Here is a 144,179-nt window from a genome sequence, read left to right as displayed (position 1 = left end):
ACTGGCAACCCAACAAGCATAGAGAGATGTTTCAGAGATTTTATTCCGTATCTCATGGCCTAAACTGTGTCTTAGTTTGCTTGTAGGATTTATTACTGCAGTGGAATACAGTTTTTAAAAAAAAAGTCAAACACTGCTATTTAGATAGAAAACACCTCTCTTTGCCCACTGAAGCACAAGCACTTAAGAAAAGTGTTTATTAAAATGTAAGTATAATAAAAGCAGTGGTTTGGTAAATTTCAGATATTCATGGCAGTACATTTTCTTTCAGAGGTTCTTGGGTTTGCTTTATCATTTCTGACATTTCATATAGCATGTTATAAGCTTTTGCAGGGGAACAGCACTTTTACTAGAGCAGCAAATTGCACAGGTGGGAGAGGTTGATGCTAAACATTATTAAAAGATCTTCCTTCCCAAAACCAGAAATGAATGCAAAAGCATAAAATCATCTGGAAGCACAAATTCTTTAGAAAAACATTAGAAATAAATAAGCAATAGTCTGTTTTTTAATAAGAAAGTCACCTGTGCATCTGTCTGTTAACTCTGCTTACTATACACATCTTCAATGGGCAGATGAAACACTGCACTGTGATTTAACAAGACAGTACAGGTAGTTTAGAATACTTTCCAGATTTCTGTCATTTATATGTCAAAAGACCCCAGCTGACATGGCTACAGCACAATTTTTCATTTCCAAGGAGTTCTAAGGCCCCATAACAAAATCAAAATCAGATTTAAAATACAGACATTAATATTCACTTTTGTAACACTGACATTACCACTACTTATAAATTCTGAAAATGGCAGTTTCTGGAAATGATTTGTTGCTCTGCCTCTCCAGCCCATTTGGTAACTGCTTTGATATATAAATTGTTTGCAGATCTATACACTCTGAAAGTCTTTAGAGAAATAGCCATACTTCTTGTTTAAGTTACTAACTGTCAGAGGCATCTCCCAAATATCAATACATTTTCAACTTGATTTACATTGGGGTAAATTTCCACAACGCCTTTTTTATTTTGTGTTTGTGGAGATTTTCCTGTTTCTTTTTCTGTTGTTGTCTCCCCATCCACTGTCACTTTCCAGTTTCCACAACAGTGGTGGAAACACTGTGTTTATTTCTAAGCTCTTTCATGGATTGTATGATCCATTTTAATGGCACACATCCTTTTGAATTACTGTCCTCTGTTCAATTAACACATTTTATGTTCACTTTCTGCCAAAATGCCTAGGGCATGTGAACCTTCGTCACTCTGCATGTTTTGTTCGCACACAGCAATGAAGCAAGCAGTTTTCTTAAAATTTCAAGTTAATAAATCCTTGAGTCATTAACTGACAAAGTGTCTACACTACACCATTGGACAACCAAGGCAGGGGCTGGCACTGCACAATTTAGCCTTCCAAAAACCCTAGATCCTTAGTCTTGGAAAGTCTTGTGTTTACCTAAGGTCTCTTGATAAAGCAGCCTGATCCTCTTCCTGCTGAAATCAGTGATGGAATTGCCAGTGACCTCAATAACAACAAGGTTCCAACACCACTACCCCAAGACTTTATTATTTCCAATTGTCTCGGTACACATCACAGGCATTAAGAAATGTGCCTCCACCTCAGAGGTAAATCCTGTGGGTGTGCAGCAGTAGATAAAACCACTTTGCACTGAGATAGCACTTTCTGTTTCAATACATTTTACAACTGATTATGCCTTTCAATCCCTCCAGTAAGATAACCACTTTGTACTACAGACTGGAAAACCAGCACAGAGTTAGTCATTTGCCCAGTGAAGCATGGGTGAAATTCCAATACCCAGCCCCTTTGGGTCCATGCCCCTCTGCTGCTGGGAAAGAAGCCCACAAGCCTCTGTAACTAATCACAATTTCTCTTTATGAGAGCTGAGCTACAGCTTCATAATCCTTTGTTAACATCCACATATGTGATCTGATTCCACAGAAGAAAAAGATGTTATTTTACTGTTCAAGGCCCAATCTCCATTTTTTGAACATATCAGTGTCCAAAAGCTTCTCCAAGCCAGCTGGGTAGAGCTTAGACAGTGTTTCTAATCCCATAGCAAATTTCCAAACTCAAACCTTCTTTGAAATAAAGAATGAAAAGCTTGGGCAAAGCACCTGTAATCAGCATCTGAAATGTCCTGTTAGACACACACACACTTCCTCAGAGCTTCCCCTGCCTTTTTGCTGGCCAAAAACTACAGTCAGCAGAAAAGCAGAATGTTTATTCTTCAGGCACAAATAGCAGCACATCTCTGAAAACTGCCAAGTTATATCAAGCCTGTTTTCTAGCATTCACTCCTTTTTTTGCAAGGCTCATTGTTTCCACCCTTCCCTCTAGGAAAAAAAAAAAAAAGTTAACCTTTATTCCAAAGCTTATAATAGATCTCTCTTTAGGCTTCACAGCAAGTGTCTAGGCTGGTCCCTATGTCAGATCAATCTTATCTATGAGTACCTGTGCAGAAGAGACACTGCTGTGGTCTTCAAGGGTTTCAACTGCTAAACAGCAGGAATACTTGGTCTTGCTTTAAATTACCCAATATTCTCAGCTTCAGTGTGAGATGAAGATGCAGTGTGGCTCAGGAAAGATTACATTAGCATTAACTGATCTCACACACACCTGAATTTTGCTATTGTCCTTACAATCTTGCATCCTCACCTGTCAAATTAATAGCCTTAGAATGGCTTCAGTGATAGTGCTTAAAAAAAGCAGAAACTGGTTTGAGCAAAGCAGATAACTGTTAACACTCCAGAAGGAATAGGTAGGAGAAATCTTCCTCCAGTTGCTAAATAAAAAAGAATTACTGCATGCCTTCCACTCCCCCCTTAATTCTAGTTACCAAGTTCTTGCTCTCATTAGATACCTCAGCTGAGTCACATTAGTGGGTAAGTTGGAAATGCCTCATTTACTCTTGCTTGTTCACTCTCAACTCTTCTTTATTTCTTGAAATGGTATAAAAAGAATTGGCCAATCTACATACTTACTCTCCTACTATTGTGGTGAACTAAAACCTCCAAATAATATGACAAAAATATGACTTAAGTATCCTTCTGACATGCAGATGGAGTTCTGAAGGGTGAATTTTTGTGGTAAGAAAAGTTTGTTTTCCTTGGCTGGAAACACATGAGCTATACATTACAGTGAGGCAGATCATATTTACAATTGAATGTGCCTATTAAGATTTTCATACCCCAGACACACAGCAGAGCTGGGGCTGCATCAGCCAAGGCAGTCAGGAGACATTAATGAAGCACACAGAAGTCTGCTGCTGTCCAGAGGAAAGCTGATAGTAAACCAACAGACGCAGTTACATGGGTTTGTTACATAATTTTGGTTTTTACTAAAATAGCCAAAATGCCTGGCTGTGCTGAGAGAATCTCTGTGAAGGAGTTTGTGTTTACAGTGGTTCTCCCAACCTGGGAACTACTGACTGTAAAACACCCATTAAAATACTCCAGTTTTAGAGTTGACAAAAAACCAGTGAAGAGGCCACAGACCTCATCTGGTGATTACTAGAGGCACAGGGCAGACTCTAATTTCCCTTCAACAGGGTAAAGTTTTTTCCCCAGAGCTGCAATCTGCACCTCTCCCCAGCTGTGCTCCTGTTGGCATCCCAGCTGCCAGAGCATACAACCCAGCACTGCACTCAAGGACAGCTCTGCCCTGGCACTAGTGCAGCCCCTGCAGGAGGGCTGGAGGTGAACTGTGAAGGCTACAGGCAAGATAATAACAAAATAAATAAGCTATTGGTAGCCCAGATTTCTAACAGCTCCCTCATATTGCAGGCCTGAGGTAATCAACAGCTGGGCAAGGAGACAGGCAAGACTGAGTCTGCAAGCAAGCACAGCTGAAGCTGTTGAAAGACAATATAAAGCCGGTTTTGTCTCAGCATCTGAGACAGCACCAGAACTCTGAGACTGCAGAAGGAACCTCAAGAGTCATGGACTTGTCTTATTACTTAAGGAAGTCACATCAGCTGAGGCCCTTAAACTCAGTTGGGCACTGTACTAACACATTGAGCAAATACCTCAGAGCATTGCTAGAGACCCTCAGCATTTATTTATTTTTCATATTAAGATACAAAGTGAAAACATTCTTCAGAGGCCATACTAACCGTAAATTATTGAGAATTTGTTCAAATACTGACTGCTCAAAAACTGCATGGGCTGGGTCATGGAGCTTTAGAGCTGGAAGAAAACCAGATCCTTCAAACACAGGAGCTGGAATGAACTCAGATAACATCAACAGAGGGATAAAATTTAGCACACTGAGCAAGTTGTTCTTTTTTCTTTTCCTTATTCCATGTAAGACTCCTGAAATCATTCTTATTATACAATGTGAAATAGAAACTATTAAAAAGAGATAGTGAATGTGAATAAGTATTGGAAATATAATAGCATGTTAATAAATTACAAAACTGTCAACAAAAATAGAGAAGTTGCAGTTCTTATGACAGCTGTCCATACTGATACTATCAGCCCCAAAAGGCTTGGTTTTAGATGAAACATGAATTTAGATGATATTTAAAGGGAAGGTTCAAAACAAAATATACTTTAATTCAAGAAAAAGATTAACATTAAGAAACAGAAGGTTCCAATTACCAAAGAAAGTTTCAATATGAGGAAGAAATAAACATACACAAAAAATATTTAGGTTATGGGAAATTCTCCTGAATGCTCTGCTCAAGCACTTTTTCATTATGTGCTTGACATTTGTCTGAATTTAATAACATATGTGTACCAGGAAGAAAACATTTGCAGAGTGTGGTGGATGGATATTATAAATAACTTTTCCACATCTAGTTTCTACTCATAGTAGGATCTGCAGTGGGATGAAATAAACAGAGCATAGCTTAAACTCCCCATAAACCAAAACAAAAGGCATCACAATATTTCATACAGACCATATACATATATATCAGTTTTCTGACAGCAAGCTGGTCTTTATGACATTTTGCAGTGAGGTACTGAACACATACTAAGGGCTTCAAAAAGATGACTGGGCATTTATCGCCCTCTTGTGAAGAGGGGAAATGTTACAATCTTCCTGAAAGTGAAGATGCAGTTGTTGCTGCTCTTAAAGGATCCTATAGTAAAAACACATCTGTGCAATTGATGAACAGAAATTCAGGTTAATAAAAAGGTGGGTCTGCTGGTTACTTTAATAACCTACAATCATTTTATCAGAAAAAGATAAATTTCAAAATTAAAAATAATTCTAATTCAAATCAGAACTAGCAAGATACTTTTCTATGTAAGCAGGAAGACAGTAATCAAAATTCTACAAAATCACTGCCTAAAGCACTGATGTCAAATGCACAGACTAGCTCAAAGGTGTGTTAATCCCTGATGGCAGCCCTAAAACATCCTTCAGTTTCAAACGGAGCAGGAGGATGAAAACACCTATTTTTGCCACACAGAAGACATGGCCTTTTAACTGCAAAGCATAATCATGGGTGTAAATCCAAATTTGTTTGCAGATGCCAGTGCAGTTTGCAGACAGGAGCAGGGGGGTCTTGGTCCAGCACTCCACAGCAGCTCCACTCCATGACTTCCCAGTGTTGAGGCTAGCTCAACACTAGGAAGCCATTCACTTCTACTGAGTTATTTTTACAGAGCTTCCTCTTTGTGGTACTCCTTTCTTCCCTGCTGCTCTGCACCCACTCAGGGTGCCACTGATCCTTTCGTTCTCCATCTCTGTCTGCTGTCCTTCTCCTTTACCAAGAGACCACTGAAATCAGGGCAAAAGCCATAAAATGTTCAGGCAAAGTCACCACCCCTCGTCTGACAAAACTCCAAGGCTGAGGAGCTGTTGGGACACCAGGGTTTCCACTTCACACCTTGCTCTAAGGATGGGCAACTACATAAATCCTTCCTTCTACCCTTCCCTTCTTCATCACCCCTCACTAACTAAATGCTCAAAGAGAACCCTTCCAACCTAAACAACCCTGCAACTGCTCACCCCACATACTTCCCTCTGCTCCTCACTAGACAGAGTGCCTGCCATGCCCTACCAGCTCCCTCTCAGACTCAGCCTAGGATGTCCCCACATAAGCACAGGCTTCCCTGGGCAGCCATAGGCCCTTCTGGGTGCGTGCACAGCACACCCTGAGTGTTTATACAAATTACTTCTGGTCTTCTGTCACCACATCTACTAACAAGATAGCTCTCTCCTGCACATCTGCAACAAAGAAACCTCACCAAAACTCTCTCCTGAGATTATTATCAAGGTATGATATGAAGAAGCCAAGTGTTATTTGATCACAAGTAACAAAGGACCCTCATCCCGAGAAGCAATAATAACACTGCCTTAGAGGAATCTGAGAGCTTCTGTTTGTTTGTGCTGCCTTCCCTAATTTAAAGTAAATAAAGCATAAATCCCATCCAAATGAAGGCATCGCCGAGCCCTACTAGCACAACATAATAACCATTTCCCTGAAAAACTATGTATTAATACCACTTAGCATAATGAATATTTAAAATTATACTGCAGAAAAGAATATAAATTCACCTATGTCTCTCCTCTTCTTAGTGGTGACTGCTAATAAACAGCTTTATAGCTACTGTATTTAAATGCAATTAGTTACATACATTTGCAGCTTAATAAGAAATAATACATATTCATTTCTGCTCATTAACAGTCAGTATATAACTCTTAGCTAATGAACATTCAATTATGGTCTCTGAATACATTGTGGGATAAATTCTCTTTTTGTTGCTCATATCAGTTCACTTCAATTCAGTTGCTGCTAATTAAAATTCTTTTGCCTCATGCAGTCAAACCTGGGTTTTTTGGAGTCCCTGGAGACTTTTTTTAGGAGTTCTGTTTTATCTTATGTACAGCCAGCTCCCTAATTAATGCTTTAAATAGGGTAAACTTTACTGAAGCTCCTGGGTTCAGTTCAAAGGAAAAAAAACCCCAACCAGTAATTTTATATCTCATTCTCACACAAATCACTGGAGTCTCTCTTTTTCTTGTAAATCTACTTTTTTCCTTTTGTTTTCAGGTGAGTTCAATAATCAGGGAAGGTGCCAGTTTGAGAGCACTGGGAGCTGGAGATGCCCTATCATCAGTTCAGAGTTTTCCTTTCCCAGAGGAACAGAAGAGAAATTCTTGTCAAGTTGTCTAGTTCTGCAGCCAGTTCAGGTGAGGAAGGAGGAATCTCCAAGGGTACATACCCAATGGACTCCCTGAGATAATACCACCTCCATTTTCACTCAGAATCCGCAAGAGTCAACACTATTTTTCCCTAAATTGTTATCAGAACTGGCTCAGCAATCTATCTGCCTGTCTAGGACCAAAATTCCAACCAAGTCCTGCCTACTCCACTGAGACTAACACCACAGAACCTGAGCATCTACTCAAGTGTCTCCCTTTGCAGAGGTCATTATCAGGTATGACTTGCTAAAAAGGAAGAGATTAGGTTCTTGTCTCTGATTTATTTGCCTTTTGTCCATTAAGCATTGCAAAGAGAAGGGAATTCAGAAGAAGCTTCAGGGAACTTTCAGCATGAAGTTTTCCTCTTTGGTGCAGCACTCTAGGACTCCTTTACCTGCACTTATGGGCTGGCATGGATAACACACTGGGGACAGCAACCTCCCTGTGACAAAAACAGCTAATAAACCTCTCAAATTGAACAAAGTATTTGAAAACTTACCAAGCAAACACCATGAACCTTATGCGTATCAATATAAGGAATATTACACAAACACAGAAAGTCTAACATTTATGGAAGCAGGGACAGAGGCAGAGAAACAAATGTCTGTAAGAGAAAACATCTAGGAATACCCAGGAGAAAGACTAGCTTAAGGGGTGTTTAAATCCTGTTTAACATTAAATGAAAACTCCAAGATACATCTATCTCAGCACCTGCCTTAGAAGAAAAGAAAAGGTATGTCTGGATTTGTGTATACATACATGCCCTCATGTGTGCCTGCTTGGATGGGTGAATGCGTGCAAGTCAGCACCTCATCCACTCTCCAAGTACCTGAGCACTGTGAAATGAGCAGTCCAGAATTGCTTTCCTTGCTTGAAGTCTCACTAAACCAGTGAATTCTACTGAGGGATGTGCAGAGCTGGATTCCCAGGAGACTGAAGGTGATTGACAGAACCCTAAGGACTTTTACACATCCTGTGTTATCCAGCCTGCCACAGCACCATTTATGTGGCATGAGACTGTATGGTGCACAGGCAGGGCACAAAGACTTTTGAGCACACACAGCTTACCAGGACAACACTGGAAGACTGTCCCAGGTGGAGAAAGACAAACTCCATGTGACTTGTGTCCCACTTTTTGGGTGCCCTGATTGCTGCAGAGAATGTGCTGTCAGCTGGGCACAGCTGGGCACACAAAAAGCATTAGCAGGCATTCTTCCAGGAAGGGGGCACAAACTCAACCAGCATTACAGCACCATGGCCTAGACAGCAAGCAAGAGAGAAAGAAAGCCAGAAAGCAAGAAAAAGCAAGCAAGAAATTGTTGAAATGAGAAGAGAAACACATGGCCATCTACTGCTGTCCTCATACACATTTAGTACCACAGAAAGCAACTGGAAAATCAGAATGGCACTTTGAGTGAAGAAGTTTTTTAGCTAGTCCTTGAGAGGAGTTGCTTTTTAACAAGCAGTGAACAGATGCTCCCCAGCTGCTGTGTGCAGCAGTGTTACATGTCCAGGCCAGGAGATGGCAGATTTTTGTCAGACAACAGCAGGGAGCAGGTCAAACACAAGCAGGTTTTCAATTTCTGTATCAAAATGTATTCGTACACATGTTTTTATAAAGGTAAAACAACAACCCTGATCAAAAGAATTAAACAGACAAATGTTAAAACGGGAACCTCCTTTTAGCCTCTAGTTCAGATTAGGAATTGCTGACAGAAGAATTAAAAAAAATGTTTGCAAATATTTCATATTCTGTAGTATATGCTTTGGCCCACCACACACTTTATGATAAGAAGATAAGTTAGAATACATTTTTAGAAAAATGACGAAGAGAGTAAACTATCCCAAAGGCAGCTATCTTAGTCCATTTTAGACTGTAAGCTGCATACACTTTAAAAAAAAAGGGCTGTGTCTGTTTATAAGAGAGAAAAACTCATGCCTTACACTAGGGAAATGTGTACTGGGTTTTCTTGTATCACTAATATGATTCATTTGGCTTGCATACAGAAGGTATACCTGCTCCAAATCCACTTTTTTAGTTTCTAGGCAGAATCAAGGGCAAACTTCTCAGGAAAAAAAAAAAAATGTCCTAGTGACCTGCAGAACTAAAGCTGTAGTTTCAACCATGAAAAAAAATGAGTAGCAAGCTAATGCTACTTATTCCATTGATGTCCATCTTCAGCACCATATAAACCTTTTGGTTAAAGAGTCCAGATATCAGTTTTGCTAAAGCTTGGTGGTGTTTTATGTTAGCAGTCCAATTGATCAAGATTCAGTTTACCATAGATTCATTGACAAAAACAGAGTTACTATTCAAAAGAGATGCTGACCCTAATTTAGCCAAATAATTAAATATGATCTCACTGTCTCACGTGTTCTGAACATTAAAGGGTTTTTTGCACTGTGCTTGTATTTTGCTACTTGTGATGTTAAGCCTTTCAAATGGTGCTATAGCTAATCAGCCTTAGAATAGTAGAAATTTTATAATCAATATTATTGTTTTTCATAAATGTACAAGTCACCAGAAGCACTAATCCAGATATGAAAAGCATCATGCCTGCAAGGCCACAGTGTGAGTCACAGGATCAGGCTAGTGGCAAAAAAAAATTAAAAAAATAAGTGCAGACACTATTATATAGCGATATAATAATATAATTTGTCAGACACTAATTAATCCTGCCCACGCAGTTGCACTGGTCAGGCCTCCTAGCAGTAGTATTTCCTGTTTGGGTACCTCAAGTAAGATGGGGACTTTTTGGAGAAAAGCCAGAGGAAAGTTTTAAGAACGCTCAGATTTGTAGAAACTATCACCTGGGAGGGAAAATCTGAAAACATTAATCTGGTGAAAGCATAAGAGAATCATAACACTACACAAGTGTACAAAAACTAGCTGCAGAGAGGCAAGGGACCTGTTGTTGCATCCACAGAGGGTGGATATCATCTGCAATGAGAGAGATTCTTCTCAGATACTGAAAAAAATAATTTCAAGACATTACCAGAGAAGTGCTGGAATGGATCCACTAGGGAAGTAGCACGCTTTTAAAAAGAGCTTATAAAATCATCTGCCAAGAGTAATGGAGGCAGAATTGATCTTTCTCCTCTGAAGTTCCCCCCAGCCTTACTTTCTGTGATAATTGTGCTGATCCAGTTCCTTCACAGCTCTCAGCTTTTTCAGAATACAATGCTGGTTTCAAGGACTGGCAACTGTTATGAGCAAAAAAAGGGTTATCCATTTTTTTTAAGATTGCTAAGCTCACTGAAACCAATAACTGCCAAGTGGGAGTCCTAACTATTTATGGTTTGTAATTTCACGTTGTAATGTTCTGTTAACAGAATTCTTTTAACTACCTGTTCTCAGTAGCTGCTAGAATACCTGGGAGTGGTGACGCCCAATCCCCACCTTTGGTGCGGGCCCGCCCGGGCCGGGGATGATGCGGGAGCGACGGAGCGGCCCCTCCCCAGCGCGGGTCCCGGCGGGGCCGGGGGAGCCCCCACGGGAGGTGTCCGCGGAGACCGGCCCGCTCCGGGAACGGCGGGCCGCTCCCCCGGGGCACGGGTCCCAACTGAGCCGGGAAGGGGGCACGGGGGGACAGGGACCAGCCCCAGCCCTGCAGGGAGAGCTGCTGGGCGTAGCCCGCTGTTTCCCGGGTGATGGCACCCCGACAGATTGGTATGCTAATGTGGTTGTTAACACTGTGTTGTATCAGTGTCACCCTGCCTGGGACAGGCAAATGACTGTTTCTCGGACGGCGGAGGGAAGGGGATCAAGAGTTGATATGCAGATTAAGTAGAACCAAGATGCACCATGAGCAAAATGCACCAAACGCAAGCTAATAAACCCCTAAACCGGCGAGCCAAGATGGAATTTAGAAGTCAAAGTAAGGTCTAGACATCTAGGCAAAGTCTGGAACCGGCACAGACTCTGAAAACCTTAATAGCCCCTCACCACAACCTAAGGCAACGTTAGTAGGAGTGGGGACTCGATATTTCAACCTCCAAAAGCGGGATTCAAGGGTATGTACTCCCGCTTATTCTCGTGAGGAGAAGACCCCCAGTTCTGCTCCCGAATGAACAAAGCTGCATCTACCTTCTCTTAGTCGCTCCTAGGAACGACAACAGTGAAATCGCGGACCTGTCGGGCGCCCCAACCTTGAGCTGATCACTTCTAATAAAAGCATTGAAAGGAGAAAGATCTCCAGCCCATTTAGTTCAGCAACCACAGGGAAATCCTGGAAACCAGCCACGGGAAATCCTACGCTCACCAAGCTTCTATTATAGGCAGGCTTCAGTTAGCCCAAATACATCATAATGACTACTCCATAAGCACCTGCAGTTACAAAACACAAATAATTATTTTATAATAATAAAGTTTTGAGAATGCTGATGGTATCTTTGTGGAAGCAGAGACGTCAAAGTGGGAACTGAACCATGAGGTGTTTATAATTAGTTTCATTACAGCAACGTGAACAGTCTGGAAACATACAGACAACTGTTGTGCCAGAAAGTACCAATATTTTCATGAGAAGGAGAAATGGGAAAAGCACCATAGCAAAACGAAGTGTTTGAACCAATGTCACACAAAAGGCCAGCGGCCTGAGCCCAGCACTCCCTGCACAGACAGACTGGCGGCTCAGCCCCACCACTGGATCAGATTCCTGTGAGAACCAAAAAACCTTGCTTACTAAATGTGGTCAGCGAGGAACTTCCTCTGGGACGAAACCAGCAGCAGCCAGGCAGGCTGGAAGAAGGTGCCGCAGGATGCTGTTGTACCGCACGGCCGGCCCTGCACAGCCGCTCCCGGCGCATCCCTCCAGGCACACCTGAGGGAAGGAATGCCAGGGGCATGCGGCACGCAGCCAAAGGCTGCAGCGGATCTGCGGACCTCACGTGCTCCAGATCAGAACCACTGTACAAGCCTTAGCAGCTGTGAAAATGCACCATTGCCCCAGAAACGACCTCTGCCGTGTGCCGCGACCGGCGCGGGGCACACGGACCCCGGCGCGGGGCAGGGCACGGCCGGGCTGCGGGCACACGGACCCCGGCGCGGGGCAGGGCACGGCCGGGCTGCGGGCACACGGACCCCGGCGCGGGGCAGGGCACGGCCGGGCTGCGGGCACACGGACCCCGGCGCGGGGCAGGGCACGGCCGGGCTGCGGGCACACGGACCCCGGCGCGGGGCAGGGCACGGCCGGGCTGCGGGCACACGGACCCCGGCGCTGGCACCGCCCGCCTTGGCCACGGGCCTGCGGCCGCCCGCCCGCCCTCACCTGCCCGAGGCGGGGCTCCCGCGGGGGGGCAGGGCCGGCCGGAGCCGCTGGCCCCGGGCTCCGCCGCCGGCTCATGCGCAGCCGCCGGGGATGGCGATGGCGCCGCGGGTGTTGCCGCTGCCCAGGCAGCACTCCTTCAGCCCGCCCACCGTCCTCAACCCCTTCGTGCACCCGGGCCGCCTGAGCGCCTGCGACAAGCTGCGGGTAAGGCTGGGGGGCGGGCGGGAGAGGCCGCCGGGGCCGGGCCGCGCTGCCCCGGGCTGGGATGCGCACGGGAGCGCGGCGGGCGCGGCACCCCCGGGCACGGCTCTGAACCAGCGCTCCGTGCCGCGCCCGGGCCTCCGCGGGGCTGTCAGCAGTGAGGGCTGGGGGCACCGGTTGCTTTCGAGCCCCCTTGCCAGGGCAGAGCGCGGTGTGAGCGATCGAGGTTTAAAAGTGCCGCCGGCAGCCGGGGCTGCGGGGCCCGGCCTGCCCAGCACCGCCCGTCCCCGCGCCGCGCCCGCGGGGCACCGGAGCAGCCCCGGCTCTGGGTCACATCTACAGCTCCCGGCTTTGCTGGGAACAGGCTGCTAGTGACAACATTTCCTTCCCTGTGCCGAACAGTTTGCTTCCTGATCTAACCTAGAGAGCAGATACACGGGGAAGTTACGTAAACGGTCAGAGATGCAAAGGGTGATCAGCTTAAAAAAGTCACTGTTCTTGAAATTAAGTTCTTCAACCTTTCAGAGTCCTCAAGCTGCATGCTTGCACAATGCATACACGAAGGCTTACTGACTTTAAACTTAAAACTTTAAGGACAAGATTCGAAACAAGCTTTTGGAAATATTTGTGCAATCACTGCTGATAACACATCATTCCTAGAGAAAACGGCGGTCCTGTTTCAATAATTAAATACCACCCATCAGTCAGTCATGTCAGTTGCATCAGCTTTAGAGTTGAGATGTCAATTTCTGATACGAAAAGCTAAAACAGAAGGTTTTTCAGTCATGCTGTTTCAGATGCTTAATTGGCTTTAGGCTGATTTTAAGCCTGGGATGGGGGAAGTGAATCTCTTGCCTCCATATTGCAGGGTGTACAAGAAAAAATGGTATACCCCATATTCCCCGGGTCACTGATTGGTGTGACCGGGTGAATTGAGCTGAGTGCTGTCCCAGTATGGCTTGTGTACAAGCACGCACAAGACTTACAGAATACTCATACAACTCAAAAAGCTTTGATTCCTAAAAGCATTCTTTAAAAATTAGCTGATGAACCAAACATGAATATATGATTGAGGACATCGGTACATAAGTGAAATTACAGCATTTTCTGCTGATGTTTATAAATATCTGAAGCTGACGTACAAATATTTTATGTTCCTTATAGTGTGGCACATGTTCTAACATCATTATAGTGCAAGGATTTCATATTGCCAGAGCTTCATACCTCCTTGATGTTTCTCACAAGCAGCTCCTCTATGCACTGACTGTTCCAGGTCCTTGCAGCAGTCATCTGACTCCTCTTTTCAGAGGGGGGCCCCCCCACCAATCTACTCTTTTATACCATGTGTTATCAGCTACAGGTGTGGCCTGTTAAGATCAGGCCTGCTTCTAATGTTTAGTAATTGGTCCAGCTGCATCTCATTGGGGGATAAGATTACCTTCTATACCACCTTCATTTACCCATACTGTATCCTTCTACAATATAGATCTTTGTCAAGTTATAAACAATGTTTGCCCTGAAGATACCTGGGTAGAGGAAATGTGAGAAAGCTGGAAAACAATTTCAAGTCCTTCTATCCCCTATGTTTTACTAGAAGCCTGGAACACATTTCAAGTGCATCTGGATCAGTAGCTTTAGGCATGAACCCTGAAGAAACCAGTTTCTTAATGAGGTTCCAGAAATGAATAGCTTTCTGTGCTGCCTGTCCTTTCTAGAGGGTGCACAGACTACTTTCAAAAGCTTGCATTTTTAAGTTACTCCATAAAGTACCTGGAAGGAAAAGCACATGTCTGGATTAGGGCCTGGTGCTAGTGAGCTGGGGAGCCAGACAGTCACAGAATTGTAAAGCAGAAAAACACACAAGAGAACGTTTTTTGGATTGTGGTTTGCTCCCTTCTGTTCTTCTCCCCCTATGGTGATAAGGACTGGGATACTTCCTCCTGATTGCTTTGTCCTGTGAACCTCTGCTCCTCTCTTGCTCAGCACTGCCAGTCAGACCTGCTGGGAATCAAGGCCTTACCAGACAGTGTTACTATAAATTTCAGAAAAGGGAAGTTTCCCTTCCTTTTCACATCAAGTGTAGTGTTTCTCCATTCTTGCATGTTAAGGATAGTCTTGTTATGTCTCCCCATTCTGTACTGTTGCTTTAACATACACCAATACAAACATACAATTTCAAAACCCTCTTTATTTGGGAGTCCACAGCAGAATTTCCATGTGTTGGTAACCTTGCAGGTAAAGGCTGCTGTGTGCCTGATGAATGGAGCTTGAAATGAATCAGGGTAGTTGTTTGCATTTCATTCAGTTTCAAATATAAAAACAGCCAGTCTGAAAAGTGAGTGAGGAGGTTTTACAATTTCTTGCCAGTCCTTTTTAAGAGTTTACAAGCCACCCTTTATTTGTCATTCTTTAGAATGTGCAAAGCAAGGATCACTTGGGCTGCGCCATCTTCATGTGCCAAACGATTTTAAACCAGCTGTCAAACACTTCTGGTTTCCATCCTCTGACTGAAGTTGGCTGCAATTTGTTGTTGAGATTTCTCCTGGGTTTTAGTTCTTTTGCTCCTGATTGCTCACTTGCTGTCCTAACTTCTGAACTGCAAATCTAAAGCAGAAATCCTAGTTAAGTCATTACTGGATTCCAGCTTATTCAGAAAAGATGCTCAGTGGACTTCTGCAGTGGTGAACTGTGTAATACCACAACCAGCCTGCTAAAAGCAGTATTTTTGGAAGCAAGCAGCTGGGCTGCCTGGCAGAGCTGTGACATCCTCTGGATTCTCACGGAATGCTGTCTTGCCCTGTGTGCCCTGCTGGGGGACAGTCCATCTGATCACAGCTTCAGATGTCAAAGTATTGCAGTGGGAGCTGGGCTTCACTCTGGTCCCCAGCCTGCTCTGCTGCTGCTTCTGACAGCAGCTTGACAGCAGCTACAGTTGAACAAAATTTTACATGTAATTGTGTGGCTTTCTGATAGACCTGCTTTTCCACTTTTAAGGTTCCTACCATCAGTGGGGGTATAATCCCATGTATTGATCAAAGATGCATCAGCTATGGGAGTGGGACCTGGACTGCAGCACTGCTGCAGTGGCAGGATGTGCAGTTATTGCAGACACAGTAAACAGAAAGTACATGGGTGATTCAGTATGTGAGAAAAGGTTCTTTGGATGACTCAGAATAATTCTATCTTGGTGATTGCTGCACAGAAGTTGGAGTGGCTCTGATCTTACTGAATAGTAACTACACTTTGTATTTTTCTCTGCATATTTTTCTCCTATGCTTTCCCTTTTCTAGTCTACCTTGACCTTCCTCTTTTCTGTCCTTTTCTTACCCTGCTCTGCAGCTGATGGAGCAGAAACCAACTCTGCCTCATTACACAGTGACCTAGAAAGCCAATAGCTTGCATCAGCAAATCAGTACCACCTGTGCATCTGCCTAAACTCGATTTATGAATTTATTAAAGTTTTGAATAAGGGATGTTTTGCTTTTGGTATTGCATCCTTTATCTTTTATTTTAGGTCAGTACATATATATTCTTTTTTTCATCAAGAAAAACATTATTTTAAGTCAAACCACACTGATTTATGATTATGCTGCCCATTTTGGATAACTGAATGCAGCTGAAATGTTGAACTGGACTGTAGATCATAGTAAAAGAGGATGCATATAGAGAAAAAAAAACCTCAAATCTAATTTTGGGAGACAAGCAAGGAATCTTTGTTGGTTTATCTTCCTAATGACTATTTCAGATTTGCCACAACTGGCACCAGAGTGAGTGGGAGCAATAGGTCTCTAGGGTCAAACCTGTCATGCTCATTTCTGTGATCTGGAGCAGTCCTTTACCTGTCATCCATAAAATTATGGTTAAAATTCCATAGCTCCTTATGCAGAAATGTTAAATAAAAGAAAGAAATAATCAGACCTAAATGTTCAGATCTCTCCTGTAAACACACTATATGGCAGTGCTTGCAGAACATAAACACCAACACAGTGTACCTGCTTATCATGCTCATCTTAATTTACTCTGTGTATCCAGAGTTGCCACTGTGCCTGTGGTAACACAGAAGCAAGTCCTGAAGGGCCCAAATTCATCTTAATCCTCATCAGTGTCAGAGGGCTTAGAGCCAGATGGCAGAGCCTCTTCTGAATAGTGGCAAGGGGAGAGTAAGAGGACATTACATGAAAATGGAAGGGATTTGGTGGGAGGGAAAGGACTGTGCTGGTGGAAGGAAAATTAGAAGCAACTGACTATCAAAAAATTGGATAAACTGTACACTAAGGGGCTTATTTTCAAATATACCACACTTGTTCCTTCTTAACTAAAAGAGGTTAATTAAAATCCACTGTGATGTTAATAATCAGAGCTCTAGGAGACTGCAAACTATTTTGTAAAGCTGATTTACAAAAAGCCTTGCTTTTTCTGTCAGTAAGAGGCCATTTTTAGAGCTGACTAGAAAGGCTGATTTTGAGAGAGGAATACTGTTGTTCAGTTGTAGATTTTCTTAAAAACCGGTAAAACATAAGACGTAGTAAGCTCACAAGAATAAGTTAAACCCTCTTAACTCTCCTTCAGTAACTTCTCCAATACAGTTGAACTGGTGGAGTTGTCAGTCTGTGACACACTCTCAGATAAGTTTTGGGGGACTTGAAGAAATAGCCCAAATAAATTTTTAAAAATCACTGTTACAATTCTTTTGGGGTGTGTTTTGTTTTGTGCATAGGTTTGCAGACAAACTGGTCCTCATCAGTGAGTGGCAGCAGAGCTGGATTAGTGCCAAAGGGAGTTGAACCCTTTACTGGTTTCCCAGGAGTGCTGGGCTCTGACCTGCTCACACAGGTCACCTGCCTCCCAGCCCCAGCCTTGCTCAATCTGCACAGTGCCTGTTGCACCATGAAGCCAACCTTCAGGATACAGTTTCTAACCTAATGTGCTGGGGTAAAACAATTAAGAATTTCTTCCTGCCCTGCCCTGTACCAGAGCTGCCTGTGGTACAACATGGTGCCAACACACTTGTTTCCTGGAGCTATGCATGAAAATAGGCAAGCTAAATATTCCTGTGGGTGGGCTGGGGATGATGTTTGAGGATTATTTGCAATCAGGGCATCTAAAACCTTGGTTTTGTTTAAGCCCCAGCTGGGGGAAATGAGGTTGTGTTGTGTGTGCACAGCTCCCTGGAGCAGTAGTGAGGACCACTTGCAGCAATACTGTGACTCAACACAAGATTTGTCATTTGAAAGGGCAAGCCTGCAATTAGTCATCCTAAGGATCCCACTTGACTTCTAGATAGGCAGCAAGTGATAGAAAGCTCTGGAGTAGAGATAAGTGTCGGCTGGGCAAACTCATCTGAGCTGGTTGTGTGCTGCAGACCAGGTCCAAATATAAACTGCAGCCAGCAAACTTAGTTTACCTTCTGTGTCTAGCTACATCCAAGCCAAAAATGTAAATACTCTGATACTCCAGTTCTTCCTGAAATGGGAACTGAGAAGTGAAAATGAAATTCCTTTAATTACTTCGCATAAGAGCACTGGAATCATTTAAGCTTTCCTTACTAAATCACAAAGCAATAATGGTAGTACTTTAAAATTGTTGTCAAGTAACTACACAGATAGCAGAGTCATTTCTGTTGATACCACTTCTTGAGATTTTCACCTCTTTTTTTTCCAGACTGTTCTCCAGGGGATTATTTTGCTTCCCCTCCGTGCCATATGCATCACATTCATTTTACTGCTAGCTTGGCTGTCTGCGTCAATTGCAACTTTCTGTCAGCCTGGAAGAGGATTTCTGCCACTGGAAGGATGGAGAAGGTGAAAAACTGACCAATATTTGTGAAAACTAAGGTTTTTTTTTTTTCCCTAATAACACAAAGCCAGGGTCAAAAGCTTTTTTTTTCTTTCACTCCTCCTTTTGATTAAAGAGGATTCCTCAGTTTGACCCATTTATATGAAGCAATTTTTTAATAAGTGTATTTTATAAGAATAGTGGACCTTTTTAAATAGGTAGATTTTCAGTTGTTTTGAGGCTAAAAAAGATACGTATAAAAACATTTATAGACTATGTGTATGCCAGGACTTACTTCAGTAATAATCCTTACAGGAATATTTGAGAAAATAAATTCATTAAGCAAGTATTTTGTAACGTGACATAGGCTGAGCTCCTGTGTAGCCTTTGTCATTTCTGCTATGCTATGATTCTATGGCAAAATTAGCTTTGACAGCTCCTCTCAGCTGCATTGCCCTTGAAGTGGTATTTCACAGCTGTTTCTGTGGGTTCTGGGTTTCAGTCACTCACTTCTGACCTCAAAGTATTGAAGTTCCCTTCTAGCCACGATGCACTGCAGCTGCAGGAGGAGGAGGAAACACAGGAAGTGAATTCTAGCAAGACCAGAAGTTTAGGGAGAGTCCCATGAAGGGAATGTGTCTTCTCCTGTGGGAACGTGTTCCACTAAGGAAACATTGTCATTTAATCTTATTTAAAGATGACAGTAAAAAAACAGTATCAGTTACATCAATTCTTATAGAAAGGACCCTAAATTTGCTAATTACCCCACTCAAAACAGTGTTATGGTACGATGCCATGAAATATGCCATGAGAAATAGTGTACCTGGGAAGAGGCTGTGCACTGCCTTATCTTCCATCAGGAAAAGGTGATGTCCCCTTCCCCACTTCCCTTCAGCCCTACATTCTGCTGGTGAGTAGCATTGCTACCCTGTGTGGGGCCCCATTGCTGGTTAGAACTGGGAAATCTGTTAGAGGCTTTTCTTTTGAAGTACAAAGTAAAAACTGACTGTAAGCTGAGAAGATTTTTGTGTTTCTGTTTCCAAGGAGGATGATCCAGACCACCCTCTCCAGCCTGACTCGCACGGCGTACTTTGTGATGGGATTCCTGGTTAAAGTGAAAGGCAAGGTAGCGAGTCTACAAGAAGCACCAATCTTTGTTGCAGCTCCTCATTCAAGCTTTTTTGATGGCATTATTTGTGCCCTGACTGGAATGCCATCAATAGTGTCTAGAGCAGAGAATTTGTCAACTCCAGTATTTGGCAGTAAGTATTTATGAAAAAAACCTGTAAATTAAAAATTAATAACTCGACATTGGGCCAAAAATTTTATCTCCTAAAGTGATTTAAGGGCATCATCCAAAATCACTCCTAAGTGATTTTAAGCTCTATCTTCCAAAGATACTGACAAATTATTTCCAGTGAAATTCCTATGACACATTATGTTTTTGAATTGGTAAAAATGCCTTGAAATGATGCTGTTTCTTTTCAGGTATAAAATACGATATCATTTTGAACTTCTTTTGTACTGGAAGCATGTTTTGCAGCTGCTCAGGCTGCAAACTTTCTCTTTCATTCTCTCAGTAGTAGATCAAAAAATCTGTTCCACTGCTTTCTTTTAACAGTGTAGCCCACAAATGTGAGTGAAGGTTATTTCAAAACTGACCCAAACTGCAGTAGTGTGGAAAATACCATATTTATAAGATTAAACTTGCAGGAACTGTTATGGATTTTTTTAATGGGACCAAGACCAGGAAAGAAAAAAAGAGGAGTTACTCAAAAAGGAAATGCAGGGAATGGAAAAGATCAGATGAGTCATGCTTCTATTATTTTCTCCTCCTTCTGGCACAAAAAGAATCCCCATTTGCATTATTGCTAGAATCAGCTGTAGACTTTCTGCTGGCTATACAGTTACCCAGAACTAAACACAGTAGGCAACATAGCAAAGTGTTTTTGTAGAAAAGAAATGGACAGAGAATATATTGATTTTAGCTTAAAAGCACAGGATTGGGACAGAGGAGATAATTCTTCACCAGGTTTCTCATCACAAAGGTCCACACATTCTGATGTAGACTTCTGATTAAATGAGGGGTTTTTTTCTGTAATTTATATTGAACCTGTGCATGCTCAGCAACAGAAAAGGGAAGGCTAAAACTACATTTTGGGCGCAGTCTGCCTAAGTTAGGCCTGAGCGTGGCCCGTGAGCAGACCCAGTCAGGTCACTCTTGAATTGTGGAAATGCTTAGTGAAAAATAACAGCCATATTATTAGAATGTGTTTGGATGAATTTTGCATGTTTATATCTACTGTAAAGCTCTTCAGCTGGCAGGCTGGGTATGTCTTCTGTGTCTTATTTCCCATTTTGCAGAAAGAGAATAACAGTACTCTTATCAATTTAGTCTGGAAGTTGTTTTTGTGGAGTCTGTCTCCTAGTATATAAATAACATGCTTTTGCTATAAGGAAGCCTTGAACCCATGTGTTTTCTAAGCACTAGTATGAGGCAATTTTTTTTTATCTATTTCACAGCAATTTTAAGATCCCTTCAGCCTGTAGCAGTTTCTCGCCAGGACCCTGATTCACGGAAGAACACGGTTGCTGAGATAACCAGGCGGGCACTGTCGAGAGGCCAGTGGCCACAGGTAATAAACACACCACTGACTTCTCTTCTGTCATGTATTCCTGTTCCCTGTTCATTGTGCATCACAAGTGACCAGCTGGATAGGATTCTAAAAATGTACAGAAATGGTATATGTCTCAGGTATATGACTGGGTTAAGAAGGGAAAAATCTGATATCCAGAAGGAGTTTTGTTGTGACAAATGGATCAGTTAAATCCAACCAGTACCAATTGCTGTCGCAAATGCAGATGCTCTTGGCTTTCTCTTTTCCCTTTTCAAGTCTTAACAGGCTGCCTTCAGTGTAGCAGGTGAATTGCATTGGTATGTGTGGATCAGTATTCTGAAGCTGGACCACAGAGCTGTGCTCACACCAGGTAGAGGATGAGCAGTTGATGAGATGGGTAACCCGGACTGTTCAAGATCAGTACAAACTATTTTAGCCCAAAACTTCAGTTTCTCACATAGAATGTAGACGAGGTGGAAGAATTTTTAACATTTAGGGTACTTTGACTCATAAATGTATTTTTCTAAATTGCTCTAAATAATTTTTACAGCCTCCATTATTTTTTTAAATTTGTCAGTTTAACATGCACGTGCCAATTTTTTTTAACACTGGGTTTACAGACTACCCTGGTGCTTATGATTTGCTAAGCTGTTGTAGGTGAATGCCCTGGTAGACCTGATCTCTGCTGAAGGCAGCATGGGGAGGAAAGGGAAATGGGCTCCTGCACCAGTGCTGCACTCGGGATGAAACCTAGATATGTATTGTGGCATAAATAGATTGTGAGTCAAGTAATCTGGGAATCTCCAAGACTGAGTCAGTAGTGCAAGCATCTGAGGGTGTCACTGAGTGATTCCCAGTCCTGTGCCCTGGCCACACTTTCTGATTACAGGATGTGTCATGGAGGACTGGCTGTAACTTGCTGTGTGCAGTTGTCTCTGTCATACCCTTGAACAGTGTGTGTCCCTTGGGTGTGAGTTGCTGAGGCCTCTCTCACAGCTGGCTTTGATCTGTTCATTCAGGGTGAAGTGGGAGCACACCTTGATCCAAACCATTTTGTGCTGGGGTGTTTTTAGAATGCTGCTTATGATCCTGTAGTTTTATGAAAAATACAAAGCTTGTGTTCCAGATGCATTGTGTCACACTGCAGTTCCCAGTGCACTTCATGTACTATCTCAGACACTGATCAGAAACCTTCTGGGTGCTGGTGTGTCTGAGTCACTGGGGTTCAGAGGCTGCTGTAGTGTGTAATGCTTTCAGAGCTCTGCCTCACAACAAATGCCTTCTCTGCCTTTTGCTCTGCTGCTCAAGTTGTGTTCTCATCACAGCTGCCATCTCACTGATAGTATCTTCACCTGTACATGCCCAGGTACCTCATGTACTTCCTTCAGCCCAAACTCCTCTATTTGTACACCCAGCAACTCAATGAGGAACTGCTGTCAGAAGAACAATTTATTACTACCAACACTAAAATGACAAGTGAAACACTTAAAGCCTTTTGTACCATATTTTTGAACTGATAAAAGCCTTTCCCCAGAACTCCTTTCTTGGAGACCATTGGTTTCCAAGTCAAGATGGACCAGGTTAATAATATTGCGAGCATCCTTCGTTAGTATGTTTGTTTCCTTTGGAAACAGTAATGATATTCTTGTAATACAGTACAACAGAGCCTGCATAAGGTCAGCCTGTGCCTAACAGATATTAAGGTATAATCCTTTCATGAAATATATGTGTGTGTACATATTTTTCTCTCTCTTTAAATCCAAGATACTGATTTTCCCGGAAGGCACCTGCACTAACCGATCCTGCCTGATCACATTTAAACAAGGTGAGAGATTTTATCCCATTGTTGTTGGGAAAAAATATGTGATACTAATTTGCTAGTTGCAGAAAGGCCTGAACTTGTGAAGGTACATCATCCACAGCAGCTCTGTTGTAATCCCTTACATTATTAAAGTTTCAGTGGCACTAAACCCACTTTTATACTAGTCAGCTTACTTCTCTGGTTTGTGCTATTGTGTACAATGCAAAATATCTGGGACATATATGAGTAGTTAGTTGGGGGATTTTTCTGGGTACAGTTTTCATCTAATTTATTTACTCAGAAACTCCACTGTGATTGTTATGAGATGAATGTATGCACTTAGATGATGTTTTTTTATCTCAGCTAACAGTTGGGCTATCTTAGATTCCTGTAAATTTTGCCATGCAAGACTTAGCAGCCAAGTTACAAAATGTCTTTGCATAGCACTTAGCAAGCCAAGACAACAAATAATTTTTAACAGAGAAACGTACTTCATTATACCACTGATCATTAGATTGTTGTGCTGCCCTTCAGTTAAGAAAGGAGAGCAACATGACTTTAACTGATTTACAGTGTCTTGGGTAGAAGTGTTAAAAACCATTACTGCGTGGCCAGATCCATATCACTTGTGATGATCAGACCACAGAGTGATTCAGGAAGTGCTCAGAAGCCTTGTGAGCATCTCATCCTTTGAAATTAATGCCCATCAGTGGGGAAATAATGCACAGAAAATCAGTTTGAACAGCCCAGAGATCTTAGGCAGCTTTCTCATTGAGATGGAGCCAAGCCCTTTTCTGTCCCAGCATCTTGCTGGTTGTGCTGCTGATTTAAAAACAAAGAAAAAACCAAAAACCCAAGCTACAATATATATAAAACCCAAATCAAACAACAGACAAAAAACTGAAGTAGAACATTTCTTGTTTTCCTTGTGTTTTCAAAAATGTCTCTTTCCAGGTACTGTTGTGTGAAATAAATCACTTGAAGCTCCCAATTGTTGTATTAAGCTTAGTTTAACGATTAGTTCTGATTTGTGGCTGCAGGTGCCTTTGTTCCACGAGTCCCTGTCCAACCTGTGTTACTCCGATACCCCAACAAGCTGGTGAGCAGAACACTCTTCTGTTACTAACTAATAAGACAGAAGGCAAAAGCCTGACTTAAGTGATACCTACAATAAATACTTTGCAGTGTCACTGAAGAATGTTTTGTCCTGGGCTTTAGCATGACTAAAGCTAAGCTAAACAGCCAGGCTTCCCAAGTGTCACCATGGTGTAGTTGCTATTCTGACTGTGAAAAGCTACTACTGGGCTTCTTAGCTAAAGGGGGGAGACAGGAAAGTGTTGTGGCGGAAGTTGGAAACTTCCTGCAGTGCCACAGAGTCTGTACTTTGAAGTCTAAAATGGACAAGTTCCCTATTAGTCATCATTTTCTGGTTAACCTCAAGATAGCCTTACTGCAAAAGGACTTGTAAAGTTTCTGAACAGAAGCAAAGCTGAGCCATGCAGTACATCCAACACCCCTCCTCAGGAGAGCAGCTTTGCAGATGTTCTTTTCATGCTGCATTCCTTGTGCAGCTTGGCTTTACTCTGCCTGTAAGGCTGGGACCTTTTCAACTTTTTTAACATTACCTGGTCATCCAACAAATCCAGGAAAGACTAAACTTTCACTTCCTAATGTATTGTTAGGATTAAAAATATGGTTGTTGTTGTTATTTGCAAAGACTCCTTGGTGTAATCCTTTTACAAATGAATGTCAAAAGTGAACCCTCAAGGGGATTGCTATCTTATTTCACTGATAAGATTTAAGGATCTGCCAGTACACACTGTAAAAATAATGTATAAGAAGTAATAAACATAGAGAGAGAAAGAAAAAGCATGATAAATTATGCAGAAATGTCCTTAACAACTAAATGAGACATATTTATGAGAATGCCTCTCTAAAGGGACTGGTAAGGCTTACTGACAAAGTCTTGAACATTTTTATTTTTCCCTGCTTCTGTTGTTTAGATCAGAATAAATGTTTTACAATATCTAACTAACAATAAATGTTATTCCCAATTGTTTATAAAAGTCTGCCATGCTTGTTTCCAATTTTTTAAGGCAAGGAATCCTATTTTCCTTTACACCTTTATTTATTTTTACTAAAGGCCTATAAAAACATCATCCAGTTTTACTAAACTTGCCTGTTTTAAATTGTAGCTTAGCTGCTCACTGGCTTTCATCTGGCTTTGTCATACATTTCTGTGTTTTATTTTTTCCTTAGGATACTGTGACCTGGACATGGCAGGGCTATTCATTGTAAGTTTCTTAATCCTGCTGAAAATTACATACAGAAATTTTTCCCCTGTTGCTAAACAGTCTGCCAAACAGATTCCACTAAGCCAAGACACATGTTCTTCTAGATCTGTTTTTATGAGGGGGAAATATCAGGGATAATGCTGTCATGCAGTAGATTTCATATCTGAATGGCTAAAGAAAGGGTTAGCAAAGGAAAGTATTATTTCGAGTTCCACCGCTCTTTTTGTTTTGAATTTTCTCCCATTTCGCACATTAAATTAGAACAAAAGAAAGAAAATTATTAAAGAATCTTCACAACTGCACTGAAAATATGTCTGGAAAATACTTTTCCCTTTACAAATATTCATTAAAATGTGCATTTTTATAACCCATACACCACATTTTCATGTGGAATATGTAGTGTATCTAAGTACAGTAGTCCTGATTTACTAACTAACATTTGTAAGGCAGATAATTTTGAAACACATCTGGACAAGTGAAGCAGATCATAAGCACCTCTTAAGCTATCTTGATAAATATATATATATATATATATATATATATATATATATATATATATACACACACACACACACATCTTTTTATATATATAATCCTAACATCTGCACGCTTGGACAATGGACATGATAAAAATGTCCATTTCAGTTTCCCAAGATTTTTTCCTGTTTCTACTATTGCTAATAAATTTATCAGCTTACTAAGCCTAATTAACATTGCAATTTCAGTACATAGTACAGATTTCCTCCATGGAGGATTTACACTGAAAGATTAAAACAGAGCTGTATCTTCAGTTATGATAGATGGAGTAGGAACAGGCAAAGGAAGAATTAAATCAGAGTTATTCCCATGGGAGGGAGGAGGCTGCCCATTCACTCAGAATGGAGAAATGCTCTGAGCCTGGTAGCTGGATGGTGAAGGCTCAAATCAAAACTTGTGAGCAAGCTTAGCAAAATCATGAGGAGAGAAGGGATGGATGGAGAAGAATCCACAGATTCTTAACAAAACTAACTGAAACCAGGAGAAGAATATTCCCTGCACAAACATGTAGATCACAAAATGCAAAACTGTCTCACTCTTTGTAAAACTTCCTGGTCATTGTAGCCAGGACGGGACAGTACTGGTCTCCTCAGAAACCTCCTGACATAGTTCCTGCTTTCACTTACTTATTTCTTACTTTGTGCCTTGCTGGGAGGAATACCTGATGTTATGTGTTTGAAAATCAAGCATTAAGAGTGGACTTGTGCAGAAGATAGACAGGATCCCATAGGTTCTTTTCCTTTTCCCTTTTCTATTTTGTCCAAAACAAGAACAGAGAAAGACTGCTTGAAAGTTTTCTATTAAAATATACCTGCTGTAAAGATCAAATGTGCATTTCTGCTTAAAAATCACAGTGAAAAGAGCAAGTCAGAAGTAGAAGTGACTATGCTTATCCTCTTTAGCAGTTTCTTCCTCCCCCAAGCTTATCTGTTGATCCTAAAATTTGTGGCTTTTTAAAAAAGCACTGATGGTCCTGACCGTACTGGCACTTCATTAACACGTCTGTGTAAATGTTACTGTAATTTGAAAAGTCACTAGCAAATACTAACAAATCCAGTTCTGCATAAGGAAATTACTGGTTCTATTTTGCAGCTGAGAAAATAAAAGATAAAGTAAAGCTTCTTCTCAGAATTGAAGCTCCTAAAGTTTAAAATCCGGTGTCCATGGACCTCCTTCAAGAGAGGGAGATGTTTTACTGGCCAGAGAGCTGTGCAGAATTGTTAATGTACATGAGAGCAGATAACAAGTTGCCTACCCTGTGAGCAAGCAGCGGCTATATACAGAAGCCCTGCTAAAAAAAATGTGAAAAGTATCTTTTTGGGAAACTTCACTTCAAGGTACTTAAAAACCTTGCCTAATACTAGCTTTGGTTTTTTGTGCTTTAAAACATTTAATTGACTGACATGCAAATTCTTTTGTTTTAAATAAGTAAAATGTATTTTTCTTCCTCTTTGCCCACAGTAAAGAGCTGTGCATAATGACATTGTGTCAGATCTTCACAAGAATAGAAGTTGAGGTAAGAATTGGAAATACTTTTGTATTAAGATTTAGCTACCAGGGAATTTCTGCTTGTTTTTTAAAAAATAAATTTCATGTTCCAAGAGATGAAACTGAAACATGAAAAAATTTGCAGCTTTCACAGCAGCATGTGTCCCTAAAATGAAACTAATTTCTTAGTGTCAGTGCAAAGACCTTTCAGTTTCTAAAAAGAGAAGGGACATTTTTTCCTGTGGAAGGAGGGACTCCAGCTACTCTTTTTAGAAATGGACATTTCTGTTGCTGTCCCATCCTGTGTGTAAGTAGCCTCTCCACTCCCACCAGTCTTGGAGTGCCTCTACCTGCTGTGCAGGAGCAGTGATGGGGTCCAGGGCTGTGTGTCCATGTCCAGTCCAGCTCTAGCACACTGGGATATTGCACATGAAACTGAGCCTGGCAGTGAGTTTTAGGGCTGCAAAAAATACAGCAATTGGCAAATTCTGTAAGAAGAGAAATTAATTCACAAGCAGTTCAGAGAAATATTTTTGCTGCTGAAAAAGGTGTGAAGAATTTTCTTCCAGGACTGAATTTGACTGGGAAGATGTACTTGCCACTTTCCAGCAGATAAGGAGCTGAGGTGTGAGATCATGCAGCCACTGCAGAAGGTCAAGAAACCAAATTCTTGCTCCTCAGCTGTTGTTTCTGGCAAACAGGTTTTATGAATAATTGTAGGGTTTTTTTGAAGGGGATGAAGGTGATGTTTAAGCTGCCAGGAATTTACCTCAGCCTCAGATGAAGTCATCACCACTTTCAAAGCCATGACCGTGTTTGCGTAGATAAACCCAGAGTTATGACTTCATCTCACCCAGGGACGTCAGGGATTTCTGTGTGCTGTGGGCCTGTGCTTTCTCAGTTTAAGAGTTATGTGACTTCTGAAGGGCAGTTGTAATAACCACAGACCTATTCCAGACCTTGAACAAAGCTTACAAAAGGACTGAAATCTCAAATATTCCTATGAACAGCTGGACCTCTCCTTTCCTTACAGGGGAGACAACTTTTAATTATAAAAAGAAAATTTTTATGGCTATTTGTCAGATAACCAATTCCATAAATCCACTGGTTTTAATCATAAAGAGAAAACACTCCTTAAAAACTAACTTTAAATGGCTGTTCAGGACTAACTATGTTTATATGGGACAGTTAGCAGTGTAATAATGCATCACCAGCACCTGCAGTATAACTGAAGCAACAGAATGGCACATAATTAACAACTTTCTTCCAATGAACCATGAGCAACACTTTATTTTGGAATCTTTGTATTGTAGGAATTAAGGGCAGGGTGCAGAGCAGCAGAGCTCAGATAAATGATAACCATAGCTGGGAAAAGGTGCAGTAAACAGAGCTGTGAGTCTACTTCATTGTAGACTGAAGTAGGAAGAACAAAGCACTCCTCCACACACACCACTTTGCAAACAGGTGCTGTTTGCAAACATGCCACAATAGATAATAGCTCGTCCAGAGGCTATTTTGGTGAAGAGGTACTTCCAAATACTTACATAACAATACTGAATCCTCAATAGTAAACATGTTTCCATTTAGATAGCTGGGGCGTTTCCTAGGTGTGGTAGGAGAGGGGGTTGTTTGGATTTTTTACCTTTTGCTTGTAGTTCCAAAATTGTATCTAGTTAGTGTGCTACTTACAACTCAGACCTATGATTCCTTATTGTTTTTGTCAGGGGGGAAAAATATACAGGAAACTTATCAGTCACATGCTGACAGATACAAGGTATGAGATGGGACTGCAGTGTGTATTTAACATTAAAACTCTTACACACACTAGTCTAATATATAATATCACTTAAAAGGATCGTTGAAAAGATGTGTGCGGTATTTCAAGCTCACATTCTTACCAGTACAGCATTTAATCTTCTAACTAAGTATGTATTTATTATACTTTCTTTCTTTGGAGGGTTGATTGTACATATTAAAGAAGGTTCTACCAATCCTTGAGAGTTTTGCAGTAAATCTCATTTGTGTGGGTAGGGCAGAAGAGCCTGAGCAGTTTGTGAGGTGGCTGAGACCTCTAGTGCCCAGTCCTTTCATTGCATGGCTGATGTTTTTCTCCTCTTCTCCCGCACTCAAACAAAAATAAGGAATTGCTCATGTTCCTAATGAAGTGGTAACTATTGAATTGATTGGATAACTCATCCCTTTCAGTTTCTGCCTGTTCATGTTCCTACTGAGGAAGAAAAGAATGATCCAATTCTTTTTGCTAACAGAGTCCGACAAACCATGGCAAAGTAAGTAATGGATCACCAATAAAACCTCTGAGAAATGTTCTTTTATATCCAGCAATTCCACATATAGCCTAACCATAAAGTACAATTTCATGAAGTCCCAGGTACTATACATAGGAACTGCTCTAGATTTTCACTAAGAGGTGTCAAAATCCTATACTAGATTACCCTGATTGTTTTTAAATGGAACATAAAAAAGATGTGCATTGGAACATTGTATGTTCAGTTCATAGAAAACTGGAATAAAATGATCTCTCCTTGCTTGGCAAGGAAGAGTGAGTGGTGGTTTGTTCTCCAGCATTACTGGGTTGCATTTACAAGACTGTAAATCTTAAAAGCTCATGGTGCTGCCATAACGTAGTTTCATGGTGTGGTTTCACAGTTTCATGAAATGGTGTGTATTGCTTTGTCCTACTTGCAGCAGTGCAAGAATGAATAACCATTTTTTTTTACATATCAGAGAAGGGAAACTGCCTTAAAAAGTTATTTTCATATAGAAGAAATTTATTTTGCTTTTCCTTAATTTTATTTCAGTGCTTTGAATGTGCCAATCACTGATCATACTTTTGAAGATTGCAGACTGATGATTTCAGCAGGACAGTTGACTTTACCCATGGAAGCTGGGCTGGTGGAGTTCACCAAAATTAGCAAGAAACTCAAGTAAGGGAAGTTTTTTTGCTTGGTAGCATAATTACTAAAGTGCTGCAAGTGTTGATGGCCATCTGCCAAAGGTTAAATAACCAGACTATAGACTTGGCCATGTGCAACATAGTGTATTTAAGCATACAACTTACATAAATTACAGGAAAATCAGAGATGAGGAAAATCCCAGTAAGGACTAATGCTGAGTAATTTTTGTTGCCAGCATTGCCAGAGAAAAGATTGTTCTCACCAAAGGCTGAGAAGAGTAGAGCAGTACCTATTTGAAGCACTCGATGGTAATCTTGGTGGAAATTTAAATTGCTTTAGTGGTGAGGCACTGACTGCTTATGGCAGGAAGTAAAAAGCCTTCTTTCTAGTCTGAAACTTCAGCTTACTGTTCTTAGTTTTACTGTGCAGACATGTGTCACTAGTGATGTCAGTTTTTTCTCTCTGGATACAGTGGAATTTGAGGACTGAGCCATGTAACCATACTCCATCAAATAACCTGGCATGGCTGTGGTGAAATCTGAATGTGTCCAATAAATCTTGACTTATTATTAAGTGCTATATATCCATTTATAGAATTCCATCTGGAATAGTTACATGGCAATCCTGATTATTCTTACTGAGGTGCAGCGGTGTATTTTGCAGAGGTCTGACAGTTCTGAGGCTCTAGCAATATTGGGGTTTGGGTAGAGAGCTTGATAGTAGAGCTGAGACCTGCTCCCTCTGTCAAGGAAATACCCTAGAGCATGATGCAGCAAAATACTGCTACACCTGAATTTATGGCAATGAAAAGCTGTCTGCTGCAGTAGCCTAGTAATTGGACAGACAATTCCAGGTTTGGGAAGTTATTCTGTGGAAGTCTGACATACCCAAGTATAGAACTGCCTGCTTTTTATATTAATAACCAGAGGGGAGTAGTCCTTAATTAGTGGTTTAAAGTTAAATATCTGTCTGAAGTACAGCATTTGAAATGCTGTACACACATGCCCTGTTTGGCAGTTTTTCATCTTTGAGCACTGTAATAACTCCTACTGAAATTCCATCTGTCCGGGAACTGCTGTATAGAAATATCTCCTCTCTCATGTTCACATAGCCTAAAATGGAATCATGTCAGAGAGCAGCTGGATACTTTTGCTGCTATTGCAAGTGCTTCCAAAGGGGGAAGAATTGGAATTGAGGAGTTTGCTGAGTACTTGAAGCTGCCTATTTCAGATGTCCTCAAAGAGCTGTTTCTGCTTTTTGACAGGGTGAGTAATTGGTTAACTGACTTGTTAACAATATTTTGTTAGACATCACGTACCAAAACTATATTTATTATAATTCATTATGTTCAACTTAGTAAATGCTTCTTGGTTAACAGTTTCTGTAGGCAAGGTTGGTGACTCTTACGGTTTTTTTCATAAGTTTCAGTGGAGAAAATATTCATTAGTTTCTGCCTTGTGAGTTGGCAGCCATCCCTTGGATCAAGTTGCTGCACCACTATCAGACAATAATCTTCATGCTGGTAATAGCTGAATATTTTCTTTGGCCAGCTGCAGATTTTGATCTTATGTACATTTTGATAGCTTAGTTAGCCGTTGTAAATAATTAGATAATTTAAGGCAGAGTGAACTAACTGGAGTGTTCACTGGAACACTGCAGTGTTCCTGCTGTGCTTGTGAATGGTGCTGTTAGACTTTACAGGGACTCCTCTTGCTTCTCTCCATCAGTAAAGGGGGTTGTGTATTAACGTGATCTTTTAGGTTTTACCCCTAGTCAGTGCTAATATCTCCAATTTTCTTCTTCTCTCTGAGGATGACAAAAATGGCTGCATTTCTGTCTATACCAGAAGTATCAGTGACTAGAGCAGAGATGGAATTAACCTTACTTCTAGGCCTCCACATGTGCTGCAGTGCACACAGCCTGTTGTCCTGCAAGTGCCTGTGGACTGGAGGTTTTCTCTTACCATAAAAGCTTTCCCAGCTCACCATCCCACTTCCTGATCAGTTAGCCTTAGCAGTACACTTGTCCTTGGGAGGCCATGGTATATGCTGATTAAAACTGTTTCAGGATTTTTCCACATAAAAAGTTTTTACAAGCTCAAAAATAGGAAAGAGTCAAACGTATTTTCTGAACTGCTGAATGCCTTGAAGCTCTAGCAGAGCTAGGTACTCATCCTTTTGTCATTCCTGCCTCCCCATTTTGGACCATTGGCTCCTGAGGCATGTAGTCTGAGTCCTGAAGCACAGTACCTACATCAGAAATGTGCAGTGGCAACCAGAGTAATTAAGGGCAATCATACTCCTTTCACTTTCTTTATATGATGCATGCAACATCAGTGACTAGAACTAGTAAAATAATGCTCAATATGCTAAAATTTTGAGGGAATAAAAGATTGTGAAAACAAAGAAGTGCAAGGCTGCATTCACCTTTAAGGAGATCAGCACAAATGAGGAACAGTCACGCTCATCTAACAGGGCTGGTTTCAAATTGCTTCAGGTATGAGCACAAGCATTCTGAGACTTCTGCTTTGTGGGTTTCAACCTCATTATTTTTTTCTCTAAATCACATAAACATAACAAGACAAAGAAGAAAAGAAATAGGGGCGTATCAACACCTGACAGAAACTAGTGAGACGTAACTGGCAGCCAGAAACATGCACAGACATGGTGAAGTCTAAGCATGCAGATAAGCTGTGTTTTGCCCACACCCAAGTCAGACACAAAACAGCTTCAGAGAGCTACAGAACACTGGATCTCTGAGTAACTCACTTCAGAAAATCTTCACAATGTTCCTTGCTAAAGCTTTGCTGAGTGGAGGAAGTGGAGGAAGTGGTAGCAGTCGTGGAGGAAGCCTTGCACGTGGCCTTGGCGGGCTCCTGACAGGAGGTGGAGGTGCAGGGAATATTGGAGGACTTGTTGGAGGTCTTGTCAACCTTATAAGTGAAGCAGCAGCTCAGTATAATCCAGAGCCACCTCCACCTCCTCGCAATCATTTTACAAATGTGGAACCTCAGGAGAGTGATGAGATCAGACAGTTTCGTCGCCTGTTTGCCCAGCTGGCTGGAGACGATATGGAAGTGTGTGCCACCGAGCTGAGGGACATCCTGAACAAAGTCCTTTCCAGACACCAAGACTTGAAGGCGGATGGCTTCAGCTTGGACACCTGCCGTAGCATGGTCGCCGTCATGGACAGCGACGCAAGCGGCAAGCTGGGCTTTGAGGAGTTCAAGTACCTGTGGAACAACGTCAAGAAGTGGCAAGGTGTGTACAAGCAGTATGACACTGATCAGTCAGGCACTGTTGGGAGAGCCCAGCTGCCCAACGCCTTGAGGGCTGCGGGGTTCCAGCTGAACGAGCAGCTGTGCCGGGTGATCGTGCGCAGGTACGCCGCCGAGGACGGCAGCATGGATTTCAACAGCTTCATCAGCTGCCTGGTGCGCCTGGACAGCATGTTCAGGGCCTTCAAGTCCCTGGACCAGGATGGAAGTGGCCACGTCAGAGTGACCATTGAAGACTGGCTGCAGCTGACCATGTATTCGTGAAGGCATGGCAAAGAAGTGGCTTTGTGTGGAAGATACACCTGGAGGACTACACTCCTCTGCTACACTGCTGTGGTCTTTGCCTTTAGTCTGTCTAAGGCAGATGTAGCTAGCAGTAGATGGCTCGGCTTCAAGTGATTCCTCTTGTGCGTGCACTAATCTGCTTTTCTGAGGGGTTTGTGTAGGTTGTTGATTGGGCAGTTGCATAAGTTCAGAAAATTCTAAACTCTAAAGTTAGGGAATATATTGGAAAGATCAAAGCTTAGTTACTGTTTTATGTAAAGTGACTTGTATACTAGTATAACTATTACATAGAAAAACTCCCAAGTTTGGTGTTGATGTTGCTGTTCTGATTTGTCAGCAGTCACTAAGCTGGAAAATAAAGGCTGTTTGCCTGAAGGCAGTCACTGCTAGAGTCTTGTGCAGTTATTTCTAACAAGGGGAACAACATTAGAGTTGCAATAACTGTAATGATCAGTGAACTTACATAATCATTCAATTTCCTTTCTACTTCTGCTTTTTCATGCTTGGCTGCTGAAGCAAAACTTCAGTTTTACTGTCACTTCTATCTGGTGGCCAGGACAAAATTAAAGACTTACATGAGGCTACTTTTGCAATGATCTCCTTCCTACAGTTCCATGAACCAGTCTTTCCTCTCTTTCCTTCAAGCCTAAACATAGTTATAAAGCAAACAACTTAAAATACTACATTTATATTTAGAGAAACTTGAAATAATGATGCAGTCGCATAGCAGACAGAGAGCCAGAGTCAACCTTTGGCTGAGTGAAATTTCATCAGAGTGCACCATCCCACTCAAGGTAGTTAAGGAGTTCTGGCTAAGATGTCAACTTCTGAGTAAAAAAATAAAAGGAATTACATGAACTGTCAAAAGTGCATTTCTTTGAATTAAGGATTACTTTGTTGATCAAAACAGCTCTTGCACAAGGCAGATTTCTTGGCAAGGCTCTGCTGCTTTAAACAAAAATTGTCTTGGGTGTGTGCAAGCTAGCTGGAATGTGAAAAGAGGAGTTAAATCGGCAGCCTGGCACTAGGGGCAATCTCCAGATGTGAGAGAGAGCCTCTCTCAAATGCCCCCGCCCTTCCCCAGGGACACAGCAGTGACTCATTGAGAAATGCCACACAATAACTGCAGGCCATCTACATGTTAATGGGCTACTGTGGAGTGGATTGGTTTGGTCTGTAAATTTCCATAGCTTTGATTTCTAAATATTGCACTTACACTTGGCAAATAGTATTTCTCAAATTGGTTAGATATCCTCCCTGGTATACTTGCAGAAACCTTTCACTTGAAACTAACTTACAATTTGTGCCCAGACTTTTTTCCTCCTGTGCTTTGTTTAATAGCAAACAGAAAAATATTCATACTATCCCAGAGAAAAGAGGCCAGTTCCTTCCTAATGGCATTCAGCCTCCTCCCAGTTCTTCAGCGGAAAAACACTCAGTTATCCATTGTGCCACATAGTGCCAAATTGTGCCATTTGGGCTCTGAGTAATAGAAAAGTGAGCAGGAGGTAAAGGGTGATATCCTCCTCGAAAGTATTGATGCAGTTGTACTTTAAGCTTTATACTACGTCTGGCTTGCAGTCTCTGTGCAAATCTAAATGGAGAATGCTTGTGGCAGTGCAATTTTCTTGTTTTCCAAAGTCTAAGATTTACTGTGTTATGTAAAAAAACCAACAACAAAACCCCAGTTACCACAGCATGCTATGGGGAAAATAGTAGCAGAAAACTGGCTTCCTTAAAGAAAACAAGAGTTGTTAAGGTTGCATTATGTTTTGATTGCTTTGTGTAGCATAACTACAAAAACCCAAATTCTGATGTTCTACTTTATCATGTAGAGAACTGGAGCTTAGCTCACATGTTGCTTCCTTAAAATATTCTTGGGTACAAAGACTGTATCCCAGTTAGATATTCATAGAAAGACAATTGCAAGTGCTTTTTGCAGTGATGTTACACAGGCACCTAAAGTTTTCCTGTGTTTTCAGTTTAACTTCCATTTCTTTTCCCAGGCAGCAGCCACATCATTTCTCCTTAACCAGAATGCCAGAGCCCTTGGAAGTTAGCCAGCATCCTAGAGTTTAGTATAACTAGTCACAACATGATCTTGCAAGCATAGTGATTTTATTTCCTACTAAAATGGCTGGAGTTCTATCAGACTGCACTCAGTTTTGATGACTTGAGTTTTCACACTTTAATGAAAGTAATGTTATCTTTATTTTGTCTTTTTTCTTGTCATATTTCCATGTGCAGCTACAGCTGTGTTAACTGCTTTCAGAAGTTGTTTTTAATTAAATTATTTTAAAGTTTACTTCCCAATTCTTTTACTCTGATAAACATTCTCAACTTTGAAAATAAATTTTAAAAATATTCTAATCACATCGTACAATCCTTTGCTAAGAGTACAGCCTGCAAAACTATCCAAAAATAATATTCTGTGGAACTTTGAACAGTTATTATCTGCACTGTTGCTTCAGTTGTTTTCAGGCTTTATGTTTGTAATGTTACACCTTAAATTAAGATCTGTTACCTCTGAGAACTACAATGTGGAGAAAATACTGAAAGTCAAACTCTGCACCACAATGAGAGCACAGATTTGTGAATAAAACAACATGTATGGGACATCATTGTCCTTTTCTAATGATTAAAAACTTAAGATAAACTAGGTAGATTTGGTTGTCCTTTCACTGACATATATTTTATTGCTGAAGGTTCAAACCCAAAACAATATCCTCACTCTCAGCCTGTTTATTCTGCACTGCGTTGCATTGTTCTCTGAATTTTAGCAAGTGCCAGTGCTGCATGCACTGCTACAGTTACCTCAAACACATGGATTCGTTATCCTTAGAGCCTTCCTGAAGGCCATGTACTAAAGAAAAACTTTAAATTGTTTTAAATCTTTTTTGTTTGTGTATTTTTTTTGTTCATAAAATATAAATCTATACCCAGGTTGTAGCTATTGAAAACACGTGTATTGCTACTCCAGCCTTAGTATTACAGATTTAGTGAGCTCAGGTTTTTTCCCAGGAAGAACAAAAACCTCGAGTATTGTAAACTGTCTTAGTGCATGTGTTGTACTTGATTCACAGAAGAGCTTTTAAAGTGATTTGCTGTGTTAACTATAACTGCTGCCATGCGTGTTTGGGTTACAGAATGGAGATGGCACCATCGACTTCAGAGAGTATGTAATTGGTTTGTCTATCCTTTGTAACCCAGCCAACACAGAGGAGACTATTCGGATGGCATTTGAGGTAAGTTCCATTTAGTGTAAATCTACAAACCTGACAAATCAACACTGACTGTAAGTCTGTTAGCTTTCAAATCATAAGTTTATAGCTTCAATCTGTTATGCAAATGTGAGCAATTCTCTTAAACCAATTGACATTTAGAGTGTGAAAGGGAGGGGAAGAATTGCAGGCATCGTAGAGAAGAGTTTCAAAAGCCATCTAAAGGCAGTAATGAATATGTAACTTGGCAGGCTAACTCCAAAAATTATTCTGCAGCACTTCTAGTTTTTTTTGCCTGAGGTTTTTTTTTGGTGTGATTCTTCAATGTCACAATAGATGGAGTAATATCCTCTTGTGGGTCAAGCTTCACTAGAGTCATTGTTCTTAACAAAGAGGAGGAATAAAAAAAATCAAGGGCTGCTCAGGACTGGCACATTGAAAACTGGGCTGCATCTAAGAGCTGCTGGCTTGTCCTCTGGTGCCCTGATAGTACAAGCAGTAAAGGAGCAGTAGCTCCTTTCACATCTCAAGTACATGCAGACAATACATGACCAGGCATTCCCATGCTGTGAATCCTTGGCTCTTTTTTTAGTAGCTCTTTCACAGATCCAGTTGTTTTACCCATTAATCTGGTCTTATGAACTGTATTGAACAATATATTGAGATACCACTCATGCTCACTGTAAGCTGGGTGCTTCCTAGTACTGATGCATACTTGGGAAGTACCAGAGATTTTCTGGCAACCCATTGTATCCACTGGCTTCTTTTCAGATCAGCACTAGAGCTTTTCAAGGTGATTTGTTAATTTTTGGGGATGTTTTATCAGCACAGATTCCAATGAAGAAGCAAGCCTAGCAGCTATTGTTGCTGTTCCATTGTGTTGTTTCCTAGATTATACTGTTCAGTATGTTAACAGGTGTGCTGATTATAAAATCAGTAATTTGTTTTAATTTCCAGTTTCAGCACAAAACAACTCGTTTAGCTGGTAAAAGCCTGCTTCAGTCTAAAATGGAACTGTGGGTTCCTTTTGCTACTTGTTTTCTGTGCCACTAAATGTCTTTTCTTTCACAATGGCAAAGTTTGCCTGTAGCAAGTATTTAAGAATTACAGCCATCCATCCCTTGTATTTCTCCCGGGGTGATTCATAGCAGATGGTTACCGTCACTGCACTGGGCAGGATGGGATGATCAGTGCACATCAACTGCCTGCATTCCAGGAACCAAAATTCCTTGTTAATTACAATTAATTCCTTAGTGAGTGATCAATCACATACCTTAAACTTTAGGTATGTCAGAGCATAAACTATGATAGCAAGTTTAATCTGACAGCAGATGTGCTATAACCTAACAAAAATGGAGACTAAAAACGAAGATGTTCCAGTATAGACTGGCTGAATCCAGGAGACTCTTAGTATAGCTCATGGTGACAATAAACATACGTCTTTGTTTATGTTTTACCCAGGTTGTATTATTTTTATCAGTGAACCAATGCTGTGAGGTTTGTTTGTTTGTTTTGGCAGAATGTTTTATTCCCAGCTATAGCATGGACATTGCTCTGCAGAGTGTCTGCTTAGTCTTATTCCAGGCTCTTCAAATCCCAGGCACTGTTCACAGAGCTGCTGAGTGCTAGAAAGACACGATGAGTGGCTGTGTGCACAGAGGGTTCATAGGCAAAGTGATGCCAAAGTATTTCTACACATTTTGTCTCTTCCAGCTCTTTGATATGGATGAGGATGGCACTATAACAGAAGATGAGTTTGCTTGCATCATTCAGTCAGCACTGAGGCTGCCTGAGCTTGATGTTTCTCTGCTCTTTAAAGAAATAGATGCCGATGAAACTGGGAAGCTCTCCTACGGTAAGTTATGTCCTTTTGTTATAAAGAATACTCTGATAGTCATATTGACAGGGGGGTTCCTTTTTTAATTCCCTCAATTTCCCTGATGGTTCTCATACGTTGTTTCTGGGGAGAACTGTTGAAGCACGGACTTAAATACTTTGTGTGATATTCCTGTATTTTCTTAGAGGGAACTAACTTGAGATCAGCTTCAGTAAAAGAAGCAGGCACTGAAATTTTCTTTGATTCTGTTGCTGCACTATAGTATCTGTGGTTTTTAATGTTTTTCAGAGGAGTTCAAGAACTTTGCACTCAAGCATCCAGAATATGCTTCATTGTTTACTACATACATAGATCTACAGAGACACCAGTTAGGTATGTTTGAGGAGCATGACATTGAGCCACCAGCCCTGGTCTCAGAAACAACACCGCTTGCAAGAAATAAAGTCTGTCCAGAAAGCAGTGAAGATAGCTCAACTACCTCTGACAAAAAGGATGACTGAGAAGAGTTAAATAATTCAGCTCGTGAATTCTACAGAATTTTTTCCCCAGCTGTTCATAAGCACAACTGATGTAAAGTAGAGATGGAAGTTACAACTTAAAATATTTTGGTTTTTTTTTGGTTTGGGGTTTTTTTTCATATCAGAAGGAGTTATTCCTGTTTGATTGTAAGAGAAAAACCACTCTTCAATCCTTAATGTCAGTATCACGGTACTGGGAATGTTGTTCAGTGTCTTCCAAGTTCATGCTTCCACAAAAGTAACAGGTGTGCTAAGAGGGGTACGAGGCTCCAGCACTGCAGTGACCTCTCAGAGTGGAGACTGAGGAGTCCACTTGTCTCAAAACAAGTGGTATTTTTGGTGCTGCTCAATTCCTCTACATCCCCAGCATGACTTAAGGGAAAAAAATTATGCTGGTGTGTTCTTATTTGCAATATCACTTAGCTCTTCTCAAGTTTCTGAAACACACAAATGAGTTACAGGATGCTAAGAATTTAAGATTTTGTTTTTTGGCTGTTCTTAGATTGCCCTCAACTACTTAGGAACCAGAAAGCCTAAGCTTCTGAACAAGTCATCCTGGTTCAGTGATGTTAACAAAAACCACTTTAGGCCTAAAGGCTGGTGGCAGATGGAAATGGCTGCACTTCTAACAACAAAAAACAAATTGGAATTCCAAGTTAAGAGGAAAATGCAGACAGTAAGACCTAAGCATTAATAGACTATTTCAAAATAAGTACCATGTTGTTTACAGTAACAACTGTTCAGGATCACATTGGGAGGAGCATTTCAAACTTCACCGTATTTTTTTATTCTCGCAATTATCTACAGAGGAATGTGACCTTGTTCTGCAAAGCTTGAAAGGCAAATATGCTGTCCAACCATAGTTCTAGTACTTAGTATCTGTCTAAAGCTGTCTCCTAGAAACCATATTTGCATTACTGTGCCATTACTCAGTATTTTTGGGGCTTGGTTCAAAACCAAGCTCTTTCTAGTCAATGATTTGAATATATTTTGTCTCGGTCCTCTCTAGTGCACTGGAAATTAGGCCTTTACCCTTTTCCATCCTTTATCTGAATGCACTTTATGCAGTATTTAAAATATATAGCTACTTAGGCAAATACTTCTCAATAAAAACTTGGAAGGGATGAAATGAGAAGATATTTTCAAATTAAAACTGAGATGAGCAAAGCCTAGACTGTCTAGTACCAATAATAACCAACTTTCAGCAGGTTTTCATATGTGAACAGGTAACCTCTGCCTCTAAGTTATTGCTTGCAGTCTGGCCACAAGTTCATTGCCATGTTTTACTTTCTCTGTTTATAATTGTGCCTCTCCTGCTGTTTCTGTTTCATGTGCTTAAAATAAATCTATATTTTTTAAAAGACTTTACTTGAACAGCTGAGTCTTTTTATTTTTAGTACAGTGGGAAGGGTACTTTGCCTACCATAAGGGCTGGGGGGAGTTTCCAGGAAATCATGCTTAAGATGTCTTACCTTGGTAAACTCAGTGCAGCCTGAAGTTGGCATTTTCAGTTCTCTGTATGGTGGCACTTTGCTTTATGGTAGGACTGGAAGAGAAGGACAGGACCAATACTCTTCCAAAGATTTACTTCTGGTGACTACTTTGACAAGAGGGATTATGATACAAAGGTCTGCAAATCCGAGGAGAGAGAGTGCCATTTTTTGATGGAAAATAAGGTGTCACCATTTACATGTAAAATGAGTGACCTCAGCCACAGCTGAGATGTAACAATCATGGCTTTGAGTATTGTGAACATTAGAAGAGTATTTTCTCCCAATTAGAGAAGGAGGAACAGGAATACAGTTAACTGGAATGCATGTTAATTCTTAGCAAGGATGCTTTTACCTAGCATGTTAACCAAAGTCTCAGCTTTTCAACCAGCATTAATCTCTTCAAAGATAACTTCTATTCCAACCAGTAAGAAAAAGATGGGTGGGCAAAGATGACAAAGGAAAGCACTTCAAGGTCTTGGGATGCAAAGGCTGCCCTACACACACTCCTGCTGAATCCAGCCAAGTTCAGCAACAGGGGCTGAGCTGTTCAATAGCACAGCCTGTTTAGAGATTTTATAAAAATCTGCAAGTCACACAAGCCCTTTGCACTTACAGCTACAAATATTCAATATATAAATCTACCTATCCCTGTAGTTAGAGGAAAGGCCACGAATGGGTATGGTATGTAGCAGTGATTCAACCATGCTCTGAAGAGAAATTAGCTAAACACTAGAGACACTAACTCAATATACACACATCTGCTGGGTGTGCGGGAAGGGAATACATTAATTTCTAGGCATCATCGTGCCTCAGGGAGCTTTTAAAAGGACCAAACTAAAAGCAATCTGCAATAACAGGCATTACATTAAGTGGTAGAGCAGGAACTAAACAGAAGGAGAAGGTTAAAAATACTAAACAGAAAATGGCTCTCAATCAGGCATTGAGGGATGACACCTTTCTGCCTCTGACTTCCTGAGGTGTAAATTCATAAGTCTACAGGCTGCTTTAGGATCATTGTGAGCCCTGCACTGGAGAAAGGATATTTGGCCCCATGTCACCATACAAAACATCATTTATTGAATCAGCACTTCTCTGTCTTACTTTGACATGGATTTCATGATAAGTCCTTCATGGATACAAAAATAAGACACTTTAAAGTGTGCAGAAACTCCAGCAATCTTAACACAGGCAAGAATCGAACAAGGACAAGTCTATTACAAGAGGGAAACAAAACTTCTTCACAGAGTACAGGCTCATGGGATGGTGTTATCAATGAGGTTTGATAACTATTTATGCTATGAATAAATGTCATTTACATTTTTTAAACTAGGCTCTTGTTTCTGAACATGTGAAAGGCAATGCTGGGTCACCTAGAAAAGTGAACCTGCTTTGTACACCCTGAAACAAGAAAGACACAAATACTATAAGTTTAAGGAAGGTGAATTACCAGAATGTCTACTGGCCACACCAGAGGTTGATTTCTGAGACAAAGATCTTTCAATCCAAGAAAATTAAAACTTTGTACTTCCTTTGCTACATCTGTGCTACTGCCTAAATAAGTGGAAACAGAGATGACACATCCAGGTTTCATGTCAGATTATACCTCTATAAGATCTGGCACTAAACTGCCAAAATCACATAATTCCCGCCTGGTTGCTGTCCATGAGAACTATGAGGAGTAGTAACACTTGGATGGAAAGCATCTGAAAATGGCTCTCCTCACAGTCAATAACTGGGCAGCAGTCAATCAGAGGCACCAAACCATCAGTGACTGCTGCTCCTGAACTCTTGTGCTCATCTGCATCAGAACAAGTCAAGTGCCAGAACACATTCCACATTATTCCTGTGGGAGTTACATCCTCTTCCTCATCAGTTTGCTCCATGGCATGGGGATGCAGAGGAGGCAAAGCTCTGTGATTCCTGAATGGTTTACAAGCAAAATTGCACAGCAGCTGTGTCCTCTGCCCATTCTTCCCTTCTCAATACCCCAGCAGGACTAAGAGCCCCAGGAGTCCAGCCAAGGGTTGTGTTGTGTGACAGCTCTATTGACCATTCATGGAAGAGCTGCACAGGCCATATCTGCCATCTCCCCTGCAATTCCATCTAAAACAAAGCATTCCCTGGGTATCAGAAGTCTGAGAACCATTTGTCAAGACCTTGCTTCTATGGTGGTCAGCCTACCAGGGCCCTGTTCCTGGGTAATTCCTCAGGCACCATGCTAGTGCAAATAAATACACCATTCTGCCTGAGCAGGCTCCTCTTGCATAGGTGCCAAGAGCTACTCAGAGCCTGTAGATGTGAAAAATCAGGGCATGAAGCTTAGAAACTAAATGTAAAAAATGTCCCTACATATGTAAACACACCCACACTGGACAGTGCTGTGAACTGTTTGGCCACAGCCTTCAGCAAGGAATGCAGCCTGAGATTTCATGCTGAGAATTACACAGCTCTCACTTGGAGAATGCCACAGGAGAAATTCTAAGGGAAGGCTTGGGAAGTTGGTAGCTACACTCTGCGTGATTCGCTGGAAGATTGGACTCTGGTCAGTGCCCTTTGGCTTACCTTTTTCCCTTCTGTTTCACATCTCTTGAAACAACCTACCTTTCTCTCCACTTTCTCCCTCCACATTTCCACCTCAAACATAGCTACCACCATAAAAAGTTATATTCCACTATGACTAAAGTTAAATTTTAATATTAAAACATAAAAATTACCAAATCTCGTGGGATTCGGGTGCACATGCAATATTCAGGTAGCTACTTTTACTGGTCTGCAGTAAGAGCAAACTTGTCAAAGGTTGCAAGGGATTTTAATGACATTGAATTAATTAATTTTAAATCTTTACTCAATGAAATAACATTTATTAGACTGACTAGCAGTAGGGAGACGTTTGTCAGCAGTGCTTAAGTTTGCAGACTCTCTGTTACTATACATAGCCAGAGAGGCAGAAAGTAAACATCTTATAGGATTAGCAGCTATGTTCATAGCTGAGATGAAATTTGAACATTTCATTAGTATAAGATTAATTCTGACATTTCATAAAGCCAAAATGCAAACAATAAAATGTGTCTGATATAAATACAGTATGCAGCACTTTCTCAGATAAAGTTCAAGAAGCATAGCAGGTTTAGTGCCATGACAAAGGAAATACAGGAGGGTCATTTAAGGACCCAACTTCTGCTAAGCACTTCAGTGTATGCTTAATCCTGTAGGTATCAACCAGATGCTTTGTACTTATCAAAAGCAGAAAACAATACTAATAATCAGAAAACAGGAACACTTGCCATGGCTAGTTATTGTAAGGATGCTGAAAATTGCATCACCATCATCAAGAATGCAATAGCACAACTGATTAAATTTTATTTATTATGCCATACTCTTAGTTTGGGATATTCTGTAACAGCTTTGGTTTGACTGGTGAGACTTCAGAGACACATGACAATGTTCTAATAGAAAATACTTCATTACCTTGGCTAAGCACTACTATTAAAGCCCTTTCTCGCTGCAACAGGTTGAAAGTAAATATATGCCCCTCCTCTATTCTCATTTCATGATTTTTCTTGGTTTTCATGCTATTACATGCTTTACCATGCTGATAATATACCAATATTAACTTTTTTTAATCCATATTAACTTTTATTACAATTTTTATTCCAGGAAATAGTCAGTTGAAAATTTTCCTTTCAAGATTGATATTTATATGTTAAAAAGAGTTCAAGCAAGGCTCACCTCTAAAGCTGCAGCTGCATGTGCATTGCTCTGTTCTATACTGGGCATGGGTAAGAGCATTCACCTGAAGGATTGTGCATTCACTAGGTTAAATTTGCCATCAAAGGCCTCCACAAAGGAACAGTGCATAGCCTTGCCCATCTAATCCTTTGCTCAATAATTTCTGCTGCTAGAAAAGGTTTTCTGCTGGTCTAGCCTGAATACTTTTGCAGCTGAAGTGTTGTGTTCACCTTGCTCAAGGAGAATGGATTAATTTCTATTTTTCTGTGGGGTAACTATTTATAACTGCACATACCTATATCCAGACCTTATCATCATGCCTGTTTCACTCTTGCCTCTCCCATCCTTTCTTAAGTTAAAAAGCAAAATCTCTTTCTTTTTTTCTTCACAGGTTGCACTTTCTAGACTACTGATTATTTTCATTTAGGTTCTCCAGAGAGAGAAGCTCTCAGCTTCAGCTCCAGACCTACCATTCCTCAGCAGGAGGAATTTTTGTAGTTTGTAGTCAATGTTCCTGTTCATACACACCCAGTGCAAAGCTTGGCTTTTTAGAAACAACACAGCATTGCCCACTGTAGAGCTATCTCTGATCTAATGAGCTGCTCCCCTCTTTCTCTCTTCCTACAGCTGCTCATTCCTGCCTACTGCTGTATCTTAATTTTAATCCTTATGGAATATAAAAAACAGGTTTATCAATAACATTTTGAATAGCTCACATTATTATTAAAAAGAACTTTCTTATTAAAAACTACCTTTTATTTGCCTTTTGTTAAGGACATAATCTTCCTAAAACTTCACTAAGCATCTGACAGTGCACTAGAAGCAAAGCTTCTGCAGATTAGAGAGACATGATGAAAGCTTAGAGGCTATAATTGTTCAAAAAGAATAATTTCCTTTTCAAAGGTAAACATCAGCCTTGCAGACAAAGATAAGGCCAAGTGCACAATTAGATACACAAGTCTGTGTTTCTGCTCATATCTCCTGATATCAAAGATTGCAGGAAAATCCAAAGTGTTTTCTTAAAATGTAAAAAAGAAATGAACAGGAAAAAGTGTAGGAGACTAGAAGGAGTCATACCAGAGCTGCCAGCAGATTTTAGAAGAGCTGTTTTCCCCACTGCCGGAAGTCTTTGAAACAGGAGATAACCAGCCATGAGCTACAGCAGCCATTCAAAGCAGAAATCATTTCAAATGTTTACATTTTGCCCACTGGCCTTTCAAATGAAAGCATGCCAAATTCCAAAATGTTATTTAATCACGTCCTTAACAGCCCATCTCTTATTAGCAGAGAAGAATATTGTCAATATACACAGTGGGGATGGAAACAGTGTCATTGTCACCTGTGTGGTTTAAGTTCAGGTCTGAACTATTGTTAACTCAAAGCTGCACTAAACCTAAAACAACCTTTGAAATAAACACAGGCAGGAGCCATTCTTTCTACCTTTGGTATTGCCTAATTTAAGGCAAAAGTCTATGCTTTATATAGTGCAAACTTCTCTTTTAGTAGAAAAGATACTTGAGGGACCAAAGAGAACCAGCCCAAAGAGAACCTTTGACAATACTCTCCATTATTATTTATATTATTAAAATGGACTTTGCAGTTTAAGCAGAAGAAACAGCCATTGAAGTACTGTATAAAGCACATAAGGATAAATTCCACCTTTCCTGGCTCTTTAACTGTTCATAAATAGACAAAGCAAAAAGAAAGCATCTACCCTGCCAAAAGTTGCAAAGGAGAGCACTGGTATAGCAAACATAGGAACTCAAGAGTTCTGACTCATTAATTACCTATGGGCACTCATGGTGTTCCAAACCCTGTAGTCCAATTTGACATTTTTTGCTTTAGCACTCCCACTATTTTTTTTTTCAGATGCAAGAAGGTGAATTCAGCATCAGACTATGAAAAGCACAGATAAAACAGATTTGACAGTTATGGCATTATGATGCATTTAGAATCTTTCATCATCTTTTTCCCTATCAAAATACTTGTACCTCTAACCTACAGCTCTCTCTGACTTGCTTGCTCTCTCTAGGCATTTTTGTGATCCCAAGCCTGATTTTTGCCTCCATGACTCAGGGCACCCCAAGGTGCAAGGGAAAGAGATCTCAGCTCTCTGTACAGTTACAGGGGTACAGCAGCAAGCTCTGGCCCAGCAGCCAGGTCAGTGTCTGACCTTCTGGTGGAGCCTGTCTGTCTCCATTTACTCTTCTTTCAGCCTAATGTGAACAATTTCACAGCAGACAAAAAACCCCTCCCCTCCACCTAATCTCTTATTATTTTCCCTAGTGGAGTCCATCTAGCTCACATCAAAGGACTGCTCTCGTTAAGCCATTGTTTTATAAATCTGCTAATATTTTTCCTATCCATAATACAGAAGACACTGCTGATAGAAATATGTCAACAGGAAGACAAACAGGCAGCATTTGACATGCTATTAGTCTGAGTCTGGGTGGATAAATAAATCATGGGTCACATATTCACAAGGGGGAAAACACTGTTTATTTCCACTGGATTTATTACGCACACATCTCCCATGCAGCCCGGTGACAAAACACACCCCACACAAAAGGATGTCACAATGTACCCAAGAAAGGACTATTGATGCAACCAGGACAAAGTATTCTCCCCTTAGGAAGGGCTTCAGTCTCTTGGGAGTACATCAAACTGGTCACACAAAATAAGGACAGCTGGAAGTGTCCTTCAGCTATATCACTGTATATGGCAGGGTAATTCATCAAGGCTGAATCATTCCTAAACACTGGATGTTTCTCTGGAAGTTATTTGTTCTATAAGTGCAGTAATTATTAAGTATTTCACCCCTTTCTTTAAAATATTGCAAATTCCCACACTATTCTTAGATGACAAATATATGCTAATCCAGTCTGATTCTGAATCAGTCTACCCAAAAGTGTATCCCACCATCTCCTACATGAGAAAATACAAAACAACTTAATGATCTTGTTAGCCATCTACCTACATTTCAGCTCACCATGCTCTCCATAATAAATGATACTGATACTGCAAAACTGAACCCTATTTATTTTCGTGACATTTCCTAATTAAGAACAGCAGTAAAGAAACCACCTTGGCAATGTTTCAGATGCAACCTTAGCTATAAAAAAAGCCAGGATTATAAGGTTAGCATCTCTTCTCTCTTAAAAAGGGCACTTTGCAATCAGGTCACCCAAAATCTAAGGAATAAAACACATACAGATGTGGAGTCTTCAGTTAAAAGAACTTCATAGCTGCAGTCTTTACTGGTGTAATAGACCATCAAAAGAAAATATTTACATTTGTTTTAGAAGTTTGTCATTACACAGTTGCCTGTAACCCACTGGTGCCATCCATTTTCAGACAGTGGGAAATGATTTAAAAAAATCAAAAGCTCTTTATTTTTTCAGAAGCAGTTACTTCAGAGGAAGTGTCTCAGATAGGTAAAAATTTACCTTGATCTCTAGATAAATGCTGTGTGGAAGTATTCTGAGACAGAAGGTCATTTTGTTTAAAGGGCAAAGGTGCCCCTGTGCCTAATGTATCATGTTCCAAAAGCTACCTACAGCTCAGAGGACCAAGTATCAATAAAATACATTTTCAGTCTGTTTCTTCAGAAAACACAGCCCAGGGCACAAAGATGGCGTGACAGAAGAGAAGAAAATCCCTATTAAATCCATTTTAATTGTGAAAATAAGCTCTCTGGAGGACCTAAGCACAGGACTGGTAAGGAAGCACAAACCTCTCTTCCTCCACTGCTTTCTTAGGGCAAACAGAGACTGATGAGAAGCCAGGCATCCTTCACAGTCCTGGTGGAAGAACAACTTTCATCCTGGTAATTAGAGAACCAGAAGCACAGCAGGGCAGCACAACACAGACCTGTAGGCTCACAGGAGTAAGCCAGGAGCTTCCAGGCAGCCCTGCAGTGGGGGCAGTGGAAGGGGTTTGCACCCAGTGCCACGAACCCTGAGCCCCTTCTGCGCTGAGAGCCTCACCTGTGCTCCAGAAGCTCATCCCATTTGTGTGGCACAGCCCCACACTGAGCTGGATTTTGCTGCTGAGGACCAGGGCTGGCTCACAAGGCAGCTCTGTGTGTGTTGGCTCTTCTCCATCAATGGCAACTTCTGTTCAATCCTTTCCTTATTCAGGCCTGGCTGAGGGATCACTGCCACCGTGCCGTATTTTGCTGTGAGCTCCTCTTGCTCCTGCTGTAACTGGTCAGTGTTCATCAGCATACTCATCTTTGGGCTCTCATTAATTGATAAATGGTCCAAAAGCCAGGGCTGCTGATCCCTGAATCCACTCATCACGAGAGAACATCTAATGGAGAACTTTAGTGGGACAGATTCAGCCCTGGGTTACGCCTCAGCTCGAGCCTTACTCACCAGTCTTGCCACATAGCTGCAATCACATATTGTTTCCCCTACTCTTTGAATGAATAAAAATATTTTAAAAGATCCCACACCTTCCCTCTCCCTGCCCCCCCAAAAAAAGAGGAAATACAAATCACTAACCTAAACCACAGCCTTCCAGGAAATATTAATGCTCTTCCAGCAATATTAATGCTAAAATCATGGTACCTTTAGTTACATATTTCACTCAATGTCTGACCACTCACAATCTGAGGCTTTCTCAAAAGCAGATGAAATGAGATCTCCTCACTATAGGGAAAGGTATCTCTCATTTGTTTGTTTTAGGTATCATTAAACAACCCTGAAACTCAACTGCATCTCTCTAGGGAAAAGTTAAAGGTGATTTTTTTATACATATTACAGGCAAATGCTCACCATTATAAACGTGTGGGTTTTCCTAAGAAACTCTAAATAAAATCATTAATTATGTTATCAGGATCCTTCCCTCACTGCAATTCAATAAAGATAACACAGAAAATTTTAACAAATTCAGCAAACTTCAAGGAAGATTCAAAGAATGGCTACTTCATTCCTGCAAAAGGAACCAATTAAAAACCCAGCACTAAAAGGAATTTTGAATGTATTGCTCTTGAATGAAACAATGTTTGAAGAAGGAAATGAATTTGTTTATGAGACACATTGTTGGCTTTGCTGAGTTTTACTACCACAGTTTTCCTCCAAGAGGAAATACATTATTAAACAAGAAAGAAGAAAGCCTATCAATCCCAGTAAAGCAGCCTAGTGCTAATGTCAGCAATGACTTGGCAAGGTTCTACCAGAATTTTATTTGGTATTCTTAATAATAAATCCTCCAGAGCTTCCAAAATCCAATTTACATCCAAATTTCTTCCAAAAGTTTGGGATTTTGCTGTGAGCTTATTACATGTTCTTACCTGATTATTTTTTTTAACTTGAATTCTTTAGGGTTTGGACTGGCCTTTATTTTGGGCATTTTACAGAGCCTATAATAACAGGAGCTGAACCCCACCAAAATACAAATAATAATTTCTTCAGCACCAAAATACAAATAATAATTTATTCAGAAACCTGACCTTTTCATGTACATTTTTGGAAGCTGCGTTATCAGGTAGATCTGCCAAGAAACAGAACCCAGAAAATAGGTCCTACAAACTGTATACCAGAATCAGAAAATTACACTGTATGATAATGAAATAGCACAGTTAAGGAAGCATCAGTACTGCTTTAGTGGTTCCTAAAAGTAAAAAAACCGAATTAGTGTGCCATCAGAGCTGTGCTGTTATAGCACAGAAACACAGCACAAAGCTTCCAGCACTTCTCTGTTCCTGGCCTCAGACTTGTTCCAGTAAGACTGTGCCCTGCTGCTGCCTCTGTAGCTCTGACCCATTTTCTCCTTCTCCCTGTAGGGTCTGCAACAAAGTTTTGCTGAGATCAACACAGAAGAGGGAAGAAAGAATGAGGATAAGAGAAAATAAGGAAAAGGATAAGATAAATAATAAGAGAGTCATTGGTGGTCAAAGTTAATTATTAATTGATTGAGAAAGAGAATACTGAAGTGCTGTCACTGCGCTGAACCCTGTTTGTGCCTCCTTACAGACACACAGATCAAGAGCTGCAGGGATGAAGCCCATAGGAAAGGGGAATGTTGAAGACAACTGCAGCAATTCTGTACCAAAAAAACCAAAAAAGCAGAAGACCTAGTCACTGACCTAGATATTGTAAAAGATGGGTGGTTTTGCTTTCAGTAGCCCTCTCCCTGGTGAAGTTATTGACCACACCAACTTCATTTGGTTCTATCTTATTTTTTCTCTTCTAGCCCTGTTAAATCAGCACATACTGGCATAATAACTATGTAAATTAGTATTCCTTCAATGTAGAGTTTTCCTTCCAATTTTGACCTAGGGTCTCCCAGACCACAGCTCTGATGAAGAAAAAAAATTATATAGGAAGAAGCTTCCTACTCTCAAACAACTCATCCTCCCAACCTCAAACTCCACCATGATTTCCTCCCTACTTGTTAAGTTATTGAAAGGGCTCCTGTGCTAACTGGAGCTCAGGGTCCAGCAAATACACTCACCTAGTCCTTCTTTACAGCCTTGGTTAGCTGCCAGCACACAGTCCTAACCAAGTAGTACCTACCCCTACCTTTTTTCTTTTTTTTTTTACTCTCTGGTAAAGAAAAACAAGACAAGAAAACAGGAGAAGCCATGTTTCTCTACTTCCTCTGGAAGTTTTGGGTCTAGCTCCACTCACTTGCATCAGACTGCCTCAGCTCAGAGCCCTTCCTTCTGCAATGTGTACGGAAGCTCAAGGCTGATCCTTGCCCAAACTAATATTTAACAACAGCCTGCCATTAATCTAAAAGCTTCTTTGAAGACTTAGTGAGTGAGGATGTACAACTTACTGTTCTGTGGTAATTTTGGTCCTTGACCACAAGGAGTTATACGCTTGGACACCAAGAGATTGCAGCATGAAATCTTCAGAAAGTGAGAGATACTTTTCTAGGTTGAGGATACATCTGAATATTCCATTTTCCCTTCAGAATGTCTCACAAAGAATATCTCATGGTGATTAATCTTCTGGTATCACTACTATTTCAGTACATAAACAAAAACTTAAGGTTTAGCTGGCCAAAGCAACATCATATTTTTAATTACATAATTTTATGTTTAGACATTTCTATGGTTATGTTTGCTGAGATGCAAGAAAATTACTTTGATTAAGAGCAGCTTGAAAACTAAGTAATCACAGCAAGGAAGGATGACTGCATGACTGCTGGTTACATCTCAGCTCATTTATTTGAAAGGAAGTAAGAAAACAACTGATTCTTCCAATCTATATCTAGCTTCAAAATGAGAATTTTCATTCCCCTTTCTTTTGCATCAAAGATTCCTCCCTGCAGAGGACAAGACACAACCAGACAAAATTTCTTACTAGCTTCAGCAGATCTGCATGGAATTAGTAGGTCACAAAAGTTTTAGTTCCTGGAAGTGGCAGAGACAGATGTCTGGGGTGCAAGAGGGTGGCTGTCAGAGGAATGTCAGGCAGAGGCTCGTTCTAATATCACTTCTTTTATTAATTTGTGCCACAGCAAAATCTTAACTAAAACATTATCTTAACAACATTTCCTAAACTTTGCTTACTTGGCTTTGCACCCAGAACTGACCCGTAGCACGGCTATTCACAGCTCTCAAGTAAACGCTTTAAATCAGCATATTTGCTGCACCATTAAGGAAGTTTGATCTTCCTCATTTTCAAAGCTGGTGTCTCTAATTTCTGTGGGAAACCACTGAGCCGTAGCCCTTTCGGAGCTCCGCAGGGTCTGGCTGGAAGCAGAGCCCCAAGCGCGGCTCGGCCCGGGCCCGGAGCGCTCCGCTCCCCGCGGGCTGCGGGCAGCGCATCCAGCAGATGGAGCTTCAGGGCAGCCCAAAGGCCGCGGGCTCTCCGCCGCTCCTGCCGCGCATCACCGAGCGCTGCTCTCACCTGCAGCCCCGCAGGAGCCGGGCGAGGCTTCCCGCGCAGCGCCGAGCGCTCGGAGCCCAGCGCCGGCGCGATTTTCCCTTTTAGCAGCCCGGCAAAGCGGGTCTGGAGAAAGGCGAGCCCTTCCCAGGGCAGCTGGTGCTCCTGCTCTGCGGGACTCCGGGAACGCACCCGGCTCCAGCCGCCCCTGCTCGGCTCCAGGAGCCGTGCGAGCGCCCGGCCAATTTAACGTGTGCCCGCCCAAAGCACCGGCCATGCAAGTTTGAGTTCACTTTGCTAAAGGTGCCCTGAAGCAATAATTCTTTTTTTTTTTTTTTAATATATCTTTTCTTTCTTTGCAAAACAAGGTAAATTCCTCATGAAACTATTTGTGCTTAGTCTGGAAATGGAGAAATGGAATTAGGAGTTGAGTTACAACAGGGAGATCCTGTCTTCTGCTATCCTGCAGTGTTTCCAGCTACATTAAATACAAGTTTATTTGAAGTTGCTTGCACCTTGTAAAGTTTTCCTCTGACTTTCAAAAAAACCTTTTAACTACAAAAGTTCGTTGTTCTTCATTTCACAGCCTCCTCCTCCAGTTCCTCTGCATTTGCTAATGTTCAGGCACTGGTTGTCTCCGGAAGGAATTTACTGTCTCCTACATTACTGGCCAACATTTTGGGCTTGCCTGCTTCTTTGAACACACATGCACACATGCACTGCACTCGAAAAACCTCATTTGCCCAGTGAAATGCGGTTTTTACAATGCAGCCTTCCCTGTGAATCCTTGAGCTGAGCAGCAGAGATAGATACAGGTAGATGTGAGAGCGCCCTGTGGGTCACCTGAGGTTTTCAGTGATAAATGGCTGTAGATGCACAAATTAACACAGAGGTGGCTAATTATAATTTTCTGCTTCCCACATAGAAAATGCAGCCCCTCCTTCACATCCCCCAACACTCCCCAGGGCTCTGCTAATTTGGAAATTCTTAGCCACTGTACCTAGAGAAGTCAAGTGTCCATAGTCCCTACCATATTTAGGACATAAAAGTTAACTTGTTTTACTTAGAGTTGCTTTTTTCCAAGTCCACCTTCCTTCAATTCAGCTTCTTGCTTCTAACCTTTCAGCTTATCAGCATTGATTTATTTAATATAAAGTAGTGAGGTTACCTTAGATCAATTATACCTTTTTTTCTCTGCAATTTCCAATGCTTAATACATCTGTTACTGCTCAGCCGCAGGGACAACTTGTCCAGCTGGATCCTAAATTATTTCAATCCTTAATTCAATTGTATTTTTGCCACAGCCCAGCCAATGAGCATAATTCTTTTATGGCTAAGAAGCCTCTTTAGAAATAATCCAATAGCCCATATTAAAATATAGGTCATTGTGAAAACTGCCAAGTGCCTGACTTGTCATAACTTTGAGGATAGGCTCTGAGTCTCCTTTGGCATTGCTGATTCTTTCAGTGCTCGGAGGCTTAATTTTAAAACAATCAGCTCAACAAAAACAATTTACTTAGAACTGTCCAAACTACTCAATGTTAGTTGGAAAGCTAAATTGCTACTTGGTGCTGCACTTGGATAAATGCTACAACTAAGGGCAACAGGAGGTTTCCAAGTACTAAATCAGTTCACAACTTGATGTGCCTGTTGCTATAGAACTGCAAAGGTTTTGGACAGTAAAAGCCAGCAAAATCCACTCAAACCTGTACATGAGGTGTAGACACCTGTAAGATGAATGTGTAAACTTTCATAAGGCAAAACATACAAAAGGGTCTTAAACTTTGGGGAGAAACTGCTTTTTGCTCTTCAACTAATATCCATCATGAGACTTGAATCCTCAAAAGTTTATATTTTTAGAGATTCACTTTCTTCTTAAGAGAAATAAATAATTGGTCTTTTTCAGTGTTTTAGAGGAGACTTTTTAATTAGCTACTGCATTTTTGTCTTTCTGTCTCAAAGACATGGAATCACAGCAACAAAAGCTTAAGGGAATGAGTTGCCTTAGGACCACTAACAGCCACAATGATCTTTCTCTCAAGTAACAGCAATGGGAAGCTCATTGCTTCTAGGCAGATTAGGTGAATCTAACTTTTTTATGTCCTTGTGGATGTCCAGCACCTGGCACAACAGAATTCTGATTTGGATATAGCCATAGTGTAAACCTTGGGCAACTGTAGTGTGAACCTCTGCTGGCACACATTCTCTTAGTGAAAAAGCAACTTTATTTAGCTTTATTGATTGTTTCTGAGTACTCTTAGAAAATGAGAATTCTCAAAAATGAGAAACAGAACTTAGATAAGTGAGGCTTTTATTTCCATATATCATTCTCACTGGCCACAGAGAGTTCTGTTTCTGTACCAAAGGAAGATATTTGATCCCAAATATTTGGCCCAGTAGAAAGCACCAAACATTAATAATTTAAATGTTTTCACTCTTTGTTTGGACTTTATTGTAATCAGTGAAATCAGCTGCTTTGCATTTGGAAAAAGAATTCATCCTATTGTGCCTCCAGATAGAGGTACATGATCCCTCTTAAGCTGAAGGAGGCTACATAAAGATTGGCTTTGAATGTTCAATGATCTGTATAGTATACAATAAACTTAGGATCAGAAGCCTGTATTAAGGTACTTATTTTTAGTTAAACAAGATATCAAGCTCATTCTCAGTCTTTTTTTGCAGCCTGCATAATTGGACATATTTTATTTGCTGTACAAGCAGCGATATCAGCAAGAGACTGGCAGCAAAAGAAAGGACAGGTCCTCCCAGCAAATAAGAACAGATTGCTTCTGGCTTTTTGTTTAGTCTTTTCAACAGAAGGAAAATAATTCCCAGTGCCTGGCCATCAGCAGTGCAGTTAAAAATCACCTTGGGATCATATGAAATTCAGCAAATTTTTATATCACTGGATATTTTGGGTCATCTCCAGTCTAGCTTTGGATCAAAGGTATCTTATTCAGGGTCTGCAGATGACAGAAATGATGAAGTATCTTACAAAAACCTTGATTTAGGCGGATGCAAATAATGCTATGACCACATGGAGCTCCCAAGTTAACACACTTTTCACCAATTCTACCCAGAGGTGTGTAAGCGCAGAAAACTCCCACATGCGAAACCAGCTTCCCAAAGGAAGACAGATTATTCTGGTGCCTTTTTCTCATAACTGCCTTTTATAAAAGCAAGGAAAATGGGGTAGATATTAATCTATCACGACTTTACAAAAGTAGTTGTTACAATGACATTTGTAATTGTTAGTCTGAGTAGAAGAGGTGGAGATAAATAGAATTGTTAAGACAGGAAAGGAACTGACTAAAGAGGATATAATACTATGTTGTGCTGTAAGGATAATTACAGGCTTGGAGTGAGATTACCCATCTTGAAAGATCTGTTAGCGGGAATGATTTTATTAAATATTTGCATTAATAATATGCACCCAAAAGTTTGTGTTTGCTAATGAAATTTGGAGATGATGAGGTTGGCAGGCAACATTTAATCAGTGAAGAAAAGGACTCACACAGGGAAAAAAAGGAAACCTAGCATAACAGAGATGGGATGGAAGCAAACAGAATAAAATGATAAACCTGGTCTTGAAGAATTAGAGAGGTGACAGAAAAGAATGACTAGCCTGTCTGTGGACATTTAGTACAGATGTGAAAACGGCAAGTGAGATCTCCTTCTCATTAAAATATTGGCTGGTAGTCCTGGGAATTATCACTATTTCACAAGGTTAGTAAGACTTCATCTAAAGTCTAGGCCATTTTTGCTCAAGAAAAGTTTAGTCCAACCAGAAAAGATTACACTGATATACAACCTGGTGAACCCAGAGGTAGGACTACAGCAGAGCCAACTGTACTGGTTCTCCTACTGTTCAAAGCAGAGACGAGGTCAGTGGGTGCCCTTGCACCCTTTGGACCCTGCACTTCTCTCTGGCACGAGCCAAGATAAGGGAGGAGTGCACCTCATGCAGTCAGACTGAAACTGGGAGTGCTCCCACTTCCACCCCACTTACATGCAGCTTTGCAAATCACTCTCATGCAGCTGTCTCTGAGACAGAATGAGCCTGGTGCTAAAGCAGGAGCTGGTGATCCAAAACAGGCAGCAAGAAAGAATATTCTGAAGCTGAAACTAAACTACGGTGTGAAATGTTCCAAAGGAGATGTAAATCTTTAAAAGACACTAAGTGCTAGTAAACTGGAAGGAGGTCAAAGGGAAGTGAAAAAGTTATGCCTATAGAGAAGGAGCACTGGGGTAATTATGAGGGATAAAAACTCCTGGACTTCAGTGTTGTCCTCTCCACATACACATAGTCTAGACATTAGAAAATTATAAAGATGCCATGGGACAGCTTGCTTGGGTGACGCTGATGGTCTCATGAAGGTGCTGGAGGTGGCAGACCCCAGGTAAAACATGCTTTGAAGGTGTGTATTTGTGACAATCTCAGGCAATTTGATAAGGAAGTTAAAAAAGCTGCTATCATGAGAAACAGGGAGAAGCCTTGTCTTCCCCTAGAACTTGGCATTCTTGCATGAACAGAATACCAAAATACTGTGAAGTGTTTCTGTAATATTTATTTTCAGTCTGAAGACAGTTTGTAACATGACAGACACTGTCAAAATGCAGGGTAGGACCAACCCAAACAAGCCCTTCTCAGTGAAAGAGATGCATTTCTTTAGCTCTAGGGAAGAGATACTATGACAGCAGCCTGCAAACAATAAAACACCGAAGTTTTAAACACTTAATAAATATTACATCTGGAATGGCATTGTGATTTTAGAGACACTGTGAAGCAAACCTGCCCAACCCACTCTTAAAAGTCCAAGAAGCTGGGCCTGATGTATCTCCTGTCATTAAAAGATGCCCAGTGTAGTCCATGGCATGGCATCCTTTACCTGCTAACCTAGAAAGATGGGCCCCCCTGCCAATGCCATGTTCCCATCACTGTGAAATCCTTTTACCATTGATTTAGTCAGAAGGCTTTGTTCCCAGTTCCTGCAGCAACTGGCTATTCCTCAAGTTTCTTCTATTACAGAACAACCAAACCTAACTTCATTCAACTTATGCACTTTGTTTGAAAAATGTTTAGTTTTTTTAGTGCTGGTGAGCCTCAAGGCCAGAATGAGTTTCTGTGGATTTACCAGGACATGAAATTAAGTACTTAATGCATATATCCATTGCCCCTTTTACTTTTTTCACTGTATCTTGGATTATAATAAGAAACTGATGCCCCAAGTCTTCAAATCTGAAACAACTTTGTCATACAAATCTACTCATTTAAAAAAAAAAATCCCAAACCACAAGTATTTAGTTCCCATTGCATTCACTGCTTTGACAGCTATAACTCTTTTTATTTTCCCATGAAATTTATTGTGATTCCTTTGGTTGAAACAGTGGTGGGGTTTTTTCTCAGTGACATTTACCTCAATTTACTTACAAAACAATTATATCCTCTCTCAGTTACTGTTTTGCTTGGCTTAACTGCCAAGCTCTTGCACCAAGTGTATCAGACCCTTCATGAGGCAAGATTGTTCCAGATGCACCAACAGTAAAGTGCAAGTTCCAGCATATTTGAACACTGTTTGTTTGGTACCACCCTTCTCAGAAGATGTTCCTAGGTTCATGGGAAGGACTGTAGGCAGTTCTGTAGGGTCAGTGGCAGAGGGCTGTGCTGCCAGCACTGGAGAATTCAAACCCTGCTGCCAACAAGAACAGTGAACCTTCACACCACCAGCAAATGGAGCTTGGAAAGCACACACAGAATTGTTGTTCTTTGGGGTTTTTTTCTTCCTAGATACTAAGGTGTGAGTGACAACCTCAGTTTACTGTTACAGCACACAGTATGTTCTCCCATACATGGCAAGGAATGACAGACAAGAATTTGAATAATTGATGACTAACCCAGCAATACCTGACTGTTTGCTGAAGTAAATCACAACCTCTTTCCCAGCCAACAGTGGCATATCACTAACACCCTGCCATCTTGCCTGGCCCCATTGAGGCTTCTAAATACAATATTCTCTTCTCTGACTTCAACTCTACCCACTGTCAGGCTACATTAGGCATAACAAGATCCAGACAGATTCAAGATTAAGCAACTTTTTCATAAAATCCAATTGAGGACTTTCTTACCTTGAGGGTGCAGCGGATATTACATTAACCAGATTGTGCACACTTTCCATGCAAGAACTAAAGGCATATATATATATGTGTGTGTGTGTGTGTGTGTATATATGTAGAGTGACTTAATTCTCTTAGGAAATAAGCGGGGGCTTTCTAGATTCCTCCCACCACAGACATCATGATCAAGCTCAGCTAATTGATACCTTGTGGGGAAAAGGGTGTTCCTTAGCAAGGTCCTATTTTTCCAGAAGCAATACAGGAGTGCCTCTGTCTAGCGTAGGAAGTCTGTGCAGATCATTAAGGCAGTAATAGTCACGTGGAGAGAGGGGAGCCAGGTTTAAAAAGCTCTTTACTGGCTAGGATACATCTTCAGCTCCCAGAGAGACTGCAGTCCCTGCGTGGTGGAACCAAGAAGGAGCAATCCCCCTTCAGTCATCTTCCCCCTCCCCATAGGTACCAGGGAATGGGACAGAGACACCCCCAGTGCTATCTGGTGAGTTTGTCAACACAGATGCCTTCAGGGCTGTGCAGCTGAGAGCAGAAGCTGCCTTGATGTCTGAAACAGAGTGTGTCCTTTATTTGCTATGGGAAAAGGGGGTGCAGACTCAAACTCAGGTGAGCTGGGCATATCTGGGGGCAGTGCATGGCACAGGGTCTGTATTTAGTGCATGTGATGGAGTGACTGATGGGTGGTGCAAGGAGGAGGCAGCAGCGCAGCTGCGCACGAGCATGATCCCGTGGGCTGCACTGCACAGGGAAACAGCAGCTGCTCAGAGGGCACCATGGGATAGTCACACAGACTTGCAGCACGTGTGGCATGGAGGGTCAAAAAGCAGAGAAAAAGTCTTGTGCGGTGTATTGGAAAGAGATGAGGACAGGAAATCACAGAGTAACCAAAAGGGAACACGTGAGCTGCATGGTCTAAGCACCTAAGTGCTCTGAAACAGGATAGCCACTGCTCAAACGCTTCACCCAAATGAAAGCTTTAGGATTCAAGTCAGAGTTTGGATGTCAGAGCTTGAACCAAGTGTTTTTTGTGAAGGCAAAAAATCTGTGTATTGTCACTAGCTGTCTTGCTAGCATCTTTTTAGTCTGTGGCCTAAAGAGAGATGGAGAGGATGCCAATATATGAACTTTAACTCTGAGGTGATATTCTTTTTCACATTCAAAGTTTTCAGACAAATATGGTGTTCTTTATGAACCCTGACTAGTGCCTCTTTATGTATTACAATATATGTACGAGTGTTTTATCAGCCCTAGCAGAATAAGTATGGTAGGCTGTTAACACCTCTGAGAATCCTCTGTGACTTGACCTGCTCTCACTGCTGCCAGGCAGAAGGGAAACTATTTAATACCGGGGAGGGAAAGCTGGTTTCTGTCATTGTGGACAAATTTTATTCCCTTAACTGACACGGAATGTAGAGTTACTATTCACAGCTGTAACAAGAAGAGTCCCTGAAAACCCCTTTCTGCAGCTGTATTTAGCCAACTTCTGGCACCAGTCACTGTTCTGCCAGATAATTCTTTGTCCATTTTACATGCAAAACACTGGGGTTCCATCTGGAATAGCAGCAAATAGCTAATGTCCCACAAATGCCTCAACCTGACTGCTGAATTCTACCAGCCTCATACTTGCCATGAAAGAAGAAGCTGGGCATCCATCAGCCCTGGTGTAGGAGCATTAACAGTGTCCAGCTCTGCCGTGCAGCCTGCATCCCACCGGGTTCTGATGTCAAAAGCCAAAAATTCTCCTGTTTAACTAAAGCCACACTAGCGGACAGGGGAGACCAGCCGAGAAAGCAGGGAAGCGGGCAATCCAAGCAGGCTCTACCTGTTGCCGGCTAAGGGCAATTTCAGCTGCCTGGACTAGGGATGCGTGTTTTGCCTGGCGGGAAGCAGCAGCTCCGAGCGCGCCGTAGCCTGCGGCAGGACGGAGCCGACCTGAGTAACTCGGCGGGGAACCAGGGGCGGTGCGGGGCTCCGGGCGGTGCGGGGCACCGGGGGCGGTGCGGGCTCCGGGCGGTGCGGGGCACCGGGGGCGGTGCGGGCTGCGGGCGGTGCGGGGCGCGGGTCGGAGCCGGGCGGCGGCCCCAGGTGCGGGCGCTCGCCGCGGCAGGAGGCGCGGGCAGCCCCGCTCCCCGGGGGCGCCCCGGCGGGCGCGGGCGCCGCGGTCCCCCCTCTCCCGCCTCATTTGCATGGCTCTTATTACGGCCGTGCCTCGCTCCCGCCGCGCTGACACCGCCGGGCTGAGCGCGGAGTCGCCTCCAGCGGGAAGCGCACTTCCGTTATCTGTGCGCCCGCGCCCCCTCCTCAGCTCGCTCTCTCTGGATGTTTAAGGCGAGGATGAACAAACAGGTCCAGCCCGAGCGCAAAGTGTCGGTGGTGGCCCCCTTGCCGGACCGCGCGGGGCCGCCGCCGCCGCCCAAGAAGGACGTGGAGCTGCTGCTGGTGAAGGAGCACAACGGGGTGCAGTACACCAGCAGCAGCCTCCTGCCCGCCGCCCCCGCGCCGCGCTACGGCACCCAGGACAGGGAGACCTGGGGCAAGAAGATCGACTTCCTCCTCTCCGTCATCGGCTTCGCCGTGGACCTGGCCAACGTCTGGCGATTTCCATACCTCTGCTACAAAAATGGAGGGGGTAAGAGAACCGCTTGCGAGGTCTTTTTCCCGGCCCCACACCCCCAAGCCGCACCGCCGCGATAGCGGCATCCCGCTGCTGTTGGCGGAGTTTCTGCGGGAAGCCGGGAGCCGGGGCTCGCCCCGCGGTGCCCGGGCGCGGAGCCGGTGGCCAAGGGAGGAGCGGCGGCACCGCCGCGCTCCCCGGCGCTCACCGCTCCTCCCGGGCAGGGGGACCCGCCGCGGCCCCCAGGGCACCGCGCAGCCCCTTCCCGGCAACGATTGCTCGCACACTCCTCGAAGTTTAACTTAGTTTTTCAGTACAGGCGTATTTGCCTTCTGCTGCCGCTCCAGGCTGCTTAACACTTTTTTTTCGTTCGCAAAAAATAGCACCAAGAGGAGGGAGGGGGGGGGGAAGGCCAAACCAGAAACACTCAAGCAGAAAAACAGCATCTAGAAGAGCTAGCTCCAGACCACTGATAGGTTTCGTGGGGGCAGTTTTAATGCAGGATTGTGATTTCTGCCCTCGGTTCTGCAGTGTGGGGGTTCTCCCCTCCTCCAAAGTAGGTAGGAGACTTGCTACAAACAGAACCTCACCTCCTGCACAGTTTGGCAATGACAGAAACAAAAAATTACACACAGTAACTATAGTTGGCTCAGATTGTCTGGCGTGTCTTCAGTAAGACCTTAACTCCATCATCCTCTTTCATATCCCTGAAGTACACCGTGTTGTCAGTGATGACTCCAGACTGTGATGGAGTAACACCATCTGCAAGCCGGGCAGGTGCCTGGGGTGCTCTCAAATCACACACAGAAAGAACAGACCCTGCCTGGCAGATGGAGAACTGTGTGTGAACGGTGAACCACACAGAGAGAACTGACAGAGAGAAAGCACATTCTGAAAGATATTTATGTATGGATATAGTGATAGTGTAGTTGCCTGTTGATAAAGGCTAATAGGTCACACTTGTAGCATAAAATAATTGCTTCCTCTGAAAATAGGAATGCAGGATGAATGGGAAAACCCCTATCAAATAACATGGAATTACACCTGTCCTTGGAACTTAATAGGATTTTGGTGCTAATGAAACAGTCGAGCTTGGTAGCTCCAAAACTTCTGAGAGGAGTCAGAAAATCTCTCTGCTCACCACCCAGACAGACTGAAGAAAGTAGTTAGTACTGAAAAATAACCTCCATCCTTATTTCGTTATGTCCAAAAATAGTCCTAGCCATTCACACTACAGCAGCACAATGCATCAGGAGCCCAGCAGGCTCCTGCTGGGTCAGGTGCAGGTGGGGCAGCATCATTCATACCACTCAGGACAGATGCACCACTGCCACATCTCCACATCATCTGGCAATTTTCAGGAAAAGAGATATATTGTCCTATCTCACATTACACAAGGTGACACCCAGAATGCCTGAACTCTTTTCTATTGTAATTTGGGTCACTTAATTTCCTAACCTGCTTCCTTCCTAATTCACTCCCAGCTCGGGCACAGAAGGTAAGTCTGCAACTCTTGAATTTTGTTTAGCCACCATGTATTATTTTATGCCAGTTCAGCTAGAAAAAACTGGGTCTTCATTAGCATCTTCTGATTCAAATACTTCCAAATGGCAGTGAAGAGAAAGCCAACAGCTACAAGAGGCACATTTCAGTGAAAAGTTTGCAGTAATTCTTCATATCATCAGAGGTAGAGAGGCCCTTTGCTACCAAAGTCTACAGAATGGCCAAGAATAGTTTACTGATACAGAGACCAAACATTCTGGTATCTTAAAATTTTTCCATCCATTGCCTCTTATGTTGGACATACATATCAGTTTTAGTCAGCAGAAACTCTTGTAAGAGTTTCAGGCTCTAGAAGAATTTTACTGAGTTTCAAGCCAACTCAGTCCCTTCTTTCTTTCAAACTGTGCTCAGGAGCTTGTTTGCTCTATGAGTAAATTTTCCTACAAGGCCAAAAAACATAAGGCAACAGGCAGAGCTGTGGGATATTGTTGGATTTTTTGAGACCTTCCAATCATAAATCGTGGATATTGTTAAATATCTCCCCTCCTGCCCCCCACTGCTATTGCATGAGGCAACCTTTCCAGCACTAACTTAACTTTTGCTGCCCCAAAAGGATAACACAATGGGTTTCATATAATTGCTATGTATGCCCATGCAAAAGTTGGTATGTGGATATAGACATGGGGGAAACTTAATTTCACTATCTTAGTAGTTTTTCTGGACTGCTGAACAAATTAAAGGGATGAAATCAGAAGTTGTTTTTATACTTGTCTAGACTTAACCTGTAAAAAAAATTACAGGATGCTCATACTAGGATTACAGTTTGCCTTTTGATATTTATAAGGAACTGCTAGGTCAAGAAGAAACCAACAGAAGAGATAAACTTGAATTGGATGGTATGCATAAAGTAAAGCAGTGGAAGGTAAAAGGTTTCCTTTCCTCTTCCTCCTGCAGTTTCTCCTTATTCTGAATGCCTCAGCAATTACTCAGGCTCAGTGACTTAACTAGAGCTGGCTTTGGACAGTCAGACCTGTGGGTTATGAACATGTTATCAGCCAATTGGTACAAAATACTTGGTGAAACAGAAGCACAAGCAGCTTACAGTGCCCTAAGTCCTGGCTCAGCACAGCTTGTACCACCTAACAAAAAGAAATTCTGCTATCCTACCTTCTGGTAGGATACACAACAAAGGTTCTACAAATGTTCTTAGAGTTTGAACAACAACATCAAGGACATGGAACTGGTAGAAAATGGCATATTCCTTTACATTAAAAAAAAAAAAAAAGTTAGGTGGTTGGCATGTGGACTATGTCCTAAAGCTAACTATGATTAATTCAAGATGCCTGCAGACACACTAAGGGCTTTGCATGTTTGTAAAAGTAGGTGGTTCTCAAGAAAGCATGGAAACTTACAAGAATTGAGAAGGAAAATATAAACACACACTGTATTCCCCCATTCAAAGTTGAATTTCACAAGGACATGGATGTATATACACCCCCTTCTTTTTACTAGCCAAGTCCTGGAGTTTCTTTCTTTGACAAACTCCAGGGAAATTTTCTAGAAAAAAAACAGACATGGAGGCTTTTGGGTTAGATCTGGAAGTTCTGCTAATACAAAACTCTGATAGTTTACTTTAGTGAGTTTTACTTACACAAGGCATACACCACCCAGTGGCAGCTATACAGACTTTTTTTGTTAGGTAACTTCAGAGACAGCACTGGTGATGGTAACAAAAAATAACATCGATATTTTAACAAGCTCCCAGTAACAAAAAGCTAGAGAGTAAGAAGCATCCAGCAGAACTAAGACACTGAATGAATAGCCAGAAACATCTGTGTTTTGGGAGTAGCCTGCTGAGAGACCCCAATGGGACTTCTGCATAAAGATAGATGGCAGAATGTAACCCTTCTGTAAACAACTGTAATTTTTGGAATCATTCTTCTGCTATTAAAAAAATCCCCAGTCTTTAGTAAGATCTAAAAATCTAGAGCATTTATTTTTCTATATCAGTTACCTACTTTCACAGGACTTAGCTGTCTTACAAGGGCAGACAGATCCAGTGAACGTATTGTAATGAAATGTGCCACAGAAGGCTTACAGGACAGTTTAGTATGAACAGACTGGGGGAGTTCTTGCCCTCACTGACTTCTTGGAAGCAGGATATGTCCAGTGTGTGCTCCAAAGTATTTATCAGGTGATATGGTAGACTCTGAACAGATGGGGAAAATCTGCAAGCTCCCACTAAGTAGATATGGCAACGCTCCAAAAGGGGGAATTCTCAAACATCACCTTGTCAGTGCAGCTGAGAAAAAGACCACAACTTAGATGTATTTGACTGCTGCTTGCAGCACAGAGGAAAGGCACTGTTTGCAGCAGATGGAATACTTTTTGTGCAGTGCATTTGTCAGAGTTGCAAAGGAGCAGGGCTTGTCACTGGAGAAATCATCAACTATGGTCATTTCTACTGGCTAATCTTACAAGAGCTATATCCTTGTTATAACCTTTCTGGCAAGAGCACTTTTTTAAAAAATTATTTTTAAGGAAAAGATTCCCTAGCTGTTTTACTCTCTCTGTAAGTGGTCAACATCAATGTAGGCCAAAGAATTCTTTATAACACAATCAACATTTTAATTGCTCCCCAGCTCTACAACAGTCTATGGTGAATTAAAGAAGAAGACTACTATTAAAATTATACTCTCATCAAATTCACCAGGGAAAGATTTACCCTGATATTTGGATTACATCTGAAATTTTACTGATGCCAAATGAAGTTGAGTAATGCCTACTATGATTAACTGATGTGCTCACAGTGGGGGAGGATGATGCTCAGTCTTAGTTAACAAGCTATTGTAGTTTTTGTGCAAGACGTTTTCAGTATTAATGTTCATTTTTGTTTCCTCTTCCCTCATAGTCATAGGCAGAATTAATATTTCCCACTGAAATTTGGGGAAAAGGAATTTGCCACCATAAAGTATATCTTTTGTGAGCCAAAGTATTCGCAAGGTCAGTCATGTTCAGACTACTCATTAGGAAGCACGTAATTGTCGGATTAGTCACTGGAGACTTACTGTATCATAAGAATCAGATTAAGTTTTTAATGAATTTAAGAATAGCGGCAGATAAATATTTTAACATTACTTTAGCCATCATAATGCACACTTTAAATCTCCCTTGCAGCATTATTTTAAAGTGTTTTTAGACCACAGTATTTCCAGAAGAAATTGTTTACTTCACCAGTTTGCCAGCAATCAAAACACTATAGAAGTATCTTACAATTTAACCTAACGCTCCCTGTCCTACTCATAGCTCCATCAGCTGTAATGCAGGACTGAGCAATCCACAGCACAGGTACCAAAGACAGCAAAAACCACATCCAAATATCCCTGAACGGGCCCAGCACAAAGCCAGGAGCCCAGAGCTGTCACACTTCAAGAAGGACACGGTGGAGCTGCCACCTCCCACAGGGCTGGGAGCCTGGCCACCACACACTCCACTGAGAGCAAGCTCTGCTGCTGACAGCTCCACCTTGTCTTTCTACTGCACTCTGCCTCCTCAAGTTTGCAAAGTGTCTGCCACCAAATTTAATCACTATTTTGGGGAAGAATATAACCTGGCACTTTGCAGTTCAAAGGTGGACGACCTTTGCCTTACAATATCAGAGTTTATACTTCAAAATAGCATTGATGATGATAATAATAAATCAACTTTGAAGTAATCTTACTGCAAAGCCTACGCCAAGAGTTTGACTCATCAGTCAATCAAAGCTCAGATGCAAATCTAGTGATTTTGGTTTCCTAAAAAAGGGGTTTTCAATTCCCATTAGCACATCAAACCACTGACCTCAGATAGGTTAAACTGTTATGCTGATCTCTTCACCATGAGCTCTGGGTTCTCAGCCATAGTGTGACATTAGGGACAACACTCAGCTGTGTGGGGTGGCAGATCCAGAGTCAGTGTCCAGCTCACAGATGCTGTCTTCCCTTTCCCACTCCATCTCTTCTCTTTCCCTTCTTTGATCAGCCACTAATCACCTGGTGCATGCAGGGCATGGATTCACACAGGCTCTTCAGCACTGGAGCTCACTTTTACCAGCTGCTTCTCTGAAATTCCCTGTTCTGCTCTGCTTGTCTTGTTGGCTTCACAAAATAAATCTTCAGAACAGGAATTTCTGCAGGGTTATAAGCTACTGCATCATACACCTACTACACATGAAGTATTAAGAATAACTGAGAGGAAAGGACGGAATTTCTCACCCAAATCTTTCATCAGTTGCAAACTTCTTGTTTCTGACTCTGAGGTATGATACCATGAAGTTGTGTGTAAATGGCACACTATATAGCCCCTCAGCTAAATGCCTGTCTGTGCAGAGATGTTATTTGTCCCTGAACAATTCTAGCAACTCCTAGCTTGACAAGTTTACAAAGGTCTAGAGATACACTTGCATAGAAAGATTCTAGATGAGATCCATAATGTTTAGCTTGATGTTACACATTTGAGGACCATCCTGTGGCTGCACAGGGCAAATATTGGGAACTGATCTATAGGGTGCTCCAATCAATTACCAAAACTGATTTTCCAGCTGACAATAAAAGAGCTGGTGTGGACCAGCTGACAAAAGCAAAGATACATCTTTCCAAGTACAGTGGATGCACATTTTGATTACCACTTGGAGTGCTTTATTCTAAACTAAGAGACAGAAAAGACTTCAAGAGCTGGACTTAGTTCTGTTTTTAAAAATTTAAAATCCCTGCTTAAGATCTTCCCATCCCCTGCCTCCTCCCCAAGCCCTCTTCATTCCTGTACACCCTTCTCAATTCTGCCAAGGAACAGAAGTCCTGAAATACCCCTAGTAAACCATTTCTGCACAAGTAAATTCTGCAAGTCACATTAGGGAGACATCAAAGCTGATATTAACTCCTACTGAAACAAATACAGGACTTTCTTACAGTTTGACATGGAGACTTGGGTTTGGGTAGTCACTCAAGCTGAAATAGCAAAAGACCTGAGCTTCATGTGTCTGCTTTCTCACTCATATCATCCTAAGCTTTGGGAGAAATAGAAAAGAGAAAGGCCAGCTTAGGAGTGTAGCAGCCAAGAACCCTTCTTTACTGAAGAAACCAAAATATCTCTAAAGAGACTGAGACGTGGTTTGGGGGCAGAATTTCATTTTCATTTTTAGGCAAAATACCACAAACCTGTCTGTCAGTTCAGTGAATACATGAATATAGCTCCAGCAGTCTAAATATGTTATTTCCAGACAGATACTTCTTCCCCATGCTTAGACCAATATGAAACAGAATGTTAATACAAGTACTTACACATAAGATCAGGAGGAACATACATCTTTAGTGAGAGTTCAGATATGCTGTGAGGGCAATGGTGGATTAAAATCAGTCCATAAATTACTGAACATCTTGCACTGTGTTAAAATGGAAATGAATGGTTTAAAGAATTTTGAGAACTTCTGAAGAGTTCTCAAACATCAAATAGCCCATGTCTTAATTTTTGCTATGTCTGATGGTAAGCAAATCAGCAACTCACAGTTGTAAAGACTTAGTCCCAGTTTAACCAATATTTAAGAACTGTAGTATGGTTCTCTGATATCAGTCTGCACTGTAAACTCCATAGCATTTACATACATTGCAGTTATTGCATGAAGTTTTTAGACACTGTTTTGCCTAACTGCTCTGAACGTTATTACAAAATAGTAAACCACAACCAAATAAGTCTATACTTGGAGATACAGTTATACTAAAGTATTGTAATGTAGAAGTCAAGACACAAATTTAAATGATGCATCTTTGTAAAACAGTTCTGGATCTTTCACTACTATCACACTCTTAGTACTTTCCATTTTCTTTGTATGTATAGAATCATAGAATTATTTGGGTTGGAAGGGACCTAAAGGATTTTCCAACCCCCCTGGAATCTTGCATCTGACTATCAACTTCTTGACTTGAAATGTGGCAACAAGAAAAAAATCATTATTATTGTTGTTCCTGTTATCACCATCATTAAAGTTGAAATAAATGATATTAAGGACAAATCCACTGTCCCAAACCATTTTCAATGAAGAGTATGTAAGGAATCCAGGAATATCACGCGGTTTTAAACCTTGAGTTTTCCTTTCTCAAGGCTTTTGGTGAAAAAGCATCCATGTTAGCAGCCCATTACCCATGTCTTACAACCTGTGATTGCCTCCTCCAACTGCAGCTCCTCAATCACCTGCTTTCCTTCTCCCTACCTTCCTATTAAGTCTTGAACCTTTGATGGAAAGGTTTAATCCTAATTGTGCAGCTCTTATATACTGGTGCCAAGTCAGAACAGTTTCAAATGCGAGGCTTCATTGACATTCAAAACTTGGTTTCCTACAGATGGATATCTGAGTCCTTCAGGAAATCAGCACCAAAAGTGCCTAGATCCCCAGTGCTGTTGAGTAATTCCTGTTCTCATGGAAATTCTGGGTAACTGTAGTATAATTCAGCATCTAAATTTCTGTATAGATTTAACATAATTAATTTTAGCCACAGAGCTTATGAAACCATTAATCCATAAAAAAGGGAAAAGGGGGTGAGAGGCGTGGAAGGAAAACAGTTGATTTCCTTGCCTTGTGACGTATTCTTCAACAAAACCATAGGAAAGAACCTCTAAACTACTTATGAAAACTATCCTTTGTTTTATTTTCACTCCTCCTTTCCCCTATTCTCTATTCAAACAAGTTTTGCAATCTTTCCTGAAGCATGACAAAGGTGACAGCACAGAGCAGCACTTTGGGGACCAGGGTTTACCATTCAGAAGCAGAAACTGTCACCAGGGAGGTCTGGCTGTGTAAGCCACGTCCTTCTCTACACTCATATTCATCTAAAGCACACTACCAACTTTCCAGTGAGCAGAATTCTGTGATAACACATTACCAAGCAAAATTAAGGCAGGACTGGGTAGGCAGTTGTCTGTTGTCAGTCCATAAATGTTTTTTTATTACAAATATTCTGACTGCTGGTATGTAGTAAGACAAGCTGCCCTTATTATACAATAAGTCTTTTTATAGAAGATGGTAATTTCTCCAGTGCTCCTACTCCTTAAGGCTTTATGAACAAAACCACTCACTTCCAAAAGCACAAGTGGTTGCAGAAGCTGTGTTCTTAATGCAGGTATTAACTGATTGCTACAGTTTGGCTATTATAATTGTCTAAGAATATATGTTAGGTGTCCAAAATAGGATCCAACCCTCCCAGACAGGTGGTGTTAGACCACACAGACATGAAGTCTTTCTTAGAATGCTTTGTTATAAGCTGCTTCCCTAGAACAAACTCAGCATCAGAAGAGCAGCACTGCTTTGATCCCGCCTCACTGAAGTACGCAAGAATTGTGATTTCAACAGCAGAAGAATATCACTCCTTTGCAGTCTTTATTTCAGAGCTGGAGAAAGTTATTGCAGGATTTCCAAGCTCTGGGTGCCCTGTCTTGCTGCAGCACTCTTGCTAGTCTGAGAAACAGCTTTTGTGGCACTGATGTAGGGGAAGGATTGTGGCTGGACAATTGCACAGCATCCATCTTCACTAAAGCCTGCAGGACTGTGGGACTGAGCTGATTTTCTGGCCCAAGAGCAGCATGGAAGAATGAACCCTCTGCAACTGCCTCATTGACCATCCAAACCACTCTTTCCTTGGGCCCAGTGTATGTACTGAAAAAAACATCTGAGTACTGTGCATCTTGTTTTTGTCCAGCTATTTTTAATTTATTCTGCACCTCCTAACCTATGTGGGTATGTGTGCACAGCACTCTTCACTGACATTTTAATTTCTATTTTTCTTTTCTGTGATGAAAGTCCTCTTGCAATGTCTATCCTCCTGAAACATGCCAAGGGTGACAGCACGTTACTTGCCCTTAAGATTCATACCTCGAGGGAAAGTATGATACTGATTCCAGTCAAATTCCTGTTAAATAAAAAAAGAGGAATTTGACTGGACTTTTTCTGGCACAGCACTCTCTACAGAGCAATGGGAAGCGTTTCTCAGACCACAAGGTGGAGCAGTAGATCCTCACAGGTCTTGGGAGATCCCCACCTGATAATCAATGTCACAACATTTGTGGGAAAAAATAATCTCTGTCATGGTGGCTCATTACTTCTAAATACAGAGCTGCCCACTAATAACAAATATTATTAGCAGACTGTTCTTGGATTTCCCACTTTATTTTATTTATTAGGATATTATAGGTGTGGCAGCTTTTAGCGGTGCCTAATTCACGTGTAGGACCTCGCTTGTCAGCCTGGCCACAGTGACAGCAAGGACACAATCCATTGACAACAAGAGGTTAGCCCTGAATGCACCTTTTTTTTTTAAGAGAGTGCAACAATAAAACAGAGATACAGTCTCTTCTCCCCAAGGATTGATACGGGAGGAAACAATTTCTCAAATCCTAAATTTAGAAGGTGTTCCAAATACCCTCAAATGCCTTTGGGGAAAGAACCTAGGTCCACACAGACTTTTGTGGATACATTCTAAAATTGAAAGATTTCTTCTTTCTTCTTCGATGTTAATGTAACCCACATTTCAGGAGGTCTCGGCATCTTTCCTTCTTGGCAGAGGAATCCTTATTTCACAACGCAGTAATTTCACAATTAAGAATATTGTACTTACTATGATATTAGAGAGTTCAAGGCCAAATGTTACCAAAACATCAAGTTGCAGCTCAGAAGCCACTCTCAGAAGTGGCTTGACTCTTCATCAGCATGCAGGGCTGTATCTGCCTACTGATGTGCGGTAAGGCTGATGCTTGAAGAAAGCTCCCAAGCTCTGCCCTCTAATTGAGGGGAAATTGGAGCTGTTCAAGTCAGCTTAGTTCTACCATTTACCACAAAACTAAGGAATAGTTTGTGCTGTGCTTTGTCTCCTTTCAGAAGAGAAATTCAGATGTGTAAATGAGATTATGAGACAGGTGTTAGTGAGAGCAAGGACAGTCCAGGACTTTGTTTTGGGAAGAGTTTGATCATTGGCTTCTTTTCTACAGCTTGTTTCTCATGTATGTATGGCTGTACAGCCTTAGTTAAAATCAATAGATTCTAAACCACATGGGAGGAATCCTGACCCAGCTGAAGTCAATGGGTGATTTTTTTCCATTGACGTCACCAGAGCCAGGATTTAAACCCAAATAACAGACGTCTCTCTCTTAAGGGCTCCTAAGTAGACAGAATTTCCAAACTAAGAATTATGTGAGAAGAAAACCACAGTAAAGTAACAAAAAACTATTTAGACTAAACTGATATACAAGACTTCCACCAAGTAGTAACTGATATTCACTCAGTACTATAGCTCAGTACTTTACCTAAAAAGCAAACTGGCAGGATTACATAGATGATGGTGATTATTACACAAAATACATTTACTCTGTGAGAGTTGGACTATGACCTCAGCATTCCCCTATGCCGGCCTCAAGCAATAAAAAAAGTTCTATTTTAAGAAGTGCCTTTTACTCTCACAGTTTCATAGGGACAAATGATTTAGGCAAGAATCTCTTTCTAGCTTTCAAGGCTGAAAAGAAAAGCTGGGGACGTACGAAGTAAATTCAAAACTAAAAGCAAGCAGGCAAATAAAAGGATTGGAGTAGAAGATCATGCATTTAAAGTATTCGGGGACCTACTTCATGGTTTTTGAACTTTTGAAATTGGTAGCTATAAGAATACAGATACTCTCTGCCATAAGTTACTGTCTTGACTTTACCCTAACAGAAATAGCCAGAAAGCAGCTACCAGGGTCTTCCTAAACCGCCAGTTAATCCTTCATTGGCTCATACAAAAGCTCATGACAAAACCACTGAGTTTCACCCTAAATTATGAGATTTTGAGATCTTCAAGATCACCTATATGTTTCCTACTAAATACCATTTTACAGTCACGATGTATTATGTGTTTAAAGCGGTTTAGAAATACAAAAATGAAAAATCACTGTGTGACAAGTTGAAAACACCAGACTCAACCACAATGATTTATCATAAGGTCTGAGTAATCAGTGAACAAAACTGCCCTGCAATCTGCCCAAGCAAAAGTTTGCACTGTGATGAAACAAGAAGGATTTTGCTTCAAACTGTTAATAGCCCTCTGCTTCATCTTGGCAGGGAGCTATGATGGGCCCTGGGGTAATTTTCACATTCTTCCATGGCATTTCAAGCTAGAAGGCCCTGTGCAGAATGGCAGTGACAAAGCACGTACTGGACAGCTTGGACTGAGGGGGAAATTGCATTGCTTGAAGCCTATTAGGAAAACAGTCCACTCTAAGAACAAGCATAAGGCTCAAGTTGCAAACTTAAAGAAAAACTTTTGTCTTATTAATTTCCACAGAAGAAGCTGAGTAGCTGGAGGATGGAAAATGGAAGAAGGGTGTTGCTAGCCAGAACAGGTAGATTTGTGCACTGTTGTGATTTTATACTGGTCTAAAAAAGACTCAAGCAAATTGATGTCAAGAGAAGTTCTTACAGTCCTCCTGCTGCAGGAAGGATGATACTGACAGGTTTCACTTTGTGCTCACAATGCCCAAATTCTCAGAGACCCCACCTAATGGCTGGCACACAGAATATTACCGGCACTGCCCTGTGCCAAATACAGGTTTTTCTCAAAAGGAAAAGTTTTCTGTGAAGAACTCAGTGACAGTTTTTGTGAAATTCCTGTGTTCAGTGGTAACAGAAAGGTACAAAGTAAAGAAATTACCATTGCCCAGGCCTTCCAAAATATTAGCACAACCCAACAGTAACTATAATCTTTGATAAGAGTACAGTTTTAATTTTTCTAGGCAATTATGCAAACAGTAGCCATGACTGTAATGGTAAATTTGGCAATATCATTCTTAATAGCACCACACACAGCCATTAAAATTTACAAATAAATTAAAATGGTGCAGCATTTGTCTTCGCTAAGAAAATATTCTTCATGGCTAGATAACATACTATCATAAACATAATATTCATTTCAAATATGTCTGATATCTGTACTTCATTATCTAGAAAGCATGTCTAAGAAATATCAGAAAACTGCATATAGTGGGTTTTAAGAAAATATGGAGAATGGCATTAGAGGGTATGTAACTTTTTGCCTTCTGCTGTAAATCCCTGTTTAAACCTGCATTATATGTAATTTACAGTACAGTTATTCTGCTTCCTTTAGTGGAGTCAGAAAGAACAGTCATCCTGCAGGCTTCTTTTCTAATGACTGAGAGCAAAAGTTAGATTTACTAGAATTCTTATAGATAGGAGTGTTGGCTGTCTCACACTTCTGTAATAGAAATAACCCTTTACTGAGAGGAAGAATTTAGGGGATTCTGTTAGGCAAAAGTTTGTAAAGATTAAGATAGTACAGAAAGTATAACACCAATAAAAATTAATCTCTAATGAGGATTGGAAGGAAAAGAACTGTTTTGCTTTAGTCTTTGAGTCCAAACATTGAAGTTACAACTTAGAATTGGATTAATCACTAAATGGTGTAAGGCAAGTTTTTAAGAGTATCACAGATTGTTGTGCTTGATTCTTCTTTAGCAGAATGTCAAGGGATTTTCCTCCTATTGGTTTGTACATTAATCTTCTTGAAAGCTGCTTGGCACTTGTCTGGAGTTGATTTAAGATGTCTTGGGCACTTTGTTTTACCCTGGCACAGTTATGAATCTCATGCTGCCTAAAATGGGTACTGCATCCTCCCTAGAGGGTACTTGGCTTGGAGGCTGCTGGCTGGTTTTTATTTTGACAACGTGCAAGAGAAAAGCAGTCTTTAAGAGCAACACCCTCCATCCCAGATTGCTGAGAACCAGGAACTGCCCTGCTACAGGCACAGCACAAAGCACATCTCACACAGGGGCAATCCTGAGAGTGTTAGAGAGAGTAGGAAGCAAGGACCAGCCAATACTGCCTAAATGAGGGGCTCCACTTCAGAGGAATCATCCCAGGTTCTTTTTTATTAAGGTGGAAAAACAGTTCAGGGATTGGCATTCCTGACACATTAAAAGCATAGCTCAGAAAGCAGGTATCATAACTTAATATAGGTACCAAAATTGACTGCACAGCTCTTCAACCTGCCAATGCCAAAAAGTACCTGCAGGGTGGCAATTTCAGATAGAAAAGCAGATACCACTATTGCACTGCAGTTAATTAGTTTAGTTCACTCCATCTCTATAGATTATAAAAAGAAGGCCAACACTTGATTCAAAACAGAAACACAAACAAAACAAAAAACCCTAAAACAAAACAACACAACACCAAAAACCCTCCAAAATAAAACAACCAAATAGCAAAGGATCTGTCTGGTATCTTCCAATCAGGTATGTAGGTTTTTCTGTCTGAAACTCTGGCCTGTGCTAGACAGCAAGTTAGATCAAAGTATCTCACAAGCCATTCTGGCATCAAGTTCAGATTAATCCATGAATTTTGGAAACATTCATTTTAGTTTACGGCTGACTGAGGAAAAGAAAACCCAACACAAATGAACATACAAGTTCTCTTAGAAGATGAGAAAACTATGACTAACAGTCTGTATCTGAACCAAAGTAGAACTTTAGTTGCCAAAATCTCCCTGGCACCAACTCTCCCTACATTTAAGAGACAGCTAAGCTGATGAAGTAGTATTTCCTTTTGTGTACATGATTATGTTCCCCATATCACAGAAAATATCTTTTCAGGACTTAACAGTTCAAGGAAAACTTATCACACGAGGTTATGCTGTTATGGATCTCCTGCTGGAATCTAGGAAAACCTGCTTATCTTGATCCATAAGCTCACAGAAAATACCTTCTGATATCTCAATTCAAAAGTATTTTTTAGCCATGGATGTTCTGCCACCAATAAATCAGGGTACATTTTGACAGGCACCTTGCTCTTGTACATCTGAAGTACAGCCTACACCTCACCTGGGTGGTTTTGTTGATGTGCAATTGCAGGTGAATATATCCTTGTGTCACCCCTAATAGCTGCAATGTTAGAGAAAAAAAGCACTAATGAAACATTCCTATTAATTAAATGCAAGAATAGTATTTTCCCCTCTTAATTTAATATCTCTTAAGCTTCCAGTCATGTCTGTTATGAAGCAGCTGTGTTCTCCAGGGAGGCATCTGCATGCTGACCCAGTAGTCCAGTACTACACATCTCCCCTGACCAGGACCTTTTGAAGAGTTTGTGAACTATAAAAATAGTTCACAAAAACTATAAAAAAAACTAAAAAGTTTGCTGGGTTTGGTCCCAACAGTGTTATCTGTCCAGGAAAGGATACCACCACTTCTACAACCCCTGCTCTATTGAGCATGAGCAACAGGGATGGCATAAATAACAGAACAATCTACAAGCTGGCTCCACAGTCCACTCACTTACTCTCTCATTTCTTGTTTAAGCCAGCCATGTAGTTAAAAGAGAAAAAGGCACAAAATCAAGATGGTGGATTTGGGCAGCAGTGTTAGTAGCTAGGCTTTCATGTTGTTACAAACTCCAAGTATTTACTTACCAAACTACAGATAAAACTCATCTTATTGCCTTGATCTAGAAACAAAAGATCCAACCCCAGTAGTACCTCTGCTGTAGAGGCACAATGGTAAAAGCTATCACTGCAACCCATGAAGCAGATCTTTGGACTTTCTGTGGTCACACTCATGGCAAATGATGGGAATTGCTCTTTTCCTAAGCCAGCCACAGTGAGTGTTGTGAAGGTCAGCAGCAGGAAGCCCCTGCACATCTCCAGAACTCCCACTGCCACACTGTCCATCTTGGATCAACCTGATTTATATTCTTTCATACCCACCATGTCTCTTCACTTATTCCTTAATTTCCTACCAAAAAACACACGCCAGAGTTCTGTTCTTGTATGTGCCTGCAATTATCTTTAAACTACACATTGTTGTAAATGTGAACATTTCATTAATTTATGTAAATAGGACCTTGGCCAATGACTTGGCTGTTATTAATGAATGAATCATGCTGCTCTGAGTGGCTGGATATATTTAGCTCTCATTAATTTGTTCAGAATAGCTACTAATGGGTTTCTTTAGCTCATGACTCTTGCAACAAAAGGCAAAAGGATGATTGGATTTGTGAGGGGAGGGCCTAGGTAACCCTTTCAATTACTGATCAGTGACCACCTTCTAAATACACTGCACTTCAAGTTACTTCAAGTGATTTTAAGGCAGTAGCAGGTTAACAGCTCAAGACAAAAAATGCAGGCTTCTGTTGGCCTCAGCCAACAGCACTGAACCATTTCTGGAAACTATTTGTTTTCACTTTCTTTTGAGTGAAAGGAATGCTCTTAAAATTGCAATTCTGAAAAAACTGAAGGCTTGGAGCCCAAATTGAGAGTAGTAATATAAATAAGCTCTAATCTAGCAAAAATCTGTTAGAGGGAGTAGCTAAATGTAAAGGCTTCAAGAGAAACATGCCACTCACTGTGGTATAGATCCACTGGTTTTATGATTCAGAAATACTTTCCATTAAAAAATGTTGCATACTTGGAAGATTTTCTTGTATACTTGAAGAATTTTACAAGTGTAAAGTGCTGCTGAACTTTTTATACTATGTCATGCAACCTGTTTTGAAGAAAAATGTTGTTTTTTACCACTAGAATCTCTTGCTAGCTGCTGTCAGCATCATCGTGCAGCTGCTGTTATCATCATCATCTTGTCTTTGACCTGAGGTTCCCTCGTGCTCTTTTGTAGCTCTGACATCTCCTTGCTGTACCACACAGACCCTCATTGCTTTTAATCTCAGGTCAGTAAGGTCTCAGTGTTCCACCCCCTCTTCCCAGTTGTCAGGAGCAGGCTCCAGCTCCCCTCCTTCAGAGGTGCCCTTGGAGGCTGTGCAAGCTTGGTGGCCTGTCTGCTGAAGAGCCAGACAACATCCATGTACTGGAAACACCTGCTTTTCCAATTGCCATTGCTACCCATGGTGATCCTCTACAATCTAGATGTCAAGAACTCTTTGTTTTTCATTCACAAGAGTCTGCACAGATCAGACCCATTTTCCTTGTTGTCCAAGCAAATGTGCTACGTTCTATCAACTGTGCGTTGATATTGTTTGGAGTACTGTTTATTCTGAATGAAAAAAACCAGTGTTGATCAATGTTAATAGAGATATTAGCTTGTATTTCAGTTCACCAGTTGGGAGATCTCTACTTTTAGACTTTTCCTGCACAAATACTGGAAACAATCCTGTTGGAAAATATACTGCCATATTTGCTCAGAGTTTGTTGTTTTAGCAGACACCCCTGCCAGTATAACATTTTGACTAGAAATAACCATGGTAACAAATGCAGGAGGCTAACAAGCACAGAGAGTTCCAAATTGTTTCAACTACCCCTGTCCTGGGCTGCTTCTTGTATGTGCATCAAAAATCCTTTTAGGATAACCACAGCTGTTTAAATTATCTTTTTTAAGCCATTAGTAAATTAGTAAAAGTGAGATGAGACCTCCTGGTAGGACTGAGAAGAATATCTAAAGCTTTTTCTTCCCACCCCTTAGGATGCTGGGAATGCTTACGAAGTAAGGAAACACTCCATGTGGATTCTGGTATACCAGAATTAAGAAGTTGCTTTGGCACTGAATACAGGAATGGAAAGTCTGTCTTGTATTTTGTCCTTCATTAATTAAATGCAATAGTTAAAAAAAAAACCAAAAAAAACTGTGTGAGTTTCCACTTGAAGTTTCACATAGATGGTTCTTGTAGGAGCTGAGGGTTTGACCTAACCTGCATAAGACACAGGCTGTCTTAGCCCCATATTTGCCCTGGTGCCTTAAAGGGACATGTATGGATCTTGTGAAGTCTGTCAGGAGAGAGATGGAGCAGTTCACGACCGTCTGAGGCCAACCTGCGGCTTTGAGCGGCGTGTGACTCAGTAGAGAGTCAAGTATGGCTCTTGTACTAAAGCTGCTTTACAGATGTCAATGACTTCAGCTTTATAGCTGCAGAGGGAAATTAGGAGCCACTAGGGATTGCTGAAACCAGTGCTGCCTTGTGGGATGCAGCTGTGTGCTCCCACCGAGGGGGAGTGGAATGCCCTCGAGTGCGATCAGCGCGTTCCTGCCAAGGCAGCGATCGCACAGCTCGCCGAGGTAGGGAGGTCTTGGCAGGCTCGAAGGAAGTGTTAGCCAAGCTCTGCTTCCTAAGAGCTCAGCTGTCTGGCCTATCCAGATGTGACACTGGACTCATGCAATTAAAGCCCTGCAGTTTCTGTGGCCAGTGGCAGGGCCAGGAGCGGCTCCTGGTGCCACCCTTCCTAACACAAGCTGACCGCCAGGCAGGGTAGCGTTAACAGCAAGGGCTCCTGCAGAGGAGGCTGGGCTGGTGCTTCAATTCACACCACTGGATCTAAAGCAAGAGGACCACCAGGACAGCTTTGCCTCTGGCCCACAGGGTGTTCACACAAACAGGACTGTAAAATTCTTCCAAACAGCACGCCTGGTTCATTGGACACTGCTCCTAAACAGCCTTAAGACAGAGCCCCTGTGCAAGCCCAGTGACGCTGGTCAGCTCTCACACATAGGCTGTTCACAAGGATTTGCACACCATTCTATTCTATATCTATTTCTGTTTACAAGAATTTGCAGACCATTCTATTCTGTATCTATTTCATGTGGAAATTTGAATGATATTTTGACCATCATTTATTTTTCTTCAAAGGGGCCTTGATCCCAGAAAGGGTTGAGCAAACACCATGAAAATTGATTCTGGCTATTGGCAAGGAAAATAAAAGCAAATATAAAGATACTTACAAAAGTACCTGACTTTTTGTTATTTTTTTACCTAACCAGAAGCTGCTAAACAAGAAGTTTCCAGAAGACTCCAAAACATTAAGTCAAACTAATATGACTAAGCACCCTTACTTTGGTATTTATCTCAATTTCAAAATACTTCAATCACTTAGCACCTGAAAAGTAACCCAGCTACGAAACTCTGCCATACCGTGTAACTGCTCTTTGATGAAAATTACACCACACCTTATTAATCCTTGCGGGGGCAGGGCGGGGGAAGAAAAAAAAGAAAGAAACCTCCTATAACGAAAGCCTGGAATGACTCGCAGCCAAACAGATGACACTTGAGCAAGTGTGCCTAAGTACAGTGCACTTCGCAGTTCATCTTGGGATTAGTCATACTTTTAAAAACTGTGTGTTTTAAACTAGCATTTCATACGTATGTCCACTACACATCTCCAGGATTAATCTTCTCAGATACAGATTTGCCTGAATAGGCATTGTGTTTTCCACTGCCTCATGACATTAATCAAACATCACTCCCTGCAAACTCCATACCTCCCAAATACAAGCCAGGTTTGTGAGTCAGCTCCACACACTGTGATACGATCAAAGCAAGACAAGTATGGCACTTCAAAAGCTCACTTGCAGAAAATCTGACAGTAAAACCACCTAAAATAATTTTTCCAGATACTAGATATAGTGAAAGCAATATGTAGCATCCCAGACTGATTTTGCTGAGTATGTTTCAACACTGAACAGAACTCAGAACTGCAGGGCATTATGCATCTGATGAATATAAATATTTTTTTTGCACAGTATTCAAACATACAACAGTTCAACATGGCAATCATGGCAAACAGATTATAAACAACACTAAAATATTACCAAAACCATGTATCACTGACACTGTAGAGCTTATGCAAGTGCAATTTGCATTTACGTTGCACTCCATCATGAAGAAGATTCTAGCCCCCAAAGAAATACAACCAATATATTTCAATTGTAATACGCATTCTCAAAGGTTTAGGCTATTTTTTCTTTCTGTTGATATACCTTGTCTGTTTCATTGCAAGGTTTCAACTTTCAAATGACTAAACTTATGACTGAATGCTGAATACATTGTCCTTACCATTATGTTACAGCACGTTACTTTTAGAAGTAGATTGGTGGTATGACTAACAGAGCAGAGTTTGTTTTTCCATTCTATTCTGCAGTATATAGTCAAAATTCCCTTTCTGAGCAAGCATGCAAGGCAGCTTACACCAGTAATATCCGTGAAAAGCAAGCTCAAAAGGTAAAGAAACAACTATTCAGTCTTTCAAAAGCATAACAATAGTTTCAAACATACTTTCTAAACATGCAATTCATTCTGCTTACTGACATGTTTTAAAAAGCTACAGTCATGCTTCCAGATTTTTACCTCCCGTAAGTGTATAAATTTAGGAGAAATCCAAATTTACTTCCTTTTACAAAGGAAGTTTTCAAATTACTAAACCAATACAACAGATTTTAAAGGTTTGCAGAAGTTTGTACCACTTTCCATTAGGAGAAATAGTCAAGCTACTTCTGTTTTTTCCTTTTGTTGAAAAATTGAACCATGATATTCAAATCTAGTTTCCTTTTCATAGGTAACTCCTGAGGACAATAGTCAGTTATTCAGTGTATGTAATTACTCTGTCAGCTCTCTAGTTATTAAAGAAATCCAATCATGTTCTTCATACAGGCAAGTTTAATATTAATTGAACTCTCCTTGACCAAGCAAGCTGTGCAATATAATAAAATCTACCCTTTGCTTGTACCACAAAGCAGAGATCTGTCAGAGCCCACAGTTATTAAACATGACACCAGCTATAATTGCTTTATAGTATCACATGTAGCCGTGCACTGGGGCAGTCTCTCTGTGATCTGGATCAAATGAAAGAGCTAAGGAATTTTCAGGGAGTTTCTGCATTAGATGATCCTTTTGTATTTCAGCTGGCAGTACTTTTTATGCCACAGCCCCTCACACAGCAGGATTTTCCCAATGGTGACACTTTGTCAGTGACAGTACAGACTCACAGCAGAATGCTCAGCCTTGTGAAGTGCTCCAGGGGGGTGCCAGCAGCCCCAGCCCTGTCCTGCTGCAGTATCAAGGTGCTGTACTGGGGCTGGCAGGAGCCTCATCTCCCACAGTAATGGCATCACAAGGTTGCAGAGGGGTGTGTTGTCTAACCTGTTTCTTAAGAATAAGGAAATTTATTATAGCGAAATCCAAAATATGTCCTGGAAGTCCAAATTTATATACTTAGCCAGCAATAATTAATTTTCAAGCCAGAGGTTCCTGCAGACACTTCACACAGTGGTTTAAACTGCACTTACAGGATTTCACATTTTTCTTTTCTGTTGTTGGATCTGTGCTCCCTTCTGAAAATCCTACACTAAAAATAAAACCTAAAAATATGTTTCATAGTCCCTTTCCCTTTCAGCTATGCATGTTCAGCTTTTTTCTCTTCTTCAGTTACTTTAGCTGGTAAAAGTAAGCAACAGAAAGAAAAATGCAACCAATCCAAAGATTACAATGTCTCTTTATTGTCTTTTCAGGCGCTTTTCTTATTCCCTACATCCTCTTCTTAATCATTGCTGGAATGCCCCTGTTCTATATGGAATTAGCACTGGGACAATATAACAGAGAAGGGGCTGCCACTGTTTGGAAAATCTGTCCCGTATTCAAAGGTGAGTGTTCCTCTGTCCCCTGAGCAGCACCTGAGGGTGCCACACAGGTGTGATTACAGCCTAAGGATCTCTCACCTTTCACAGACAAGGTGGCTTTTGGTGACCTTCCCCCCACCCTTGAGTGTTTGTGTTATCAGAGGTGAAGCACAAAATGGGAAAAGCCACAGAAACCATCTTCAGGGTGATTGCTGGCTGAGTGTCAGAGAGGGCAGGAGCAGCTCAGCCCTGCCCTCCCTTTCCCCTGTGTACTGGGGGTTGGGAGGAACTGGGTATCTCTAGGTGGAGGGGGGGTTTGCCAATCCAAACATTGGAAATACCAAATCCCATCCAGGTTACTTCAGCCCTGTCTTCCCCATTGATTCTCCACTCAGGGCATGGAGCTTTCTGTGCAGGAGCCAAATACCCCAGTGGCTACAACAGTAAAATGGAGTTGTGAAGACTGTGGGTTTGGCCACTAGACTTATAACAGCACAGGAGTTTTCTGTGGTACCTCTGCACCTCAGTTTTCCTGCCTGTGAAGAGGGAGCAATGATTCTGATAGTCTTTCTAAAGTGTCTTTCAGATTTAGCAATGAAAAACACTTTTAAAATCGGAACATTATTGAGTGTTTACCACTAGGATTAACTCTCCAGCATCACTGAATAAAAGGCTGTGGAGTGTTGTTCGTGCACAGCATCATTCTGCAAGGGAAAAATAGGTTAGGTGCTTCAGGGTGTTTGGTTTTGATCAGGAAATAATCAATGTATGAAAGAAGCCATATGTGTTCTGTACATGAAACAAGTATTTGTTAAAGGACCTCAAGAATTTTTAAGCATTGCTTGCCAGCAAAAAATGTATATGTATGTATAGCAGACTGTATTTAAAATCTTATTCAAAAGCCTTTTCAACACAGACATATCTGAAATTAAACCAGACAAGCTCAGCTGACCTTAGAACCTTAAAATTCAGATCGTGTTCATCCTGGGACTGACAAAAGCTGAGGAGCTTAACAATAGCAATCCAAACTTGATGGATCTGCTGCTTGGATATAGGTTACACTGAGTAAATGTTAGTCTTCTTTCTCAAAATACAGCTTTCCTCTTCAAGCAGTCTAGTGCCACACAATAGGAAAAGTGGAGGGCATTTTTCTTACCAGTCAAACCCAAAACACACAGCAAAATCAGTGATGTAACAAAAAATAAGTAAGTGAGCTAATAAAATAATGTGCCTCAAAATTATAAAATTAATTCATATAGCCCATTCATTACCTAGCCCTTCTATAATCCTGTTATGGGATATAAAATTCATCCCAGCACCCAGGAACCTGAATACCCTTGCTCAATAAAAATTTCTGTTGGTATTATTAATATACCTTTGGATGGCAATGAGGATTTTGAAAACCTAAATGCAAAAATTAGACCTTCAGGATCTCAAAGCATTTGAGCCAAATACCACTGTGCTCAGAGGTATTCTGTGTTGACTTCAGGATTGAAAAAGATTATGAGAAAGGAAAATAGAACTTATTTCATGTATATTCTTGTTGACATTCCAGCTGTGTTTTTAAGCTGACATTTTCAAAGTGGACTAAACATACATTACTGTTGATTTTTAAGTTTCTTATTACAAGAATATAGAATAGCATAAGTTATTTGATTCTCAAAAAGTAATAAGCATTGAGACTTTTACACCTTGGTATAAACTCAGTACTTTTTTAAAGTTTTGACTAAAACGTTGGATAACATGCACACATTTTACTGCTAGTGCTTGGAGTTGTTTCTGGGACAACTCAAATCTCTCACTCAAAGGAAAAGTACACAGTCTACACAAATTCATAACAGCTTCTCTAAATGAACAGCACTATAGTTCTAATTTTAGCTATGAATATTATTGCTATGAACTCTAAGCACTCTACTCCTAATGAGATGCTATCATAACACATGCAATTACAAATATACCCTGTAACCTTTGTAACACAGTCTGTTTTCATCTCTGCATTTTTTTCTGGAGTCTATTTTAGACTGTGGGTGGTGCAGCATTACTTTTAAGAAAATCGAGAAACATGAAAGCAAATTCATTCCTGAACATTCTTAAGATTGCAGAGAAGAGCTATTTAAAACACATTGGATCCAGTATTTTTTAGTCTTGATATTAAACATCTCTTGTCCTCCTGGACTGGAGGAATTTCAGGAACACTTTTTTAAACAACAATCATCTAATTTTAATATTTAATATATCATCCATAGTTAGTGTTTTAGCATTCACCTTAATACTTAAGAATTCTTCTTTTTGGGGATTCCTCCCTCCTCTCCATTCTATTGATCATGGTGTATCACTAGAGTTCTCAAGTACTAGATTCATTTAAGCCCCAAGGATTTGAAAATACTGTTTCATTTCTACTTTCACATTTATTTCCCCATTGTTAGGGAGGAGCAAACTGGTTTACAGATTAAAAGCCTCCTGCAGAGCAAAGAGTAACTTTTGTACATGCAACAGTCTTTGAACTGCCAACTCCTTCAGGGTCAGCATTTGTTCCTTATGCAAATTTTAAACCTGGATTAATACTCACAGTGTTTGCTAATTCCTTCCTTTATAAAGAAATAAGAAAGCTTAATAATCTCCAACTATTAGGCCTCCAATGCCAAAAATTAAACTGAAGAAAATTATAAGTGAAGGTTTGCACTTCATTGCTGTGACAGTAGCCCCTGTGACAGTGATGACATTGATAAAATAACTGTACTCCCTACCTCTTATATGCAGTGCATACAACTTTGAGGGAGGGGTCAGAGAACAAAGCTGCACACACAGTAAGAATGAAGTCAAGGCAAAGCAAGATTCCTGAAAAATTCTGTCTACCAACTTTTACTGGAGTCCAACATTTGTACCAAGCTTCCTCCCAAACTACTGGAAAATGTCCATTTTCATGAGGAGACTGTGCACTTTCTGGGGTGCTTTTGCTAAAGAGACCCTCCAGCCACACTTCACGATATGCAAAAATACAAAGCAAATGTTCAAAGTCAAAAGAGAATGTTTATACTCTAAATTCTGTAATCCTGGAGATTACAAAAAAGTAAAAGGGGTTGAATGTCACCCACAGTTTAGTCCCAACCTGATATTCACCAAGTTTTACTGGCATGCCCAAAAACACCTGGAGACCTCAGTGGAGCAGCACAGACTGTTTCATGAATGATTTGGAGCCAGTTCCCTGCTGATGGAGGCCAATATAGAGAGTAGTAATGGGAAAGAAACAAGAGAGGGATCAGTGTCTGCTCCAAACTAGTTCAGGGTGGGAACATGAGGCATAGGGAAACTTCATTTAAGTGTCAAGCTTTACTTTTCCAAGAGAAGTTGCCAAGGTCCCTGACGTCACGAAGATGAAGTGAGTTTCGCTCCTAACATGGGCTTGCAATCTTCTGCATTGGAAGCAAATCAGCAATGGAGTTGTACAAGGACAAATTTTGACATTGCACTGCTTAATTTCTTTTTCTGACAAACAACTGGATTTGATAAAAGCCAGTCATTTTCCAGAACCATTTCTATAATTTTTTGTTTAGAGGTCAGGTACATTGTGTCCACATATGTGCATGCAAATGTCAGAAATTCCTTTTTATTGGTGTGAAGACCTAAAATGAATTTGCAATCATGTATCATGGAGTGTAACTCTAATGTTTGTGCATACTGTGGCATGTCAAATGCAATGTGTAATCTAGTTTTCCTTTGTCTTTAGGTGTAGGCTATGCAGTGATACTCATAGCTCTTTACGTGGGTTTCTACTACAACGTTATCATAGCTTGGTCTCTGTATTATCTATTTTCATCATTCACATTTGAGCTCCCCTGGACAAACTGCCACAACAGCTGGAACAGCCCAAACTGTACAGATCCAAAACTCTTCAATGCATCAGTGCTTGGCAATGGTACTAAATACTCCAAGTACAAGCTCACTCCTGCAGCTGAATTTTATGAGTAAGTGTTGACCTAACTTCACTATTTATTCAATATTCTGTGTCTAGGGGAGTTTGCTCCTGAAGGTAAAATAGTTTGTATCCAGCCTCTAGAACAAGCATCAGAAGGTTAAAAGGGAGCTGTAACGTTGGTCTGTATGCCTGGGTGACTGACTTTTGCCTCTGTGATCTTTGGTTTCTCCTGCACTAATGCAGTGTTTGCTGCTGAGCAAAATGGAACTGGACAAGACACAAATGGTCCTTATGTGCCACTTTTGCTTGCACCAGCTTTGCTAGGGCAAGGAAACACAGCAATATTCTGACAGAGGTGACTGCATGCCAAACTGAGCTGAGTTTAAGGCTTTAAAATAACCATTTGTTCACAGATTTAGACTGCTGCTCTATTCAAAAAATTTCAGTGCAACAGCAGACCTCTGTTTGTTCCACTGCTTCAAAAGTTCAGTGAAGTGAGATAAAACAGTGAACAGGAGGAAAGAGCCAGGTTATAGAAAGACAGGCTTTTACCAGTGCCTAAGCAAAAGAGTGTTCTGCAACATGGGCTGAGACAGGCAAAGGCAGGCTTAAATCAAACAGCTGGAATCAAACCCCAAAAGGTACATAAGTTAATAACTGAACTATAAAACAAAGATACCAAACTCTGTACAAATATTTTCATTATGGGCTTATAGGGGAAAATGGGATTTGATTAGGAGAAAGGGGATGAGCATCAAGCTATTAAATCAGCTGTTGAATTAATCTGAATAATGAATCAATTAATATTTCTGCATTTGGAGGAGAAAGATATTAGGGCACACACCTGCTAAGCAGTTAGTCCAACCTTGTAGAAACAAAGGGAAAATACTGTTTCCATAAATAACCAGTAGGGATCTTGGGGTCTCTGTTTATAGCTCTTTAACATTTGTGGCCACTGTTTCTCTGAAGACAGCCCAGTGAAAGATCAGTAGTGATACACAAACTGCTGGCAGGGGTTTGGGTAAACGAAACTCAGTGCTTTGAAAACAAGATGGGGGCTTGAGTTCAAAGGAGCTTACTGAAATGGCAAATAATGACAGCTGTGAAATCTACTGCCCTTACAATAAAGGGCTTAAGTCTTAGTAAAGTAAAATGCAATCCCTACCTTCTTGCTTTGCCTTTTTATTATTTAAAATGGTTCTGAGCTGCTATCACCTCATGCTTGGGTAATGATTTTGACTTTGTAGTGGGTGAGGCTGTGGTAGAATCAATTAATGATGTTTTGATTTAGTTCCACTGATCTGGGGAACAGCTCAATTAATGATTGTCTGTACACTGAAACTTGAAATAATATGGTTCTTTCCTCATCATGAATAAGATTCAAGGTGCAGTGTTCAGAAGGTAAGAACAAAAAGGGTATTTGACGTTTCATTTTGCTTTAATCCCTGAATTTTACAGCTGTAATTAGGTCACTAGGCCCTGTACTTGTTAATGACTAGATTACATTGCAAAAATGAGAAGGGTAACCACTTAACTAAAACACTCTATAACATCTGTTTTCCCAGCTGTAAAAACAGGGAATCACAAGGGGCATTATATTCACTTATCCAGTATTTGGATGAGCTCATCAGGTCCAGCTGTACAGCTCAGGTGTCGACACAAACTTGTACAAAGTCTCAGTGTATTGAGATCCAACCTATCAACTAAATCAGAAAACAGCTTCTTTCCTATAGCAAATAACTCAATTCATGCTCATGGTCTTCTTACAACAAGAAGAGTTGAACCTTTTGAGTATACAGTTTCATATTTTGTGCCAGAGTCACGAAAGGAAATGGGAAGTGATGCAGCCTAAACTTGGTTCTCTAGGTTGTTCAGTTACATCAGAGCACTCACTCACAAACTTTTGGCCTTGGTGGGCAGGCTGAGGGGGAAGCAGAGAGACCAGAAACGCCAAATATTTATCTTACAGCTGGAGAGTGACTGAAAAGAGGTACTTCCAAGACAGGACACAAGCAGAGAGCTAGTATGATTATTCTGAAAAGACACAGGCACTTCTTTTTGGGCCATAATTCCTTCACACTAAGCTGGCCTGACCAAGAATTTAGTGTTGATTATTTCCTAAAGCCCTGTAGCTGCCAGGGCTGACTGCCTCTGTCTCCACCAGCACAGGAATAAACTGTAGGAGGAAGTGGGAGTGCTGTGATGTGACAGCTCATCAAATACTACAAGAAAGGTACCTCAAATTCAGCAGAAATATGCTGGTTGTCACTACTTACATGGAGTGAGAAAAGGGAAAATTTGCAATCTAGGCCAAATCTATCAGCTGTCCAGTATCTGGCTGGGAGGAAAAGCAGAGAGAAACCTCTAAGCCTGAGACTTGGAAAAAATCATTCCAAGTTGCAAATTCCATTCCAAATCAATGACAGGAGCACCTTGAAGAACATATTTGGCTTTTGTTTTCAAGACTCAAGAGCTAGGCAGAACTTAAGTTTGGAGTGCTTCTACACTGAGACCTTTAGAGAGTTTCATTTTACCAAGTCTGGTTTCAGTTGTAGAGGCTTCATTCAGGCCAAGGTACCACTGATGTCATGGGGACAACTTCTTACAACAGGAAGGAGCAGGGCCTCTACAATACTTCATTAGAGATGCTTAAAATCAACTATGAAGTATTTGTGCACTGTAAACTTGGCAAACCAAGCTAAAATCCAATATCAGCTGGGGCCTTTCTGCTAAGTAATAGCCAGTAATAATCCAGTTAGGAATAAAATGTCAACTCCACATTTCTTTAGGGATACCCATTACTTTAATTCCTTCCCTCTTCAGTGGCTTGTAATTAAACACAAGAAATGAAAAGAACTTTCTATCCTTTCCACATATGTTAAAATAATTCAATATAAACCTTTTTTTTTTTGGAATAACAGAAGTACATCACAAATAAAGTTGCCCTATCTCCTCCATATTGCTCCTATTTTGATACTTTATCTGGACACAGGCGTACTTTATATTTGTTCTCTCCATTCTTGTGCCTCCAAAAAGTCTGTTACCATCCTGCTTTCATTTATGCTGACAGTTCAAAACACCAGTTTGGAGGAACAAAAGCACTATTCTTCTGCAAAAAATCACAATCTGTTGTAGAAACAAATCTTGGCCATTTTTTTAGAAAAAACAATGAAAATGTCAACAAACATTGGGCTACAGAAATTTCCCTCTAACAGCACTTTTTCTCAGGGCTGTAATCCATTCTTTCTGCATGAGAAATTTTACAGGGAAATTTTCATGCCAGATTCAGTAAAGGAAATTCACAGAATTCACAAGTCAGCCCAGCTGTGTGCAATTGCAAAAACCTACCTAAGAACAAGGAATTCACTCACAGCAGTGAGTCATATTTATGAACATCATGTTTATGAAATTTATGAGAAGTGAGTGAACCAAGAACATCCTGAAAAAAACCCTTCACCCTAAGGTTGCTTTTCTAGACAATAGATTAGTGCTTTAGGGCAAAGCCTTCACTGGAAATGCCACCCCAGGCAAAGGCTCCCCATGGTTCAGTGTGACAGCAAATGGAGTGATCAGTGCTATGGACCCCAGAGATGTAGGAACCTGTCCCCATTAAACAGCTGGGAAGCAACTTCTCCCAAAAGAGAAAACACCACTTCCAAAGTCAACACAAGCAATTCTGCCTAAGAATGCTTATAAAAACTTAAACAGGCAATAAGAACTAATGAGAGTGGATAGCCCTGTATTCTGCTAATCACATCTGGTCTTTCCATTCAGCTCTTCTGAAACAGTAAATTTTGGAGAGTCATGAATGTGCTGAAGTGGGGCACAGAAGCAAAGGAGATCAGAATTGCTGTTAGTGGGAGAATAAAGTTTTCAGTGCATTGAGATAAACATTCTCTCTATTATTGTGATTCAGAAAGAAATTGCACCTCCAGTGGAGCAACCCTGAATGTACAGACAGACAGACAGAGAGGGAATGAGACCCTGGAAAGCAGTGCCATGGAAAGGGTCCTGGTCCACAGCAAGTTGGACATGAGCCAGCTGAGCCCTGGCAGTCAGGAGGGACATCCCTGTCCTGGGGACATCAGGGGGCCAGCTGGCACAGGAGGGGATTGTCCCGCTCTGCTCTGGGGGGCTCACCTCGAGTGCTGGGGGCAGTTTTGGGCACCACAGTATTAAAAAGATATTAAGATGTTATGGAGTGTCTAAAGGAAGGCTATGGAGATGGGGAAAGCCTTGAGGGGAAGCTGTGTGAGGTCACTTGGTCTGCTCAGCCTGGAGCAGAGGAGACTGAGGGGAGACCTCGGTGCAGTTACAGCTTCCCTGTGAGGGCGAGAGGAGAGACAGGCACTGAGCTCTCTGTGTGGTGACACTGACAGGACCCAAGGGGGGGCCTGAAGTTGTGTCAGGGGAGGTTTATGTCAGATATTAGGGAAAAGTTCTTCACCCAGAGGGGGACTGGCCACTGGAACAGGCTCCCCAAGGAACTGGTCACAGCCCCAAGCCTGACAGAGTTCAAGAAGTGATTGGATAATGCTGTCAGGCATGGGAGATGTGGACATTTCTCAGAGATATCCTATGCAGATGTAACACTTGTACTCAACCATCCTTGAGGGCTCCTTCCAACTTAGTCTGTTCTGTGATTAAGTACAAATAATAACTTATGATAAACCAGCCAGGGTGCCACTGGTAAATGATGTGCTTCCCAAAATCCAGCTTGCAGTCCATTACACAGCTCCATTCTCCAACACAAGAGGGAGCTGAAATATCTAGAGAAAAACCCAGATGCTGCTGCATCCCCCTGGATTGTGCCCAGCACCCCAGGGTGGGGGTGAGGCACACAGGGCACAAGCTCTGCACCTCAATGGCTCAGCTGCTCCCCTGTGCTCTGGGCTGTAGGACAGCACTGTCCCAGAGCCAGGCTATCCTTCAGCATTGCAGCTGTGCCTACTCAGAGCTCTTTGCAGAGCATCCAGAGGCACCCAAGCAGCTCAGACAGCAGCCCTGGTATGGCAGAGCTGAGCCTGAGCCAGGCTGCCCCTGTGGCCCTTCAAGGGGAGCCACTCTGCTCCCTCTGCTCTGCACCCCCAGCCCAGTTACACACACCCTGCTGTCCAGCCTGCACAGAGCCAGCTCAGCTCTGCAGGTTTGTACCACGAGCTCTGCCTCACACTGCTGTGTGGGCACAAACTGCCATGAAAACCACAGCTGAATGTAAGAAGTGCTATTTGTGAAATAAAAATACCTGGAGCCTGGCAAACCCTGCAGAAATGGCTCTGTCCACATCATGCAGATAGCCTAACCTTCCACAGGTAAAGGAAAAGCACATTTCATGCTCTGAAGGAAACTGGCAGCAATGATGAGTGAACTGTGGTTGCCCAAATATATGACACAGAAGATGCATGTAGAACAGCTTTCTAATTGAGCACAATTATCATGCTTCAAATTGCCTTCTAAATCGAGTATGCGATTTCTATAGCTTGCACATCGTATACACTGACAGTTCTTTTAGCATCTTCAGTCTACGATTTGCATTAAGTTTTAAATCATAAAAACTACCATAGTCTAACTACCAGAATAGGGAATATAGCTTGGGACACCTGATCCATCTTGCTGATTCTTAGTTTATGCAAGTCATTTGGATTTGATCTCACAAATATGACCACTAACTTTTAGAAGTACTTAGATGTTCCTAGAAGTACTTAATATGTTCACTAACAAATATATTTGGTAGTTAACATACTAATTTACTGATAAGTGATGATATTCTTGGATTCTGAATCCATCTGATCCAACACATAAAATTTAGATAAATGACACCCTTCTATTGAGCATATAAAATTTAAGCAAGTAACTTTTGCCTCTAATAAAAAGAGTAAAAATGAGCTTATGGAGTTGTAAACATATTTGGACTAAAAATGAAAATTATGATGGATTTGGGATTGAAAAAATGAGGCCTACTCCAATACCTTAAAATTATGCAAAATTTTCTAAATTTCTAAAAGACAGTTACATAAATCTGTCCTGGGATGTGTAGTACATAAAGCTCCCTAGAAAGTACCAGTCTGAAAAAACCATCCCAGAGAATTCTACAACTAAAACGCTTCAATCCTGTTTCCTGGCTATAGCTTAAATGTGTTGGAGTGAAAATGACAGAGTACTTTTCAACCTTTGCCATTTCTTTATTTCCTGGTTTGGCTCCCTGTTTATGTGCAAATGTTCACCACTTCTGTAATAAATATGTTCTGAATTGCTCAGAGTAGAGACAAAGCACACATTTATAATAATCCTTATTTTACAGACGGGAAAGCCAAGACACAGAGAAGAATTTATTGGTTCCAACATTTCCTGTTATTAAAACTATGGCTGGGTCCTTCATTTACTGAGTCCTACTGAGCAGCTGCCCCACTGCCTCCCCAGTAATTTGTTTGTAGTAGGGTTTATGTGTGAGCACCAAGCAGCTGAGCTGCCTGTTGGCTGTTCAGGGTCTGATGCCAAATCAAAGGGGACCCAAGTGCTGCACAAAGATTAAACAGTCAGTGGTACTAACAAACAAATCACTGTTTTCAGATTTCTGTGCAGGTGAACCGTTTCCCTTTAGCTGAATGCAGTGTGGAAGTGAGGCAGGAACTGGTGCCAGAGTTCTTGGGTGACTAGGAGAATCTTCCCAGAAGAGAGCACAGGGAAGGAGAGAATGAGGAGAAATTTCCCTTGGGAGGAACCAGAATGTCTGAATGCAGCTTCAAATTGAGAGCCCTTCACATTCCTGCCCCTCCTGCAGAGAGGTGGACAGACTCTGGGAACCTGGATGTACAAAGTCATTGCAAACATGATTTACACTCCCTTACATGGGATGCAGTCTTAGGATAAACCAAGCTCCTCTGCACAAATCCCTGATTTCTAGTGCATGTAGTTTGATTCTTGGTGCTGTTTGAATTAAATATTTCTAGAGCTCTGACTAGAATATCAGAAAGCTTAAACAATTTATCTGCTTCTCTTGCAACTTGTCCAGCCTAATTAAATAGATCCCTATTCTACTGTCAGCTCCATCTGTTAATGTTTGTTCTCAGTCTTTCCCTCCATAATATTCTCTTCTCATTTTCACATGTATTTCTTATCTGCTTTCATTCTTTTCTCAATAACAACAATCTGCAAGGAAAACACTGTTTCTAGCTGTCTTACTACCCATGGTTTTTCCTTTCTTTTTGACTCATTTGAATTCTGAGAGTTTATTTTGTTAGCAGAACTGGACAAACATCTCTCTATTTATGAAGCAAGAATTACTTTCAGAAGCTTTTACTTAAGTCTTGCTTCGGACGTAATTTGAAGGAATTGACAGAGTACAGAGGCTTCACAAAGCAGCTCCACTGACTGCCAGTGATGCCAGTAGGGTTTCTACTGCTGCCATTCCCATTCCTGGTGCCCACAGCACAAGAATGCAAAAGCCTGTTTCCCCCAGTGAGTTCACTTTGTTTCTGTGTGTCTGGTGTGTAGGAGAGGAGTTCTGCACCTGCACGAGAGCCGTGGAATCCACGACCTTGGCTTGCCTCGCTGGCAGCTCTCCCTCTGCCTCTTGGTGGTGGTAATCATTCTTTTCTTTAGTCTCTGGAAAGGAGTGAAGACTTCAGGAAAGGTAGAGCTAATATTGTCCTTCTGTCTTTTCTGCATTCTTTTTCTACTTTAAGAAGTCTCCTAATTTTAGAAAGCAAGAAAATAAATCGCTGATTTTGAGGCATCCTCAGGGACCAAACTATCACATTTCTTGTGTGACAATCCAACTGAAAATTTTATAAATGTATTATTTTCAATTCAACATTGGTGGTTTCATCCAGAAAATAATTTTAAATAAATGAAATTGTCTTAAATGTGCATCTTCTTCTCAGCCAAATGTACAAATATTTCAATGGTATAAGAGGCTTTGGTTGTATTATATAAAATGCCATGTCAAGAGAAATATCTGATGAAAGTCATTGGAAATCACTCTTTGACATCCCTCACAAAATATCTCAACAGAAATTCTAGAGTTGGCTACATCTGAGAGCTTTTTGTACATTTTCATGAAAGCATCACTTAACATCAGGCAATGACTGCACTTTTTAGTAAACAACAGAAAGATGAGGAGTAATCAGCAGTCTAACACACACTGACACTGTCTTCTGTTTGTCAAAACTGTCTCCTACTGGTATCTGTAAACTTCTATATGAAAAGATTCATGACATATAACAGTATTTTCCCTCATGTCCTAAAAAGAGCTTCTCCATCAAACTGAATGGACTAAACCAAGAAAATGCCAGCTGTACTTATGACATATTCTTACATCTTCTGTAACAGCTGACTAACCTTTGGGATCTCTGTTGTCTGCAGGTTGTTTGGATAACAGCCACTTTGCCTTATGTTGTGTTATTTGTCTTATTAATACATGGAATAACCCTGCCTGGTGCATACAATGGAATAAATGCATACCTGCACATAGATTTCAGAAGATTAAAAGAAGCCACAGTAAGTGTATTCTTCTGCTCTCATTCCCTAATTATCAAACCTATTGCCCTTGTTATTGAGACTGAAAACATTACAGCTAACTCCTGAAATTAAACAGCCATCCCTCTGCTTCTGCCTCAGCACAGGTCCCCTTTCTCTGACAGTTCAACTTTCCAATACTCTGCAAAACAGGACTATCTCACACTGAACCCAAAAAATTCAGATCACAAAACACCTCTGTGAAGGCACTTAGAGGTGTGGCAGACCCCTAAAAAAGTCCATGCTTTGAATGTGCACCCAGTAAACTGCAATATCCTTTATACAGGAAATTGGAGTCATGCAGAAATTCAGTTCTCAAAAGGTTAAGAATCCCCTCAAGACAAAGCTCTTGCTTTCTGAATTGCTAGCTTAAATATTAACCTAGAAAACAAAAATACTGGCCTATGCAAACCTTGCTAAACTTACAAAATCAGGACTAACTCACCTAATCAAACCATGGTCCTTCATACAAATAAGATTTTCAAAAGCATGATGTATTATCTTATCTTACTATTGAAAGTGATGTACATTTCACTCTATCATTGAACATATACAAACCAAGCCAGTTTGTGGAGTGACTTGGAACTAAGACTTATTTCATACATTGTAAAGCAAAATCTACACCTATAGTCACTAATACATGAAATTGGCAGCATTTTAGACCTACAAGAAACAAAGACTACATTTACTCCCCTGTACCAAACTAAAAATAGCATAAAACCTTTATATGACAGTAGTATGGATGAGTCACAAGACCATTCAAATGGTTATAAATCTGAAAAGAGACATCATTTTACTAGAAGGAAATGCATCATCTTGAAAAATTACAGCTTTCAGAAATGTCTGCAGTCTGTCCATAGTTGCACAGTACCTTTCCTATGAATCCTATCTTGACTTTTCCAGAATTATTAAAAAAGAGCTCAAGTGTTATAATACAGACATATTTTTAATATTCTTAGCCAAAAAATACATTCCTGGCTTTTTAATGCTAAATTTGAAAGCAGGCATTTCTTCCAAAACAGACCCAGACCCCATGTCTATTTTGGAATAATCCAATCAAACTTCAAATATGGGATTTTCATCCACCTTTCTCACAAGGCAGTAGCCATCCCAGTAATTCACATTCATGCATACACATAAACACAAAGATGTCAGGCAAAGCAGGTGATTATATTTTTCTTATATATTTTAAGTGCTGTTTGGAAATAAACACCACAATTTCAGCTAGGTGTCCCTGGAGCTGTACTAGCTGTACCAGGCCTCCATAATCACATCTGCCTTCTGCTGCTGGAAGGACATTCTGTGTGCTGCCCTTTCTTGGCTTAATATTTCTGCAGCTGCTATTTAGATGACCCTAAAGTTATTTGTTTCTAGGACTACATTTTTCAAACAACAAAAAGTTACACTGGAATAATAAAAGACTAAAGATCACTCGTGCTGAGAAGTGGCACCAACTGCTTTGTCATGCCAGCCCTTCCCCCTTGGAGGCTGATCCTTGCTGCTGCAACAGCCTTGTGTGTTTAATCTTTGTCCTCAGGCTCCAAAGAAGAGAATCCCACTTTGTTTCTATGTCAATGTATCCCTGGATGTGAGATATGATTTTATTACTTCCAAATGAAGAATCTGACAAAGAAACATCCAAAGTCACCAACAGGGGTGACCCACAGAGGGCTCTGCCAAGGCTCTTCTAAGAGCCCCTAGAGCACCCTGACCACTGTCAAGGTGTGCCCCATTTGTGGAGCCACAAACTGCACTGAACAGAAGTTATAACAGCATAAACACTGAAGAAGGCTGGAAAGACTGATGACTGCCTACTGTAAAATGTTCCTATTTGTTGATTTTTTAATACAAAAAACCCCAATATTCTATCATAAAATGTGTTAGATCACACACTGATCAGAAGCTGTGAGGATGAGAAACCTGAGCATGAGCTGTAAAATCAGCCCTGCTCTCTTACATCCTGCTTGGTTAGAACAAAGAGAATGTTTTGCATTTAATCTTAATTTCTGGTTTCTGCTCTTCTTTCCCTTCACCTTGATCATCTCAATTTGTTTCCTAATCAGCTGCTATGAGCCAAGACTCTTACTCAACAGATACTTCAGCATGTGCTTAAATCCTTTGGGAGACAGCAGGTGCTAATCTCTTACTTGAGTCAACAGGACTCAAGCACGTGCTTAGGGGTGCTAGAATAGTGAGAAAGGGTGAGCACAACTGCACTGGCAAGATACAAAAGAGACACTGAACTACTAAAAACAAGTGTCTTATGGTGGCAGTGTGCAGACCTGGTTAGAGTTTATCAAAATTGATGTTTAAAATTTTCAGGAATTTCGTTAACAGCAAAAGTTATCTGAATTTTTCAAAACACAAGAACAAACATACGAGACTGCATCCTTCTTTCTGCATTTCTATTCACATAAATGATTCTCAGAGAGAACAACCCTATATGATCTCACTCTTTGTGTGAAAGTAGAATATTAAGATGTAACTGGTATATTAAAAGAATGAGTAAGGAATTAAGGTTACAGAATTGTTTTGTTATTCATTGTAAGAAATCCATAAAACTCTGCATGAACTACAACTTGAGAAAATCATATCCTCCCACCCACTGGCTAGACTGCTCTTCATGTTATCTTTCAAGTAATCAACTCTCCACTGTTCATAAAATCAAGTTTTTCTACAAACCCAAATTGCCATAAGTGGTTCACAGTGTCCAGCAGGCAGCAGTTGAAAGCATCATGTTGAGAAAAAAAAGAGATCCCCAGCCTCAGTGCTTTCATAGATCATGTCAGCATGGGAGGAGGCACTCTCTTCTCCACTAGGCCAAATATAAAAGGGTAGCACTAAACTCCCAATGCAGAGGGAGCTCATAAGCTGCTTATGCTGAATAGCTGTATTAGATCTGATTTTGTAGAGATGGGTGAATGATGAAATCCAGTGCTTTTCATGGTTCTTTCCAAGTTTTTGGCAGATTTAATCAAGCATTGCAGATCTCATTTTGAGAAATGTTGGTTATTATTCATACCACTGACTTCACTACTTCTGTTGAAGATTTTCATTTAAAAATCTCTGTGTAACAACAGAAGAGGTTTAACCAAGGCTATTTTCAAGTTTCTGGTTCAGGGAACCAGGACTGTGGCATTGTTCCTGACTGGATGAATGGATATCGGTAGGAGGGAGACTTTAGAAAATATTATACCTTTAAAATGTTTTTCCTGGTGGAGAATCCTTAAAATTATCAAGGTGCATCTAAACTGAAATTTAATGGCTATCACAGAAACAGCTCTTTCTCCTACTAAGTGAGAAAGCTGAGAGATAAATCTGCATGGTTCTGTTACAGCACATCAGTCGTGCTTCAGCTCCTGAACCAAGGAAGTATCACGTAGAGTGCGCTAACAGTCGCACAAAGGAAGCTCTGCTATGGGAAAGAAAATTTCTTATAACTCTTGACCTATTAATTATTTTTAGATTTCTGGTTGTACATTCCAAACTAACTTGGACCAAGAGCTATTGGCAGTGTATTTCCATCGCTCAGGAGAAAAACCCTGCAATCAGTTCAGTGCTGGATAAAGTCTCAGCAGTCCCTGTCCCACTGCACAGCCCACAGGGCAGCAGTGTGTGTGCTCTGAGGACTTGTCCCCTGCTCCTCCTCCCCCCTCACCACCTCAGGTGAGGCCATTCCAGACCAGGGCCATGCTCCATGTGACACTTACATTCCCCTTGTTTTCCAAAAGCCCTTCCTTGCTTTTCTGCTGCTGTGTCCTTGTGGCTGAACTGACCCTGGCGCTGTTGGTGTCATTGTGCAGGTGTGGATTGATGCAGCCACTCAGATATTTTACTCCTTAGGAGCTGGGTTTGGTGTTTTAATTGCATTTGCCAGTTACAACAAGTTTGACAACAACTGCTACAGGTAAGAGCCTATTCTTCCTTTATGGCTGCAAAATTATTTTATTTTACTCTGACTGCAGCTGAAAGAAGTTTTAAGCTGTCCTTTTATCTTCAGTCATATATTAATGATGGTGAGTTTTGTGTAGACATAGTAACCAACCCAAATCTTGAAATACTGTCTTCCTGAGTGAAATTTTAGTAACAGGAACCTGGCAAGATATCTGCTGCTCTCCAAAGCAGAATAGGATTAGGTTTGGACTTTAGACAGCTGTGTAAACTCTGCTGGTGTTTGCCTTTCAAAAGTACCATTAAGTGCTACAGTGAACACAGGATGAAATCTTATTGGTGCAGGAACAAAAAAGCAGAAAGATTCCAGCTTCCAGAAGTGTTTCTGTGCTTTGGAATTATATTTCTGATATTTTACATTGCACTCCAGTTTAGGAATGCACTTTAAATCAAGTCAGTTTTTAAGTGTTTTGCTGAATCACCACCATGGAAATTCAACCAGAATCACTCTGTACCTTCTGAGAAATTCCAGTATTTAGATGTTTTGTTAGCATTAAATTTTGGAATAAAAACAAGCATCACTTTTCCAATGAAATATAAATTCAGAAGGTACATATATTATAAGTGCATTGTAAACTGAAGGGTGGGGGGAAAATGTTGAAGAAAATCCCCATCTAGTTCTTAAATTTCTTTCTCACTGAGCTGTTCTTCTCTCCATGTTTAGGGATGCTTTGCTGACTAGCACCATTAACTGTGTCACAAGCTTCATCTCAGGATTTGCCATTTTCTCCATATTGGGCTACATGGCTCATGAGCACAAAGTTAAAATTGAGGATGTAGCTACTGAAGGTAGGAAGTTAATACTATATTCATTTTAACCCTTCTCCCCCACCATTTCTCTGCAAATATGTTTATATTTGTTTCCAACAAGTGTGTAATTATCTCATGGAAGTGAACTGAATTAACTTACTTGGAACTGGAACTCTGTGTTTAAATCCCTTGTTGAAATGTGAACTCTAAATGTTATTGCTTCACCTTACCTCTACTGAATTGAGGATCCCCAGAATCTTGCCCCCACAGGTTTTCTCCATTCAACAAACAGGTGTTAACCACTGGACAGAATCTTACCAAAGTATTGCTGTTCAGTGCCACAGGTGACTGGTTGGGATGGTTCTGCTAAGCTCAGCTCTGTAGTCCTTTCCTTGGGAACAAGTCACCCCTGGTCTCAGCTCCTGCACCTCTCGTCACATCCAAGAGTTCTCTTGCCAAACAGTGGCAACACATCCACATAATTTCTTCTCCACTACATAGCTGAAATATAACTTGTAAGGCTGCAAATCCAATAAAATATTATTCAAAGTGGAAAACAATGGGATAGGGTTTTTTTTTTAATACCAAACTATCATGAGTAAATAAATAAAGCATTTTAGATATGTTTTGGTATAATGCAAATGTTGTTTTAAAAATACTCAGAGCGTGACAAGGACAGAAATGAAAGTCAACTTAGTCATGATTTATATTATTAAAATGAGCACTTTTGTGAAGATAAGAAACATAATAGTGACCCCTCTTTTTCCCCTTTTCTATTCCAGGAGCTGGTTTAGTTTTCATCCTGTACCCAGAGGCGATTTCAACTCTTTCAGGATCTACATTTTGGGCTGTGGTGTTCTTCATCATGCTCCTTACACTTGGCATCGACAGTTCTGTGAGTATTTTCTCCTTCTAGCCTTGACATTGTTCTTTTCCTGCCATATTTTGTAACTAAAGAGGCATTTGCCTTTAGCAGGAGGTTACATTTCAAGTAAATATTCCGTACATTTCCTTGGTCTGTTTCCACAGCATGTTAATACTATTACTCTCTGTATTATAAAGACTCTCCATCCTTATGAGGTTTAGAAAAAGATTAAATCTTTGACAAGCCAGTAAATATTTAAATAATAATATTAATAATATAAATAATAATAATATTTAAATATTAATAATATAAATGTTGTGTTATGTTATATATCTTAAATATATTATGATATTTAAACATTAATAATATAAATAATAATATTTAAATATTTAAATAAATACTCCCTGCTACTTTTTTATAACTTTACAGAGGGGCTGTTCATGAACAGTTATTACTATTTAAAGGTCCAACAACACTACTATGAACTATTACTGCTATGAACCTGCAAAAAGGTTCTGGAGCCCTGCTTGCAAAACACAAATAAGACATTGAGTAGAGTGGTTTCTAGAAGGGATTATTTTATGTGCTGCAATCCACTAATCTGCTCTAGACAGACATCTGAAGGTATTCCCATTGTTTTTCTACAAGCCACGGTACAGAATTTCCTGTAAATTTAACCACAATTTTAAAATCATGCCAGAATATTTCCACAGTGGTTTCATTTTCCTATAATCTTACTGTAAAATGTCTGCTCTAACAAGTGTATTTGCTCTTTGATAAGTTTTACAACATAATATTCAGGATCACAGAAACTTCATCCCAGAAAATATTCCAAGTCCCAAACAACTTTTGTACTGTTTTTTTTTTTTTACCAAAGAGGTCTCAAGGCATCCTGTTATATTTAGCTTAAATGTTGATAAATTTCTGCATAACCAAATAGGGTCTTTAAGGAATAGTGAACCATGGACAAACTTCCATCCTCTTTAGTAGGGTAGAGGTTGCTTACTATTCCAAAGCATAGAAGGCCCTTTTGAAGTTCAGAATGTACAAAGTTGATCCAGGAATTTCTTAAATGTCTTTCTGGAAATGGTAAAGCACTGTTTCCATTGCTTACAACCTCAGGAAAATTCATTCCTTTTCAAGGACAAGAAAGAGAAAGAATGAATTGACATGGAAAAGAGCAAAAGTAAAAAAAAAATAATAATAAAATGGGGTTGCAGCAGGAAGCTTTGATAATCATTGGCAAATAGCTGAATGAGATCTTGTGGAGTGAGGGCTGAGCTGTAAAGGTCACATTCAGGTCTAAATATTTCTGTAGTGTTGGATTTTTGGATTCCAGCTGAGGTCCAATGAAGTTTATCTATATAGACTGAGATCTGCATCCTTAGGCAAAAGTTTGAGGGAAGATTATATCTGGGATTGTAGCTTGGCCATTTTTCAATTGTAAGCAAATATAAAGGATTGAAATGAAGGGTTCAGCACAATGAAAGAACATGAATGACCAGCAGGAAAAGGATAACAAATGAAAAGAATGAAGAAGAAGAAAATTTATGCTCAGAAGTGTCTAGATCCAAAACAGTTAACTTTGCAACAGCAGTAAATGTAGGGCAATGTAAAGAACCATAGAAGTGACAAAGACACTTTAGATTACAGAACATTCTTTTCCTACAAATTGCGAAAAGTCTTTCTGCTGGAGCGAATTAAAATACAGTGAACAAGTGAACTGTGGCCAAGTTTAGTTTTTTCCTTCTAAAGGGAGAAGGATTTACTGGTTCAAGATTTGTCATGATTTCCCAAAGAAAACTCAAGTCCTGCAGTACTTTTTATGGTGATAATTCTCTGTTACTGGTTTCACCCAGGAATATTTTAACCAAAGTCTTATAGGAAAGAGACAGGCTGTGTCAGCATCTGCTAACCAGCTATTGTATTGCACCAGGCACTTCAGGTCTTGCCTTGGTCTTTCAGCATCACAAAAAGCATAGAATTAAACCTCTCCAAAACATTAAATAAATTTGTTTACTATGATAAAAGACTGGAATTTATTTTCATAGCTTTTTGTTGGAGTTTGGGGGCAGAATTTTTTCATTAATGGAAAGAAATTAAAATTCATAACCACCTACATAATCCAGCAATTCAAATCAAAATTTGGAAAGCACCTTTCTGTATTGCAAAACAATAGCTAATGTTCCTCATTAACTTCTAGAAAGCAAAGTAAAATTCTTTCATGCTGTGAACAAAAAAAATTACATCAAGCTTCCTTTGTAGTAATTCTTCCACATCTGTAAAGACTTTTGTCAAACTGGATTTTGTTAATCAATGGCTAAGGCAAATCTTTCCTTTAGGTGCTTGTTGTGCCTGTCTTTATTTAAGAAATATCTTAAGGAGCTTAGCTACTTAAGCTAGCAGCTTTTCCCCCAGAGTATATTCAAATGTATATTTTTTTTCCCCAAAGTACTGTCTACTTATTGTTCTGTTGAGTCAGCTAAGAGTCCTCAAAGGATACAGCTATGGAGGTGACAACCTCCCCTCTTGATGTCCAGTTCCCTGACCCAGCCCTTTACCAGAAGAAAATAAATCCTCATATGACCAGTGACTTACAGCTCAAATATCAGAAGCCACAGAGTGGTTGGGCATTAATTTCACAAACTGCTTTGCATTCCTCACTCTGTATTTCCAACAGTCAGTAGCCTTTAACCAGAGTTTTTGTCTTCCCCTTCACAGATGGGTGGGATGGAGGCTGTCATCACTGGCCTGGCAGATGATTTCCACCTTCTGAAGCAGCACAGAAAGCTCTTCACCTTTGGTGTTTCTTTTGGCACTTTCCTACTTGCTCTTTTTTGCATTACCAATGTAAGTACAACAAAAGTTTCCATCAAAATGTTACCTAAAATAGGCCATTAACCTTGTCAGATGAAATATGGGTAGGTTCAGATGACTATTATAAATTTTAGTTTTTGGGTTTTTTGTTTGGTTTGGTTTTGGATTTTTTAGTCCCATTAAATGGAATTGTGTAGAGTGCTAATTCCTCTGTGAGGAACTAAGAATTTCAAGTGACCAGACCATCTGACTGTTCTCTTCTTGAAGAAAGTAAAAGACACTCACTTCTTATGGAAGGAGTGTAGAATAATGGTCTCCTCTCCCACCTTGTTTCTTCATGTTCCTCCAGGTATCTTGACATCTTTTACTGCTCACACCACATAAAGCACAAAAAAAGCTTATACTGAACATTTAGTAACCTGTATTTATCACTACCATCAGACTGAATGTTTTGCCTCATCTGGCTTTTTACAACTAATTATGGAATTAAACTAATGTGTTCTAGGCAGGCGAGAATTTTCTTTTTTTTTTTTTTTTGAGCATAAAAAAGACAAAGAGAGGGCTGTTAACAAAGATGCCAAAACTCTCAGAAAACAACTGAAACTTTAAGAAACCACCATGAAAGCAGATGTGCTGAACCTCTCTCCATCCCTAGAAATGGTTTCCACATCTATGAGTAAGATTACTGAAATGGCATAAAAGTTTATAAATAACAAAATTCTTGTTACATTAAAATACCCCAATATTTTTGCTCCAGTTTCCTCAAACTGAGAAATATTTGAGACTCTAAAAATATTTAAAATATCTATCCTTTTAACACCGTAATATCTTTTTAATACCATATTGAAAACCGTGAAAGCATCACATAAAATTGTTTGATTTTGCCCCCTGAATTTTTAAGGCTTTATTTTCCAAAGTAGCTGTTTCTGAAACAAGTATGTCTCTTACAAAATCATATTAGTAATTCACTTTGCTAACATTGATTGCAAATGCATTCATTTGGAGCAGGTGTAGAGCAAAAACAAGAAGTCAAACTCAAATGTCATTCAATAAGCAACATTTTCTAACATAACAACCAAACTTTATTCCATTTCCGGACAAATCCCCACAGAATTAAAAACCTACATGAGGCCTGAGTACTGCTCTCCCTATTTTTGTAAATATGCACAGCTGTTTCAGGAAAAACATATTTTAAAAAAATAAAAGGCTACTGATTACAGAGACTAAAATCACCTACAGATTTAAACACTACAAGCACTATTTATTCCATTAGTGGTAAAAACACAGAAAATAATTCATTTTTTCCTCCCTTTCTGAACAGGCATAATCAGATTAAGTTTGGTTGTAAAGAGATATTTTAACAAAAATCTACTGCAACTGCAAACATTTCAGTTGTTTATGTGTGACAAAGAGTTTCCTGACACACTTTATCCAGGTTCATTTTCAAACAAATCTACATCCCATGGTTTTCCAGTCCTCTTTAGCTGAAACTCAGTAAAATGAGCAGTAATTTAAACAAATACACAAAACATTGTAAAACACAGCAAAAGGTAGTGAAACTGCAGCTAAAAATAAAAAAATTAAAAAATCAAACAAGACTTCAGTAAATGCATTTCCAGCTCTCAGTCATGAACCACTGCAGCACAATATGTGCTGTCGTGAAGGAAGACAAGGTTTGTTGTCTCCACTGAGCAAAGGTTTGCAAATACCACAGCCCAGAGACTGAACAGGGCACAGCAGCTTCTTGGGTTAAGATAGTGCTTCAAGTAAAGCAGATTTCTGTTAAGTGGATACTAAACTCTGTGATGATTCTATTTGTAACTTCATCTCCTTGCATCTTTTCACTCCCTGTTGCAGGGTGGAATTTATGTGCTCACACTTCTGGACACATTTGCAGCTGGCACTTCAATATTGTTTGCTGTTCTAATGGAGGCAATTGGAGTGTCCTGGTTTTATGGTAAGCTCCTCCTTTGGCATGTGCAAAAGCTTTTCTGAAATTCCAAGTGCTCATGGTGGGCTTACACATCATTTTAAGGGAAAACAGCATAGCCTTGTGTACACAAAACCATGACAAGTCAGGTTTCATAGTGATTTTCACCTGATTTATGAGCAGTGACAGGAATGCAGACATTCAGTGGGACAAGCTTTGAGACCCTGCACAAAGCCAAAGCAAACAGCCTTGTGAAAGGGACGGGGATGGGATGGAAAAGTTACTCCTTTTGCCGGTATTTTACAACTCTTTGTATTGCTGATGACTTGCAGTAGCAGATTTAGACTTGGTGCTTTCAAAGCAAATAGATTAGCCTAAATCTAGACTCACCTGTTTTCACTTTTCATTAGTCCCCCAGGGCCAATCTCAAGCACTCTCTACACAACACAAATAAAGGTGGTGTTTAGAGAGTTATAATCATTCCTACATCAATCCCTTTTGTTTGTGACAATATACTACTTCATTGTAAAACTCTAGCAGTTTATTTATTTCATAGAATGGTATAAAATACCCAACACACTAGATACCAGAAATTATATTTCTAGTATTTTATACTAACTTATGGCACAAAAAGGGAGTAGTGATTTCCTTTATCCCGAATCTGTCAAGCTTTGGAGTATTTGGTTGACCTCTGGCACTAGACTGGAATCACTCTGTGCCAATCAGAGTGCAGTGATGTGCTATAGCCACCTAAAAAATATGACCTCTTCTTCTCCTTCCTAATCTCCTCTTTATTCTCATGCTTTAGCTCCTGGCTGATCACAACTCTTTTCACTATTACCAGCCTGCAAATCATCTTCCCTTTTAGTCTTCATTGAATGAGTTGCCCTGATTCCCAACAACATTGTTCTTTCTCTGAAAGGCTTTTCATTTTTATCCAGACATAGTGTTTATAGCTAATGTATGATTCAGAGGGTTCTTAGACATTATGATTCTTATTGCTGTTTACCTAACTCAGTCACTTATTTATCCATCCATTCTGCCTTGCCATGTTCTTCTAATCTTACAAACTTTATCTTGCAGTTAAAGAACTGTTGGAGAGTGAGTGAAGTGAAAGAATGGCATCCATGCCTAAAGCTGTTCAATCTATCAAAGGAATAGTTTCTAGTTTTAATGCACTAATTCTGTCACCCAGCATCAGCATGGAGCAAGCAGCACATAGGCTGTTGTCTCTCAGAACAGTGGAGGCACTTTATTTCACAGACAGCTGTCTTTAACCCCTGTAAAAGAGCTGAGTGTGGATGAGTAATCACAGCTTAGCTTGGAAGTAGAGGCTTCTTCAATTTCTAAGGGAAAGTTACTTTCTGCTACTATTAAAACAGGATTTACTGCACTTTACTGTAGCTAAGCTAAGCTTTGTAGGTGGCTCACAAACCAGGCCAAAGTTAGTCAAATTTTATTTTACACCCTCTGTCTTTATCATTTTTTCCTTTCTTCCCTCAGCCTCCCCATAATTGGGAAAATATCTATTCATTTTTCTTGAGCAGCTGAGAGATGTTTCTACTGACACAGCATGACCTGTTGCTTTATAAAGAACTTATTACAGCCCCAGGTGCTATTTAAACTTATTAAATCTGGCATGATCTTGTCTGCCTCTTTTTTTTGATAGACCCCTCTTGCCTTAATGACCTAGCTGAATATTAAGCCAGCCTGAAGGCAAGCATTGACATTTTGGCACAGACTAAAACCATGGAAATTTAGTTCAAATTGCATCTATGACCATTTACTGTGAAGTTTCTTCTTGCAAAGGCCAACTGTGTATGTAAGAGAAGGGAGAACTAGTTTGTTTGACTGTGCAGATGTACCTTAGTTATGACTGCTCAGCTGTTACCCATTTTCCTCACATGCAACCCTGATACCTTTCTGGTGAATATTCTATTTTGGAGTATTTAACCAGCTCCTGATGACAAACTTGCAGTATCTCTGAAACCAAGCCCAGCTACCATCATCTGTAGCTATGGCTGTGTTCTGCTTAAAGGTTGATTCTTAGAACAATTGTCTGAAGACATGCAGTACTGAAGAAGCAAATTGTGGAAAAGTGCAGTCTGAGAATATGGCCCAGTCATCCCCCATTCTCAGCAGAAATTGAGCACCAAGCACTGTCTGAGCTCCAAGTGCATCTGTCTGGAAATATTTGAATAAAATTCTGATATACCTTGTCTTTGACCTTCTCCACAATGATAAATTTCAGTCAGTGTTCATAGCAGTTAAAATTCAGTCACTTTAAAGTTCACAGAAAGCACTGCAAATAGAATCAGATTAAGTTTAAAGAGCCTTTGCAGATCCTTCTTGGCTATTTCTCTTCACCTGGACATAATATTGGGGGGTGGAAATTGTTTTGAGACATTTACACTCAAGTGTCCACACCCTGAAAACATTTTGCATCCTATTATGTACAATGGACTAATTCAAGCTGTCCCAATTATTTACATTAAATTAAGCTAAACTGATCCACATAAAGAGAAATAATCTGTATGGAAAACTATACATACTCTTCAATAAACAAATATTCATGGAAAAAAAGCTGCATTTCTTCTGTTTACCTAATGGGTTCATCATTAAAAGTAAACTTCCTGAACATATTGAGCGAAATAAATTATAAACAAATAGTCTGACATGACAGAAGGCACAGAGCCAATGATTCTACGGTGTTTCTTTTTACAGAAAACAGAGAAGGATACTTTTTCTCCCATTTTATACCAGTGTTAATCATCCCATCTAAAGTGATTAAGTTTGTACATATTTACAATAAACAGAAGAAAAATTACCTGCATTTTCTGGAAAAGTCAAATATGAAATTTTATTTGTAATAAAGAAAATTCTGTGGTGTTCAATAGAACACTGAAAAGCAAGTATGTCCTTGGATGGAACAAAGAGATGATCTTTGATAAATTAAGAATCTTATGAATCTACCTCATTATCAGCAAGCAGTTTGTGTGAGTAAGGGTTTACATTTTCCTGCAGTGTACTCATAATAACATAAAGGAATTACGTTACAATAACCCACAACTATTTTTTAAATTGGGTACTATTTACAACTTAAATTCTAGTTATTTGTGAAATGCCTCTTTTCAGTGGTAATGTCTGCAACATGCCTTAAGTGCTCACAGGCATTTAAGTCAGATACAGTGATGTCAAAGACACACTCAGGCATTGAAAGGAGATTAATGTTGTTATTTCTTATGTCTTCTGATTTGGAAGTCATTCATGTCTGGTTTCATCATACCAAAAGGTACTTTGGGTATGCCAGCATTTCACCAGCTTAGTCAGTCTCATGCTTGCATCTGCTCACATCCATTCCAGGTGTGGACAGGTTCAGTGAAGACATCCAGCAAATGATGGGCTTCAAACCAGGCCTCTACTGGAGACTCTGCTGGAAGTTTGTTAGCCCTGCTTTTTTATTGGTAAGTGTTGATAATTATTCCATGATGGAAAGAATACATTTTTTCTCCTTGAAATTATATACTGGGCATATTTTGTATAATACATTTCAATTGTGGGAGAGAAGTTAATGGTGTTGTGGTATTCTTCTGTTCTTTCATTTTAGCATGATTTTAAGAAGGCAGCTTTTCTTAGAGAACATTTAGGCAGGGTCCTCCCTGCCCCTGCAGCACCTCTGCATATTAAACACAAATCATTCCCTTGGGAAAATAAGTTATCCAGGGATAAGAGATTGTGTTACCAAGAATGTATTTTTGATTGGAGGATACCAGGATCCCCAGTTTGTGAAATGACATCATAGAAAAACTAATATACAACTACACCTGTAATTAGCTGTGGGAAACACTGAAGAATTGTACAATATATACCTTGTAAGCTGCCTGCTTGAAAAAATAAGTGATCCATTGTATTAGGGGAAAAAAATCCCAAAGTGTGAATTTGGTTGCTTTGTGTAAAGGTTAGATTCAGTACTAACCTCGAGTTTTATATTGGACTCTCTTCCTGTGCATATTTGTAAATCAAAAGGTCAGGATAATAATACAGAAATTTGACCTTATTATGTTTTTAGGAGACAATTACTTGCATTAAAGCTGTGCAACCTTAAAGCATTACTGGTATTGCAAATATACACTGGGTAGGCTTTTAGAACAGGACCACATTTTTTTAAATATATAAGCTGTGACCCCAATTCATCCATAAGCACCTACCAAGCCTATATTGATTATCCTTTTAAGCAGAATTCTATAAAGGAACTTTTATGGAACTATATCCTGTAGCACTTCAAGCAGGCTGACTCAAGCAGAATGAGAAAATCCTGGAGCAAGCATCCTTTGATTTTGCACACAAGGAGACAGTTGAAAATTTACATTTTATCATGAGTGTTATAACAATCTAGCTGAAGGTGGTGAGCCCACCAGTTTAACCTTCAGGTAGTTTAAGATATCTTGGTGAAAGAGCCTCAATGCCTTCCTAGAAAACCCTGGAAACATGAGGGTGAGAATAAATCTGTAAATAACACATCTCTCTGCCGTCACAATGCACACTGCTTTTTTTCCATCTGGAAGTTCTTGAAGCTCTTTCTCCATATTATCTGCAGCTATGAACATAATCCCAAGAAAAATCACAAAACTGAATTAGTATTTTTCTAACCAGATTCTACACCATGATCTTCCTTTAACCCACACTATCCTGGTGTAGTCTTTAAAACCCTAGGCTCAAAAAAATTTAATTGGAAATTGAAATATGGAGCAGAACATATAGCCCCAAAGAACCAAATCAAGGATATCTGCATGTTATACAACGCACATGGATTTAACAGGACAGAAGTAGGGTGGTACACCACTCTTTCCTTCTTGCATCTAGCACTGGACAGGGAAACAAAGGAAGAAAAAAAACAGCATTGTTTTCCAGGCCATAAGGCTGCTTTACCTTTCCTCAGTACTTGTATCATGCTGAAAAATGGGTACGAAGCTCTTAAAGGAAGTCTAATATTCCTGGAAAACAAAGAAAGTGAAAACAATAAATCCTGCAGACTTTTTCCTTGACTACAGAATCAGTAGTCCTTTTCCTTTTCTACATCTGAAACACTTGTTTAAATGAGGCAGTAGTGGACAGTCACCTTAACTTCCCATCAAAATTTCAAACAATCTGCATCCACAGTAGCTAAAATGAACTGTAATACTAGTAAACACATCAAGAACCTCAACAGCTTAAGCAGAAAGAGGCACAAAGTAAACAGGCTGAAGGCAAACCACAAAGCTGGTTTGAAATAAACTTTAGGGTGCCTGCCTAATAGAACGCCTGGAATCACTTCCAGTAACGCTCTTCATCTCAAAACTGTGTGGCTCATTTTACACTTTCTTCTGCAGTTTGTTGTGATAGTCAGCATAATAAATTTCAAACCTCTGACCTACGATGACTACACCTTCCCTCTGTGGGCAAACCGCATTGGCTGGGGCATAGCCCTGTCCTCCATGATCCTCGTGCCTGCCTACATCATCTATAAATTCATGAATGTGCGTGGGACCTTTAAAGAAGTAAGTGGAGCACTAATCAAATGCCATGAAACGCTGCTGTGAAATGAAATGGCTGGGTCTAAGTTGGCAGTTTATTTCTCTCCCAAACCTTATTACTTATGAGTGACCTTTTGAATCCATCTGTCAGGTGGATCAGTGGTTTGAGGTAGGATTACTGCATTCTCTTTGAGTCTCTAGACAGAAATTAGCTTTCCAGACAGCACCATAATAATTGTGAAAAATGATTTTTTGTGCATGTAATTGATCCAGTGAATGAGATTAAATTTTTGTTTATTAACAAAGAATGCACAAATTATGCTATCTTCATATTCAGCTATGAGATATGGTCTTCAAACTGTTCTGTACTTTTCCTTATTTATCAGTTCAAAATGGCACATGATAAATGTTCATTAGCCATATCATTTTTACCGTCATATTAACTTTACCTTCACTGTCTATATACCCTCACTATTATCTGTAGTCTTGAAACCTCTAACAGTGCTCAGATGGCTCCTCACCATTATACAGCACCAGTTTTTTTCCCCATCATGTCATGATTTTATAACCTCATCTAGACCCACAGACTTACACCTAGTTCTGCTGCTGTCCTACAGCTGCACTTACACAATGGTGTAGCAAAATTTTGATTCTCTTATGCAAATAATTGAACCAACACCACACACAGAATTAAGCAGAAAATAGGATCTCAACCTTTACATAGATGGGTCACATCCCCCTCACACTGACCCAGCAAACCCAAAGGAACTAATTGTTTCTGAAACATTGCAGTCATCACGTGTCCTGTTCACCTCAGAAAGGTACCCCAAAGCTGGAACTCCTCAGCTGCCCTGTTTCCGTGAGCTCTAACACATCAATGTTGTGCACAATTTCTAGATCTCATTTCCAGCAATTCTATAAGCCCTTTGTTTTGTTCCATCCTGGGAAGGGCTGCAAACACATTTTTCTAGGAGAATTTAACTCTCAAAGAATAATTTATACTGGCCCATCAGATTTCGCCCTCTTGGTCGAGTTTACTGACAGGGGGATGCAGAAGCCTTTGGCCAAAATCACATTTTCTCATTCATCTAAGTTCTGGTTTGTCTGTTAGTGCTCCTGCAAAGAGCAGCTCTCCAGTTTCCCCATGAGCATTATGGCAAAAGGATAACACATGGCATCCAAGCCACTAGCTCCAATATGATGCCCCAAATTGAGGCTCTCTAAGGGATGGGAAAAGGTATGAACCAAATCTAACAGGAACTCCTTAAGTTGTGTGAAAGTTCCTAATAAACCAAAACCTACATGTGATCTCAAAGGGCACAGCACTGGGTAGCCAAGGGAGATGAGCTGGGAAATACCAGTGCCTCCTACCTCCCCCACTCTGGGACTGGCCAACCCTCTTACAGCACTAAGAGAAAAGCATGAATTTAGGGGATCTAAGGCCTGTGATACCAAACTTGTTCCTGATATTCTTTTCTATATGCACTTGCTAAATATTTGGACTTAGTATTTGCATAAACTTTCTACTGTTGCTTCTTATATTAAAGGCTAACACCCAAGGGCTTATAATAGGCTTATTCTCTCAGTGACTGAGCAAAGGCACATGATGCAGTGATATTAAAGATTTAAGTTACCATTTTAAATAAAGTTCATGCTACTTCCCCACTATAGATTGGGGATTACATACATAATCCCACTTCATATGGCTGACTTTTTCCTCTTCTTCCTGTCTGCTTTAGAGACTAGCTTACTGCATCACACCTGAAAATGAGCACCAACTCGTGGCCCAAGGAAATGTCAGGCAGTTTAAGGTTAGTACACCCTCCACATGCTTCTTCTCCTGATGCCAACCCTGTCTTTAACAACAACTACAGCTTTGCAGCAATCTCCTCATGCTGGATGCCTTAGCAGGTCTGTAGTTCTTTATTTATTCCAGCATGACAAGACACAGGAGGCTCAGTACCACATGCATCAACCTTTTTGGAAAGCTTTTGGGACCTTCCTTCTTTGACTAAGGAGAGCCCTCAATTTTACAGATCACCTGAATCTGGTATTTTAGGTTGTGTTTGAATACAGTGAGATGTCAGCAATAAACAAAGGCATTTCCAAACTATCTTGTGTATTTGAAGAGGTCATGGCCTGTCACTCAGGTACTGCACAGCAAGCTGAAATCATGTTTCTGAAACTGCAATTATGTCCCACAAAACATAGTAAACAGCAAAAAATATCCAGTGTCAGAGCTTACCTATAATGTCATGAAATGATGCACCAGGTTACATGGAATTGGCTTTCCCCACAGGACTAGAGTTGATTGAAAACGCTGCTGGAGACTTCATAAGCCATGAAAAATATGCTATAGGTTTCCAAATGCTGCTTTCCTTTTAGCAAATAAAATGAGCTTATTGAAATAAACTCCTTTATGTAGAAGATTAAAAGGATGCAAATGTGAAGCGTGTTACACTTATCAGCATTCATGCTGGACCACTTTCTGTCTTCAAAGTTGAAAGCAACTAGAATTATGCACACCTCCACAAAATGTGACCCAGATTTTATAGTGGTGGTTTGTATGTTGACACTGAAAAAATAAATCTGGCTTTTGCTTATTCTGAAAGATATTGTTTGAAGTAAATTTTGGCTTTTGAAGGAAATAATCTGTGTAGATTTATGGGATGCAGAATGAAAGCACAAATAGGCTTCCTGTTTCATGACCACAATTTATTTGACGTGGCCAAGAATATAAAATAGCACAACACCTCTTCCTGCCTTCCCTTTCTTCTCTTTCTGCCCTCAGTTTTCAAATGATTTACTGTTCCTGCTGTTACTCAATGTTTCCAGGGGCAGATATTCCTGTGTGAAAGGGCTATAAACAGCCACTCCACAGTGCTGGTCTTCTGAACACAAATCTATGACCAAAAGGTAGCCAATTTCACATAATTTAGTAAAGGCTATCCTCAGAAGTAAACTACCAAAGTTACCTCAAACTGTGCTGTATATGAGAGCATTTTAATTTGCTGCCATCTTCAATGAACAAGTAGGAATGGCTTTGTTAGTGCTAAAGCAGATTTAGTGATTTACTCACAATGTTTAGGATTGTAAACAAAACAGTGCCTACTGTAACCAAATAAATACAAATATTTTATTCTCATATATGTCTGGCAGTTCTGAACCTTAAAATTGAATTGAGATCTCACTAAGCAGCCTTTACATTCAGCACATTTCTCACTGCAAACTGGACTGCATAGAAACTTAGTTACAGAGTGGAAATCTATCCATTATTTTGAAACTTCTTTGTAACTTTAGACTTGTCAAAAAATGTATCTGTCAGCATCATCATTTGAATCCATGATGTAATTTAACAACCACTTCTGTTTCCTTACAGCTCCAACACTGGCTAACAATATGACAACCAGCAGATCAAGGAAAAAGCCCACATTCAGCTAAACTGAGAATACAGAAAAGTCAAGTTCAAAGCTCCCTCACTTATGCTTGGACCAGGCTGGCCCAGAGCTTATCTACTGGCTCTATGAGGGAAGACATCTGCTCTCTGTTGTCAATGCCTCCCTTCTATTACTTGGCTTCAAATGATCTTTAAAGACTCCATTTAAGTTTGCTCGCATCCTTTGGTGCCATGAGATCCCTACATGACCAAAACTTGTGAGTTTTGCTATAGGCAGAAGTGGAGGAGGGGGGAGCAGAGGAAAAGAAAAATCAGCATAAGTTAAGTGCTTTTTTTATTGTGAAGAAGTGAATTAAACTTTTCTGACAGTGATAACTTCTTCAGATAATCATGCCACAACCTATTTTAAACCAACAACACCTGAGCACTCTTAGGTCTAAGGAAAGAGTACACCTCAGTTATGACAAAAGAGCAATTTTAACTATGTCCTCATGTCATTGTCATTAGCTTTCTTGCCATACTGTCCTTTGGGTTGTGAGTTTGCATCCTTCCCTTCTGAAGTGAAGACTCAGTGCTTCATTTTCAGCGGTTTGTCGTTTGTTCCTTCTCTCGGTGAAGAACATTGTCTTTGCTGTACATGCCCATGCCATTTTCTGACCAGTTTAACTACACTGAAGCTGAAGAGCAGCAGGAAGAGAATTCCTGTTACAGTTACTAGTGCAGAACACAGCTTAATATCACAGTGAACTTCATGAGAGAGATATTCCCTTATATCAACAATTGGAAGGACTTTATCATATAATCCACACTCTGCAGACTCTTCCAGCTAAGCATGAAGGTTACATCCAAACAGACAGACTTTCACCTTTTTGTTGTATTTTTTTCCAAATAAAGAATGCAAAATACATAAGGGACAATTTTAAAATTATATAATTACCAAGTGGCACAAAAAAAACAATCTGGCTTTATTCCCCCACTGTGAACAAATTATAATTTAACTAGGATTCACCTACCAAAACACAGTAAGATTTTGTTAACTAATTTAAAAGTATGTTTAGCTCTCTAAACCTATTCCAGCTCTGTTCTCTAGTAGTATTATGCAAAGTAGAAGATACAGAACAAACTCTGCATTTGGGTGCTGTTCTTATTCTGTGGTCACTTGTCACTGTAGTACCTTTCAAGTGATCACTACATTCAGTAGCTTTGAGTTAGCTCTTGTGATTATTTATCACTAGGTCTACAGTAATTTGCAGAGGCAGTAGCTTCTCTGCTGGATCCAACCCAGAGTTACATCTGGACATTACCTCTGATTTTTTTTTGTCTCTATACTTTCAGTTGAGCTTGTCTATTAAATGTATGTAGCGCTTCCTCTTTTTTTAAAAAAAGGCCTTTTAAATAGATGGCCCTTTTTTATTTATAAAACAATTTTTCTTGAGTTTTCTTTTTTAAAATAGCCAAGTTCTAAAGTGCCAAGTGCTTTTGGGCTTTTTCCATTTAACATTGATTTCTGTTCAAAATAATGAAAGGGAAATTTCTCTCCTTATTCATTCTCTTCCTCCAACATATTCAATACTTCAGAATGAATCAAGTGTTGTCCTTCGTTTGAAGAGTGTCTGTGACAAACAGTTTTATTTAAATAGGGACTTAAACCCAAAGAATACTTTCTTCTAATTATAAAGGAAGTCTTATTTTCTGGCCCAGATGATGGCCAATAGCTGCTTAAACCCTGTTATTAAATATATTTCAATAATAAAGGAATTCCAAATGTTGCAGTTCTAATGCTGTAATTACACAAGAGGCTAAATAGTGAAAATATGTTGAAGGCTTCAAAAAAGTAATCCCACCAGCTTCTCAGTTAATCTCATTTTTATTGTTTGCCAAACTTGATGAGAATCCATTGTTTTAAAGCCTGTTTTTCAACAATACAGCTTCTTCAGTCACTGTCTTGGCATGGCTCAAAAGCTTCTCAGCATAGATGTAATTATCAAGTTTAGAAACTTCTAGGGGCTGTTTAACATGGAGCTTTAATAGGTTGTCACTTTACACGTTGTTTGGTTGGTTCATGATTGGAAATGCTAAAAATCTCCACCAATGTTCAGTTGTGACACAGTCCATCAGCACCATCCCATGCAGGAAAAGTGACATTTCCTCACCACTCAGACATAGGGGCAAAGCTACCATACATGGGAATAAATCAGCTTTAGCCAGTGTTTTTGGGTTTGATTGTGTTTTTAGTACTGACTCCCAAGGCAATTACCTACTGCATTATTTTTATTTCTGTTACAGTATAACGTCTTTGGTTTAATGTAGTATTTATAGCTCAGGACTACATTGCACTATTGCCACCTTTTTCTGAGGTTTTCTAGGTAAAGAACTTGCAATCTATACAGAAGTCAGAAGTTTTACCAAAGGAAGTAGGGATCTTCCTACCAGAATTAACCTGAATGAAAAAGACAATACACAGTGCATGACTGCATAGGTAGACTTTAAATTCAAGATGTTGCCCAAAGAAAGTCTCCCCACAAATAATGACTTCTGTCCTAGAGAAAAATGTCTTCAATTCTCCACAGAATAATAAGATGAACTACCTCATGCCTCTTGGATGATGAATGATGCCATTAGACACAAACTAGCATCTATACAAATGACAAATACTTCTGTGAAGACCAGGTTATGTTCATTTCCTCCACTCAGTGATATGGTACAGACAGTCCAATAAGAAGCCATAGCATGGGCACCCACCTCCTCTTACCCACCTGCTCTGGGCTCCCAAGCACATTTCCAATATGGAAAATATCAAATGCCACAAAGATACTCATCTCCCTTCAGTTAAAACATTTGTAGTTAAAAAACAAGACCAAAGCCTCCAGTCATGTCTTTACCATCCATGTCACTTAACTGCAAATCTTCCCGTAACTCTGTTGACTTTTCAGCCCAGCAGCTCACCCTTTCCCTCAGCTGTACCTGTTTCAAGAGCAGACCCTCTCTGGGGAATTCCACTCTCCCAGATGTCCCCATGGAATTGTGTGTATATTCTGTCTGAGTAGCCAGCCCACTTTTTAAATAAGAAAATTTTTGGTACAAGTTGTAGAATCATCTGCTTGCTAATTGTGTTGGCTGTTTGGGTAACGAGCCTGTGGGAAGAATTCAGCGAAGCAGTTAAAGAACTCATTTGACAGTTCTAGAAAATATTTCCTCAAAGCCCTTTTCTTAATCTGATAAAGGAAGCAGCTGTCATATATCAGTATCTCTCTTCTGACCTTTCTTTTGACCAGTGAAAAAGACCTGCCTGTGATCCATAATGTTTCATCAATCCACAGAAAGTTAGTCAGCACCAAGGAAAGAGACCCTCCACTCTCTCTTTGTACCCTTCCCTGCAATCATTCAGCCAGATAATTCTTCACATCCTTGGAACTACTCTAAAGCTACATTACTAAAATTTCAGATTTAAATTTCTGGAAGAAACAGTGAGCCTTTCAAGGCAATAATCCAAAAAGCACAAGTACTATTTATTATTGGGCCCTGTTTGACCAATATCTTATCAGTCCTTCTTGTGTTCAGTCATGACCTGAGACACACCCTGGCAACACTTGAAAGACCTCTTACCATACTGAGGGATTCTGCAGGATATCCAGGATCAAACATGATATTTTAAATTTAGAATGCAGGAGAATTACTTGGCTGTTACTACTGTGTGTTCCCTGACTGCACGTGCAATGTGTGTTGTACGTACTTTTCCCAGAGGAAATTTCCTGTACTTGGTCATTTCTTCTCAGCAAAATACCATTTAAGTCTTATTATTTAAAAGGGGCAAGCCCAAACACTTTGTGTATACATTCACTTCTCATGCTATTGTTTTGACATGAATTAAGTTTATTTTGTACTGTTAGGTCGTAGGAGACCACATCAAAGTTATTTTGCTGTTAATGTCTATTTTGTAGTTCTTTCAATTCATTCAGCATTAATTAGCAGATACTTGCTTTTATGGGAGTAGATAGCTTTCATTCATATTCGGGACTGCTTCACTAAATTTCATGAGGAACTGGCAAATGTTTAAGAACTTCCTTCCTAAGAACCAAATTAAAACTGTAGTTCAACAATTTCAAAAGAGGTGAGACTTAATATTTTATTTGCAGTGCCCTGTTAAAACATTTTTAAATGAGCCTGAAGGACCCAGCCATTAGAAAGCTATTACAATTCAAGAAATGACAATATATAGCCCTCCCTGCAGAAATTGTGTGAACTCTGAGCCTCTTGGAGCACTAAACTAGGACCTTTTTGTTCTAACACGCATTATTTTCTCAATACTAGGAATATTTCTGGTCCACAGACCACCTCATGTAAGAACCCAATTTTCTTAATGTGAAGGCTAATATGATGTTTCAGATTAGACCCCTGAACCACTTGGGAGACTTTCTCAGCTACCTTTCTCTGATTCATATCTACGTCCCTGTTGTTGATTGTGAGCTTACCTAGCTAATCAGTGGAAAGTGATTAATTTGTACAGTGGTACTGGTCAAATTTAGACCAAATTTAGCTGCATCTAAATTCATCAGAGACGACTGCAGAGAGCTACATGGGCAATAAAGACATTAAATCAGTAAAAACCTAACAGGGTAATACAGTCACTTTTAAGTACTGCATTTGATTGGTTTCCACCACCATTAAAAACCAGAAAGTGCTTAGACAGACTGCAGTCACTGTGTGGCTGAGGAGCAGAAGGAGCCAAGGAACTGAAGACACCTGAAGAATATAAATGACACAGATATGATTGTGCTCAGTGAAATTGTGCTCTCACAAGGACATGGAGGTCTCTAGGTCTGAGTGGCTGGGAAGAGCAAGGGATAAATGGAGAGGTTTTATCCTTGTGTACATTAACCATGAATGCATTATTTCCCATAAGAACAGGGGGCCTTTCCTGCCCAACCACTCACAGCAAGATTGAGTCACCTGTGTCCTTTGCTTTCCTCCTTTAAGGTATTTCTTTAGCTGCTGTACTAAACATGAGTTGCCTAATTTCATTATAAGGAAACAGAATAAATTCAGTGAATTAAGAGAATTACTAAGCCTTAAGCTGGTTTTCTTTTGAAGGTGTCATGTTGTTTCTTGGTCACTGCCAAGAGGCATTAAGCTTGAAGGTGACCTGCATTTGTAATTTACCTTGCACTCTCTGTGAACCTTTCTGCAAGACTTAGCTCTCCTTTGCTATGGGCAATATCAGTTACAAAAGGAAAACCTCCAAACAATACATTTTGAAAATAAATCCTAATAGGTCTAATGATGATTTGCCTTACAAATAAAAGCTTTACAGTGAGCATTTACTTGGTTTACACCAGTGTTTTACTTAATTTTTAATGCCTTTTTATAGCAGTGACTAGAATTTAACTTAGATAAGGGTACCTCTGTATAGGAAATATTTTAATATTTTTACCAGTTTTTTTAATTTTCATAGAATATATGTATATTGTAAGGCGAGAAATTCAACTTTGATGTAACAAGGTTATCACACAAGACCTATCTCTTCATTATTAGATTTTGTAGTCAGCCAGTCTAGTTCAATAATATGTTGGCCTTTGATTATAAATGTAAAAATGTGATACAGGAGAATAGAACATTACCTACAGCTAATGCACATTGTAGCACAATATTCTCCATTGCTGCCTTAATCTCATGGAATGAAGTCATGTGTTTTTTAATTTATATTCTAAAAGAAAACCAAAAAATCCAGAGTATCTTTTGGCTGCAATTTTGTGTTGTTAGATGATTTAACATTGAACCAAATGTGTTAGTGTCCAGTAGATCTACTTCCGAAGCAAGAGAACACTTTGTAGTTTTCAGGAATAAGTCTTCATAGGAGCTCAAAACTTGCCACTAGTAAAAAAATACTCTCCAAAGTGCCCCAGTGACCAAAAGTGTCCAAACACAGCCACCATGTTTCCATGCCTGATTCCATTAATTGTGCAATCTGCAGGTGAATTTTGCCCTTTCTTTTTTAAAGTCTTTGGTTATCTGGGGGAAATGGCATTTCAAATTTTTTTCATTAATATTTGGTTTTTTCAAAGGGAGACAGCTACATGCCCATGTGTATAATTAGAAACAACTCCATTTCTTATAAATATGGATATGGATGTGTGTGATGTGTGCTGGTTAACTATACTTAAAATGCTGATAAAGATGGTGAATGTAAAGTATTTGTCCTCATACCTCTGTCTTTCTGTGATCAGTGTAAATAAAAACTGTTTTAAGCAGTGCATTAATGTAACAGATTATCCCAATATTGTGTATAAAATTATTTAAATAAAATCTGACAAATATGCACATAAAGAGTATAAAGAAAAGGATTATGTACCAAGAATTTACTTCTGTCAATTAAAAGCTGAAATGAAATTTTTGGTTTCTGTCAATACTATTCAAACTAAAGCTTTGCAAGGGCAGCTGGTCCTTGGCTTGGCAGACAGCTGAAAACAAAACCCCAAAAGCTGGAAACCTGCACAGCTCAACCTTCAGGAGATTGTTCACATCCTTTCAGTGTCCAGTGGATGCAGTGGGCAGATTAATTTCTACATTTTAACTCCTTTCAGCAAAACAATTACAGTAATGCAACGAATGTTTCACAACCACACCTTGAAAGGAAATAATCAAGATCTTCTAAGAACATGAATCATGATGCATAGCACAGATAGCCTAATTCTCCAAGGCTACATTGTTCTCCTTTTTTCAAGATATTCCTTCTGCCTTGTTAATTTTGCCATAAGTACATTATTCTTAATTTACAGATCAGCCAGGAAATGGTGACCCTTAACCCAACATAAATTAAGAACAATTATTTTATTTAACTTTTTTTTTACTAGAACTAAAACCACTTTCTTATATTTCCACATCAATTTTTTACATTTCCACACCAATAATGAAAAGCACTATTTCAAAAGGTACACCTTGTTAGACTACCTCACTTGTCTCCATATAAATTTTATACTTGGAACATACAGAACCTAATGACCTTCCTTGGTGCTTTTTTCTTTAAGCAGAACTCAATATTATTAAGGTACAGCCTTCAATTGTTTATATTTCTCTACTGCCTTCAAGTAAGAAATATATGGTTTAAAATATTTTAATATATCTGAAAGACTGAATAACAAAACTTTCATATGCCAGTTTTTAATCGTGTGTAACACTCAAACCCAAAAATTAGTATTAAAACAATTAAAAGTTGAATAATTTTAAGATACATCAAAACAAATATCTGTGAAACACTGAATCTATTCTACCATGCAACAAAATTTTTATTTTACCACTACTCTTCATTCTCCCATGACTGCTTTAACCAAGCTTTAGTCAATTGGCAAGTCTTTAAGACCCATTAACTCAGCATTAACAGCTTATTATGGAAGTAAAACTAGATAGAAATCACTTAAAATAAAATCATTCTGTCCTCCTGGAAGTATTATTGAAACCAAGTTTTCTATGTATTTTTGGACACTTATGTTATCTCTTCTGATATTTCTTTCATTTTCTCTAAAAGCAGGAATTTAAGTAGACCACGTTTCAGCACCCAAAGCAGAAGAGGCAGATGAGGTACTGGATGCTACCAGTAGATCCAACAACTGTGTGAGCATCCCTGATTTTTCACCATCTGAGACTTGTACAAATAAACATGAAATCTCAATTTGCTTTCTTTCCTAAACTAATATTTATAACCTAAGATAATTTAAAATGCATAAGCACAACAAAAACTATCTTTGAAAAGAAAACTGAAGGCTTGGAGAAGTCAGAAAACATCTGGTTCTTTTTTCATTGTAAGACAAATCAACGATGCTGCCAAAACCCTGAAATACTACATTCTTGTACAAGCAAAGACAAAGAAGAGAAAAATGATATGATGTCTTTAAAAGTAGTAACTAAAGTAACAAGAAGCTAAGAGTTCCACAAGAAACCAGTGTTAAGAACTGAGAGTGAACTGCTAGAATTGAAAGAGATCCAGAAATGTCTACTTGCATAATCCACCAATGTATAATTCCAGCAATGAATCAAAAACAATTCCTAGAGAACAGAAAGGCCCTCTCTTCCCTCAGCTGTAAAAACAGTGATAACACTGCTAATCTTTGTAAAGTTTTGAAGTATCTGGAACAGGCCAGAGCAATGGCATTACACAAGCCAGATATTAGAACCCTTCACTCCTACAATTATTAAAACCCTTAAAACAGCTTATCCCCTTCCTGTGATTTGCAAAAAAGAACTAAAATAAGTCAATTTTCTTCCTAGATGTCTACAAAGTATGTGGAAACATTTGCACATTTTAATGAAAGCTGTTTCACATTACACAAATCCACATTGGACCAAACTGGAAAGGTCAACATCTACTGGTCTTGGCTTCTCCTTATGCACACAAGCAGACTCAAAGTTCAGCCACCCATTAATTGTTTTCTGCAGGGTCATGTTACAATCAAATTGTGAAATTTACTGTCATTTCAAGCAAAAATCTGTGATCAAACCATAGATTTCTCTCCCAGCAAAGATTTAGTTCTCAACTTACACAGAGAGAAATCGACTTTAACCAAAATATGACACTGCATACATTTTCAGAAGGCACCAGTGTCAGGGGTTTATTACTTTTAGTTACTGAGACTCAGAAAAAAACCAACATAATTTAAGATTCTTACATGTCACTGAAACATTTTAAAGCAAAAATCCATTTTTTAATTTCCTCTCTCTCTGCCAAAGCCAGAAAACAATCAGGCAGGCAATACTGTTGGTCAATACTGTTTTTCTAAATCCCCGACCAGAAATTTTCCAAAGACAGGCTTGGGAAACACTTGAAGTTCAAGTTGTCTTAACTAATTGACACACAGTATGATTTCTGATAAATTCATGAGATTAATGTTCAAAATTGTGTGTTCAGTTCTATCAAAAAGAAGCATTTGCTTCCCACAAATATCAACGTGAATGTTATTGTGTCTAGATAAATTTCTGCAAGCAGCACATTGCAACAATATTAACCAATGTGAGCGTGACAGTTCACAAACAGAACAAAATTGTCAAGCGGTTTCACCATTACCTTTTAACAAAACCTTCACAAACCACTACAGAAAAAATAAAGCACATGTGGATAGTAAAAAAAAAAAGTTGTAATTTCTGGCAGAGAAATTGTTCTACCACCTTTCAAAGAAGGGATGCTTGGTGTCTCATCTGTGGAGCTTGTGAAAGCAGATCTTTAAAGAAATTCGATATTTTGACATCAACCCTGACCAGAAATTATCACAGTTTCAGCTATTCAGTTGCAAAATTGAAAGTATCATAACCAATATTGCATATTTTTACCCATCTCTTTAACTTGTCAAAGTGAAAAAAATTTATGGACAGGAAACATTCTGCTGACTCAGAATGACTCCAGTGGAAAGGGAGTTGTGTTCAGGTGCAGTTTCCTGGCCCACATTTCCTGCCCATTTCTTACTGTCCTCTTGCTTGGCCCCACTGAGCAGAGCCTGCTCCATGCTCTGTCACCTCCTGCAGGTGACAAACATTGAGGAGGGCCCCTCAGTCCCCTCCTAAGACAACCAAGGCTAATTCCTCCCTCCTCAAGGAGGGAAGTTTATCCTAAATCACGCTTTAAGGTAAATATGGGTGATTTGCTTGCAACCAAGTGCACATTTATCTAAACTATTTCCTGACTTCTTTCCAGAACACACATAAAAGGAACCACAGACCAGAATTCTGAGCCTGAGGTGAAACAGACACTGACTGCCAGATAATAGATCTTGTCCTGGCTTTAGCTCCTAGAACTGATTTATTTTTCTGCCACCTACTGTCTCCATTAGGACTCTGGTCCTGAGTTGAACAACATTCAGCCTTCCATGTTCTGAGGTCCCTGACAGCTTCCCTTAAGCTTCTCCTTTCAAACATCAAAGTTAATTAAGCCTGATTGTAAGGAGGATATGGAGTGAACTTCATGGCCAATTTTGAATTCTTCCATCACATAGCTTTCACCACCAGTAATGGCAAATCTGAAGGGGACAAAGGCATTGTAGGGCTGTGTGATGAGCAGCAGAGATCACCAGGAGTTTCACAAAGCAAAAGGAGAATCCTCTAAAGGAACTCTCAGCATTAATGCAGCAAGTTCATGGCACACATGGACTGGCATCAGCTCTGCCAGGTGACTCCAATGCTGTCCCCAAGCTGCACTGCTCCACTTGGCAGGTTTCTGCCTTGCCTCAGATTTGCACAACCTGTGCATGGGTTTCCTGGTCCTCTTTGTTCAAAGCAACTCAAGTCAACTAAGGTTTTGAAACCATCTGCTGCTCATTTGGTGTAGGCCAAGTAATAGAAATTCAGGAGTTGTACAAGAAATAGGAAACCCACAATCCTTTTAAAAAGAACAGAAAGAAGCATTAAGTTTTCCATAAAACATTCTGTACTCTAAGAATACATAGATAAGTGTCTGTAGCTGAAGATTGAATTTTTAATGTAAGAAAGAGCTGATTTTATATTATTTATTTTGTAAATACTGCATTTTGCTTCCTGTTTTGCTGGGCTTCAATGGCCCCACTTCTATTGGGATAGCAAATAAGGCTGAAAATTAACTGTGTAAGAACTTTGCTCTTTTCCAAAAATGGGAAATCAAACTGGCTTTGAGTTTATAGTTGTCTCATCCAAAACAATGGCAAGAAAATCTTGGCTGCTGGTTGAGTGCCATTGCAACCACCTAGAAAGGACAGAAGCCTATACCAGCCTTGCTTCTGGTTTGAAATACTTAGGCACCCTAGGAATTTCAAAACCTATTTTTAAATTACTATTTTGCTCTTTTGCTATTTCTTAAGTGCATTGCATTTCCCTACTGAACTGACCCTGAAACCCCTGAACTATTTTCTTCTTTGTTCTTAAATCTGTTTTATTCAAAAATCAAACCTGAAATATTATCCTCCCTCCCAGGCATATAGAATATTCTTTGTTATTCATGAACAAAATTACCTGTTTTCTACTCATCTGATTTGATGTTTTTGTCCTTGCAATATGCCAGTTCAGTAGTTCACATTTTCCATTGACTCTTCAATGCTTTCTGAAGCCAAAATGACATTACCCTTTAAGCACACAGGGCTCTTGTCATCAAGAAGGAGGCAGCACAGAAAAGTCACTGTATACAAAGCTAAGATACAATTAAGCAACTAAAAAGATGAAAAACAAATGGTCAACCATTTCTGCTCCCATTCACCCTTTCCATGCAGAGCCCACCTGGAGATACATCAGCTCTGACAATACAAATGAAGGTAGCAGGCAAGTTCAGGTCAGGAAGAGTTCAGTTCAGGCTTCCAGCTGCGGGGTGTTCTTTTATTTGGGGTATTTTAGGGGGGTTGGTTCAGACACAGGAGTCCCATGTATGACAAAACTTCAAAGACAAGACATCTCACCACCTCTTGTGGATGTTTTGATGTAAGTAATAGCCCTTGAAAGACCCTTTTAGGCACTATGCAGGACCTGACCTGAAGAATTCTGAGACGTTTCAGTTCCCTGTACTCTACAGACATAGTTCATTTTCCCCTGAATTATGTTCTAGTCTATAGCAATGAAGAGATCAGTGGAACTTTCCATTTGCCATCATTAGCACCTATCAGCAACATCAGCCTGGCTTCCAGGAATAACTTCAACCCCCCTACACAGACTATGGCTACACCAGAAGAGACTTTGTGGACTATTTTTTAACAACCTCAGTGCAAATGAGTATCTCATTACAACAGAAAGCTTATGAGATAAATATTTTGTAAAAGACACTATTTTTAGGCAAGAAGTTAGCTTAGGTTTTTTGACAGAAGTTCTAACTCTTCCAATATTTCACCTCAGAAAACTTATTTTTATAAAGCAGGGGAGATATTATTTACTACTTTGTTCTTCATGGCACTTTGCTACAATTTCAGAAAAATATTATCCTTTTATCTCTAATCAATAGCTAACTTTTGTTCAGCTATTTACAAAGACCAAAACATGTTTTAGAGAATAAACACAGATGATAGAGGAAGTTGGACAATTTTGACTGGATCCTGAGCTCCTTTAGCTCATGCTATATTCCCCTTTCAGGGACAAATGCAAAATTATGACCCATAAGGGTGTTCACTGGTTTGCATATACAAAACACTGTTCCATGCACAACATCAGTAGAAAGTTACTGCTATTACCTTCATTGATTTTTCTGGTACTTGTATTGGGCTTGAAACAATTCTGTACTCACAAGGTAAATTTACAAAATCCTCATTTAAATTGGTACCTGCTCTACTTCCATTTTGAGACAAAATCCTAGATAAGAATGCCACAGAGACTATCATGCATTCCCAGAGATTTTCTTCCTTTATTTATGATATATTGTTTTCTTTATTTTTTATATTTAATATGTTTTGTAATGCAAGCAGAATAAGCTATTATTACCTAGCTAGAAAAAAATGCATCAGGGTGGTAACAAATACCACCCAGGATTTCTTATTTTCCAAGACTTCATTTCCAACACAGAAATTTTAAAACCTGATGTGAACGAAAAACACTAAAATTTAGAAAAAATATCCCTTAGAATTATTCAAGAGGTTTCAAAGGTCTTCTGGAGTTTTAGTATAATCCATTCTCAAAAATTATCGTATACTTGAACAAATCAGGCTTTTCAATAGTTCTTTAGCCAGCCGATTTCCTTCCAAACACCTGCTGCTATCTGCTGTGACAAAAGGTCAAACTTACAAAATCCCTAAAAATTTATTTCAATAATGAAAGTCCGTAAACTTCCCATAAACCACAGCAGAATTGCTGTGACTATGACAGTTTAATCCAATTCAAGAGGAAAAAAACCCACTTTGGTTAGATGTCTGGTAACAAACTCATTCAGACAATTTGGACTCTAATCTAATTCACAAAACATTAATCTGTCTGGTTCCTGATCTAAAAGCTACCATTCTCAAAAAATCCCATCTGCTCTTGTTTGAATGTTTTCAAGATGTATAAAAACATGTCAAACATCTTCCAGCAGGAAAAATTATAATCAATCACACTATTTTGATCTTTGTACAAGTCTTTTCTATGATTTATGAATATTAAACATTAAATACCACACCAAATTTCAGGCAGTTAAATATTCAAGCAAGAAAATGTATTCCTGATGCTAAAGTTCCTACTGTGTTTTTCCTAGATGTAATTATTAATAGAGCTTATATAATAATACATTATATCATATATAGAATTATTAATAGAGCCTATCTATGTTGTTTGGCATACAACATACCAAAAAAACAAGAGTAGCCTGATGTCAAGGAATGTAATGCTCTGATCTATAGGAAATTTCTTAGTGAGAAGACATCCATAAAAAACTTTGTAAATAAATCTCAGCTGCTGCTCCAGCTATCTCCAACTCTTGGAATACCCTTTATTCCAATTCTCTGTCTGTTGTGATTCAAGGGTGTAGAGTAAAACATGCCCCTTAGTTCTTGTTTATTTATTTTCTGTGCCCAACCAGTGCCAGCTAGATTGATGAATGTTTCTGCCAAGAGAAAACTCTTGTATTAAACCTGGTTATAATAAACTACAAACTCAAATCCATCAATCATAGTTTGTATAATGTCAAAGAGGGCACTTCCATCATTTCCAACAGTTTCCACAGCAGCAATAATTTCATTTACTATCAGCCCAGGAATCTGGCCAGATTCAATGTGTGAGAATACCTGGATTTGTCTGGTGAAGGCATTCAGAGGATCTGCAGAAAATTCTCAGTTTGGCCATTCCCCAGACAGCCAATCCCCCCTGAAGGGGTCACACAGACAAAGAAAATGAGGGCAGAGCAAATGCAGGAAAACCTTTTGCATGAATATCAATTGGAATTCAACGTGCCACTTTGGACTTACAAACCTCTGCACACATGAAAGTTGGGAGTTTCTGGCTCAAAGACTGGAAAAAGGCCCTGAGGGGAGAATTTCCCTTCTATCAATGGCATATGTTACAGTTCTACAGAATAATTTAGGACCACCAAAGAAAAAGCACATATCAACTCCCAGAAAATGTCTCCTGGTCTATACAACACCAGGTTATTGACATATATTTCTGGAAACAAGCAGATGAAATTTTTTTATTAGTTTTTGATAGAGTGATTTTTTTTGTGGTGTTTTTTTTTCCCTTTTTTATTTAATCTGGAATAGCAATATTTGAATTCTAAAAGGAAGCTTTTCTTTCCCCATTTTAGGAATATTAGGCTGCATTCTATAAGAAGAAAGCCTCATCCATTTATAAATAAGGTTTACGATGGACAATGCAGTATATTTTCTAAAAACAGTGCTTTTCTTGTGAAATATGTATCAAAATTTATTACCAAAACATTATTAATTGTTCCCAAGTCAACCAATTAAAGTGTTTAAAGGGTTTAGAAACAGAAAGAAAATGTACTCCTGCTATGGGCAAAGAATTTCAAACCTCTGACCTGGCAAGAAAATCTGAAGCAGAAGAACAACTAAAACCTGTAGAAGTGACAAATCTCCTCTGGATAAACAAAACTTGTATGCAGACATGAAGACAACTGAACCACTAATGGCTGCCCTGAGCTGCAGAATGGTTTTACTGCCCCCAAAAAAAAGCACTGGCAGCAACCCTGTCTTTGAAATCAGATGCTGCCACAAGCTCTTGTGGGGCACAGCCTGCATGGCAAGAAGGAAGAAAAGCAATAACTTAGGGCTGCTGCTAAACCCAGTCTCACAACACCTCTTTATCACTTAAAGTTGATGTGCAGGTACGCAGACATTGTGACTTCTGCCTCCTGAGACACAGCACCACAGCTGTGTAAGAAACATCCACATGGCAAAAATAACACCAGGGACAGCTCTACTTGAGCTCATACATCTTTTTCTCCATGTTTTGCCAGGCCACACGTTGTTTCTTACACAGCAAAATATTTTAAAAAGTTGCAGCTGCACCACAGAGTAGGATTCCCAAAAGAAAAGTCATTGCTGAAAAGTTGGTGTTTGTGCTCGGGGTAAGCTGTTAGGCACATGCTTTTGGTGCATAACATGACAATAAACAAAGCCTGCTCTATATATTTTCTGGCTCACAGACAAACACCATGCAATTAAATGTCAAATTAACTTGTGCAGCAGCTGCTAATAGTTTTCACCTATTTGGAAAATAGAGGATTGGTTGTCTCTTACAAATTATTTAAGGCTGACTCATTTTCAAGGTTCCTAAGCACCATAGGGTTCCACAGCTTTTTGTGACACTGGCTGGCTTTCATGAAAATAACAACCAAGAAATTTTAGGAGCAATGATAATAAACAAGCCTGACATGACCTACTGGGGCTTTTTATTACAGAAACTATTTAGACAACAATATCTAGAGGCAAAGAGTTTTGAGCAATAAAAATTAAGTACTTTTAGCCCTAGTCTACTCCTTTCTAACATATCCCAGCCTTAACAAAATCAGGTGGTAAATAAAACTCCAATACCTAACAGTAAAAAGATTTTTTGATTTATTTTTTTTTAACATGGTTTAAGTATTATGCTATTTTTCAGTCCATGTCACCACAGTCCAAAAAGTTACTAGAAGGAACATTCAGGCCCATGGTATATGTCAGTGTTAATGCCACCAGGAATTCTGCTTCAAGAAGGTCTTGTTGCTCTCCTTCTAGATTTTATAACCAAGGCAAAAAGGATCCACCCTAGCAGTAGCAATAATCTTCCAACACTAAGTCCCTACTGAAAACTGCCTCACATTGAAGACATTGCCATAAAAGGACACCATTTTAGCCCCTCTGCATTGCTGAGAAGTCACTGCACTATTTGCAGCATCCTGCAGGAAGATAATTGCTCATTAAAAGCAAGAAAGCTGGAGAGCAAGCTTATCTACCAATTCCAAAAGTCATCATGGGGCACATGAGGCCAGCTTATACTCTCATGTCATGAGTCTCACAGCATTAATCTTTCCATGACACAGACTGAAGCTGCTGGGAAGACCTGCAGGCACCACAGCATCTCCAGCAGCATTTCAAGGCCACTCACACAGCTCAGTTACTCAGTGTGGGTAAAAGCTCCACAGAAGTTATTTAAGTCCATTTATATCTGTTCCCTTTATAAGCATATACTCACACCTACTCACACCTTGGAAAGGTGAGGGACAGCATCAGCAAGGGGCAGCAGAATGAAGAGGTTCAGCTATAGATTTCTCCTGGGGAGAGGGTTGTGAATGACCTTCCTCTCCTGACATTGTACACACAGAGACAGCCCCTTGCTCATCCCTGAGTGTCTCTGCCAGCTCCTCTGCCCCCTGAGGAGTGTGCAGGGGTCATGCCACAAGCTCTTATTTTGCTGTAAGAAAGAGGCAGACTAATTGAGTTTGCCAGAAAGACACACACAAGTCACACAGCTTTTCCTTCAGGGATCTTATGGCCAGTTACATACCACTTCAAACAGAGCCAGAATTATGACATGGCACGAGAATGTATCTATAGACCTCTAAGAGTGTTTTAGAGCCAGAGGCCACCATGTTTACAGCTGCATGGAAGGGTAGGGAAGGTACAAACCCTGTTTCCCTTCTCTTCTGAAGAAATTAAAGGATGGATGCCAAGATTTGTTTCTGATGCCTTACACTGATTTCGCCTGGGGAGGTGACTCCCTTTCAGTGTGGTTCTACCTGCACATCCAGCTGGCCACCTCAGTCACTGACACTCATCTAATGCTCACACTGATCTTCCCAACAGTCTCCCCTGAAGATGAGACATTGGTGCCCCACTTCAGTGCTCACCTCACTTTCCTCAGCCCTTTCAAGATTTGTGTGTAAATATCAGCTATTTGTCTACTGCTATACTAATTTTGTTCTCCCATTAAGATCTCTCCATTACATTTCACTTCTCACCCACCATATTCTACCACACACAAACCCTTCTGTTTTGCTAATCACTTTTAACACTCTTGTGATGCAAAGTCTTGAAACATCCAACTTCCAGAGATGCATCTTCCCTCTATTACCTCTGTCTCTAGACAACAATTCAGGCAACAGAGCACTTCCCCAATGAGATAATTTAGCAGGACTTATAGGAAATACCTCATCTGGATTCCAGTTAGGCAAATAGGAATGTTACATAAATGTTCACATCTCTAAACATTTTGGAGTTTTGGTCACCAAAGGAAGATGCTTCATACTGAACTATTTATATCAGAGGGTTGTAAATTCTTTTATATAATTAGTACTGGGAACCAGCTACATGCCCATTTGTAATAGTTCTTGCTATCCCAACAATAGCAAAGAAACTATGCCAAAACAAAGGATTTTAAACTCTTATCTTGTAATTTACCAGACAAAACCAAGAAGTTTTCAAAACACAGATATTCATCTATGCATCAAAGTTGGGTAAATGCTGCTTTAAAGTCATCATCACAGCTGAGTCAGGGATAATAGCCTTTCATGTGGTGTCTTAACTCACAAAAGATTTGAAGAACTATGCCCATAAATGTGCACATATATCTTATTAGTGCCAACTGAAATTATTCTTGTGGAATACAGATCTTTGAATCCTTAACCTTGAAAAATTACAAGTCAAAATTACAAGTCATATAATTTATAAGATCATTTTTTAAAAGATCTTAACACATTTAATTTGGCAGAAGAGGAAAGATAGAAATAAAACACCAAACTGGGTTTTGGTAAGATTTTCATTGTACATAACAGCTCTCTACATCAGGGTAAGACCACAGTAAATTAAGCCAAACTCTTTCTTGCCCTTTTCATACTTAATCCTCTCATGTTGCACCTGGCATTTTGCAGGGGCAAAATCATCAGTAATTATTAATTTTATTACCATTCTGCCATAGCCAATGCATTTGGGTTCAGTAGAATGTTTGGCCCTATTGATAGAAAAGAATTAAGATCTCAAAACAAATGGGTGGTACTGCTCAGACCAGCCCAGCCTTCAGAACCACACTGCTTCCATTTTCCTTGGAGCTCCTCTACCTGGAAGTGGCAGAAGAGAGGGGACTGAACCAGCATTCCATGGCACTGAATGGAATCAAGGAACTGGTTCAACATTTTGGGTTACAAGAGCTTCTCTTGGTTCTGAGTGGGAAAACCGACACGGCTGCTGCCCTTCCGTGTCTCCTCCCATTTGCTGGCAGCTCCCAAGAGTGAAATTGAACCACCAGGTTTGTTTCATCACTCACACACCTTTTAATTTGAGTCATTTGTGCAATGTTTAAGACATGCAGTGAAATGATAGCCAGAGAATAGAAATCAGAACAAATCCTTCTGTCCATGGAAATAGAGACAGGTTTGGCACAGGTGCTTTATTGAATAGTTTTTACCTCATAGGTTAAAACATCACCTTAAATTTCATGAGAGATTTCCTTCTAAAGACTGAAATGCTGCAAGATCCAATATAAACCTATTTGTTGAGCACAACCAAAGAACCTTACTCATCTCTGCAGGTACAGAAGCCAGGAAATCCCCACCACACATTCCACTTAAGTGAAGCAAGTAAGGTCATTTGGCAGTGTCCCAGTAAGGGCTCCCAATGCCTTAGCAAGCTCTGAATAAAACTCTAAATCATAACAGAAGTAATAAAATCTCCAGAAAAATGTTGTTTTAAATCACATTTTAGAACAACCACAAATGCTTAAACTTAAATTTAGCATTTTGGAAGCTATGAGTGGAATCTCATTGGTTTTTTTTATACTAGTTCTACATCAATGAACTTTAATAGCAACTTTTAAATTAAAGACAGATTTGCCATTATCAGCTTTTGTTCTGCTGCAATGATAAAATTTTAGATTAAAAACTCTTCAACACTATAGCATAGGGTCACAAAACACTTTTAGAAATAGCAGTAATAGCTTATGTTGTTTCTTTTATGAAAAAAGCCAAGAATAGCAACAACCAAAATATACCATGCATTCACAGAAATTCCTCATTCTACAAAAAAAGCTGCAAGCCAGCAGAATTTCATGGAGAGTAAGTATATTTTGGCAAGCCATGCTATGCAATTTTCTTCAGCCAAAAGGCATTCACATGTACTTGTTTCACTTCACCCTATGAAACTGGGAATGGGGATTCCTTTTACTGTGCACATGGTGTAGATGTGAAACTTTGTGAATGGATCCTCACACCAGCCATTTTACTTAGTTCAGCTGAAACAAGCACACAGGAAACACTGCAGAAACTGTATTAGAAGTATATGCAAAACAAGCATAGGCATTGGAAGTGAGAATGGCACCAAATTAATTATTTTTGTGTCTCCCTAGCAGAAGGGTTATCTAAGTATCATAATACAGGATCATAATACAGAAAAACTTTCAATATGAGCCCTTCATTAGTGCTCTTTAAACACTGAATATAGAGTAAGTTCTCAATAGGGAAACCACAACTGTCATCTTTTAAAATAGTTTGAGAGGACTCTACAGTCTCAAAAACATAATTAATTTCTCCCTATTACTGATGTCAAGATGCATTTTAAAGATCATTAAAGAAAGGTTTTCATCCCCATCACATTTTCAGGGAGAAAAAAAAAATATATATAGTACCTCTTGCTCAGTTCTCCTAGCTGCCCAGAGAAAAATGCAAATGCAAGCAGTAGGAAATAAGTGCCCATCTTTGGCTGACCTCATTTCACTGAGTATAACCAAAAATTAAGAGCTCTATTTCCTCAATAGCTCTAGTCCTAAAAGAGGATGCCACTTCTCAAAGATGACCAGATTACCAATAATTTGCTAGAAGAATTTAAGTGAGGCATTTACAACACATAAAAGCTCAAATGGTTACTATTAAAATGTCAGAACTTCTTCAGTAAACACCAAAGCCATTGACATTTTAAATGTCAACTATTTTGTGTTTTCAACCCTATAAGCAAAGCCCTTTATCATTTCAAAGGCATTGTCCTTTTTTAGAATTTATTTCTGGAATTTCTTTTTAATTTTCATCAGTTCATTCAGGACACCATTATGTCCTACTTAATTCAGGTATGTATATCCCAAACACAGATTATTTCATTTCACCTTTATGGTAGCCAGAACAAATCACTGCAAAGCCTTTTTGGCACCTTTTCTGACACTGTCACCACCTGCCTTTCTTCTGTGTAGAACACATCATTGCTAATGTGCAGCATTCCAACTGTGCATGACTAATACCAGGATGCTAATAATCTCCCCAATTCCTGGTGCAGTGATATTTCCAAAGGATTAATTCCAAACTCAGCTTCTGTTTTCCTTCAGATTGTTTTAATGAGAAACAGAGGACAATGCTGACTATGCTGGGATGGAACAAGCAGGGCTAGCAAAGAAGCTTGTTATCTCTGCATTCTTGCTCGGTCTTCATAGCCCACATTGTTAAATACCTTAAAAAACCCTAAAAAGTGACAGTGACTGTAGTTGGTCACTACTAAAAAAACAGATGTTTTCCCATTGGGTGTAGTGCCTTTGATTTTAGCTGTCACTTATGTAATCTTCCAAGTGTGGAGCTTAAATAATAAAATATTTAAACAGCTTAAAGGTTGGATGTTTTAAGAATTTTGCTTCTGCGACAGGGAAAGTTTTCTAGTGGCTTTGTTACCGTTGAATCAATGTTTCTGTTAACAGCCTCCCTTCATGGAGAGCACTTTATCAGAAGATGAACTTTTCCATGGAGCCAAACACACAGTGCTCGTGTTCTGTGAGCACCATCTTGGTTTTACCCACAGTAGGACAGCTGACTGTTTGAAACTTTTTAAACTCAAGATGCTGAATAGCAGCAGGAAACTGAGAATTTATCAGTTCATTGATATTTCAAAGTCTCCCCAGAAGCAGAATTCCAATCCCACCCTTGATTTTAAGCCCAGTGAGCAGAGTCCACATTAACATACTGTGACTGAGTCCCAAACAGATCAGCATGCATTGCTAGTGAACAAAAGCTCCCAATTTTAGCAATCCACCATACACATGCACGTTTTCACGTATACAACCTGTGAATGCTGTTATTTTCAGAAGCATATGCTCATTTCCAGTCTTTTGTGAGTAGTGCTGGATCGTACTCAATGTGTAGAAGGCCATGAGTTATGCTTCAAATGTTTCACCTCTCAGAGCTGAGAGATCTCCAGCTGGAAGAAGGAAAACTCACCTTTTTGTGGTCACCAGAAACAGACCTGCTGCGTTTCAGCAGACTGAATTCAAAAGACCACAGAATCACAGAAGGCTTTGGGTTGGAAGGGACCTTTGAAGCTCATCTGGTTCCAAGCCCCCTGCAATGGGCAGGAATATCTTCAACTAGATCAGGTTCTTCAGAACCTCAGGCAACCTGACTTTGAATTTTCCCAACTACAGCTTCTCTTAATCTGTAGAGACCCCTTTATGCAGGTCAGCAGGCATCCATACTTCTCTCCTCTGACATGCAGCAATGGTTAATTCCCACAGAGCCTCCTCTACAAAGATTTTGTCCCGCTGTAGATTTTTATGTCAATTTTGCATACTCTGAAAAATCTCCAAGGAATTACTGTTGAATCTCTTTGGGGCTGTTTCTCATTTCAGAGAAATGTAGAGACACATCCAGGATTCTGTAACTATTTTTCAATTGCCTTTAGACAAAACTTGAATTTTACTTAACTAGAAGAACCTCATTAACATCTTCTGGTATAAGTCAAGCAAGGGACCAGTAGGCATACCTTCATTATTTGCAATAAAAACCATCCCAGTTGCCACCACCCTGGTTAGCATGCCAGTCTGGAGTTCCAAATTAAATACAACACAAATCTCAAATGGAGACCAAACATGCACAGCCTGACCACATTTGGAACTGGATCTGACAAGGTCTGAAGTGAGTGAAAGGGTAAATTCTTAAGCTTACAGTGCTGGACTGGCACCAAAGCCAGGAAACACTTTCAGATCTCATCATCCCCTTCTGACCTTCAAGAGACTATAAAAGGAGAGCTTTCCAGTAGGCCAGGCTCCATATAGGAGCTCCCATTGCAAGAGAACAGCTTTTCAGGAGATGATAAACATGACTAGATGCTGGCTCGAGATCTCTGGTGGTTCATCTGCATGCATAAAATTAAATATCATCTCCCTGTTAAAATATGATCTCCCTGCCAGGTCTGGTTTGTCAGAATGCTTCATGCTGTAAACTTCAGATGTTCTCATGCATTTGGAGCTCTGCATAGCACAATGGAACTAAGATTTATTAGGGCTTCTGGCCATAAAACACAAAGATTCCAAATAAACTCCCTTTGCCCCTTCAAGTGGTTCTCTTACTTCACTCACTGACAACACAACCCCAGGAGAGAGGTAACAGACAAAGGAGAACAAACACAAAAATATTTGCCTTACTCTTTCAAAGCAGTAACCAGTGTCCCACTGTTTTCATAATCTTTGCTATGTCAAAGGCCACTTATGTTTAACTAATTAAAAATAAAGCCAAGAAAGAGCAAACCAGCAGGGTAAAAGAAAATGAGAAAAATAAAATAGATTTAGGAAGTACAAATAAAATGGACTAAATGTGAAAAAGAAAGGGCTCATGACTCAACAGCAGAACTCCCAGATGGTCTAAAGAGACATTTTTGGATAGAAACATATGAATGAAATCACATTAAACAAATATTACCCTTGACATTTTTCACTCATCATTTTACACCTTTTCCTGGAATTTTCCATTGCAGCTGCAATTCAGTCAGTAGCTCAAGTATACCAGCAATTTGAAAAAAGCTTAAGGTTTTTTGGAAGTAAAATATATTCCTAGTAAGTGTAACTAATTACCCAATTTGCTGTTTTTAGCAATGTTATTTCAAAGTAAAGCTTATTTCTACGTGTCCAAATATGAATTTGAAACAAGTATTTAAAACAAAACTTTAGAAAATTCATAAAAGTTTGATATTAAAAGAACAAGCAACTCCTTTGCTGGATCAGGAGTACTAGAAAATCTATTACCACCAACAAAAACTATTGATACCACTTGAGATGAGCGAGAGCAGAGAATGCAAGAGACTCATTTATTCCAATAGACAAACTGCTTTCCAGATGAAATGTTGACAGGATAATCAGCACAGCAAATAGTGCCATAGACCAGTGCATAGTAGCCTGCAATGGGAATACACAAAGAGAGCTGACACTACTTGAAAAAACATTCTGCAGCAGAAGATGCCCACACATCTCCTAAATCAAGACATCCCAGCAGCCTGAACTGTGGCAAAAGCTGCCACAGACATCACACAGACAGTCAGGGGATTTGTTTCTTCCCACTAACCTCTGTCATCTTTTTTTTTTTTTTTTTGATGTAAACGATTTTATGTTTTTTTGTAACCATCTAATTCACATGTTCCTGACCACACTGCAATTCAGAAGAGGGTTTTCCTCTAAACCAGACTTCTGCACCTTTCTGCATTGGGGTCCACAGACAGGAAAGACTCTAGCTCTACTTCCACAAGGAGTTAAAGTATTGCTTGTTTGTCTTGAGAGCACAAGTGACACCCTTTAGAGGCTTTACTGTGCCTTCTTGCAAGAGCTGCAGTCACAACAAGAATAACCTTATTCAGTGCCTTAGAACAAATGCAAGAACTGCCCTGTGAGCGTTTCCGTCAGTGCCCAGCAGGGGATCCAGGCCACATTTCAGCGTTTGTTATTTCTGCAGAGGCAGCTTGCAGGTCATTGTCTCACACATCCTCCATAGATGCAGCTCTCCAACAATTTCAGGGTTCTTAAAACTCTGATTACTTTAGCAACCTGGCTTCAAGGGTGTTTCCAGAAAACTAGCCTCAGTGGAAAACTACAGCAGCAGGGACTTGGAGGAGTGGGAAACTGCAGCCTGTGAGGGGGGTGTTTGAAGCCACATAATATTTGAAATGAGCTTATCTGGAATTCTTGTGCCATAACAAACTATAGATAAATTCTAGAAGAACCCAACAAAACTACACTTCCTCTATGAAATTTCCCAGCAATTAGAAAGCTAATCTCAAGGTTAATAAAAGTGGTAAGCTATGCACTCTTGGATGTGGTGCATGTCTACTGTGCTATGCCCAGAGTGCTCAATTATTCAGCCGTGGTGAAATTTCCAAACACTAGTACTACCTAAATAAAGTCCTACTGACACAAGCCTGTGCATTGTCAGCACACAGAACACATGGGGGCACCCATGTTCAACGTGACACAAAATGCTCTCCTCAAAGGAGCTGCTCTGGTAGCAGGTCTTGTGTCCTTGCATTTCCCTTCCTGAGAAAAACATAATTGCTTTGTTTCATTTATTTTCAAGGGCTTTATAGTTAAGCAAAGCCACTTCAAGAAGTTTTTCTATAATATTTTCACAATGTCATACTTAAAAGTTTTTAGATCCAGATTTAAAAGCTACTTAAAGTCAAGAAAGTAGGAGCTGAGACTGTCAACAGCAATACCTTTCCCTGTGCTTTTCATTTGCTCTGCTTCATCTGAGGGAATTGAGCTCCATTTTCTTCTAATCACATGCACAAAGGACAAACAGGACTGTTTATACAGTTTACTCACTGTTGGAAAAGCAATTGAAGCTTGTTTGTTGTTGTAGTGTTTTTTAAGACAAACTAGAACTTGAGTATTTAACCAGAAGTTGCCTCCTTTTACTTCCTCAGTGTTGCACGTGGCTAATAAGGGAACAGATTATGCAATAACTGTTTGGAAGTTGGTCCAGTAAAGGACTGCTGGGTACCACATTATCAAATGATAGGGCCTGTTGAAGGAATTGAAAGCAGCAACTTCCTGTTCTAGATTTGTTTCCTTCTAGGCTTGCTGTGTGAGTTAAATCATCTTTAACTCAGCAGATACTTCTTGTGATCCTGGTTGCTTAAGAAGTCACAAAGGAGTCTGCCAGACACCTGGGATAGCACATCTCTAAGCAGCAGCTGTCAGCTGAAAGCACTGTTGGCAACATCCACGGGTGTCTTGGTTTGAAAGACAGGTGTCTGCCAAGGAAGGCAGGAACTTCCCTTGCAGAAGAAAATATGACCCCCTCTTCCCTCTGAATTATTATAACTTCAAAATTACAGGGCTTTCAGGAAAAGATATGGGAAAAAGAATAACAGTTTTTACTAGTGTGTATGTATGTATGTATGTATGTATGTATGTATGTATGTATAACAAGGCAAACAAACAACAACAAACAGAACCAGAAACCCAGTAACAGCCTTCTCTCAGCCTCTGGCACCTGCCCCTTTGTTGTAGTAATTTGAAATATAGGATGGATTCATAAACTGTTGCTGTCTGCTTTGTTTTCAGCTGTAAAACAAGCAGTATAAATGTCAAGTAACAGGCAAGATCATGTATTTGTGCTGCCAAGTGAAGTTCCTAATCATGGTGAGGAACTCAAACAAGAAACACTCCAGTGTCTTCCTTTGATTTAACACTGTGCACTGCTAGGGTTTCTTTTTTGTTTGTTTGCTTTATTTGTGGTACAAATAACCTATGAAGAGTATCCCAATTTTCATCCAAGTTCCATTTTAGTTCAGTAACTCACAGTATTGCATTTGGAATAATTTCTGATTTTAAGCTGATCATCAAGTGTTCATTTTAAAACCCAACATTTAACTGAAAAGTTGGCCCAGACTAGGATGATGACACCTGAGTTTTGTATCCAGAGGAGTTCAACAATTTCTGTGAACTATCTCCAAGAAATGTATAGATGTCACAGAGCAGGTGGGCACCTGAATGCAGCAGGTTTGCAGTTGGAGTCTCTTTGTGTTTGACATGGCTTTGATGATGCCAGTATACAAAATGACTTGGTCATCTGGGGTTGAAGTTTGTCTAACTCTTTAGTTACAAAGGTGAGATCAATTTCCTGACTAATTTTAGTACCTTAAAGCAAAGGAAATGTCAGCCTCAACAGAAGGTCAACCTTGCTAAAATATGTGAACTTTTTCCTTTGTGCATCTTATCCGTAGGACTATCGACTTCTACATTTTTTTTATAAGTTGCTTTCTCTGCTTTTTAGAAGATTTGCCACTGTATGCCCAATTTAAAGACATCACTGAGTTTCCCTAAAAGTACTGACAGGCAAGTTGCAGTACCCAGGATTTGATTGTGGGCATATGGTTAGTAATGACATTCTAATTAGATTTTGATACTTAAGCCTGGTGTGAGGAGGGTCAGCCTCTTAATCGTGTTAGACTTTGAAGAGATTATGAGTGACTTTTTCCTCCTTACAGACTGCACTAAAAGCTGCCTCTCTTTAACTGGATTGCAACACTAAATGTAACTTGATAAAACATTGGCACGTTGCTGTATTAGCTAAAAAATCATACAGGCAAATTCAGCCATTTCATAACCCCACAGCACTGAATTGCAATGTGAAAAGACACCCCACACATAGTCCTGCTGAAATAAACTTGGCATAATCACAGATGTCCAGCTGAACACCCACTGGGAATTCTAACAGGATTTGTTCTCTCTGCAGCCTTCACTGACTGAGGGGAATTAACACAGAAATAAGACTACCTCTAACTTCAGTCTCCCAACAAGTTTTCTCTAACTTGTTCCTTCTGTGTAGGTGAGAAATATTAGTAAAGAGCATCTCAGACACTTCCACTGTCTTTTTTTTTTCCTGACTTGGTGAAAAACTGGGGCAAAACAAAGGCCAGTCTTCTTATTAGAGGAAAGCTAAAGGGGAGGGGGAAATGGGAGACATAAATACAATGCTTTAGAGTGCACATGGTCTACAACTTAGGATTGGTATTCTTATATCACATACCTGTCCTTCTTCCACTTCCTCTCCAAAAGTATTCATCTTTGCAGGCACATTTCAAGTAACTAGATCTGAAAGTCTGAAGGTTTTAGGCATGAGACAGCAGAATATGAAAAAATCAGAGCTGGACTTTGCCACTTAAGGCTGTACTGAGTTCCAAGACAACATTATCCACTCTCAGTGTGCTTTCTTAGGGTGTATGGCCTGACTGTACAGACACTGAAGTAAAATACTTCTGTTTTGTCCCATGATGTGGGGCTTATGCCAGTTTTCATTAATTGCTGACACAACAGGCGGCAGAAAGAATAAACCAGATGAAAGGTGGGTTCTGTCTCCAAACACAAGATGTAAATCAGGCCGGTTTGAAGTAGCAGATTTTAAAATCTGAGAATTAAAAAAAAAAAACCCAGCATTGTAGAAATGATGCACTACTCTGATACTAACACTCCTGCTAAGATTTGCTCACAGCAGAATCTTACACAGCTTTAACTTTAGTATGTTAAAAACTGGACATGAGAGATAAACAGAATCACCTAAGAGACAGGCTAGAGAAAAGCCCCCCTCTCTCTCTTTCTCTCTCTCTTTCTCTCTGCTTTTTATTTTCAGTTTGTTGATTTAGTTCACTGACCACATTTTAGTTTGCTGACCACTTCAATAGGCTCTTTTGAGGTGAGAAATATCTCCATAAATGCAAGCAATTTGTTGAAAATGGTAATGAGTAGAGCCCAGCTAAACACACTGTTATGAAAAACAGAGCTGAAGCCACTCTGACAAGAGTTGTGCTAGTTTAAAGTCCATAAACAATAAGCAGGGCCACACTTCACCCCAGCACAGCTGGCCTCTGAGGAGGCTGATTGTACTTGTCCTTGAAAGAGAAAAGAGCAGATAAGCCACAAAGAGTTATATTGTGGGGACAGCTTGTGTGGATCCTGGTGAAGGACATGAAAGCAGCCAAATAAAAATATATTCAGTTCTGATTGCAGCCAGCTTATTTTGATGGGAGCTATTTACATATTCCACTTATATCTATAATGTTCTTGTAGTGAATTTCTTTTTTTTTAAGCCTCAGCTATTGATTTCTTATTAGCCAGTTTGGGGAGAGGGGGATGTTCATTTAAGAGAAAGCAACAACACAGACACTCTTGTATGAAGGCACATGGAAATCAGCATTTGTTGAAGGAGGCTCACCTTAACTATTAAATAATACTTCAGTTTGCTGAAGAGAGAGCTTTTCAAAGGTACTGCTTTTTGAAACTCAGATGTCTGGGTTGTGGTGGACTTTCATTCAGATTCACTGCCCTGACCTCCTGCAGACATACCAAGGACAAGCCAATCCCATCTCACAAAATACAAAGCTGATGTTTCCCTTGAATCCTCCCTCTGAGTGTGATCCATCCCCTGCACTGTGACAGCTGTGCTTCAAATCCCTCCAATACTTGGCTGTGGTTGAGTTCTTTATGTCTGGAGGTGTATGGACAATATTGGCTTCTCCTGGCAGTAGTATTTTATTGGCAAGAGAAGTTAAATTAAAAGGACAAGCCCCAGCTTGGAGCTGGCAGGCAAAACACGTGCTGGATTATCTCTTTGGTTCTTAAAAAGCATCAGTTTATGAGGACTGACTTTGCCAGGCATTTAAGTTCTATCTCACATCCAGTGCTGCAGTTTAAATAGGCAAAACTTGACCCTGCAGCCAAGAAGCGAGGCCTCATCCATTGCTACATGGCTGGAGAGCTGCTTGTGCCAGCACAAAACAGGCAGGGGTTTAGAGGAAGAGCTGTGCCCTTAATGATGCTGTTCCCAGCAGCAAGAGCCTTACCTGCACTAATCCAAGAGTGAAGAGAGAACTTTGGACAGATGTTGCAGACTCCATTTTAGTCAGCTGTCCACTAGTAGGGTGTATTCTGTTCAGAGAGTTTGGAGTACAGACTGTGACTCCGATGAGGAATTCTGTTCCAAAACTCACCACCTGCTGTGGGTCTGCCTGTGCTGTCTGACACGGGAAATCCAGAGCAAGGGGAACCACTCCCCAGGGAAAAGCAGCATTTTGTATTGGCAGCATCTGCCTATAGGTGCCCTATCTGACCCGAGCCAGTGGCTCTGCAGGGGGATAATTATTCCAGAATGGAATGAGAACCTCCGACCTCCCCAGCACAGCATGAGGCACTTTTTCCCTTCCCAGGGGAACTACTGAAGAAGCAAACATTATTACGGATGACGCAGATGGGAAAATGGGAAACGGGGACGGGGGAGGAGGAAAGGTGGAAGTGGAACTCTTTTAACTTCGCACGTTTCGTTTGCTATCAGCGCACGCGGAACGCGGGGAGCGCTGCCGGAGCGGCGCGGGGGATCTGCACACGGGGGATGCGCACACGGGGGGCTATCCGCACACGGGGGCATCCGCACACACGGGGGAATCCGCACACACGGGGGAATCCGCACACGGGGGATCCGCACACACGGGGGTATCCGCACACGGGGGATCCGCACACGGGGCTATCCGCACACACGGGGGAATCCGCACACACGGGGGATCCGCACACGGGGGATCCGCACACACGGGGGTATCCGCACACGGGGGATCCGCACACGGGGCTATCCGCACACACGGGGGAATCCGCACACACGGGGGATCCGCACACGGGGGATCCGCACACACGGGGGTATCCGCACACACGGGGCTATCCGCACACGGGGATCCGCGCACGGGGGTCTGCGCGCGGCGGGATCCCGGCCGGAGCCGCTCCGGGAGCGCCAAGGGCGGCGGCCAGCGCCCCCTGGCGGGCACGGCGGGCACGGCAGAGCCGCTCCGAGGGGCCGCGCGCGGTGAGCGCTGCCCGCAGGGAAACGCACTGGAAAGAGATCGCTAACACTGCACAGGGATCGCTAACACTGCAGAGGAAACTCTAACACTACAGAGAGATCGGTAACACTGCACAGGGATCGCTAATAGTGCACAGGGATCGCTAACACTGCAGAGGAAACTCTAACACTACAGAGAGATCGCTAACACTGCACAGGGATCGCTAACACTGCACAGGGATCGCTAACACTGCACAGGAATCTCTAACACTGCACAGGGATCGCTAACACTGCACAGGGATCTCTCACGCTGCACAGGAATCTCTCACTGCAGAGAGATCTCTAACACTGCAGTGATCTCTCACTGCACAGGGTCTCTCTCACTGCAGAACACTCCCTGTGCTTCCACAGGAATGTCTGTAGTGACTCACTAACTATTAAAACGGCAGCCTTCATGTTTTAAGTGTAATTGCCTATACCAACGGGTGAAGAGTTTAAATCAGCTCTGTCACACAGTATTTTAGTTGCTATGTTATCATCTCCTTAACAAAACAGGTCCCAGCATAGGAACAAAAATGGAAGATGACCATTCAAGTACCCTCACGCAAGATGACTCAGATAGAAATTACCTTTTTTTCAGTGATCTTTTCCTACACAAACTTTTCCATGCTACTTTGTTTCCAGTGCTGGGAACAAAGTCTCAGAGGAACTTATTATGAACCTGCCGCATGTAATGAAGGCTTACATATATAAAATCCTTAGGGTCCACACAAAGCTGAATTAGTCTGGAGGCTTTTAGTCCCCAACAGGGACTAATCACCTCTGAAAACCCAATCTACTGTATTTGTAAAGAGATTCACTTGGTTGCTTTGATGTTAAAACACAATGAGCCACAAACAGATTACTTGGGTCAGGTAACAGATGGCAATGAAATCCTTTTGTGAGGTGGAGTCATCATCCAATTGCATAAAATTCCAGAAGAAAAAGGTGTATGTATTTCTCAGAGCGCCTGAATGAGATCACATTTGGTAAAAGTCTGAGGGACAAAAGATTTTCTATTATTACTCCTATAAAAGAATGTTTGCAAATAGGTATCAACTATCAAAATTGCTGTACACTTGCACTCCATTACTCAGTGCTCTGAAGATGTAAAAATAATCTGTACAAATAGCA

The 144,179-nt window shown here is 40.3% G+C and overlaps 3 protein-coding genes across 3 annotated transcripts; all 3 read left to right on the top strand.

Annotated features, from left to right (window-relative positions):
• Positions 1–12,524: 12,524 nt before the first annotated feature.
• LPCAT2 (lysophosphatidylcholine acyltransferase 2) lies at positions 12,525–40,523 on the top strand. Its single transcript, XM_084215041.1, has 14 exons — positions 12,525–12,635; positions 18,294–18,433; positions 19,452–19,669; positions 20,931–21,043; positions 22,790–22,850; positions 23,867–23,925; positions 25,086–25,120; positions 27,119–27,173; positions 29,351–29,433; positions 29,965–30,090; positions 31,172–31,325; positions 36,769–36,867; positions 38,557–38,698; positions 38,969–40,523. Exons 1-14 carry the CDS (start codon positions 12,528–12,530, stop codon positions 39,178–39,180), a joined length of 1,605 nt encoding a protein of 534 aa, XP_084071167.1. The 5' UTR covers positions 12,525–12,527; the 3' UTR covers positions 39,181–40,523.
• On the top strand, positions 32,724–33,601 carry CAPNS2 (calpain small subunit 2; the record flags this gene model as incomplete). The annotated part of the gene is given in 2 exon segments (XM_084215018.1): positions 32,724–32,802; positions 32,805–33,601. Coding segments are annotated over 2 exon segments (876 nt in total).
• Positions 40,524–58,841: 18,318 nt separating the features above from the next.
• On the top strand, positions 58,842–113,611 carry SLC6A2 (solute carrier family 6 member 2; the record flags this gene model as incomplete). Its single annotated transcript, XM_084215286.1, has 15 exons — positions 58,842–58,871; positions 60,716–61,016; positions 81,794–81,925; positions 85,629–85,866; positions 93,312–93,450; positions 94,182–94,316; positions 98,138–98,241; positions 98,950–99,074; positions 99,818–99,930; positions 102,622–102,750; positions 104,575–104,674; positions 108,011–108,111; positions 110,017–110,184; positions 111,900–111,971; positions 113,540–113,611. 15 exons carry the CDS (start codon positions 58,842–58,844, stop codon positions 113,561–113,563), a joined length of 1,911 nt encoding a protein of 636 aa, XP_084071412.1. The 3' UTR covers positions 113,564–113,611.
• Between the last annotated feature and the right edge of the window lie 30,568 nt (positions 113,612–144,179).

Source organism: Fringilla coelebs, assembly GCF_963513975.1.
Source record: "Fringilla coelebs genome assembly, chromosome: 14".
In the NCBI taxonomy this organism is placed as follows: Eukaryota; Metazoa; Chordata; class Aves; order Passeriformes; family Fringillidae; genus Fringilla; species Fringilla coelebs.
The sequence above is the reverse complement of the archived record's forward strand: the minus strand, read 5'-3'. Positions and strand labels throughout refer to the sequence as shown.

Excerpts from the sequence above, each read along its gene's own strand:
- LPCAT2 (XM_084215041.1), top strand. The coding sequence starts at position 12,528 with ATGGCGCCGCGGGTGTTGCCGCTGCCCAGGCAGCACTCCTTCAGCCCG. Across the intron at positions 12,636-18,293 it reads GCGCCTGCGACAAGCTGCGG|ACTGTTCTCCAGGGGATTAT; the intron begins GTAAGGCTGGGG and ends TTTTTTTTCCAG. Across the intron at positions 19,670-20,930 it reads GTCAACTCCAGTATTTGGCA|CAATTTTAAGATCCCTTCAG; the intron begins GTAAGTATTTAT and ends TCTATTTCACAG.